Source organism: Microtus oregoni, unplaced genomic scaffold (genome assembly GCF_018167655.1).
Source record: "Microtus oregoni isolate MIOR12 unplaced genomic scaffold, Mior012 000087F_ref0000451, whole genome shotgun sequence".
In the NCBI taxonomy this organism is placed as follows: Eukaryota; Metazoa; Chordata; class Mammalia; order Rodentia; family Cricetidae; genus Microtus; species Microtus oregoni.
Window position 1 is genome coordinate 179,033 of NW_024544554.1, and position 143,668 is coordinate 322,700.

The following is a 143,668-nucleotide window of genomic DNA, read 5'->3' on the forward strand; positions in this document are numbered from 1 at the left end:
CTTTCCATCTAGTAGTTCCTCTTGCTTTAGTGCAGTACGACTATAATTTATTGTCACTGTGCCTGCGTTGGCTTTCAATTTGTTACACATTTCCATATCAAAGAATTGAGAAATGGTAGCCTGCGTGGTATTATGGTAGGTATCTGACATCCCTTCATCCTGATGTCTATTTGTTTTATTGCTTCTGGTGTCACACTCCGGCTTCTCTCTCTCACTTGGGTTACCATAGTCTCTAATATTAGCAGTCAATGGTTTCTCTTCCTTCAGATTTTTGCTTCCCGTAATCACTTGGACATTTATTTCTTTGAATTCATTTTCCTCATGCTTTTGGGATCCCAGTGAAATAAGTAAATTGACACCTGGAAAGTTCAGAATGATTTCCCCTGAATTTTTGGCATTCTGTACACTATCATTTGAAAAGCACTTTTGTATGCCTGGAGTACCGACTGCTGATTTCTCTCCATTCTCTGTATTTTCGATGTCCTTCTGTACTTTCATTTCTCTGTCTGATTCTATTTGGGGAAATGAAGCATCTTTCTGTGAAGATTCTGATAGCACTCCTGAAAGCCCCTCATGTATTGGAATGTTCAGGTCAAATAAACAAGGAGCCGCCAGTTGAGGAGCGTTGACCATGAAAGACTGTTCTGTGTTTTCAATGGTGCCCAGCCTTACTGTATCATTAGAATTTGTATAGTTGACTTTTTCTGTATCTAGTGACTTCTGCAGAAAATGTTCATATTTTACGAGGTCTGGAATAACAGCCACTGGACATTTTGAGAAATCCTTTTTATCATGCGGAGTGATAGGCTTCGAGGCAGAGATGAGATGGGAAATTATAGCTGACATTATTTTCCTCTGATGTGCTCTTTTCTTCTTTCTGCATCTCAACGCTTTCTTGTTTTCTGAAGTACGACACACTACGATCGGAAACACCCGGGAAGAAGAGGTTTGCTTTGCTTTGGGAGGCAGAGCTCTAAGACCGAGTTTTCTTTCACTGTCTGGTGTCTTTCTCCCGTTTCTCTGCCTTTTGATGGAAGGTGAGAGAGGCTCTGAATCGTATGCATCATACTGGTTTGATTCCAATGAAGCTAGTGGTTGTTGGCCTGGTGCTGTCTTGTGTTGTGCCACAGCTTCAGCCAATAAATTTGAATTTAAAGACAAAAATTCAGCATTCTGGAAAACACTATTTTGCCCTTTACCTAAATGGTTCCTCTTGTTTTGGTCATTAAAATAAACAAAACTTTGAGTCTTGCTGAAATGTTCAGCAGACTCTATGCCCTTGGTTGAATATTCTCTTTCAACAATACATAGGGTGTGATTGAAATGGTGGCCCTTATTTTCATGGTCTATTTGTTGGGCCTGGACGGAGTTTTGTGCACTGCTAGAAAACGGCGGTCTCGGAAAGAATGCAGGCTCAGAGAAACCAGGCTGGCTGCTGTCTGAATCCTGGTCATGAATGAATTGTTGGGTTTCGCTAGTGCACTGTGCTTCATGAATCAATTGATTCCGCACAGCACTTTGTTCTGGGAAAGCAGTTCGTGCTTCACCAGAAATAACCCCTTCATTATGTAAATAACAAGAAGGAGTCGAAGGCTTCTGAGCTCTGGGGTGCAGACCTTCAGCTCCCCTCCATGATCTAGCTTTGAGGTTCACAGAGATTTTCCTTCTTATATTTTCTTCCACGCGTCTAATTTGCCCACTAGAAAGAAAGAAATGAACAGGAGGGGATGGTGCCACGTGGAGATCCTTAGCTCTTGTAAATCTCAAAGTACCTTGCAAATTAAGAGCATCAGGAAGGGAAGTTTTGGGGCCGCTGGTTTTCATTGTTGAACGTAAATTATTGGAGGAAAATTGTTCTGTTTGATATTTACTTGGTGGATCTTTTCTGGGAAAGGAATTTGAGAAAATGTCCTTTACTTTTGAGTGAAACATTGACAAAGGTGTATTGGTCCCACCTGAAGATGCGTGACTTTCACAAAAATGGCTGCTTTGATGTTCCCATTCATCGGATGAAATGGTCCTTTCTATGGTGTTATATCTAATCTCCTTCGATGGAGGATTGCTTGGCATGCTTCTTGAAAAGGTTTCAATTCTGGAGATAAGAAAACAGTCCTTGTGAGTTGCAATTTAAAATAAGCATGTTATAGGGTCTTACTCTAGACTTAAGAAAAATCTATCATAGATGAAACCAGGTCTGTTTACAAACACAAAGATAAAGGTGAACGTACCATCCACAATGCCAAGGAAGCCACCACCTCAGCATTTCCTGTAGTAGACCAATCAGTTGATAAAGTGAAGAAAAACATTTAAGATAATTTCTCCCTCAATCTCTCTAAAATTGTTTTTTAGCAGCAATGACCCAATGAATAAAGGTGATATACTTTTATGAAGAATACATTGCTACTCTTTACATAATTTTTTAAATAAACAGTCTTATGGAAATTTTATAGGTATAACAGAAGAATATCCTATAATATCAAGTGTAGTTTTCTATAGTCAATCTTGCTACCTATTTGTGAGGAAGAAAAAAAGCTACATTTGGGGGAAGTACTACAGTGATATTTTATTTATGTTTTGATAAATAAAGCTTAGCTGATGATCAGAGAGTAAAAGTAAGCAACTAGAGACCAGGCAGTGGTGTCATACACCCTGAAGCTCAAGATTTGGAAGGCAGAGGCAGATGGATCTCTGGAAGTTCAAGACCACCCCGGGCTCTCTTCTCTTCCTCCCTCCCTCTCTCTCCACCATGGGTAGCAGGCTCTCCCTGATCCCCCTTCTCAGGCTCTCCCTGATCCCCCTTCTCAGGCTGCTGTCAAACTAGGCAGCTGCCTTGAAACCCAGTCAGGCTTTCGCTGTTCTGTGCAGCAAGAATCAGCTTCATATCTTCAACAACATTGTCAGGAGATTTGGTAAGACAATTAGGACTCCTTAAAGGGAGGAATTAGTTAAAAGAGAGAGATTTTATTTCCCAATATTCCAAATGGGAAATACCATTACAGTGGAAGGATTTGGATCTCCGGATGATAATATGCTGCACAGTTTGAAGATGAAACAGTTAAATGAGAGGGTATCTAGGTGGAATTTATGTAATGTCAGATGTAAACATTATCAGCTTTGCCATTTTTGTCTTATCACTAAAAAGTTGATTAATAAGAGTGCTAAGATACAGGCCTTAGAAAAAGTTAATAAAACAGATCCCAGAGATATTCAAATACAGAGAAATTTAGTGGAGAACCAATTTCAGCATTGCATTATAAGAACAGAGAGGAATAGCCTAAGATTTTCACACAACCAACCTTAATATATCTATCTAATAACCTTACAACAATTTACAAATGGCAGAGATTCTGTTACAGCTAACTGGAATCCTATGGCAGTGTTATATATATTTAAAGAGATTCAAGGAAGCAATCATCTCATATGGCATGCATTTACCTTTTGTGAAGCAAATATCAAACTCATGGTCAGTTTGTAATAGAATTATCCCTAAAGACTGGATAGAGTTGACTAATGGTGTTTTAGAGCCTCAATTACAATGGAGTGACTGCTTCAGGTAAGAGGCTAAGATTATTGATCAACAAAGTAAAGCTAGAGGTATGGAAACTCCCAGTATCAAATTATTGGAGAAGCAGACAAGGCCACGACAGAAAGGCAGGCTGTTTATGAGGACCACACTCTGAATTTATGATGCACAGTGGCTTTGAATACTTGGGACAGAATTGGAGAAATAGGAAAGAAAGTTGAGTCATTTTAAAGATACACAAGAATCAAAGGAAGCCTTTTCAGATTTATTTCAAAGACTGACTTCAGCAGTAAATAGAATTCAGAAGTTTGAAAAATAATAATTGAATCTCTGGCTTTTGAAAATGCCAATTTTCTATTCAAAAGGATAATTAGCCTGTTAAAGGCAGGGTCAACACCTTTGGAAGGATGGATCCGAGACACAATTATCATGAGCATGATGAACATAATGATGCCTGGATAGGCGAAGTTATTTCTAGAGATGCGAGGAAAAATCAAAATGTCAAATGTTATAACTGGAAAATAAGATCACCTTAAAGGAAATTATTGACAGGGCATTCCTAGAAACAATATTTTTAAAAGCAATTTCCTGAATCTATAGTTTACCATAACTTGGACAACATTTTGCTATCTGATTCAAATGTAGACACTTTAGAAAAAAATATTTGAAGAAGTGAAAAAATTTTTGCCTTGTTGGGGATTACAAATTGCTCCTGAAAAAATATAAAGTGGAGATTCTATGAATTATTTAGGCTATAAAATAGGTTTACAAAAAATTAGACCCCAAAAGTTGCAAATTAGGAGAGATCAATCACAGACTCTTAATGACTTCCAAAGATTGCTAGGAAATATTTCCCAGCTCTGGCCCACTATTGGGATAGGTCCTCATAACCTATTAATTTAAATAAAATTTTATATGGTGACAAGAACTTAAATAGTTCCAGGGAATGATCTGATGTGGGATTCCCCTCTGTATGCTGTGAATACCATTGATTAATAAAGAAACTGTCTTGGCCTGCGATAGGACAAAAGAGGAGAGCTAGGCAGGGAAGAGTAAACTAAATTCTGGAAGGATAGTGGAGTCAAGGAGAAGTCATGGAGCCACCGCCAGAGACAGACATGCCAAAACTGCTGATAAACCACAGCCACGTGCAGATACACAGATTAATCGAGATGGGTTTTTTTTTTTTAGGATATAAGAGTTAGCCAGAAATACGTTGAAGCTATTGGCCAATAGCTTAAACTAAATACAACAGTATTGTAAAGAATATAGTTTCTGTGTGGTTATTTTAGGAGTCTTGGCAGCTGGAAACAGAGACTTCTACAACAATGACCAGCTGATGCGGAGAGAGAATTGGCTTTGATTGAAGAAAATGTACAGAAGGCACATGTGAATCATATGGATCTGAATCTGAACTGCATTCTGATCATATTGCCCTCCAAATGGCCCCCTACAAGACATTTAATGCCAATAGCAAACATTTCCATCACAGTGTAATAATCCAAGGAAATTATAAGGAGATGTCCTATTTGTTCTTTATACAACCAAACACCACTACTTGTAGAAAGTTACCCAAAGGGTACTCAAAGGAATGAAATCTGGCGAATGAATGTATTCTATTTTGTAGAATTTGGAAAACTAAATGTGTACACCACACCATCCATTGGTATCTATTCAGGTTTTCAATGGGCAACTGCTTTGAGTTTGGAAAAGGCTGATTCAGTAATCACACATTGGCTTGAAGTTATAGCCATCATGGGTATACCTGTACAAATAAAGACAGACAATGCTCCAGCATATGTCTCTAGAAAATGAGACAGGTTTTTTTTTTTGCCTATTATGATACAAAGCATATTACAGGTATACCCCCACACACTTTTTCTGCGTCTTGAGGCACCTACCTTAGGACTAAAGTTCTGAGGACCAAGGGAATAACAGAGCAACTAGACTTTAAATTTTAATACATTTGAAATATGAACAAATTAGACTACCTATTTCCAGGTTCATTCTGCAGAAAGAAATAAGTGATATCATAGAAAAATAAAACAGCCCTCTTGGTGCTTGTGTTTGGTGTGCATGTCTGTATATATATGCACATGCATGTTCACTGTGTCTGGTCACAGGTGTGTATGGAGATGCACAGGCGCATTTGTACACATGCATATGGAGGCCATAGGCTGAGGCCAGGTGTTCTTTCTCCTTGACTCTCTGTCTTCTGTCTGGAAGTGGGGTGTCTTGTGTGTAACCTAGTCAGCCATTTCTAGCTATTGGGTGTCTTAACCTCCTGAGGGCTTAGGACTACAGGTGGGTATCACACTAGATTAGTATGTGTGTGTGTGGGTGCTGGGGACCTGAACCCCAATCTTCTGTGGGCAGGCTTGAAGCTCCCAAGCACTCCTTTTCTTAAACATCGACAGTGGTTTTTGTTCAGCGTTAAATCGGGGCTTTGGAACGTGGCATTTTACGCCCTCGGTGGTCTCAGGGCCACCTCTTCGCGTCCATCTCCTGATAACTTTTCAGCAACTCTGAAATCATTGCTATTCCTTTCACACAGCTTGCTGTTTCTTGTTTCCTTATCTTTGTATAGGTCTTAGAGTGCCTTTATTATCTTCTAAACTCTTTTCAGGGTAATTTTTGTCTGTTCTTTAAAATCCAACTCCAGGGTCGATGAACGGTTCAGCTTGAAAAACTGCTTGCTGCCAGGTCTGATGACTCAAGTTAAATCCCCAAGACCAATACGATAAGAGCAGAAAACCTGCTCCTGAAAGAAGTCCTCTGACCTCCCCATGGGTCCCCTATCTGCCACGCCACCATCAACCTTGTAAACAAACAAATCAATCCATAAATGTAATTTTAAATATCGAAATTCCGGCTCCCCTGCACCCTTCATGAAACCATTCTCAGAGCCCTAGGTGGGTTTAGACATCTCCTGAATGTTTGCAAACTGGGCGGCAACTACCCTTTAGCTACTTGTCTGAGATCAGACGCTAGCTCAAGCGTTTGTACCCTAGCATCCAACAGCACCCTCTGCATAGGTAATCATCACTGGATGAGTTCTAGTTGACATAACTAAAATAGCAACAAAGAGCAATGATGATGTTGGAGTCTGACAGATCCTGAATTACATTCGGACTTTAGAGAACCTCTCAGATTTACAGGGCCCACTTCACTGTTGACTCCATCCACAGAAGACGGTATTTCTTTTTTTTTGTACTGAGTGAATTATAAGAAATGGTGGTTACTATTTCTTTGTGAGCAGTGGGGGCATTTTATCATAACAACCTGAGTTAAACTTTATAAGCTTTATCTACTTTCAAGGATAATTTGCCAATATATTGAAAAGCCCTTCTCACAGCTTGGAACAAGGCAACCACTTAAAAACTACACTGGAGCAAATTGTCGTTTACTGTGCCTTCCTTTTAGGAAGAGACTTCTCTGGGTTTCAGAAATCAGTACAAGTATGAATAGAATGTAAACAAGTTATATTGTTTCTCACCTTTCCATGGAAGTTGTGTGGGAAATCGACCAGCTCTCTATAGCTACACGGGAACAAAAAGTTACAGTATCAGTATCTGGCTAAATAAGTTTAATATCAAAAAATGAAATTGTAGACTGGCCAGTCCTGGCTCATGCCTTTAATTCCAGCACTTGATAGGCAGAAGCAGGCAAATCTCTATGAGTTTGGGACCAGCCTGATCTCCAGAGCTAGTTCCAGGACAGTCAAGACCAAGACTACACAGAGAAACCGTCTCAAAAAGACAAACAAACAAAAACCACACACACAGACACACAGACAGACAGACAGACACACACACAAAGAAATTGTGTGATACTTACCATATGTCATTTCTTTGGGGAAAATATCTTCATTCTGATTCAAGGTAGAATATCAAAATGTTAGAGAAATAGTTCGACCATGAAAGTTAAATGTTTTTTTTTTATAAATTATTATGTGTGCTTTTGAAAAATAGGAGAGAATGGTCAATCATTTCTTACCTTCTGAGAACATGAACTACCATTTTCCCATAGCTCAAGCTTCTTCTTAAAAAATTCAAAAGTTCTTATGAGGACTATCTCAAAAGTAACTCCCAGAAAAATTATAATCAGGGTTACTATCCAAACATTGTTTAAAATCCAGTCATTTAGAAAGTGCCATATTTTGCAAAATGTATTCTCTTCTAAGATAGGCTTCGATATGTGTTTAAAGAAATGGTAGATTTTTGACATAATGGCCTGTTATCTCATTTATCTGGCCTTGATTTCAGAAGCCTCTCAGATACAAAATGCTGCTCTGTCCATCTAGCTCCTAAGTGCATACATGCAAAGCTCTATCAGAAAAATAAAACAGCCCTGCAGTGCCTGTGCCCAATGGTGCAGTGCTTGCCCTGGGGACTGAGTAAAGTAAGGTACGTGTCACAGTAGGTGTTTACTGAGCTCACAGTGACAACAGGTCATGAGTGAAACATGTACAGGCCAAGTATGGTACTAGTGTGGGAAGTATGTAGGCTAAGCCTTGTACTACATAGCCTGTGCTGGCCTAGAACTCCAATGATTCCTATGTAGTCCAGACTGTCTTTGAACTAGAGATCCTCCAGCTCCAGCATAGGTGTGGGCTACCTCTGTTGGCATCGTTATGTAGTTAATCTTTTATTTTTCTTGAGATAGGATCTTCTATAACGCAGCGAAGCCTTGAAGTCTTTATACAGCCTAAGCTGCCTAGGAACTCATGGAAATCCCTTGCCTGAGCCTTCCAAGTACTGGGATTACAGGCTTGAACTACCACACTCAGTTTATGTATTTTTAAATTCAACAAAGAATGTTCTATCAGTTTAATCAAAACTCTTGACACAATTGAATGGCTACCCTAATGAAAAATATGTAAAATAGAATTGAAGTTAGAAATCCATTTAATAATTTCTCTTCTTCTCAACGGTAGTGTATTTTATGCTTCCTTGCAGTCAAGAAAATATAGCCCTGTCTTAGAGTAATTGCTAATTGAAGGTGTAACAAATAAAAACACTGGATGTTGTAGCGAGGTATGATGGCATATGCCGTTAATTCCAGTACTCAAGAGGCAGAGGCAGGCAGATCTCTGTTAGTTCAAGGACTATCCTGAATACATAGTGAGTTCCAGGACCCCAAGGGCTAATAGTAAGATTTTGTATCAAAAGCAGAAACAATAAAAAACAAAAACCTGTTTTCCCTAGTTATCCTGAGTTTGACATATTCCACACAGCTTTTTAGTTCAAGAATGTACTGTTGCCATCGTGTAGAACATACGATAAACTTTTTCTGTTGATCCGGCTTCTTGGAACATTTCTTTTTGCTACAGGAGTCTGTTTTCAAGTTCCCCATTCACAATCTATTCATACATTCAAAACCAAAGTCCGACTTTTGAATGACCTGTGGGTGAGCTTCCTTTTGCTGTCCTAAGATCAGAATTAAGGGTGGTCAGAGGCAGATCTAGACTGATTAGGACCTAATCTAAGCAGGAAGGCCTGGAAGTTTTATGGGACTGAATCCCTAGCAGGTACTTCACTGACAAACACTTATATACAAACCAAACAGGATTGGAACAGCTTCTAGGGTTTTTTTGGTTCACCCCCTAAGTAATTGTTTACTGGAAGAGACTATTTTGAGATTCCTAGAGGCAGGATCACCATTTCAGATTGAGGTTGAGTTAAGAAAATCCTGATCTTTATAGTCAAAACGATTCTGGAAAACAGTGGAGCAGATGACATCGTAGAGAGCACAGCTCAGGATGAATGTGGGATCTCAGGGTGAACCTGAAGAAACAATTGGAAAAAATACCATTAAAATAGACAAAGAAGACATTTGGATTTTGTTAACAGTATCCGGAACAGAACTGTTTCTTCCTGGAATGCCTAGTTTCAGTATAACACGCACATAAAAATAAAAGAGTGTACACCCAGAAGAGCTACAGCCCCAGTGAGTAAACCAAAGAAGCCAACATTGATCCAAGGAAGGAGGAAAATTACTGCGATTTTTCAGTTTGGTGGGATATAACTTTCTAGTTCATCCTTAAGATTATCTGAATTGAGCGACCTCCACTGGAACAGGCCTGAGCCAGTGACTTCAGTGGGAATAGGCCTGAGGCAGCAACCTCCACAGGAATAGGCATGAGCCAGTGACCTCCACTGAAGCAGGTACAAGGGAGCCACCACTGAGAGAGCAGGCTCAAGACAGAAACTTCTGCATGACCAGGCACGAATCAGCAAACTTCAGGGAGCAGGCCCTAGCCAGCAACCTCCTTCAGAGCAGTCCTGAGCCAGTAACCTCTGCTGGAGCAGGCCCAAGCAACCAACCTCCCTGAGAGCAGGCCCGAAAATGCCCGGGATTGCAGAGCAACAGACTACCAATAAAAACTAGTGTTCTTAAAACAATTAGACTTGAGCAACCAAATATAGATGAAGCAGAAGAAAATGACCTAAAAAATAAGTTAAGGAGAATGTTTGAGGCCCTTAAAGAGGAAATGAAAAATTTCCTCAAAGAAATGGAGGAAAGGACAAACAAAAAATTGGAAGAAATCAACAAATCCCTTAAAGAAAACCAAAACCAAAACCAAAACAATCAACAGTGAAACAAACTGTTCAAGACTTGAAAACAGAAATAGAGACAATAAAGAAAACACAAACCAAGGGAATTATAGAAATTGAAATTATGAGGAAAAGATCAGGAACCACAAATGCAAGCATAAACAGCAGTATACAAGAGATGGAAGAGAGAATCTCAAGTGCTGAAGATACGATAGAGGAAACAGGTCAAAGAAACATTAAATCTAGCAAAAGCTTAACACAAAATATCCAAGAAATATGGAACACCATGAAAAGACCAAACCTAAAAAAAATGAGAAGTCCAACTCAAAAACACAGAAAATATATTCAACAAGGTCATAGAAGAAAACTTTCCCACCTAAAAAAGATGTGCATATGAAGACACAAGAAACTTAGAGAACACCAAACAGACTGGATAAAAAAATGCCCCCTCACCACATAATAATCAAAACACTAAACATACAGCATAAAAAATATTAAGACCTGCAAAGGAAAAAGGTCAAGTAACATGTAAAGGTAGACCTATCAGAATTACACCTTACTTCTCAGTGCAAACAATGAAAGCCAGAAGGTCCTAGTAGAGCGTTATGCAGACATTAAGAGACCACAGATGCAGCCCAGAATACTATACACAGCAAAACTTTCAATCACCATAGATGGACAAAATAAGATATTCCATGACAGAACCAGATTTAACCAATACCTAGCCACACACCCAGCCCTACAGAAAGTACTAGAAGGGAAATTGCAACCCAGTGAAGTTGGCTACATCCTCAAAACACAGAAAATAGATGATCAAGCAGCAAATATCAAAGAAGAGAAAAAGAGACACAATAACACTACCAACAACAAAAACTAAAATAACAGGAACTAGCAATCACTGGTAATTAATATCCTTCAATATAAATAGACTCAACTCATGTATAAAAAGATACAGGCTAACAGATTGGATACAAAAACAGAATCCATCTGCTGCATTCAAGAAACACACCTCAACCTCAAAGACAGACATTGCCTCAGAGTAATCAAATGAACCTAGGAAACAAGCTGCTGTAGCTATCCTAATATCTAACAAAATAGACTTCAAACTAAAATCAGTCAAAAGAGACAAAAAAGGACATTTCATATTAGTCATAATAAAATCCAACAAGTTGAAACCTCAATACTAAACATGTATGCCCCAAATACAAGGGCACCCACATTTGTAAAAGAAACACTTCTAAAGCTTAAACACACATTAAACCTCACACACTAACAGTGGGAGATTTCAATATCCCACTCTCACCAATGGACAGGTCTGTCAGACAGAACTTAACAAGAAATAAAGGAACTTACAGGTGTTATGACTGAAATGGACTTAACAGACATCTATAGAACATTCCATTCAAACATAAAAAAGTATACCTTCTTCTCAGCACCCCGTGGAACCTTCTAAAAAACTGACTACATACTAGGTAACAAAGCACACCTCAACAGATTAAAAAAAAAATGGAATAACCCCATGTATCTTGTCAGATCACCATGGCTTAAAATTAGAATTCAACAGCAGCACTAATTCCAGAAAGCCCATAAACACATGGAAATTAAACAATGCTCACCTGAAGCATCAATGGATCGAGGAAGAAATAAAGGGAGAAATTAAAGACTTCCTAAAATTCAATGAAAATGACCACACAACATACCCAAATTTATGGGACACAATAAAACCAGTGTTAAGAGGAAAGTTCCTAGCACTAAATGCCTACATAAAGAACCTGGAAAAACAAAATAGGAACAAAGAAAACAATACAAAGAATCAATAAGGCAAAGAGTTGGTTCTTCGAGGAAAGCAACAAAATAGACAAACGTTTATCCAAACTAACCAAAAGGCAGAGAGAGGAGAGACCTAAACAGAGAACTTTTTTTTTTTTTTTTTTTTTTTTTTGGTTTTTTCAAGACAGGGTTTCTCTGTGGCTTTGGAGCCTGTCCTGGAACTAGCTTGCCTCTGCCTCCCGAGTGCTGGGATTAAAGGTGTGCGCCACCACCACCCAGCTAAACAGAGAACTTTCAACAGAGGAATCTAAAAAGGCTCAAAGACACTTAAGGAAATGATCAACATCCTTAGTCAGCAGAGAAATGCAAATCAAAACAACTCTGAGATTCTATCTTGCACATGTAAGTATGGCCAAGATCAAAAACACTGATGACAGTTTATGCTGGAGAGGTTGTGGGGTAAAGGGAACACTCCTCCATTGCTAGTGTGAGTGCAAACTGGTACAGCCACTTTGGATATCAGTATGGCGATTTCTCAGAAAATTAGGAAACAACCTACCTCAAGATCAAGCAATACCACTTTTGGATATATACCCAAAGGATGCTCAATCGTACCACAAGGGCATGTGCTCAACTATGTTCATAGCAGCACTGTTTGTCATAGCCAGAACCTGGAAACAACCTAAATGCCCCTTGACTGAAGAATAGATAAGGAAAATGTGGTACATTTACGTAATGGAGTACTACACAGCAGGAAAAAAAAAGACACCTTGAAATTTGCAGGCAAATGGATGGAGCTAGAAAACATCGTATTGAGTGAGGTAACCCAGACCCAGAAAGACAATTAAACTTAACAAAAGAAAATCAGTCCACAAATCACAATCCCAGAGAACATAGACAACAATGAGGACCTTAAGAGAGACATCCATGGATCTAATCTACATGGGAAATAGAAAAAAACCAAGATCTCCTGAGTAAACTGGTAGCATGGGGACCATGAGAGAGATAGAAGGGAAGGGGAAAGGATGGGAGTAGAGCAGAGAAAAATATATAGCTCAATAAAAAAATGTTCAAACTACAAGGGACTGTATACTTTCCCACTAAATGCTGCGAAGCTACAGGAGCTTTCCTTCAATATTCATTTCAGCCTTAGACCTATGGCTCATTGCTAAGTTATAAATTTTTATCAATCATAATTAGGTTCATGGCTTTCAAATGGCAAGTAATTACATAAAGCAGCATAGTTGTTTCTTATACACAACTTAGGGGTATTAATTTTCGAATGGTTTTTATTCCTGTTTAAAGTAGTATCTTTGATTACTGTCTTAGGGTTACTACTGCTGTCATGAAACACCATAACCAAAAGAAGGTTGGGGAGGAAAGGGTTTATTTCAGTTTACCCTTCAGGTTAGTAGTCCATCACCGAGGGAAGTCAGGGCAGGAACTGATGCAGAGGACATAGAGGGGTGACGCTTACTGGCATGATCCCTATGGCTTGCTCAGTATACCTTCTTCCTTCTTCCTTTCATATATATCCCATATCCCAGCCCCATCAGCCTAGTGATGGTAAAACCCACAATATGCTGGGCCCTCCTCCATAACCACTAATTAAGAAAACGCCTTACAGCTGTCTCTTCTGGAGGCATTTTCCCAATGGTTTCCTTCCTTCCAGATTAACTCTAGCTTGGGTGTCAGGTACAGTGGCCTATATTCTACCTACAGTTTAAAAAGTGTCATAGCCTCATTACTAACCTTTTAAACCCATCTTATCCTTACACGTCTATATTCTGATGGTTTTAAGTTTCCTTTTGTACTCTCCGTTCTTTCCCTATTATAATTTTCCTGTGCAGATTGAACCTAGGGCCTCATCCACGCTAGGCAAGAGCTCTACCACTGAGCTACATCACTAGCTCTAATTAAATTATAATTTGTATTATTTGTCAGTGAACTTTAGTTAGTTGCTAATGGACCAAGTTATATTCTGATAGCTTGGTTTTGGGCTTACAATGTTTTCACACCTGTAGGATTTTAAAAATTTAAATATTCATTCTGTTTACCAATTTAAAAAACTTAAATCTTGCTGGGCAAAGTGGTGGGGCACAGCTTAAATGCCCAGCACTTAGGAGGCAGAAGCAGATAGATCTCTGAGTTTGGTCAGTCTGGTCTACAAGTTAGTTCCAAGACACCTAGGGTTGTTACACAGAGGAAACCTGTCTAGAAAAAAAAACTTTAAATCTTCTTCAGGAAATGAGTTAATCAACAAATATTATATATACTGATAACCAAAATTTGAAATTGTAGTTATATTTTCTACTATAATATGAAAGACCTAAGTTATTTAGGTTTTCATTTTTTTAATGCCATAGCTAAGGTGGGAAAATGTAATAAATAAAACTGATCTATTTGGACTGTGGTGGCGCACGCCTTTAATCCCAGCACTTGGGAGGCAGAGGCAGGCGGATCTCTGTGAGTTCGAGACCAGCCTGGTCTACAAGAGCTAGTTCCAGGACAGGCACCAAAAACTACAGAGAAACCCTGTCTCAAAAATCAAAAAAAAAAAACAAAAACAAAAACAAAAACCAAAACTGATCTACTCTACCAGGGTAGGAGGAATGACGAACATGGGCAATCTGAGGTTTGGTGCCTAGAAAGAGCAGTAGGCAAGCTACTAAGAGAATTTAGTATAGAATCATTTATTTTAAAATTATTTACAAATTTAGCATTAGTCTCATTTTATGTACTTTCTAAGAATCCCTAATTCTGCCTGGATAGAGCACACAGTAGTCAAACTACTTAGCTATTTTCATTTTTCTCTTTAATTAATCATCTATTGATTTCATAAACTATGTTGGAAACTCTCAAGTATTTTACTCATTTTTTGCCAACGAACTACCAAAGCTTTACCTTTAGTACACAGTACACTTTTCATCAAAGTTGCTGCTTCACTTTAAGGTCAGGGTTGTCTGAAATGCATCTCCACGATCGTTCCCTCTGCTTCTTTTGACTATGTTGAGCCCAGGGTTTCAAGTCCTCTCATCAACAAGTATTCCAACACATCCACCTTAAAGACACTGCCTCTGACCTTGGAATATGCTGGTTTGGTCAGAGAGGCTGGCCATCAAATCCCAGAGCTAGGTATATAGGGGTATGCTGTTGTGCCCACTTCTTTACATCGGTAATAGGAATTGTATTCAGGGACTGGCAAAATGGCTAAGGGGAAGGGCACTGGCCACCAAGCTTGAAAGGAAAGAACTGCCCCAAGTTGACCTTTGAACCCTGCACCCCTCCCCCAGGTAAGTAAATGAAAACAAACTTTTAAAAAACTTGAGCACTCATGCTTGTATAACAAGCCCTTTAGGACTGAGCCATATCGCCAGCACTTTTTTCTCTTTTGAGAAGCATTTTCTTAGTATTTCAGAGTAAGACAAAGCACCATTTTAACAAAATGCAAATGTTTAATTTTTCAAAACTTAACTATACTAATGAAAATAAATTATAAACAACCTTCAATATTTGTACATTATCTTCATATAACTATAACAGTGCTTTCAAAAGACATCTTGTAAAGGATATTTCCACAATACCATGTTTCAAAAATAGGGCAACATTAAAGAACATTAGTCTGAAATATATCTCACAATGCTGAGAGGTATACTGTTCTTTATCAAATTAACCATACTTTTATTCAAAATAACATGGCTTTTAGTGACAATTATTTCTTGTCCATTTCAGTGATTTCTTGGATCCAAAACAAGATCTGTGTATTTATTTCTTTGAAGACATCATTTGTCGACCGTCCTTTCACTGCCATGGAATGATTTGCCTTCTCAATCCAGTGGATTTTACTGGGAGCTCGCATCTTCTGGGCCACCTTCTCCAACAAGTTCTAAAGAGGAAAGAGAAAGATGACCTTTCCTTCATCTGTACTGGACGGGCACTCCCTCCAGAGGACTCACTAAATACCTGCTCTACATGCAACTTTAGAGACAATGCAGTACATAACGAGGTATCTACAGCAGTGTCAGTCCACTCCTCTCAAACAGTCCTATAACAGAATACACCAAGCATTTGTTGACAAGGAAAACTTTTAGGCAGGTTAGAGTTATTCAAATTGTTTTCCCAAAAATCTTTCTCCCAAGAAAACTGTGTGTTCTGGAAAACAGTAGTCCATAATACTTAGCTAATATTCAGTAATATATGAATTCTGCTAACGCTTACTTGAGAGACAATAACAATCTGCCACAAAGCTGAAATGATAAACCAAATGTATACCCTGGTATCTCCCAAATCATAACAATCAGATATTACTAATTCTTCAAATAAGGATGAAATCTATTTACCAAATCCCTTTCTAGGGAGATCCATTTTATTAGTATGCTTTTATTTATTTTTTATTTATTTATTATTTATTATGTATACAATAGTCTGTGTGTATGCCGAAGGCTAGAAGAGGGCACCAGACCTTATTACAGATGGTTGTGAGCTACCATGTGGTTGCTGGGAATTGAACTCAGGACCTTTGGAAGAGCAGGCAATGCTCTTAACCACTGAGCCATCTCTCCAGCCCCTATGCTTTTATTTTAAGTGCTACAAAGCTACAGGGTAACAAAGACACACAACTAAATTAGACATAAGCATTTTTTTGTCTTGTTTCTGACAGGGTGATATAGCCCCAGCTGAACTGGAACTCCCTATATTCAAGGCTGGTCTTGAACTAACAGAGATCCACCAGCCTCTGTCTCCTGAGTTTATGAGATTAAAGGTGTGGGTCACCAGGTCCAGAAGCTGAATATGGCAGGCAATAATCTTGCCTCTAATATAGTTTACTCATACAAATACAGAGTTTCAATTCACCTTTTCACACATTTCATCTGCTGAACCTGACACAAACAGTACAGGATCCTTTATACGAAAGAGATCTTCGTCCCTGAGTTTCTGCTGCTGCTTTGGATGGTGCAGTGGGTAAGAAATACAAATGAGACCTCGAACAAAATCATCAGTGTCATCTAGCTCAGTGTGACACATTACAGAAGCAGCTGCTCTTGATCCCATCGAACGACCTAAAACCAATTAAGTTCAATTAGAAATAAATATTTACATACAATAGTAGCAATGGTATGGTAAAATTAGTTTTGCTGTTCTTCATACTTACAGAGGGAAAAAAAATCACAACTCAAAAGAGCAGCAAGCAATAAATTCTAATGCTTTTAATGGAATCTTACCGCTTTATGAAAAGCTAAAAATTGATCTAGCTTACCCCAAATTTTAAAAAGAAACAATTATTTTTCTCAATACTTAAAAGGGTGAAGAAACTCTCAATGAATCATTTGTAAGAGTAATAAAATGTAGTGAATAAGAGAATCTTATTTTATATTTAAACACATAAATGCCTTAAGCATATAAAGCTTAATAAAGTATCAAGGTTATGTATCAAAACAAAATAATCTGTTTTGTTTTGAAGACAGGTTTTCTCTGTTTAACAGCCCTAGCTGTCTTGAAACTCACTCTGTAGATCAATTAGCCGGGCCCCCAAATCACAGAGATTCGCTTGCCTCTGCCTCAAGTGTGGGGATTGAAGGTGTGCGCTATCACCCAGCTAAAATAAATTATTTCTTAAATTAACCTCCTGCTAGCAGTCTTAATATTTATAATGAAGTTATTACTAAAGCTTACCTCCAAGAAAAACACCAGCAAGTTTGTATTCTCCTGAGGTCTTTAGGTAATTCTAGATAAATCAAAAAAAATTATCAGTTCCTTTCATGTCATACTCCACTGGATATTCTTGTCATTACTGATATATACAAAAATTTATGCAAAGACATAATTTACCGAAGATACAGTTCTTTCCTCTTCTTGTCATGTGTTCACTATTAATCCTTATGTCAGCTAATATGTCAGGGAAAATCAATTTGCCTTCATAAAAATATTCAAGCAGTAAACTGTTGGGACACAGTCCAAGAATGGAGTTATGTGAGAATTCTGAGTGCTTGTGAGAAAACTCAAAGAAAACGAGTACTGTGACCTCAGTTTCTTCAAATCAGAATTGTTCTTGGCCTGTGTTTTCATGGGTCTCCCAGGTGCAGCAGATAGGAGTGAATTTACTTCAGCTGTAGTTATTCACATGCCTCTATTGAAATACATGTTTTTGCAACGTGTCTTGTTCTTGTGATTGAACATCTTACGTGATTCGACTTTTCTTAACACGCAGAATATAAATCATCTGATGCTCTAAACAAAGTTGGTTATTTCATGAGGCTTTCATCTGTCTAAATTTATTGGCTCCTTTTTCCCAGGTCTCACCACCTCCATAGTGGTAAACAAGTGGCACCCGAACAGGGAAGGACCTGAAGTCAGCCATGAGAGAGCCAAACGGGGCAGAAACTAGGGAAGACTTTGCTGTACGCCAAATTGTGCATAATTTCTTAAAGAAATAATGACCACAAGTATCAAAATCACAACTACTAGATTGCTTGAAAGTTGGTTATGATTATAATCCTGGTTTTCAGAAGGAATTTTACATGAAGTAGTATGAGATAGAGTCTAAAATATTATAAAGGCATTTAGCAAGGAGTAAAAGATCCTTTTTTAATTTGGGGTCACATGGGCATTGATTTCAACTGTTATTAAAATACTCATTAATCATGATAAAGAAGTAATTCCTGAATAGTTAGACCTTAAAATTGATAGAGGCAAATAAGGAAATTTTCCCTGTGCAGTAAAAATAATAAATAAATAAAATAAAAAACAGAAATGGTGATACCTATGCCAGGAATTGTTGCCTCAGCCCCCTTACTGGAGCCTCCTTTAAATACTTATCTCCATTGTATGAAAAATGACCTTGAAGTATGGGGTGAGGAATATGATAATTGATTTAATCTTGAATTGTCTCTACTTTTTGTGAGAATTTAGGAGATCCCATGTAAAAGCTAACTTTTTACAACCCAGGCAAGCTAGAGCACGGGTGGGAAAAGTAATTCCTCCATTGACGTCTCCCTGGCCTCATGAGCTGTTGCTTGGTACTTCCTGTGCCAATTTCAGCAAAATCAAAATTCTTACCTAATTACACACTAACTAATCTATTTAAGACCCTAGAAGGAAAGACGGCATTGGACAGTCCTCACACATTATTTCCAGAGGAAAGGAGGAACCTACAGCTATTTGAATCCAGACATTTATGTCTCAAGTGGATTCTTTCACTGCCTTCGAACTCATTTTCTCCACTAAATTGTCTCCTACAGCTATTACAGCACAAGAGGATAATCCTTTGGATTATTTGCACCACAAGAGCCATAAAATATTGCTTACCTTACTGTTCCAGTTCAATTAGTAAATAAAGACAGGACCCAATGTAAACAATTAATCATATGGGCCTCCTTCCAAGCTTTTCTCCACAATTTCCTGATCAATATGATACTGTAACTAATAGTACTGGCCAGTTTGAATCTCTGTTGTTGGTGGCAGAAAATTCCAATGTTCCCTTTACAGGATATTTAACAATTTATAAATTTATGAATCAAATGACAATTAGATTTACCTAAAACATCTCAAATCAAAACCACTCTGGATATCCTATTATTATTTTATTATCCTATTTAATTATCCTATTTAATATTATTTTATTAAAATAAAAATGGGGAGAAGTCGGAACATAGTCCAAGAATGGAGTCAAATGAGAATTCTGAGTGCTTGTGAGAAAATGCCAAGAAAATAAGATTAGATTCTTGTAACCTCAGTTTCTTCAAAACACAAAATTGTTCCTGGAATGGGTATTTATGCTCCTCCCAGCTGTACTGGCTAGGAAGGAGTTTACTTCAGCTGTTATTTCTATGCTGCTAGATGGAAAAACGTATTTTTGCCATATGTGGCTTGTCCTTGTAAGCGAACAACTTACTCATGCGATTCTTAACTCTCAGAGTATAAATTGTCTGAAACTCTAAATAAAGTTAGCAACTGCACGAGACTTTAGTCCACCTCATTTTTAGGTTTCCCCTCTCCCAAGTGTGTGTCTCCAACTAGAGTGGTAAACAGTAAACTTGATAAAGAATTGTATTTTAAAAGCTAGTAGAAGTTTCAAATTTGATGAAAATACTAGCATAGAATGGTGGTATATTTGTATATGCATAATAGTACAGTAGGTTTAATAACCTAGATTGGCATAACTATATTCTAAGACCACATTATCCCAGTGAGAAAATTCTACATAGCGTTTTTGGCAGCAGCATGAAAGAACACTGACGGTGTGAGCCTTCATCTCCGTGAAAAGAAGCTGATGACAAAAAAAGAGAAACATGAACACTAATCGCCTATGTGCACTGCCACGTTTCTAAGGAAATTAGAAATTATTTTTATCTAAAAATTAGATAACAAAATACCTTAAATTTATGAAGAATTTTAAGCAGAACCTTGTTACAAGTAAATATATTTTTCTTACCAAAACTGCTTTATATGCCTTAATTCTATGTACAATATTAAGGCCTTTGCAAGTAAATCTTAGGCAAAAAAACCCATGAGATGCAAGATGGGATGCCAGTGACATCAAATGAGGAAGATTCATATCTCCTGATGCTCCATGTGTAAGAATTATTCCATATGCTATGTTCTTGTTAGGTACCAAACAAACGGCATCCAGTAATTTATTTCCAAAAGGTATTTTTAATTTAACCTAAAATTCAAGAGAATAAAAGGATCAAATTATTTCCTTGACTATTTAGACAACTGAATAAATACATGTATTTGTTTTGTAAGACTCATGGCCTCCAAACAAGTCCTGATATATCTAAGAACTGTTTACTGTCAGGTGCTTTAAGTGCTCTGCATCAACTCTTGTAAGCATTCCTTATAATTCTACAAGGAAAGTACTATTGCTCCTTCCCAGATAAGGCACAACAGATTAAGTAACTTGCTCAAGGTTACATAGTTTTTACTCCCCAACTCTAATTCTGTACTGCCTCTCACCATGCAAACTGAAAATAAGACTATTACACAGAACTGATTATTAACCCATTTCCCCATCTCCCCAAAAGTTTAATCTGAAGATACAGAACACATGATACTATCTTACCTCCGTATGACTCATTTTCACTGTTGAATAATAAACACAAAGTGCATTACATCCAAGAAGCAAATGACATCTCCCTGAAAAGAAGATTCTGTTGTGAAAGGTGAGTTGTCAGACATGGGAATGACCCCCAAACTATGAATGAGCACATTCAAAAGCTGAAATAAACACAACCAGAAACTAGTTTTCTACAAACTGGTATCTATATTTATTACTTACTCTTGTATCACTTTCAAGAGATTTATGGGTACTCAAAACTAATTACAGGAGCTGGCAGACATAAGATAAAGCAAATGGGATACTTTGATGCAGAGGCCTTAGAATAGTTCACTCCAAATAGGATGCTGTACCTTTACAAAAATACTTTTGAAATATATTTATAAGAATATATATTTGTGCCGGGCGGTGGTGGCGCACGCCTTTAATCCCAGCACTTGGGAGGCAGAGGCAGGCGGATCTCTGTGAGTTCGAGATCAGCCTGGTCTACAAGAGCTAGTTCCAGGACAGGCTCCAAAACCACAGAGAAACCCTGTCTCGAAAAACCAAAAAAAAAAAAAAAAAAAAAAAAAGAATATATATTTGTAAGAATCTTCATTCTTGCTGGGTGTTGGTGGCGCACGCCTTTAATCCCAGCACTAGGGAGGCAGAGGCAGGCGGATCTCTGAGTTCGAGGCCAGCCTGGTCTACAAGAGCTAGTTCCAGGACAGCCAGGGCTACACAGAGAAACCCTGTCTCAAAAAACCAAAAAGAATATTCATTCTTACTCCAACTTACTTTCTATATATCTACTAAATAATTTTCTTCATTATTCCTTTTTCCATATAATCTCGACCATTTTTAATTTAATTTCCCTGCAGCTATGAAATAATTTTTATCATTTCATTCCCTCTTTTTAACAGAAGTCTGTAACCACAGTCTTTGTCATGTGATCCTACTGGCTTTGGGTTTGGCTACTGAAACATTTCAAAGTGCCACTTCTGAGTTGAGCTATGGCAAATTCCTAGAAATTTAGCACTGAATTTCACCCTGAACCATAGAGAAAAACTATCCCAGGAAGTTTTTCATTTTCAGCAAAAATTCCATAATGAAGACAGCTTAAGCAATTCTGAAGTCAAATTAAAGCCTGGAAATCAGTCTAAATCACAACTGATCTGAAGAACCATTAAGCATGAATGGGTGCAAGCCACTGTAGTTTTTGAGACTGCTGTTCAGTATCCATTCCCTTGCATTTTAAGAGAGCTTTCATTTTTCAACATATCATTTTACACCAGAATTTCCATTATCATCCATAGGCCTTCACTGGCATTTGTTTATTAACTAGGTACACAGTAATATGGCTCAAAGCTCACAAGACACCAAGAATATATTGACTCATTCCACTTTTGCCTTGCACTCAGAACTCCTCTCAAGGAAACCGGTATTACTTGCTTCTTGTGACTCTTTCTAGGTGATATTATACTTACAGGTATATCTACTTATAGGTATATTTGTAAGAAAATTTCACAGGCGAGGAAATGCTACATCAAATCTGTTCATAATTTTAAAATATTCCTTTTCGCTGGGCGGTGGTGGCGCACGCCTTTAATCCCAGCACTCGGGAGGCAGAGACAGGTGGATCTCTGTGAGTTTGAGACCAGCCTGGTCTACAAGAGCTAGTTCCAGGACAGGCTCCAAAACCACAGAGAAACCCTGTCTCGAAAAAACCAAAAAAAAAAAAAAAAATTCCTTTTCATTTTAATAGCAGGCAGCACATACATCTATCAATTGTTTGTGTTGCATGTGTGTATGCGCAAGCGCACATACCTGTGTGCCTGCATGTGTCAGCCAGAAGTAAACACCAGGTGTCTTCCTCTACTACTCTTATTTATTAAGATAAGGTCTCACATTGAGTTTGGAGCTCATCAGTTTGGGTAAGCTGGTTGGCTAACCAATAAGCTTTTGTTACTCTGGGTTCATCCAGTTTAGGCCTAAATGGATGCTGGGGATCAAACAATATTCCCAGCTTTTACAGCTGGTATTTTATCAGTCGGAACATCTCCCAAGCTCCCAGTATAAAATTTAAAAAAATAAAAATGTAAATAGTGAGGTCTCTTTGCATTTAATTTACTGTTAAATTCCTTACTATTTGCCAGGAGCAACCATTAACTGGTGTGTGTGTGTGCACGCGTGTGTTTCCTCATTGTCTTGTTCATCCCAGCCCTACTGTCTTGGGTCTGGAAGTTATTAATACTAAAAAGTTTTGGAAGTTGAAAGAGAAGTAGATGAAGAAATTATGGCTTTGGTCCTCATTTTCATAAATATATCTTTACAAATACCTGTCTTGGATTCTCTAGTCAAAAAAGTTTTTTTTTGTTTGTTTGTTTTTTGAGACAGGGTTTCTCTGTGTAAACAGCTCTGGCTGTCCTGGAACTAGCGTGGTAGGCTACACTGGTCTCAAACTCACAGAGATCCATCTGCCTCTGCTTCCCAAGTGCTGGGATTAAAGGCCTGCACCACCACTACCCCCAAACCCTTATTTTTGTCAAAATAAGCCTCCTTCCTGTCTTCTAATCATGGGGGACATAAGCACTCAAGAGTGTGAAAGGGGAAAAGGAATCTAAATATATGACTGCTCCTTAAAAAGATTTAACCTAACACTTCCTAAGTCTTCCACCTCTGCCCACATCAACACACTTCCAACTCTATCTGGTGCTGCCAGTTTCTGTGTGTTCTGAATGGTATGATTTATTCACACCAGTTGACGAGTTTTATTGCGTCCCTCACTGCTGGTTTTGCCATTGCTTCTTAAGAGTTCATTATTCAACTTCTCTATTTTCCAAGGTTTCTATCCCAGTGTCCAAAAAAAAAAAGGGGGGGGAGCCACGTTGGGTGGGTATGCCTATAATCTCAGTACGTGAAAAAAAAAAATCACTGCAAGTTTGAGACCAGGCTGAGCAAGACCCTGTCTCAAAAAAACCCAAACACAAAACAAAACAAAAAACCAAACATCCTTCCCTGTAATTTCGATGACATTTCAGAAAGCAGTAAAATTAGAAGCAGGTTTTCCATTTACCATCAACCTAGAAGGCTCTTTCAGATTAACCTGGGGTTTTGTTTTTAAGGACAAACTCTGCGCTGCTCCGGAGTTCATGATCAACTTGTTCTTCACGACTGTTGCACACGTTTCTTCTAGCCTGCTTCGGTAACCCTGAAAACGTCCCGAGGGTAACAGCTCAAAGCAAGTGATGAGTGTCGATTTTATCTCTAGCATTTTTTTTTTTTCCTGGAAGGATAAGGGAGGACCAAAGCCTGGCTCCGCCTCAACGTCCACAGCCAGCAGATGGAGAAAACAGCTACCAACCCGGTAGATGCAAGGTGACAACCGAATGCTGACCCTTAAATGCGGTTGACGGGGTACCGGTTCTAAACGCCGTTGATCAGCAAGGGGGAGAGGTTGGGGGGGGGGGAGGTGCTCCTTATACTCCGAGGCAGCGTTTTTTCTGGTCCTACCTTCCACTCAGCCGTCAAAACACCCGGGCCACCTGACTTCCAGTTAAAAAAAAAAAATAAGTATTGTCTGTTACGTCTGCAGCAAATACGTCGGCTGTCACCGGTCGAACAAAACTGGGAGTCTTACCGGGGGTCGACTCACCAAACGAGAAAGAAAAAAAAATAATAATAATAATCCAAACCCGAGGTCAGGGGTCGACGGGAATCGTCGTGGATTCGCTCAACGGACGTGAAGCCCCGGGTCGGGCAGGCGCCCTCCCGCGGGAGCCTCTCACGGCTGGCGGGGAGGCTCGGCTCCGGTCACCCGCGGCAGCCCACGGACGGACGAGTCTCCGCGGCCCGGCCCCCCGCCTGCCCGCCGCTGCCGTACCCACCCCGTGTCCGCCCTCCCGGGGCTGCTGCCCGACGGCGGCCGGCTTCCTCCGACGCCTCAGGCGGCCCCCGACCGACAGCCCCCGAGGGGCGGCCCGCCCGGCGCGGCCCCGCTGCCCCCGCTTCCCGCCGCCGCCGCCGCGCTTACCAGCGAACGCACGAGACACCGCCGGACGCCAACCGCCCTCACTCTCTTCGGGGAGCGAACTAACACGCTCGAAGCGACCGCCTCGCCACCTCCCCCGTCAGCGCGGCCCGCCCCTGCGCACGCGCACACAGGCTCCGCCCTCCCCGGCTCGTGGGACTTGCGCGCGGCACGCCGGGAAGGAGAGTTTTCTCCTTCGCCGGAGCTCGGCCCCGCCTCCTGCAGGCGGGGAGCTGGGATCGGGAGTTCAGGGCGCTGGTGCAGCCGAGCAGCGCGGGAAAGCCGCGCTCGCGTCGCCGCCTCAGCTTCTTCCGGTCCGTTCATCCTTTGGTTAGACGTGGTGTACAGCCCGGACTAGCTAGCCCTTTCCCCTCGCCCCGCCGTGGATTCCTTATCCGCTTGGCTTTCAGGCGCGTCCACCCCGCTGCCGCATGCGCACAGGACAAGCTATGCATGCGACCCCAGACAAAATCGTGCACTTAAAACGTATTTCCTAATTAATTTATTATTGGTGTTATTACTGCGACTTGCTTTCCTTTTGGCAGCTTGACTACGTGGTTCAGTGTGAGCTTTGTAGATGGAAAAGTCAAAACAGTGTCAAAAGATTGGACGCCTCTCACCCTCACCCGTACCAGGCTAGGCTAAGGCTCCCCCCTAACTCTGACTGCCTAAACTGGTCACCCGAAGGCTGTGTCGCTACCAACTTTGTGCCTTCACAGCAGCTGGATGATCCTGAGGCTTTAGGACCGACCACCCAGGACCTCCGCACTTCCTTCTTCGGAGACTCCTCACCCTAACCTGTTCCAACTCATCAGATTGCACCTTTTACTTAGGTCTTCACTCACGTCTTTTTCTGTCTTTTTTTTTTTTTTTCAGTTTAAACTTCCTTAATGAAAAGATAGTTTAGTGGTGTCAGTGTGTGTGTGTGTGTGTGTGTGTGTGTGTGTGTAATTTGACTGAAACTCCTGGTATAGGATAAGGCCAGACAAATGTTTCCAGAATGAATCCCCCTCAGGCACAGTGATTTTAGTACCTAGGTTAATCCCAACTTCGAGAATAAGACCACTACCACAATTTGAACCTAATTTGAGGCAAGCTTGATTTTTATTAGGGTGCACCCACGAGCTGGCCAGTGAGTAGTTTTATAGAGGGGAGACAATGGAGCAATATGGAAATTAAAAAATACAAGAAACAAAATGAAAAAAAAAACATTTAAAAATGTCACGTGATCACCAAGTGATTAGGAGGGCTCAGGGAGGGTCAGGGTTCAAAAACATATCAAGGTCATAGGGTGGAGAAGGTCAGGTTCCAGGAACAGAGCTACTCAACTGTCACAGTAAAAAGAAACTTATTTTAAAAAAATACAGCATAATGGCTCCTGCCTTTAAAATGGAGTCAGACAGGTTCCTCACCGGCCCTCTTTCCTGGCACAGTACATACTAAGAAGCAATTGGCTGAAATTGCTTATCACAAGGGCTTTCTCAAGCTAGAGTCTTACTACTTTCAGTTAACACTTCCTTGTTGTCTGCTAATCTCTCTTCCTTCCTTCCCTCCATCCATTCCTTTCCTTCCTCCCCCGCCCCAAGCCTCTCTCCTCACTTCTTTGGGTTGTGGGGGATGGAACCCCAGGCTTTGTCCATGCAGACATGCCACCACTAAGCTACATTGCTAGTTCATGTCTGCTATTCTAGCTATGCTTTATTGGCTTTCTGTGTCTGCCCCGAGTTTCAATTCAAGTACACAATTTGGTGATGTCTGGTAACTATACAGTCATTTGCACCCGTCCATCAAGTTCTAAGCACATATTATTTCTAGAAGACACTTGCCACTCCCCTTTCCTACCTTGGACACCAGAGAACCCCTAACATGATTTGTGTGTATAGACTTACCTTTTCTGGATGTAAAGGTCATGTAAATCGAGTCATGGAATGAGATCTTTCATCTGTCATCTTGCATGTAGCATGTGCAAGGGTACTCTGCTTCTTCCAACCAACTTATCACTGAATCCCAAGCAACAGCTGTATGGACCGATTTGCCAGTCCATGGCCATGTGGAGTATTGTGAACCATATTGCTGCAGTGTTCAGAGGCTGTGTTGAGAGAAGCAGAGCAAGACTTTAAGACGTCAGGCTGCAGGCTAGGAAGCTGGAGGGAGGGTTCCCAAGGCCAGAAATGTTAGGAAGGCAGCATTAGAAGAAAAAAGGCAAGTGCCCCACCCGTTAAACATTAGCCCAGGAAAACTGATCTCAGACTGCGACCTCCAGAATTGTAAGAACACATGTACGTTGTTTTAGATGACTACGTATGTGATAGTTTTTTTTTTTCTCTTCACAGAATAGGAAACTAATATAAAACCTTATTTATGGACCAAAATTTGAGTTCTGCATGTACTGGAATATATATTTTCTTGAAATTATTCTTATCTTAGAAGCTTTACAAACATGGGTAGTGGGCCAGATTTGCTCTGTGGGTAGTTTAAAATGTTCTAAGTCAAAGCCAGGCATGGTGGTCCACTCCTTTAATCCCAGCACTCAGGGGGCAGAGACAGGTAGATCTCTATGAGTTTGAAGTCATTTTGCTATACATAGTGAGTTCCAAGCCAACCATGATTACCTACTAAGACCATGTCTTAAAAAAAGGAAAGAACTTAAAGCAAATTAAATAACCACATGGTATAAAAGTCTCAAGAAGTAAAAAATGAGAAAAAAAATTGAATGTCTAAATCACTTACTGTACCAATTAATTCAGCATCACCAAAGAAATAATGATCATGGCTTTTTACACTGCTTCAAAATTAAAATGCTATTACTGTAGTTCGTGAAAAATTAATGCAACAAAACCAGAAAAATAGAATATGGGGGCTGGAGAGATGGCTCAGTGGTTAAGAGCACTGACTGCTCTTCCAAAGGACCTGGGTTCAATTCCCAGCACCACATGGTGGCTCACAACTGTCTAAAGATCCAGTTGCAGGGGATCTGACACTTTCACACCAATGCACATAAAATAAAGTTAAATAAACCATAAAAATATTTTAAAAATATTAAAAAAAATATGAACAGTTCCAATAGATACCTGAAAAAATTGCTATTTAAAGTTCTTCTGGTTGATAAACTTTAATAAATTAGTACATTTTAAATTTTTTTAGCAGTGGCTTATCATAATTTATAGCAACAGTCAATATCCAATTAGCATATTTAGACTAGTGCTAAGTAGACTCTACTAGGCATTCCTGTGATACCACTTTTAGCCACAAACCCATACTTAATTATTTTTTATCTATTTTTTAAAAAGATTTATTTATTTATTATGTATATAGTGCAGGCCCAAAGAGGGCACCAGACCTCATTACAGATGGCTGTGAGCTACCATGTGGTTGCTGGGAATTGAACTCAGGACCTTTGGAAGAACAAGCAAAGCTCTTAACCACTGAGCCATCTCTCCAGCCCATACTTAATTAGTTTATTGATTTTTAAGTTTCCATTCTTTTTCAAGAAGAGACAGAAACTATTCCCTGATCTATCTTTCGAACTTATACACTATCTGAAGACATACTAGGTGCTCAATAAACATGCATTGTGAGAATTCCCATTAGTGACGGTTAACTTGGTCGGGCCATTCCCTGGCGTAAGGTCAAGCATTCTGGATATTCTGCCAGGGCAGTTTTCAATGAGAACAACATTTAAATCAGTAGACATGGAGACTGACTGTTATGATGTGGGTGGGACTTGTCTAATTGGAGGAGAAACATGTGTGGTGGGCCTAAAAGGCTTGTACCAGCATGCCTGGCCTCCAGCTGCTACATTCATTGCATTTTAAAGTAATTATTCCTTTTAAATCTGTTGCCCCTTCCAGGTCCAGGGAAGTCTGTCAGACCCTAAAAAGAACGGTCTCTGTACTCAAGATGGCTTAAGGTCTGGGGTGGAAGGGCAGAGTTTACAGGCGACTACGGCAAAGGATGGTGACAGGGGCGTGACATCTCTGAAATGAGCTGGACAAAGAAGAATGGATCCTGGCTTCCACACCAAGGGAAATGCAAATACCAGGGCAGGAAGGAAATAAGCATTGGGTGAACGGTGACAGGGTTCATGTTGGTTGGTGGTTAATAGATCTGACTACAGCTGGGGCAGAGGCCAGATAAAGGCAGTTCTACCATGTTTTATTACAGTGAGGTTTGGCCGTGACTGAATGAATAGTCATTCCAAGATGCAGCAGTTCAAAAGAGACAGAGTTGTCGGTAGTTTAAGAGGGAGTCACACGTCTTCCAGGCCAGCCTGACGTGCACCTCAAACTGGTCTTGAACTCATGGCGGTCCTCTTGCCTCAGTGTCGGGAGTGCTGGAACTACAGGCATGAACCACCACAATTAGGTGGGTTTTGTTCTGTTTTTGGAGGTCTGTCTGATTCAGAGCCAGCAGTCAGCAGGCCGGAATCAAGGACCCAGACTTTCCTTCTTCTACTCAGTTAATAATTGGTACAAAATAGGCCCTTAAAATAAAGGTGGTTTTATTATAAAAATTTAAAAATGTTTTGTAAAAGACAGTCATGGGAATACTGCATTTAAGAAGACACACTCTGAGAACACAAACAGTCACTGATAGATTTTACACTGTTTTTGGATTAATACTTAAAAATAATCTTCTTTTACAGTTAAGAAGTGTCTTCGGAGCACCATCATTTGAATAGAAGATATTTTGCACATCAGAGTTCATCTTTGGTCTGTAATTAAGAAGAAAAATTTAAGAGCCACTAAGAAATCTTAGAATCAAGAATACTCATACCAGACAATTGAAAAAACCAACCAAACAAAAAAACCCAAGTTTTCTTTTAGGTATCTTAAGGACTCAGGACTATTTCTGGAGGGCCAGAATCACCCACCAGGTACAAAATCACACTAGGCTTCATGGGAGTGAGTGATGGAGAGCTTCAATACCCAGGGGTCTGTGTCACCACTACACCTGTGTTATAGATACTGCGTGTGAAGAGATGGCCTAGACAGAGAACGATTCAAACTTCCAATAGTTGGGGGAAGATGATGATCTGGTACCAATTCTAACTAAATCACATAAGAAATAGAAAGGAAATGAAATTGCCTCTTCTCATGCAGAGCCAAGAGAAACTGTGTGACATTGAATCCGTTTCATTACCGGCTCTGGTGACTCATACAGCACAGACAGGAATTAACATAGATGATGTACCACCGCGGGGCCAGTGAGTTAGTGGCGAATCATGTCTCAAAATAGACACACAAAACTGCAAAGAACCAGAATTTCTCCTCCTAGACGGCCACGGTGTACAGAGTCCCACCAGGCCGACAATAGCTACCAAAACTTTAACGAGCATTCAGAGCTTGTGCATTTTTCACAGGCGGTGAGCAATCACACAGACCGGTTCTTTCAAGCCAGTGGAGACAGAAGATTAGTCTTGTTACCTTTCTCCTATGGCACGTGCAAGGGAAGAGGTCATCCTCAGACTGTGGCTCTACCCGCTGCATACCCTCTCGGATTTGGGGCTTGTTCACTTGGAGACTGGCATAGCCCTATTCAACAGCAATGAGAAAAGCATTCCGTAAGGAGCTCTTCAAGTATATTCCCCGAAGGAGACACACAGGAACTTACAAGTGAAGCATTCTTTTAATGCATATGTAGTTAACTGTTACCTAGAGTGTCCTCCACATCTATCCTAAATGCTCAATACATTCCTGATTGTATAGTGAACACTGGCTGCCCATTCCAAATATACCCCTTATGAGACAACTCTGTGAGTGTGTGTGTGTGTGTGTATGTAATCTGAAGGTCACAGGAGGACATCAAATGTCTCTCTTAGTCTCTCTCCACATTACTTTTAGAGGCAGGGAGGGTCACTGAACCTGGAGCTCACTGATGGACTAGATTGGCTAGCCATGAGCCTCTTCTTGTCTCTGTTTCCCAATGCTGGGAATACAGATAAGTTCTGCCACAAATAGATCCTCACAGGGCTGCTGGGAGCTATCATTCAGCCTCATCTTGTTTTGTAGTTTTTGAGACAGGATATCACTACAGTTGGCCTATTGATATGTAGATCACACCGGTATCAAACTTGCAGCAATCCTCTGTCTTCATCTCCCTAGTGCTAGGATTACAGGTGTGTGCCACTACATCTAGCATATTCACATATAAAAAAAACATTGCTTTGTTTTTAATTATGCGTCTGAGTGTGAGTATGTGCATGAATATGAATGCCAGCAGAGGCCAAGGGGTCAGGTGTCCTGAAGCTAAGAGTTACAGGCTGTTATGATCAGTCCGACATGGGTGATGGGTTCTCCGCAAGAACAGTATGTGCTCTTAACTGCTGAGCCATCTCTCCAGCCCGAAATTGCAAATTTGTATGACTAAATATTTCTTTGTAACTACCTTCTGCTTTAAGTGAAGATAATGTTGCACAGAAGCCTCCCTAGAAGAACACAGTCCACTTCTTCCTTCCCCACCAAGGCTGCACAAGTCTGAGTCATCACTTTTCTTGATTATATTCCTATTCTGCAAGGGGCACTGTGCTTGGCGTGGATGCCACACATTAGCCAAAAAAATGACACAATCCAATGGATTGGGAAATGTTCAGGCTGTAGCCCCCTAGTCTAGCTCACTGGTTTTACTCTCTCTGAATCCCTTGACTACCCTCTAGGGAAGGTTATAAGATAGACCAGTACAAACCAGAGACAGTCCAACTTTCCTCTGTAGCAGAGCCTAAGATGTGGTGTTTGATATTTGTACTTCTAAGATAAGAATCTCAATTCAGCTCCACTGTTATTGTTTACTTCCGCGTTCTTTTTTAAGATAAGCCTTTTAAATCATCAGGTTTGTTGCAATAACAATTTATAAGTTCCTGGTCCATGAAAATAATTTTCAAGAAAGGGTATGTTATTTGGAGCCATGATTACACTTTGTACTTTGTTGAATGAAGACCTTTTCATAGCTTTACTGCTTGATTACCTACAGTACCCAGTATTGCCAAGCAGTTCCCCCACGCAAGTACTAAAGGGGTTTGACCCTGCCTAAACCCCAAATTAGATGAGCCTGGGATTGTTTGAGGGAGTACGGTCAAAGACCCCTTGAACTATCAACCTTTCAGGCCATAGGCCTTTTCCTGCTTAAGCTCCACCCCCGAGCCTAGCCCCTTAGGCCTAATATCAAAGCTTTTTACTTGATGCTGTTACATTGTTAGTATTCAACATTGTTTTTTTTAATTTTCCCCTACAGTACCCGGAACTCAACCCAATGCCTCATACATAATAGATGTCTGCTGTATAGTTAAGCTACACTCCAAGCCTAGATACTTATAGCTTAGTATTTGTGTCTAATTTTTACTAAAGTGGCACACATATGCCTTTATATTAATATACTTTTAGACAATTTTACATGAACTATTGCTTGACTATAACATATCTAACATATTTAGTCACAAGCAATATGAAAGGTGTGTGTGTGTGTGTGTGTTTGTGAGTGTGTGTGTATGTGTGTGTGTGAGTGAATGAAAATACTAACCTGGAAAAGTTTGAAGTAATAACAGAATATATCATCGCCCATTAGATTATTTCTTGCAAATTCCTGTCCTGCTTTTGCTATCTTCTTTGCCTATGGGAATTAAAAGAACACCCTTTAACGGAGCTGACTCCTTCTCTTGCAGACACATGCAAACAGACCTTCAGACCACACAGGAAGATGAGACAGAAAACTTATCTTTGGGAGTAGCCTTAAGTAGCAAAGGCGCAATTCACAGTGTACGTTTTGTTCAACCCAGAGAGGTTTGCAAGATTTGAAGGCCAAGTTGCCATGTGGGAAGTCTTAGAGATAAGCCTGCCTCGGTAAGAGGCGCTAGACGCCAGCAAAGTAACAATAACTTATCAAGGACAGAGTTGCCTGTTCTCGCTCCCTTCAGTTTTCAGCAGACCCTAAGCCTCAAGCTTAGTGGTTACTGACATTTATTGCCAGATGTGTGCTGCTTATGCCCCTATACTATCAACGCCAGAGTTCAGCAGAATGGTCAGCTAATCTAAAGTGGTGTGGTTACGTTCCCTTTGAGGGGACCTGCGGACGACCCCTGGTCAGGCAGCACCCCATGTATAGGTAGAAGCTGTATCTAAACATGAGAGTTCAGGCATGTTTCCAACCCCCCTGTGCTGCGGTTCTGCAAGGAGGAGCAAGCCTGCTAAGAGAAGGGCCTTACCTCGGCATCATGATCTTTTGCCCACTTCAGCTTCTCCAGCAGGTCGCTCAGGTTGCTTTTGACGGGAATGTAGTGCTTCCAGGGCTGCAGTTCATTGTAAAAGTGTTCGTAGTAGATGGAGTCCTGCTTTAAAACCACGCTGTCGCCTACCAGGAGGTAGGGCAAGCGGTACGCGGCCACGGTACCGTCGATATTTATTTGATACTTGTGCTGCGAAGCAAGAGCGTATAAGAGACTTCACTCTGTTCCCGTTTCTACTTTTTCCTTCCCCGTCCTATGCATCCCTTTGCCATCCTCAGGCAGACTTTCCCACTAACATTTAATGAGTGTTCTTATCACATACTATGTTGACCTAGAGCGAAAGGTTCATTTGATATGGGCCCAAATTTCCCAAACACGGCTACAGATCTATGTAGCTTTGGAGCCTGTCCTGGAACTAGCTCTTGTAGACCAGGCTGGCCTCGAACTCACAGAGATCCGCCTGCCTCTGCCTCCCGAGTGCTGGGACTAAAGGCGTGCGCCACCACCGCCCGGCTATAACACAGCTACAGATCTAACAATGAAGCAGTTAGCAAATTAATAATATGGATGCCCGGAGGCTACACCATAAGGAAAGGTAGCGACGTGGCTTTGCAAATACTCTGCTACTTTGTTGATTAACATGTGCATCTACGACAGCACGTTCTGTGTCATGTCAACAGTATTTTTAGAATACGTCAGGGCTACATATATATAGTAAGTGACTTAATAAGTTGTGGGTTAGGGACATCTATGAATAATACTATGTGCAGAACTATGGAAACCAATAGCCCTAGATGTGGAACATTCACCAGGTCAAGAATAAAACCAAGCGACGAAATCCTGCCTCTGGGGCTGGGAGAAGGCTCAGGCTGTAAAGTGCTTGTCTTGAAAGCATGAGGACCAGAGGATGACCTCTGGACAACAGCTGGGATGGTGGCGCATGCTTGTAATGCTGGCGCTAGGGACGGGGTGACAGGTGGGTCGCTGGAGCCTGCGGGCCTGCCAGTCTAGCTTACTCGACACACTCTGGGCCTAGGAAGAAACCCTGTATAAAAACTCAGGGTGTATAGCTGCTGAGGAACGACAGTCAAGATCTTTTGGTATTTTTACACACAGACACACACACGCACCTATGAACACAGAAACAGGCATGAACACACACACACTTTCCACATCTTCTGAGAAGGGATGCCTAATCATCTCTTTTTTGTTACACTTAAAAAATTGTGTCAAGGGGCTGGAGAGATGGCTCAGAGGTTAAGAGCACTGCCTGCTCTTCCAGAGGTCCTGAGTTCAATTCCCAGTAACCACATGGTGGCTCACAACCATCTGGAATGAGGTCTGGTGCCCTCTTCTGGCCTGCAGGCATGCAAGCAGACAGAATACTGTACACTTAATAAATAAATAAATGTTTAAAAAAATCATTTCAATATACATAGGTGAGAAACACCAGCGTATGAATTAATAGCACCCCTCAGGTCTACCTACTGACATAGAACCCATCAAATGAATGTCCAGCATCCACAAAGCAGAAGAGTTCGCCAGTCTCTTGTTTTCTCCTACTTTTTTGTTGACTCAAAGAACCTAAGAAACCAACAACAGGGCCTGAGAGTGGAGTGGTACCCACCGTTTGAAAAGAAGCTATCAGAAAGAGGGTTACTCCCTGGGAAACACGGGAAATCTACACCCAAGGCACAGAAAACCACCTGCCATCTCCCGAAGGCCCAGAACATGTGGATGGGTTTCACCTGGCTACCTGTCTTATATCTTCTTGTGATGCTGTCATTTGGGGGAGAAGTATTTCTAAAGTAACTTTCATACATTTGACCCAACATGCATTTATCTTAGGGGATGGCTGGGAAACAATACAGCTTTTTTTTTTTTAAATATTTATTATGTATACAATATTGTGTCTGTGTGTATGCCTGCAGGCCAGAAGAGGGCACCAGACCCCATTACAAATGGTTGTGAGCCACCATATGGTTGCCGGGAATTGAACTCAGGACCTTTGGAAGAGCAGGCAATGCTCTTAACCTCTGAGCCATCTCTCCAGCCCCACAATATAGCTTTCTGCAGGCTCTTAAATTCCACTAATGCTTACTCAGCATCAATGCTATGTACCCAGACTCAGGCCCCTTTCCCACGTCTCGGTAACTCATTGTGTTTTGTGACACTTCCTCATCCCCTGGAACTTGTAGACTCTAGTTCCCTTCCCCAAGGTGTCATTTATACATATAAAATTGGAAAGCAGAAAGGGATCCCGCAGACGATATCATACCTTGAAGAAATCAAAAAACGAAATGTGTTTCACAATGGGCCCATACAGGCTCTCATCATGCTTAAAGAAGAAGAAATTGGTGAAAGCAGCATCGATGAGCTCTGGGTGTTTCCTGCTAAGTTTGACCAGCTCCAGTCTCTCTTTGCGGCTGTCACGGCCCCTCCACACAGCTGTGGCATTCTTCCTTTCCCAGGGAGGCCCTGTGTTAGCTTGTACCGACATCATGTCCAGACTGACTCTAAAAGACAGGAAGCGGAACATGTCTTCCTCCCGAACTGTCAATTCGCGCGATCAGAGAGAAAAGGACTCCCTAAAGCAAGCAAACCAAGGCCCGGGGTCAACCCTGACCATGTCTCACCGGCCCATGGTTTCGAGGACAGAGTCAGTCAGGTCGTAGGTAGGCATCACGATATCCCTGGAGTCTGTGGAGCCACACCAAGAAAAGATGGGCTGGATGTTCGGATTTGATTTCTTTTTTTCCAAAGGCCAGTCCCCCAGGTTGACAAAAAACTCCACATCTGGCATTCTCACCTGGGGGTGGGGAAGGACAAGAGCTTATTCATAGTATTTGTACGGCACAGGATCACACACTCATCGGCTAACAACAGGAGATGATGCTTCTCTGTAATCCTCACAGTTGTGAGACAGAGGCGGCCGGAGGAACATGAACTGGAGGCCAGTGTGTTATATAGTTAATGTGAGGCCAGTCTGGGTTACATAATGAGCTCAGAGCCAGCCTGGGCAAGACACTGCCTCCAAAAACGGAGAAAGGAAAGTACAGAGGCATTTGCTGTCCATACATGTAAGCACATGATGTACATATACAAAAACGTCACAATGAAACTCATCATTTGGTATGTTGATTTAACAAAATTAGTCACTGTACAACTAAAAGGCCAATCTTTCCAACTGTGGGCAAGGACAATGACTTCAGATTAAATGAACAGAAACTGGTCAGAAAATGGTCACGTGGATAAATAGCTTCAGTTTGCTTTCTGTGGTGTCCAAGTTGGTCAGTAGACTTACTATAAAACCAAGAAGCTGGCAAAGTTAATTTTTCTATTGTTCCAATACTGCCAAGAGACTCTAATGAGATGGGGGGTAGGGGATGAGAGAGAGGAGAGTGGAGGGAGGGAGGAAGGGAGGGAGGAAGAGTTGCTGGGAAACACAACACTTAAGGCTGAGACATTTTCTTTCCTGATGGAGGAAGGTCATTGGCTAATAAAGGAACTGCCTTGGCCCATTTTATTGGTTAGAAGATAGGTGGGAGGAGTAAACAGAACAGAACGCTGGGAGGAAGAGGAAGTGAGCTCAGACTCCACAGCTCTCCTCTAGGGAGCAGACGCCTCAGAGAGATGCCATGCTCCTGGATCCTGGGCAGATGCACGCTATGAAGCTCCGACCCAGGATGGACATAGGCTAGAATCTTCCCGGTAAGCGCACCTAGGGGCGCAACACAGATGATTAGAAATGGGCTAAATTAATATGTGAGAATTAGCCTAGAAGAGGCTAGAGCTAAAGGGCCAAGCAGTGTTTAAATGAATACAGTTTGTGTGTTGTTATTTCGGGTAAAGCTAGCCGTGCAGGTGGCTGGGGTGTTGGGGATGCAGCCCCGCCGCCCCTTATTACTACACTTTCCATGTGGCATTGCTATAGATTGTCTTACCCCCACAAGACATGCTTAAGTCCTAAACCCCAATGCCTTAGAGTGACCTTATTTGGAAATCAGACATTGTAGATTTAATTAATTTAAATGAGGCTACACAAGAATGTGTGTGTGTGGGGGGGGGGCTGTTATAGAGGCCCAAAGAGGCCAAAATTCAGAGAGTTAGGAACTTGTTTCAAGTTCATTCAACTTTATTGTGCTTCTAACTCAAAGGTCTCACCTAGTAGTAAAGCAGAGAGTTCTGCTATCTCAAAGCTGTTGTCAAGAGGTGTGGCTACTTGCCAGACCTCCTGTTCCTGAAGTAGGAAAGCAGTCGGTTCCTACCTAAAACAAAAGTCTAAGGATCCAACAGTTCCCTTAATGGAAATCACTTGTGATTCCACCCAGGGAGTGGTTTGCCTACAGAGTGTTTGGTCTAGTGATGAATGTAGCCCGTGACTTTCAATTCGTATGTTAATACAGTCTTTTGCTTTACTCCTCCCTTTTGGGGTCAGGGGTATATTAGCCAGTTGGAAATCAAAGACGGGTGAATTTTCAGTACTCACTGAGAAATTCCCTCCCAATATTATCCTGTATGTTTCTGCGTTTTATCATTTTCGTTCGTGTCTTCATAGTCTTTACTATGTTTCTAAATTCTCATTCTTCCACTCTGGAGAAAGGTATTTTTGTTGAGGCTGGCCCCTAACAAACTGTTAAACCAATGCAATTGGCATCTTTGGGAGAGAAGAAGGAAGAGGGATGGGAGGAGATGCAGAGACTCAGAAGACTCAGATTCTTTTTTTTTTTTTTTTTTTTTTTGGATTTTCGAGACAGGGTTTCTCCGTAGCTTTTGGTTCCTGTCCTGGAACTAGCTCTTCTAGACCAGGCTGGCCTTGAGACTCAGATTCTTGAGGGCAGAAGGCCATGTGACAAGAGGCAGAGAAGGGAAGGCCAAGAATAGAGGATCACCGGAAGCTAGGAAGAGGCGAGAAGGACGGCCAGAGTCTTAGGAGTATGACCCTTCAACACTTTGATTTCAGACTGGTGGTCTCAGAAATTATCCTCTGCTGTTTTAAGCTACTATAGCAGCCCTTAATAACCAACACATGTTTCAAGAAAAAAATAAAACAAAAAACAAACCAGAACTTTAGGATAGCAGAATAGAAGGCACCAGAATAGAACACCCCTAATATTGATGTTAATGATGTCTGAAAAATCAAACTGTAAAATATAGATTGACATTGTCTATCATAATGCGGAGAAGACCTACTAACCTTTCTAGTCAATGAGAGCAGTATGGCATCCATGAAAATCCTAAAGCCGACATGCTCACCGTGAGTCTTGATATAAACCTAGAAGAGAATTGGACATTTAGTAAGTGAGTGAAAAAGCCCCAGCAGACGTCGCTGAAGAAAAGACTTGTGAAAAGATGCACATAGGATGATGTTTAACAAAAGTAACCATGTGTAATCAGATGCTCAAAACATACAGAGTCCAGAAAAACAAGCACACTTTGAGCATACTGACCTTATTGTCCTTTAAGGTATAGTGACACAGGCTCTGCCTCTGTCCGAATCGTTTTGGGATCTCTGCTGCAATCTTTTCGGGATCAACAGTCGGGAAATGTGCCAGATCTTTCTGAATCTGGGTGATGTTTTCTGGACAGTTCATCTCCCGTAGCCAGGCTGCGCTGTCTTCCAAAGGGCAGTCACAGTTCTCATGATAAACCGGCCCTATTCATGCATAAACAACACAGTGGTGAACATTTCATTCAGCAACTGAATCATAGTAAACACATACGTAATGATCTGTCCTGTCCCTTTAAGAGACAAGCCCAGCCCAAGCCCCCATCTGCTGAGCCAGGTAGATCTTCCTTCCTGCTTGCAGCCTTTCCTGTCTCTCTAGAGTAGAGGCAGCTTCTGTCTTTCCCTTTCCCTTACCCCCTCTGCTCTTCTCCAGGGCTCCCCTTTCCCCTCTATAACCCACCAAATAAATATCCACCCTCACTCTGCATGGTGTGCCTATCTGTCTGTCTCTTGCCTCCCAGGGGTACCTGCACCATGGTTTGGCATGCCTATCCATCTGCCTCTCCTTGTAGGACTGGCTGCCCCATTGAGGTCTCTCACCTACCACGCGGCTCCCTGCCTGGGACTTTGTGGCCCTCTGTAGCCACTTGGGGAACTGCACCCTCCCTGCCTGGGACTGCTGCTCTCGGGACCTGCAGCTCACTGCCTGCCAACTAGGGGACCTGCAGCATTTTACTTTTACCATAACAACATACTCCACGAATTGCTGTCTGTCTTCTATCCTATCAGCTTCTCACAGCTCTCCTTCCTATATTTTTCTACTCTGGCCTGCTTTTCACAGGAGCAAATCAAGCCAATGGGTAATAATTCATGTTCTATATAGATATAATTCCTTACTCTATAATTCCTACACCTAAGAATAATCGTGGGGCTGGAAAAAATGACTTAGCAGTTTAAGAGTGCTTGCTGCTCTGGCAGAGGACCTACCTATGTGAGGTTCCTAGAAACCACAACCACCTCTAACTTCAGGCCTAAGGGATCCGATACCTCTCTGGTCTCTGGGATACCAACATACCCCCATTATAGACACACATACATATATATTTTTTTTTAATAATAACCAAATAGTGGCAAAAGAATGAGGAATCTGAGTTCTGAAGAATAAAACTGAAATAAATTACTATTTTACTGGTTTATTATACAAATAAGTTTTTAGGGTGTCTACAGTACTTTTCTCAAGGGGCAAACCATTGCTAGTAACAGCGGAAGTAAACAAAGGACTCCTACCCCCTCTTTTTTTTTTCAGAGAAAAAGAAATATAAAGAGGTGAAGATAATCCTATAAACATATGGTCTCATTACTATCACAGTGATTAATTATATATTTATAAAAATAAATGTATAAAGAAATGGTAACATAAAATCTGCACTGGTACTGCATTATTCCTTTCTGAAATCCTCAAATTCCATCCTGACCTATTCAATAGGTGACAATGGAATTTATATACACTTTAATGCTTCGCAGATTGGATTGTACCATGGAGTCCCATTAGAATATAAGAGAACAATTCAGACAGTTAAAAAAAAAAAAGAATCCTCAATTTTCTTGTGGTTTCATCTTCCTTGAAAGGGAAAATGAGAAAGTTCTCTTCTGGTCTTATGAGAGAAAATAGCAGAGAATTTCTCTATCATAGTGGGCTGGCAATGACAACCAAACCAAAGATCAGTCCCTTTTTCTGCTTCAAGCCACCTCACTGGCCTCAAACTCACAGAGGTACTTGCCTCCTGCGCTCCTCAGGGACCTGGTATCAAAGGTGGGTGCCATTGGCAATTTTAGTGATGATTATCAGTTACTTTTCATTCATTCATTCCTTCCTTACTTCCTTCATTCATTCATTCAAGAATTATCTATGACAAGTATCTAACTTGATTTTTTTATTTACTTATTTTTTTCCATTTTTATTATACGTATAGGTGTTTTGTTTGCATGTATATCCTGTAGTGCCTTTGGAGGCGAGAAAAGGGTATCAGACCCCTGTCCTGAAGTTATAGGCATGAGCTGCCATTATGTGGGCTGGGAATCAAACCCAGGTCCTTTGCGAAAGCAATCACTGTTCTTAACCACTGGGCAATCTTTTCAGCCCTGGTGATTCTTTTTTATAGCTAAGATTTGCACATACATGAACACGAAATAAATAAAGTCTGAAGTAGTACAGCCTAGAAGAGAGAATGGTTTCAATGGTAAGTATGGTTTTCTGAAACTTTGTTTCAATTTCATATATTCATATACACATCAATTTTCACATATATATATGAAAGGTATTTATATATATATAAAGGTATGTTATATCTCTTATAAGCTGTGTTCCAAACGATTTATAAAATCTTGTTGTACATTATGCATTAAAAACCTCTCTAATGGCAAAACACTTATTATTACAAATTATGTGTCTATGGATGCAGGTGCCTTTGGACAGATACCCTCTTCCCTGAAGCTAGAGTTCCAGCTGGCTGTAAGCCACCTACATGGCTGCTGGGACCCAAACTCTGCTCTTTGGCAAGAGCAGCATGCGATCCCCACCATTGAGCCATCCTTCCAGTCTTCAAACTTGATTATGCTCACTGATGTGTCTTTAGGGAGTAACTTCTCTAGGAATGTTTCTTGGTCTTCAGTGAATTATACTCAGTGTCTCTCTTTTGGCAGGTCTCCTAATTTAGCTTTCAATTAATGAAACATCTAGTGTTTTCTTTCAGTGAAAAAAGCATGCTAAGTTTTTTGAAGGAATTCTTCTTGATGGCACGCCATGTATTTCTGTGTTCAAATCCTATATCATAAAATTTCATTTCAAAATACCTCTTAAAACATAAGGAGACTTGGCCACATGTTGACCGTGGTGCTTAACCTCTATCTTCAGACTTCTGTAGCTTGCATACATTCTGTATCTCACTATGAAGGACCCATCTTTTCGATCTAAAACTTGGACGCCAACTCTCGTAAACTGCTCATCAGGTGCTGAGATTTTAACCTGGAACACCTTTTCACCTGGCGAAGATGTGAACCTGTGATGGGAAGAGAGATGAGACGGGAGGGCTATTTTAAGAGCAAATACACGCTGTTTATTCTGTTCAGGTTATAAAGGGTGTGCATTCTGCTTCATCCTTCTAAGATACCGTCGCTTGCTTCTCTCTTAGGCTTTTAGTACCAGAACCAGTAGGATGGATCAAACACAAGAAAAGAAGATAATAATAACAGAAAATACTTCAACTAGACAGTTGCCAGGGGATACATTAAGACTATCAATCTATTTAGCAAACAAATAAAAAAATAATTATTTATATCAGCCTGCTCATCACATCTGGTAATTTATCTTTCGTTATATGGTTACTTCAAGGATAAAGCCTTATTTTGAAGAACTGCTCTTAATGCCTCAAAAACCAAAAAGTAGTATTCTTGGTGCTGGAGAGGTAACTCAGTGGTTAAGAGCACTTAGCGTCATATAAAAAAGGACTTAGTGCAGGTCCCAAGGCTCACAATTACAGGCAGGTCCAGCTCAAGGAGATCCATGCCCTCTCTGGCTTTCTCCAGCTCCTGGCCTCATGTGCGGCTATATACCCCAACCCACATTCACACAAATAAAATACTAGCATTAAAGAACGTCTAATAAATATATTAGTACTCCAAATGTTTAGTTATGGGAAAAATCAAAATAACTGGTCTATCATATCAGCAACACAGTTCCTGTATTTGAGATGTATTTAGTTTTTAGTATTTAGTTTTCCCAGTTGTACTATCTTTCTTAAAACAGCTTGTGGAAAAACACTTAAAAAAAAAATAAAGGAGTTTTGTTTAGTTTTGAGTCCCATCTAAACAGCTAAGGAAAAAACTGTTATTATAGCAATATTTTTATACTTTATTGAATACATATTTCGGAATCATTTTCAAAGTTACAGAAAAAAATAATTTGGAAAGAAAAGCCTGTTATAACCAGATGTACACAGTACTAAAATATTCTGGAATGTAAACTGTCTGGAGAAAAGTTGAGGCAGATAAAAATGAGGGGCAAAAACCAAAACAAAGACCAGCAAGAACTCTGTAATTTGAAACTGCGATCTCAAATAGTTGAGGAGCCATTTCTCCACTTACTGTTCTCCTGAGGTGTCCACTGCCCGAATGTAGAAATAGCGGGCTGGAAGGACCACGTCTGCTTTTAGCCCGGGCCCCCATATTTCGCTCTTCTCTGGGCTCAGTCTCCTCTCTCCGCCGGTCTGGGCAAGTGCTGGCACAGTCCCCAGAAAAAGGCAGGAAAGCAGCGAAATGCTGAACATTTACAAGACCGACTGTCAGAAGATCCACGGATAAACGCCAACGTGCTAAGTGGACGGAGCTAGCCTGGGTAGGTAGGGGCACGGTGGCCAGTCCTAGCTGCAGCTAAAAAAGCAGCAGGTCTCTGAAGTGTTGCTTGATGTGCGGGGTCGGAGCGCGGGTCTCCACTGTGCCAGAGAATGTCACACCCCAAGCGCTGGCATGTCCAGGAGAAAAACTCCACTCGTTCTGCTGAACTGGGTAAGAACCGCAGAATCCTCTTTCTCTGGACAATGACAAACTTGTGTTACCCCCTGCCACTAGAGCATCATTTTGGGGACGAATCCGTCGCAGGTTCCAGCCAAGGTGGGAGGCGAAGGATTGGCCTGCGCGGCGGCCCGGCTTAGTAAGATCTTCTGCTAGTGGATGAGTGGGTCAAAGTGGACACGCGTCCCCGGCCCTCGGCTCCCTGGGATATGTAGTCCACCATAGGACTAGCGGAAATCCTGCCAGGGGTCCCCCCCCCCCCCCCCCCCACTGCTTTTCCCACCTTCTTTTAAAATTTCGGATCGCCGCTTTCCGGGAACCCTTAAATACTACAGTTGTGCAACAGGGGACTGGCACGTCTGGATTCAGCTACGATTTCCCAACAGAAATTTTGCCCACCATAACCACCGCACCTGCAAATGGCAGGTATTTATTAAATGCTGAAAGATATCCAACCACCCGGCTCCAAGGTCCTGGCGCTGTCCCTGTGCGTTGGAATGGGACGAAAGACTCCGGGCCTAGGGTGGGAGGCGCGACAACACAGATCTGTTGTTGCCTTCCAACACCGGAGTTCCTCGATCCAACAGAGGCATTCCCCAGTGGTGGGCCGGGCCCTGGGACTGGTCAGCGGTGCGCTCCGCATCTCCGCAGCGCCGCCATTGCCTCGTTGCCGCCCCTCCGTGGAAGGATCTGGGCCGAGCTGTATCTCTGAGGAGGGAGAGGTTCAAGGGCTAGAAATCACTGAAACAAAGCTCGGCTTTGGGGTGCATCCGTGGGTACCTGTTTACCCTCGGCAGGAGCGGGTTTCCACGCTGCACTAACGGGTCTCGGGCACCCGGCTTGCAGTGGCCATCCTCTTTCCATGCACACGCGCATCTGGGCCAGAGAAGTCGCAGGCTGGGTCCCTCACTCCACCGGGCAAGGGGCGTGGAAAACTCAGACCCCCGGTGGCTCGGTGAGCTAAGGCGTGGGGATTTTTTTTTTTCTCTCCCGCTATTGTTGTTATTGGTGATATCAGCTCCTCCCTCGCGGCCTCGCCTCCCGGCTCCTGGGTTGTCACAGCCGGCTTGCTACCCGCCCCCTCCAGTCCCCCTCAGGTTGGAAGCGGCACCCCCCACGGGCCTGCTCGCGCTCCCCCTCCTGGCGAACCTTGTCTTCCGGCGGGGTGTGAGGGAGCAGGCCCGGAGGAGCTCAGGAGGCTTTAGCAATCCTCGGCCGGTGGGGGACTGGGGACACCGGACTCTGGCTTGGCTACCGTGGACTGGGAGTGGGAACCCCGCAGAACCCCGCTGCTGCGATTGCGCTCCCGGGTCTGCTCCGCCGGCACCGGCACCGCGGTCACCTTCAGGTGGCCTCTGAACCTCAAAGAGGGGACGGTGGGAGGTCTCTCGGCTTCCCAGAGCCTGGGCTCTATAAGAAGGGGCACCGTGAGCTGCAGGAATCCGTTACCCGCAGGTAGGCCGCCCGGAGATGGTCTGATGGCCTAGGCTAGGGAACAGGAAATTGTGCTCAAAATGCTGATGGAGAAGGGGGTCCAGGCTGGTGTCTTAGCGTTTCTCAACGATCCTTAGCAAAACACTTTTCCGTTCTGCGTCTCAGTTGTTTCCTATACAGAATATTGATTATACTATTTGTGAGATGTTGAAAGCTTTATTGAGATTTTATAAGATGTCTAGTTCTCTACTGAACGTGGTGTTTAGGCACGTTAGACACGAAAAGCACATGACTTGAAAAGAACATAACCAGCTATGTTTATTTGGCAGAACTGTTCATTCCAATGACTTTCACAAGTCTTCTCTCTAGTGGGGGTCCGTACAGCTCGGCAGATACTGTGAGTAAATTGTGAAATTGAGCTGTATTCCTGCAGTTGTTCTCATTACCAAGCCATAAAATGTTAATCAAAATGAGTAGGGAACGATTGCAATAATGCCTGGTGCAATGTAGGCACCTACAAAGTATTTGTTGAATCTAGCTTCTCCAAAGGCTAGGCCAGAGATACAATTGTCCGGACAACCAGACTTAAAGGAGGTAGCCATTTGTATACAAACATACATACACACGAAAGTCTTTCAGGAGGCAGCCATTTGTACACACACACACACACACACACACACACGAAAGTAAAAGCATAATTCTGGAAAGAAAGGTTCCACAGTATGGACAGGGAACCTGGCCTAATTAGACCATTAAAGAAAGCTTCTCTAGAAAGTGATATTTGAGTATACCTTTAAAAGATGGATGGGAGTGAATTAGTAAGGGGGGGTGGGGGGGGCTGGAAGACAGCATTCGGAGAACCGAAAAGTACTGTGGAAGGACAGAGGGGGAGATAGGGGGTGAGGTGGCTCTAAAGAGTTAGATTTCAGACTGATCAAGGAGTTAGCCTTTTGCTCCGAGAGGTAGGCGGGGAAGTTCTGTGAGCACAGATGCGTAGCAGGCTTTACTATTTTCTGTCTACGCAGGGGTCAGACTAGAGAGGATAGCTCAAAGGGCGGGTGGCAGGGATTCATACACAGAGATGGAAGGGGATACAAGTCCCAGACAGCTGCAGGCCAAGTGGTGGGCAATCAGTCAGCCCTTCACACCTCGGTTTTAGCCGCTTACTAGAATAATCTACGTCTGTAATGGTTTGGTTTCCGGTAACTGTGCCTTCTTCGTTTTAAGAGAGCAGACTCTTAGCGAAGTCCTGAGGATGCCATGGCAGAAGCCCTTCTGAGTTCAACTACAGAGGGACGTAGGTGTGGATCAGGCATGGCGTGGGTTCTGGGTCATTTGTTTTCATTTTCCGTGAACTATCTTCTGATACTTCATCTTTTTTTCTGCAATATATTTTTTACTTGTGCCATCAAAACTATAAATATACATATTTTCAGAAATAAATAAAAACAGTGGCTCAAATAAGGAAATATTGATACCTGTCATTTTCAGGGACGGTCTCTGTAAAATATATCTTCAGGTAGGGGACAGTACTTTATGCTTTTTTTAAAGATAAAATGAGACCAAAGAGAATGCCCTTGTCCGGTGGGCCATTGCTTAAAGCAAACAAACCCAAACCAGATGGCGACATGTTTTATTGATCAAGTGCTATACTCTTAGTCACTTTCATCGTCAAGGAAGGTCAGCCATATCTTTCCTTGCCCATTTGATTTATTTAGCCTTGGTTATTTGAGCTGGGGTCTTGCCCAGTATGGACGGCTGTCTGACTTGGAACTAACGGTGCATTTTAGTCTAGACTCCACCTGGTCTGCCTCTTGAGTCCTGGGGTTACAGACATAGGCTACTAATTCAGTTTTGCTCACAATTCTTTTTTCTTTCTGTATGTTCCAAATAAACATAAAACCAGCAAACTGTGACATGTATTGCTGGTCCCGTGGTCAACATTTTATTCAAGTTGAGGAAGCTAGTGATGACAAGATAGAATTAAGTGTCAGGTTGTGATCTGTGACGGGCAGAGCCTGAGGTGCGTGTGCTGCACCGACTCAGGAACCTTTGTCCACTACCCCAGCTGACCGTCCGTTGTCTGTTAGTCTTCCTCACCCAACCACAGACACATTCGTGCCCCTCCGCCACGCATCTTTTAAAGACGGCCCTGAGGATCACAGATAGGAAGTAGGAAAGCAAGAATCGTAGAAATCCGTCCTCAGAGAAGACTTGTGTGGTCTGCAGACCTCATACGTCTTTCTCCACTGTCACCATCACAGCACCGACCGAGGAAAAAGGAGAAAGTTAAGACACTATCTGTAGACACACTGAGACTTTCTCTTCTAAGGGTAACCACTGCAGGTTCCCCCTTTGACGATGCTGTACCTCTATCCTGAGAGCCACTCTTAGCTGCAGGTGAGAAAAAAGCCTACCCGAGGCTGTAAGGCAAAGGCGTGTCTTATAAAAGGGGAAGCTTGCTTGGCAGAGATGGAGTTTCCTTCCTAGGGGTGTCTTTCCTTAAATCCGGTGATGGTGTATGTGGCCTTTAGCTCGTTCATCTAGGAGATGCTGGAGGATCCCCTGTTCATCATCATATCTGTTTCTTCGTCAGCCAGGTTGTACCATTTAATACTTGTGTGATGGCTATTAAGGAAATCATAATCTGTGACTTTCATTTCTAGTGTTGAAAGTAAGCAAATGAGGAGATAGATCAATAGTAAAAAAAAAAAAAAGTTCAAAGTGACCCCAATGGGTGGGTTTAATCTTTCATCTTCTGCTTGGTCACTGGAGCCTGGAAAGGCCTGTCTTGCTCCGTCTGGCCCCTGCCTTTGATTTATTTATGGTGATGCTATGCCTCATGAGGGACTTGTTCCTTTGTAAGGCCTCGCAGCTTCTTTGAATGCCCTCAGTGACTATTTGAACTTTACTGTTTTCTTCCTCAGAGGAATCAGGTTAGACGTGAAGCCCAGTTTTCTCAGAGAATCATCAGAAGTTAGTGACAGTAACTTTAAATTATGTTTTCTTTGCTGAATATGACCATTATCATTGTGTATGTGTCATCTCTACATACATTTTTAAAAATACTTATTTATTATGTATACAATATTCTGTCCGTGTGTGTGTCTGCAGGCCAGAAGAGGGCGCCAGACCTCATTACAGAGGGTTGTGAGCCACCATGTGGTTGCTGGGAATTGAACTCAGGACCTCTGGAAGAGCAGGCAATGCTCTTAACCTCTGAGCCATTTCTCCAGCCCCCTATATACATTTTTTTTTAATCATCTGACCAGTGTACTACTTTCGGCGGTATTGTTTAGACTTAATTCACACGCCATGAATTCACTATTACAGTGTACACTTCAGTGGCATTTTAGAATACTCCCCAAGTTGTACTGTTACTATGTTTTACTGTGTTAGTTATGGACTATTTTCATTATTTCAAAGAAAAGGCTCATCGTGCTGAACCCCCCTTCATCCCAAGGCAACTGCTAAGGTGTACTCTGCTTTGTCGACTAGATTCTTCTGGATTTTTTTGTGTAAAATTGGACTCTTAAGGGATCAGTTCCTTTGTGACTGGCTTTTTATATTAAAACGTTTCCCAACTCCATTCATCTTGTATCAGGATCAGGAGTTCCTATTGCGAAGTAGTGTCTCATGAATGGACATGGCACCTCCATCCATTAGTCAGATGCGAGGCTTTGGGTTTCTTTCACTTTTTGCCATTATGAGGAATGCTGCTCCTCGGGGGCGTGGCCTAAGGTTCCTCTATGTATCTAGAAGGCAAATTCCAGACTGCATACATAGTCAGTGTTTAAAAGTATGAAAAACTGTTTGGTAAGTCCACCAGACCATTTTATATCTCTAACACGAAGGACCTGATTTTCCACACACTCCCCCAACATTCACTGTTGCCTGTGTCCTTTTATTACAGCCATTTTGGTGGGTATGAGTGCATAAAACCATTGTGGCTTTGATTTGTGTTTCCATAGCAACTAGAGATAATAAGATTCTTTCCATGAACTCATTGTTCATCTCTATAATGCCTTTACAAAGACATGACCTCCCTGCCTTCTTTGGGGGTAGGGGTTTGGGACAGGGTTCCTCTCTAGCTTTGGAGCCTGTCCTGGCACTAGCTCTTGTAGACCAGGCTGGCCTCGAGCTCACAGAGATCCGCCTGCCTCTGCCTCCCGATTGCTGGGATTAAAGGTGTGCACAACCACGACCCACTGACTTTCCCCTTTTTAACTTGATTATTTGTATTTTATTCTTGTATTTTGTTTTAATCTCATTGTTTTTTTGTGTGTGTGTGCAGGTACACATGCGTGTGTGTACATGTGTGTGGAGGTCAAAGGTCAACATTGGGTGTGTTCCACATTACTCAATCTTATTTTTCTAAAACAGGGTCTCTCACTGTACCAGAACCTCACTGATTTAGTGAGAGTGTTACCCAGCCAGCCCTAGGGATGCTCCTGCCTCTTCTTATGCAGAGCTGGCCTTATGGCACACCGAGCTTTTTCTTTTTTTAGTGTGGATGCTTGAAATCCAGCTCAGGTCCTCATATTTGCATAGCGAGCACTTAACCAACTCAGCTGTATTCCCCATCCCCTAAGATAAGTGTTAATATAAGATAGATAGTTGGTCATCATAACTCAGGATGTATGGTCATAAAACCAACATGCATTGACTGCAGATGTATGAAACAGACTCATTACAGTTTATTGCCATTCATCAGGCCTGCTGGATAGACGATCAGTCTTTCTCCTTTGTCTTTTCTTAGGATTCCATTTGTCAGATCTCAAGCTTCCATAGAATGCGATGAGAATTTGCCAAAGTTGATTTTCAAAAGAGAGAGAGGCTTGCGGCTTATTCCTAGGAACAGAGACGTCTGCCGTTGCCTTCGATGCCTCACGTTGCAGAAGCTGGAAGAGCCACTGATTCTGGACATGGTGAGCCCAAAGCCAAGAACAAGTCCCCAGAAGAGGAGCTACAAGGTGCTGTACAATCTTTTTGCACAAGTGCCTCAGGAGCACCCGTGGGCCCCAGAGGAGATGGTCATTATCCTTCAAGCTGTCCAGTGACTCATACTCGGGAGAAAATCTATGCCATCTGTTCCGATTATGCCTTCCTCAACCAGGCAACCTCCATCTACAAAACTCCCAACCCTGCCCGTTGCCTCGCTGATAAAAATACCTCGCTTTCTGCTGAAAACAGTCCAAGATACATTGGTGTCCCACCTGGTACATCAGACATAATCTATAACGAAGAAAATAGCTTGGAAAACTTATCCACCAGCCTGGGCAAGCTACCTCTCGCGTGGGAAATTGATAAATCGGAATTTGATGGGGTAACCACAGATTTGAAACACAAATCAGGTAAGAGGGTACAGTGACGTTCACAAGTGAAAACAACCAGAAAACCATGCCAAGTATTGCTAAATCTTGCTGTGACATATTTTCTGTTTCTGAACAAGGAACATCGCTACCATCATGTCTGTCATTGCAATTTTTTTTTTTTAAAGTAACCCTGGTCTTAGTTAGTCCCTGAACATACTATCCATGGGATCTTCTGACCTTATGTGTGCATTTTGGGAGCTTTGAAAAGAAAAAAAGAATAAAGTATAAGCATTAAAGATAATTATACAGTTGCTTAGAAAAGGCTAATGACAGCTATTTTGATTATTTTGATTACTGTTATTTTGTAGTTTTGCAGGGCATGGGCATATTTCCTAATGTAGGAGATATCAAGACATTTTTGTTTTAAAATTTTTTGGATGTAAAAAGAACATCTGTTTTGATCAAAGTTGATTTTTTTTATAGCTGCTATATTTTAAAGTCTATTTTATTTCTCACAAGTGTGAATGCAAGCAAGCAAGCAGTCTCTCTTCTCTTTCCCACCTCCTTCCCTTCTACCCCTTTTTTTTTTTTTTTTTTTTTTTTTTGGTTTTTCGAGACAGGGTTTCTCTGTGGCTTTGGAGCCTGTCCTGGAACTAGCTCTGTAGACCAGGCTGGTCTCGAACTCACAGAGATCCGCCTACCTCTGCCTCCCAAGTGCTGGGATTAAAGGCGTGCGCCACCATCGCCCAGCTCTACCCCTTTCTTTATGTGTATCTCTGTCTGCCTACCTGTTTGTCTGTCTCTGTTTGTCTGTCTCTCTCTCTCTCTGTCTCTATGTCTTTCTATCTCTCTACCTTTCTCTCTCCCTCTCTGACTGAATTGAAACTGCAAGCTCTGTCTTTTAAAGACAGTTCTGTTCTTGGGTTGGGCCATTAGTCCTGACTGTCTTGCTTGGGGTCTACTCTGTGCATGTGTGGTCCAGGTCTTAGAACAAGCTTTGGGCCACATTTATACACAGAATTTGGGCCTCTCTCTTTGGTAACTTTACTGTTTTCAGGTTCCTGCCCACCTCTTTTGGTGGTGATTGCCCAGAACTCGTGTCTTGTGCTTCCTTAAGGAAAGACAATGGCAGATGTTCCTTTCTTTGCTCTCCCCTCCTTTCTCTGTTCTCTGGAGACAGAGTTCTGGCTCTGTACTCCAGCCTGGCCTGTAAGTCTTTTCATTTAAGGTTATTTATTTTATTTTTTACTCGATATGTGTAGGTGTTTGTCTGCATGATGTCTGTGCTGTTTGTGTGTGTCTAATGCTCTCAGAGGCCAGAAGAGCTTGATGGATCCAGGAACTGGAGTTGTCGATGGCTGTTAACCGCCATGTGAGAGTGAACCCAGGTCTTCTGGAAGAGCAGCCATTGCTCTTAACTGCTGAACCAGCTTTCCAGCCCTCTGGCCTATAATTCTTAATCTTCCTGCTTCAGTATTTTTGAGTACGGGGATTACAGGTGCATGCCACTACATACTGCTCTGGGCTTTAATTTCTTTTCTTTGCTCATACTTTTCTCTAAATACCAAGGCAGTTAGTGTATGTGTCTAGCAGGAGAGGGCTCAAAGAGTGTTTTCTGGTTAGGGTTGGGAAGAACGGACAGGGTCCAGAGCATTGGACAAAGGTCATTTTGTATGCTATGCGCTCGCTTCTTCTTTGACATTGTTTTCTTCCCGCAAGTTCAGTAAAACGTTGGCTGTAGAACCACATCTCCTTGGCGGTATGGAGATCTCTTGCCGCAATGCGTGTGCTCATTCACCCCTGGGAGAATCACAGCAACAGTCCCACACCAAAAGCAGCCCAGGGACGGACTCGCAGAACCCAGGAAGGAAAGAATGACGGAATGACAGAGCAGTCTCAGCTCACTGAGGTCGTAGACTTGGTGTGTCATTAGTCTCAAAACTTGGAGTGCCTGGTAAAAATTACCCAGGGAATTAAGTCATCCAGAGGCAGAAGAGGGAGTTCCAGGGAGAGTCACTTTTCTGTTTTCTGCCCTCAGAAAACATTTTTACTAATAATGGCCCAAGGAGATTTAATTCACGTCTGCAAGTGGCTGCTAAGCTCCAAAACATGTTTTGTGTATGCTGTGTCTGTGAAGACACAGACGGAATAATTAAACAGGCGGGGAACTTGTGTCTGGATTGTAGAGTGTTCATTGCATAACACTTTACAGATGTCCCGTGTGGAGGAGAATTTCCTGAGTCCTAGCTGGTTATAGGAGCTACATGGTTATGAGTCTGTAAGCATTTGGTATGTCTACATAATCTGTGTTTGATAACACAAAAATAAAATCTTAGCCTTAATTTTCGTATGAGATTTGATGATTTCATTTAAAATAGATATCAGAAAGATATTAATGTATCTGAGTATAGCTGAAAGGAAAGTTATTATTTTAATAAAATTAGCCTTGGGTATTATTAATATTTTAATATGTATCCTATTTTGAGCGGATAAAATATCAACATGTTGGCCAGGCGGTGGTGGCGCACGCCTTTAATCCCAGCACTCGGGAGGCAGAGGCAGGCGGATCTCTGTGAGTTCGAGACCAGCCTGGTCTACAAGAGCTAGTTCCAGGACAGGCTCCAAAACCACAGAGAAACTCTGTCTCGAAAAACAAAAACAAAAAACAAAATATCAACATATTTCAGAAATAAATAAATATCAAAATTAAACAAGGTAAACTCTCCCTCTTACTTTTGCCTCTCTTGTCCATGTTCCGTATCTCTTCATCCCCAGTAGGCAGTCATTACATGTCTTTGGGAAGATTGTGTGTATGTGTGTGTCTGTGTGTGTGTGTGGGGGGGCCCACACAGAGGATGCTGTGTTTTGCACTCTGGTTCCTAGTGCAGCGCTTTGTTTTAATAATGTAACTAACATACGCTTCACTCTGAATTCATTTTGAGGTCCCTGGGGCCTGGAGCTATTATTGGACAGAATGTCATCACGCCAGATCCAGTGCCTTAATAGAATTATGTTTATGTGGATTTACTTGTCTTACAGAAAGGATTCATTTTCAGGAAAGCCGTCTAGTTTAATTCTTTCCTGTTGGTAACTTTAAGTTGTAGATGTGGCTTAAGAATTTTGGCCTGATTATTTTACCAGCTCCAAGAGACTAGCTCTGATCTTGGATACGTTCTTCATAGCCAGTGCCGTTTCTGGCGGTTCAAATTATTTTTAATTCTCTTCTTGCTTTCTTTCTAAGGAAGAGCGCTATTCTAGAAGGCACAGGCACTACTTCGAGATGTTTGCAAATACCATTTTCAGAGTGCTTAGCAGTTCCTCTTTAATGCTGTTGTGCCTTCTGGTGTGGTGGTTTTCCTCATCTGAACACTCTCCTGCTTTATCCTTTTGTCCTGCAGGCAATGCAAAGAAACAAATTTCCAAGAAAAAAACTTCAGATAAGAAAGGGAGGCATCAGAGGGAGTGCCCCCAGCACTCTCCTCTTGAAGATGTGAAACAGCGGAAAGTCTTAGACCTCAGACGATGGTATGTGGCCATGCTAGTTTTTACTTTCTGGTCTTAAAAACATATAATGCGACATTAATTTTGCTGGGTATAAGTTAATAAAATTGTATTTATTGTGGTCTCCTTTAGTTCTAAGATTGTCTAAATACTTTAGGTTTATCTCAGATTTTGGAAGTAGACTGACTGAGCTGGGCCAGTGTTCCCTCGACTTACCTGGCCAACAGTCTCATTTTGTGTATCCTCCTGATGGTAGGCTGCTTTGGATGCTACTTAAATTTCGATGTAGTTGTTTGCCTGGTTGTTTTTTGATGTCAAATTATTTAAGTATGCATTTCTGAAAATGGCTTTTTAGCTTAGAGTAAGTACTGCCACACCTGATAAAATTAGCAATATTTTTTTTGATTTTATGCTTTTTTATTCGTTTATTATTTGAAAACGGACAATCCAAGTCTAAGCTGTCTCAGAGTCTAAATGTGTCAAATAAGAAACCAAATATGCCCCAAGCTCTGTGTAAATACAGTCGTAGCATTTTACATACTGCCAGGGGCTGGAGCATGCGTAAGAATGGAAGCTGAAGCTGAGCAATTCTGCTATCAATTGGATCTTTCTGTTTGCACTCACACTTTAAGGCACTGGCATGAACACAAGAAGTTAGTATGTCTGAGATCCTTCGAGTCCCTTACCTAGTCAATATAGCTTCCAGACTAGCTTAACATTTTCTAGAATGTTCTAAAAGTTGAACGCACTTGCTTGTCATGGCTCATTGGTCTCAATTTATAATGTCTACCTTTCTCCTTTTGTCTCTGTTTCTGTCTGGGGGATTTTGTGTTTCTCTGTTAAATCCTGGGACAGATTCTGCTCCAGGGCTTCCTGCCCAAGGGTTCATGGGGACATGGTGGGTGATAAGGGGATGTTCTTTGGTCTAAGTAGAAGAATCTTAACCTCTTGACATCATGAGACAGTGATTTGCTTTCTTTTCCTAGTATTTCAGAAGTTACAAACAATCTTGAACCCACTCAACTGGGTATTTACATAGAAATTTGAGTAGATGATATTAGAATTTATAGACCAGATTCTATAAATTCTTTTTTTGGTTTGAATAAGATGTGCTTTGGTATGCTGCTAGCCATAATGTAGCTCTTCTTAATAAAATAGATGATTTTTTACTGTCATGTATTCTTTGTGTTTAGTAAATAGGAAATATTTTTTAAAAATATTTATTATGCAGTGTTCTGCCTGCATGTATCCTTGCTGGCCAGAAGAGGGCCCCAGATCTCATTACAGATGGTTGTGAGCCACCATGTGTTGCCGGGAATTGAACTCAGGACCTCTGGAAGAGCAACCAGTACTCTTAACCTCTGAGCCATTTCCCCAGCCCAGTAGGAAATATTTTAAATGAATAATGATTTTGCACTGCACTCAAGTTTCCTTATGATCACATTTGAAATCCCCCATAAGACGTATTCTTCTGGGGCTGGAAAGATGGCTCAGAGGTTAAGAACATTGCCTGCTCTTCCAAAGGTCCTGAGTTCAATTCCCAGCAACCACATGGTGGCTCACAACCATCTGCAATGAGGTCTGGTGCCCTCTTCTGGCCTGCAGTCAGAATATTGTATACATAATAAATAAATAAATACTTAAAAAAAAAAAGACGTATTCTTCTGTTCTGCATCTTTCTTTCCCGTTCATTCAAGTCAAGAAGCTGTTTGATTTCTCAGGTACTGCATAAGCCGGCCACAATACAAGACTTCCTGTGGTATCTCCTCCCTGATTTCTTGTTGGAATTTCCTCTACAGCACAATGGGAGCTGGGAAGTAAGTATGCCAGGCTATTGCTATCACCAAACTCCAGATCTGAAAGTAGTTGGAAGGAAACCGGGTGTGGTGGCACATGCCCTCCATTCCAGCACTTGGGAGTCAGTCAGAGGCAGGCGGATCTCTGTGAGATTGAGCTCAGGCTGGTCTATATAGTGAGAGTTACAGAGCAGCCAGGGCTACATAGAGACCCTGTTTCAAGAAGCAAAAAAAAAAAAAAAAAAAAAAAACCGGGGGGGGGAGCTGGAGAGATGGCTTAGTGGTTAAGAGCACTGCCTGCTGTCCCAAAAGTCCTGAGTTCAATTCCCAGCAACCACATGGTGGCTCACAACCATCTGTAGTAAGATCTGGTGCCCTCTTCTGGTCTGAAGAACAATGGATATCTAATGAATAAATAAATCTTTTTAAAAAAAAGTAATGTGAAGGCATTTTTTTTTTTAATGAAAGACTCAGAGTAGATTTTTTTTCATAAGCTGAAAAAAAACATACATATTGCTATAAGCCTTTCAGGCTAAAATATTTGCATGCATTCTTTTCAATCAAATAAAAATGAAAAGTATCCCTAAGACTGTTTGCACAGATTGTATTTGTGGATGACTGGACTGTGAATGAAAGGAAATATTTCTCTTGTAGTCTCCCGCCTATTACCCAAGAAGATGCATTACATATTTTGGGCTTCCAACCCCCATTTGAAGATATTAGGTTTGGTCCTTTCACTGGAAACACGACACTCATGAGGTACGGAGGTGCCCCTTAGGGATAACACCTTGTTTCTACTTCTGTGAAGTGATAATGCTGTAGTGTGTGTGGACAGTAAAAGACAGACGTTGATGTGGGCTCCCTTAGAGATGCCATGTGTGGGCTGTGCTTGGGTTTCTGTACAGTTAGAACAGTGGCCCTTCCTTGTTATGAAACTATTGCTATGAGTGAATCTTCTTATTTTCAGATGGTTTAGACAAATTAATGACCATTTCCATGTGAAAGGATGTTCTTACGTTCTGTATAAGCCCCACGGGAAGAACAAAACAGCCGGAGAAACTGGTAGGTGAAAATGAACACACCTACACACACACATACCCCCTATACCACCCACATCCCCAAGTCCAGGTTTTCAGGTTGAGTAGATCTTAGAAACTGGCTATATTGATTCCTAGGACATCAAGTAAACTCTCAACAGTCTGAGAGCGGTATGTGACTGGTATATCCTGAATCACAGTGCATTGGGGGAAGCCAGGGCAGGAACCTGGAGGCAGGAGCTGAAGTAGAGGCCATAGGGGAATGCTGCTTACTGGCTTGCTCCTAATGGCTTGCTCAGACTGCTTTTTAATAGGACCCAGTACTACCAGTCCAGGGGTAGCACCACCCACAATGGCCGGCCCCTCCCACGTCAATCACTAATTTAAAAAAATATGTTCTACCGGTTTGCCTACAGCCAAAATTTGTGGAGTCATTTTGTAAATCAAAGTTCCCTCTACTCAGTTGACTATAGCTCTGTCAAGTTGACAGAGCGATAATGTGTTTTACTATGTGTTTTACTATGTGTGGTGTGTGTGTGTGTGTGTGTGTGTGTCACGCGTGTGCGTGTGTCCACCTGTGTGCGTGCATATACACCGTTATTGTAGCTTGTTTTTACTTAGCGTTTGTATTTATTCATAGGTATTAGTAAGTTTTAAGATGGGATGTATATACTGCGTCTGGACATTAAGATGTCTACCGTTTAACTTCAAGTTTCTTTTGTAAATCTTTTGTAGACTTAGTTTGTGTGCGTAGAGTTTCTAGACGGATGTGCTTGGCTTAGGCATGCTGATTCAAAAGCTTGTGGTGTCAGGTGTCCACAACCCGAAAAGTTGAGACCATGATTGGGTACAATTACTGGGTTTTACACCCTCACTGAATTTCTTAGACAACTTGGTAAAAATTCTTAGAATGTTCTGGCAAGCAAGGGCATCCTTCACGTGTTTTCCTACTGGTTTTATCTAAAACTAAAAGTAAATTCATTTATATTTTCACCCACATTGGTAGCTTCTTATCCCCTTACTGAAACTCGAAATGTTAGTATGTTCCAAATAATGTCTTAATTAGTCCTCTGTATAAAATACAGACATTGTTTCATGGCCCTCAGTTTGCCTGGTTTTATCTTTGTAGCTCCAGGGGCCTTGTCTAAGTTGACCCGAGGATTGAAAGATGAATCACTGGCTTATATCTATCATTGCCAAAATCATTATTTCTGTCCAATTGGCTTCGAAGCAACCCCTGTCAAAGCTAATAAGGCATTCAGGTAAGCATTTCCATACTTGATAAGGGCACTTAACTAGGAAAATGGGTAGTACAAAGTGTTTGCCGGAATTAAACAGATTTTAGTCTCTTAGAAATTGGGGACTTAGTTTGTTTTGTTTACACTGAGCGTGCATATGTTTTGCAGGATTGAATGCTCTTAGAAGCTGTTGCTCAGTCATTGTAAGAGAAAGTACACACCGAAGTCCCAAAGGTGCAGGGCCTTCACGTGTTATCCTCTGCTCCGGGATGTTTGATTACACTGTGAACCCCAAGATTGAAGTATATTGGAAAAACGTTGTTTTAGTTGTGGTGTGGCCCAGCCTTAGCACACACCTTTAATCCAAGAACTTTTGATTTATTGTAAACAGGATCAAATAAAAGCATTCCATAGGTCAAGGGGCGGAGCAAGCAATCAGTTGACAGGAAGTAACCATAGATAGTCAAAGGGGGTCAAGAGGACAGTAGACACAGGAAGCAGAGAGGAGGAACATTGAGTTGGAGGCCATTTGTGGGAGACAGTAGGAGAGAGGAGAGGCTCCTGGAGCAATGGCTGAGGAGGAAGGTCATCTGGGTGCTTCCTCTGCCTCTCCGAGCCAGCAGGCTTTCATCCCAGCATCTGAGTCTATTGAAAAAAAATTGGATGACTTAAATTTTGTTAAAAATAACAATCCCCAGTGTCCTCGCCAGTGTCTTCCATGCTGTGCTCCAAGAATGTATAACTGACTACGTTAAAAAACACCTTTTGTATTCATAGTGAAGAACATGGGATTGTCAGGTTTTTCTCTTTCATCACAAGGAAACTCGGGACCAGTTTCATTATCTAAACTTCATGGTTATATTTGCCTCTCCTTGTTGTTAATCTGGTTTCTGTCTCATGAACAACGGGTTTTCACACACACACATGCACACACACACACACACACACATGCACGTACACACACACACACACACAAGCTTGCACACACACACAAGCTTGCACACACACACAGGAATTCCTGTCTCTTTGAAGGAGATATATTCTAAAAAAGGGTGCTGAGTTTGAATGTTACTCTTTCTCCTTAGCAAGTTCCTTCATGAGGGACCTGAAAGCAGAGATTATGGTTAAGAACAGGTGACAATGGAAGCCAAGGGTGACTCTCTCACCTCACTGATTTTTCTGGTTGAGTCATACTTGGCTTTGTGGGCTTGGTGACTGAGGAGAAGGAAGAGATGTGGTGGACATTGAACATTATCTATTCAGTGAGGACCCAGAGTCTAGCTGGAGAACATGACTTGGTCTCTAGGATAGAGGGGTTTTTTGTTCTGGAGGTCAGGGGTCCCAGAAGTCCCACTCATGGGTCCTTGGATGTGGTGCACCAGACAACCTGAGCAGGATGGGTGGGAGCTGGCAGACCCGGGAATACTGCTCGTATATGAGGAGTAAGCATAACACCATTCTTTCTCTCAACTCCTGAAATAACTAAGGCTTAAATCTAACTCATGGATTTCTTGAATGGCCCAAACCAAAATGCTGGTATTGATTCTACATTAACAAAAAGCATCTTTGAGTTTTCATTTTGGGGGCTTTTGTTTTTTTTTTTTTTATCATCAAGACATATTTGGAACAGCGTACTTCATGGAGTGAAATACGTTTATCAAGCTATGGATGTATTTTCTGTTTAGCAGGGGCCCTCTCTCACTGCAGGAAGTCGAGTATTGGATTTTAATTGGAGAGTCAAGTAGAAAACATCCTGCCATTCACTGTAAAAGGTATGTTTTAGCAGCTTTTATTTCTTTAACTGGTGTGCGAGTTCCTTCATTGAAAACACAGATCAAAATCGTGCGATTAGATTCACGTAGATAAATGGGAACACCTGTGTGGTCATCAGCCAGTCACAGTGTGGCCCTGTCCCAAGAAAACTGTGCTGTGTTTTATTTTTCTCTAACCACACAGCCGACCAGTTCTGCTTCCCATGGCCACAGATGTACTTTTTCTGTTTTGGAATTTTATGCACTTGAAATTCTATTTCTTCTTCTTCTTTTTTTTTTTTTGATTTTTTCGAGACAGGGTTTCTCTGTGGCTTTGGAGCCTGTCCTGGAACTAGCTCGGTAGACTAGGCTGGTCTCGAACTCACAGAGATCCGCCTGCCTCTGCCTCCCGAGTGCTGGGATTAAAGGCGTGCGCCACCATCGCCCGGCTTCTATTTCTTCTTGCCTTGTTTTTCTATTTAAGTAACAAATTAAGAATCCCCTCTCCCCTGCTGGACATGATGGCACACACTTTTAATCCCAGCAGAGGCGGTTACAGCTCTGTAAATTGAAGGCCAGCCTGGTCTACAGAGCAAATTCCGGGACAGTCAGCGCTCTCCAGAGAAACCCTGGCTTGAACAACAACAACAAAATAATTCTCTAAAAAAAAATTTAGAATTGGATCATTTCTACTAAAAATGCATATTTGACTAAAATAAAGTCTTTAGGAGTAGTGAGATGGCTTGGCAGGTAGAGGTGCTTGCATGCAGGCCTGCTGATCTGAGTTTGATCCCTGGAATCCACAGGGTGGAAGGAGAGAAGATGCTCATAGTCATCTTCCAAACTCCACACATCCACTCTGGCCTGCGCCTCCCTTGCCTCTCTCCTTCCCTGTCTTTTCTTTTCTTTTCCTCACCCTCCACGCCCTCTCTATCACCTGTACATACACACAGACTGATAGAATCTCTAGAATTCACGGTTTATGGAGAATGGTCATCATAATGACATGGGCTCTTACAAACTAACATCAAGGACTGTATCACCACATAACCAGAACTTTAATTTCCTTTAGCAGTGGTTTTGACCTTTAAATAGTTCTTCCTATTGTGAATTGATTAAGAAATTTAATTTTCATGTTATTGCTGGTCATATAGAAAATCCCTGATTTACATCTTGATATTCACACCTTTACCAAATTCACTTATTATGTGTATAACTTTCTTTGAGATTTTTCTCTGCAACCATTTTGTATATTAGTAGAGGCGTGTTATTTTTTTTTTAATTCTTTCAGAAATATAGGTAGACACTTAGTGGCACATTGGTAATGATGCAGCAGAATCATGTGAACCAAGGGGTTCAAGGCCAGCTTGTACAACATAAAATCCCACCCCGTGGGATTTATTTTAAGAAAATAAATTGACTTGATTATAATTGAAAGTGTGGCATGCCACTGCGTGAGCCTACAAGATGGTATTAGGTATGTTGACATTTAAGAATAAAAGCCAGGGGCTGGAGAGATGGCTCAGAGGTTAAGAGCACTGACTGTTCTTCCAAAGGTCCTAAGTTCGATTCCCAGCAACCACATGGTGGCTCACAACCATCTGTAATGAGATCTGGTGCCCTCTTCTGGCCTGCAGCATACATGCAGGGAAAACTGTATACATAATTATTAAATAAATCTTTTTTTTAAAAAAAAGAATAAAAACCAGTTACTAACTGAGAACATTGTCAGGAATTGGATAACCACAACTGTCAGAAAAAAAGAAGCCTTTAAAGGCTACTAGATGGAACTTGACCTAAGAGAATAATCCCCAATTACTGCTGAGATATATTGTGGCAACTTGCTCCTGGAAAAAGCTTTATGACAATGGTACTTTAGGCCTAATGGAAATTGTTTCTTTTCTTCCTCTAGATGGGCAGATATTGTCACTGATCTAAACACTCAAAATCCAGAATTCTTAGACATCCGCCATCTGGAGAGAGGGCTGCAGTTCCGGAAAACAAAGAAGGTAAGAACAGCACTACGTTGGCAGCCGCGTCCCAAATGACCAAAATGTGGTATTTTATTAATACTCTTGAAGTGGTAGATACCGGAAACCAACTTCAGACTACCTTGGTCAGAAAAGTCAGACTTCTTTTAAGGATACAGGCTAACTTTCAACTCTAGGCCAAGGAGGACAGTCATAAGGAAATGTCAGCCAATACTGCAGTAATGGTAGAAGCCAAGTGGCTCACAATATTAATCATTCTTATGTAGGCTATGCTGTGCTCACTGTGTTTTATTTAAATATGCCTTTCTTGCAGACTAACTTTCAATTTATGACATATTTTCAGGTCTAGCTGGAGCCTTATCTGCCTTGGTTGAGTTCAGTGGTCTTGGCCCAGCTTGGGTAGATGGTGGTCACGAGGCAGAGCCATATGAACAAACATGACTGCAGGAAGAAGCTCTCAGAAACAGATGTAGTAGAGACTGCGTGGGCATTCTTTTATCATTCACCTGTTGATAAAAGAATTAATGAAGCTGGGTGTGGTCGCACATGCTGGGAATCTCAGTTCTTAGATAGAAGGAGGACGGGGATTTCCATGCCAGTCTGAGCTACAGAGATTGTGTCTCAAAAATCTTTGTCTGTACACACACACACACACACACACACACACACACACACACACACGAGGGAGTAGAATGAGTTTTTCAGAGAGGAGAGAGAGCACACACAGGGAAAAGGATAAGGCATGCCTTAGTGTGTGAGTTAGGCGTATGAGACTGTCACTACACGGAGTCAAGACTGTGGAGAGGAGTACTCTGGTCGCTAAGGACTTTGTTAATTGGAAAGGCAGCTGGCAGGAAAGGTCTGTTATTGGTTGTTTAACTCTTTTGGCAGGCCTGCCGCCCAGCTCTCAGATAAATCACACACGGAGAGACTTTCTTACTGATCAACGCCTGGCCTTAGCTTGGATTATTTCTAGCTGGATTTTCTTAATTTAAATGATCCCATCTACAATTTGCTTCTAGGTTTTTTTTTCCTTTTCTTACTTATGTATATCTTACTGTCACTCCTACTTTGTGAGTGGCTAGGTGGCTGGCCCCTGACATCCTCCTCTCCCTGTTCTCTTGCTCCTTTTTCCAGATTTCTCCTCTTATTTATTCTGTCTGCCTGCCAGCCCCACCTATCCATTCTCCTGCCCTGCCATTGGCTGGTTAGGCAGGCAAAGAATCACAGCTGCACAGAGTTAAACAAAAGCAACACATCTTTCCATTGTTAAGCGAATGTTCCAGAGCATAAATAAATGTAGCGCCTTAAAATAGTACTCCACAACAGAGGTGAGTATGTTAGCATGCTCTGATGAGTGCAGGATAGAAAAGTGTATTCAGACATGGGAAAGAATAACACCCCCCCCAAGGGAGTCAATAAGGACCCCACAAAGTTATCAGTAATGTCTCTTTCTTATCGTCATCTGTTTTTGTCCTTCTCAGGTGGGAGGAAATTTGCATTGCCTCATAGCATTCCAGAGACTCAGTTGGCAAAGATTTGGCTTTTGGAACTTTCCATTTGGGACCATTAGACAAGAACCACAACCTCCTTCACATGCCCAAGGACTTGCCAAATCGGAGAGTGAAGACAATATCTCCAAGAAGCCGCATGGGCGTCTGGGAAGATCCTTCAGTGCTAGTTTCCACCAGGACTCGGCGTGGAAGAAGATGTCTAGCATCCATGAGAGAAGGAACAGTGGCTACCACAGCTACAGTGATTACAATGGCAATGACTGACCATGCTGGGAACCCAACCACTGGCTCAGTGGTTCAGTTTTGTACACTGCTGCTGTGTGCAGGACTGCATTAAGGCAGAAGGTTTTATTAAGTCCATCGATAGGAGCAGATCGTGTGATACAAAGCATAACCTGTAGTTCTCCAGTAAAATAAACTTACATAGTGTTACAACGGTTGGCTTCAAATATATAGGCAGGTAAGCACAGACTACTGCCCTCTGAAAGTAGATAAGCCATCTGGACAAAGGGTTTCACAAAAATCCAATAAAATCACAACTGCTTCGGAACAAAAACACAAATGCATTTAACGGCATCAAGACTTGAACTACTAAAGCATGAAGCGATTTCTTGAAACTTGATCCGTAGTCATGTATTACAGATACTTTGATTCGTAAGACCAATTTGCAAGGCACCATCTGCCCTAGAGAATGGGGGCTGTTAAGTTCTAGCTTTTGCTCATGTTAAAGCGCATTTGGAACTATCTGGCCAGTCAAGTTGTTCTTTCGATGTATCCACCTCTTAGCTCTCCTGAATAACTGTCTCAGGATTCTCAGCAAAGAAACAGAAAATACTCAAGCAACTGACTTTTCTCCAGGTGCAGATGGGTTACTTACGGCATTGATTCTGGTACTCTTGGTCTGGCACGTGCCTGTGAAATAGTTACAAAGAAGCGTAGGACCTTGAACGATGTCTTCAGGTCTAGAACAAACCTTGTTTTAGGAATATAGTTAAGGGGCACTTGGAATCTATATCCATGTAATAAGTGCAGTGAGATCTGATATTTGGTCTCTTAATGGAGTCGTGTGCTAGCAACGGCACTGAAGACACATTGGCAATGTCCAGCTCACACTGAGGACAACCCTCTATATTCTCAACGCTGAGCTGTTTCCTTTCGCGAAACATCCAATTAGTTGTTGGAAGTGTGTATTAAATATTTCAGAAGTGTGAATTCAGTACTTGAGCTCCTCTTTAGCTGATGTCGTGTTTCTTTTGCTGCCAGTGTGCTACTCATAGACGTCTAGGGTCTTGTCCTTCATGTAATAGCCTCATTCCAGGACTCAACTCAGTATCTCCGTGATTGCAAGGTGCTGAGGATGTTGGAACCATATTGCAATACACCTCAAGGAGAGGTTTCAGATTTTTATTTTTAAAAATCTTTCATTTTTTTTCTCTTGAATTTTATATCCATTTATCCACTCGTACATGTCTAGCCTACAGAGAGTGATACATATATATTACAAAATGGTCATATTTCTGAAGAGATTATTTAGCTTGAAATGCAAAGGACCGAAAGATTTGTAGGTTGTTGGTTTTGTTCCAGCTTTGTTGAGAAGTTCATACTGGAACTTTTAAAATGTTTTCATCAAATAAAGTTTTGTTTTCTACTTTTAATCATGCGCGTGTTAATGACTCGGTGTCTTCGGACATATCCTTGTATCTGTATGAAGCATATGATAATTTGTCAATTCCGTGTAATTAATGTTATAAGAAACATCTTGAAATTTTTAGAATCAATGAGACAATGTAGAAGGTGATGACTTCTATGCCATACTTCTTATTTCTCAGGCACCTGGGCACTGTTTCTCTGATACTTCATAGCAGGGAATAGAAAATTTCTTATATTAGCTTGAACAAGATGAGGTTGCAATTTTGCAGATCAAGTGTCTTTTTTATATAAGCTGCTTTTTAATAGTTCAGCTGAGTATTTCAAAGAAATGGGTTTGAAGAACCAAGAGGCAAGGATACAAATGCAAAATAAAATATAAACCTTAAGAACAAAGGGAAATCTGGAAAGTTGGGAAGCGCTTATTTACTGCATACTGATCATATGCTTTATAAAAACTCCGACGGCCACATGACCACTTAAAACTTCAGCTCACAAATTTGAAAGTGACTTAGAGCACAGTAACGCTTGGGTTCATCACGGGAGTTTTTTCAGATTATGTAGGTAAGAGTTCTTCATGATTCTCCTTGCAAATTAGTAATATTCTTGTCCTATGTGATTTCTTAGTCAACTCAGGAATCTTTACAGATCTTCTAATGAAGGATACCAACTGGCTCTGAAATTGCTGTTGTCTCATCTGTGAGATTATGTCCTCTTTGAAAGTGGTTTTTAGGAACAAATATGCTACTGTGTATAGTATTTAGAACAGTAGTAGGAAGACAGGAAAGCTATTTAATTGTTTGTTATAATTATTAGTTTGAAAATGTGTTTTAATTGATTGAGTAGTTTATAGAGCCCATTGAACCTTGAAAAGAGCAAATACCTTTTATGTCAAATATATCCTCCTTGGTTGCTATTATTTCAAAGGCATATCCTATTTGAAACATTGCTTTGGCTTTAAAAGCAGCCTAATACTCAAATGGGCACACTGGCTCTTTGTAAAAACAAAGAGCTCTCAAAACTTAAAAAATCCAGTAACTATTCCTCTATCCACTATTACATGAGTTACAGTGCTATATCTTATAATTTCCAGCTGGTGTAGCAGCTCTGATGTTCCCAAGTTGCTTTGTTCCATACATGGAATGAGCTCAGGCAATTGCTCCAAGATCTATGATATTATTTAACTCGGTTTCACTCTTTACATTTCTACTCTGCTAACCTTCCAGTTATAATAATAATAGTAGTAGTAGTAGTAGTAGTAGTAATAATATCCCTAATCTTTTTTTTTTTTTTTTTTTTTTAATTTTTTTTTTTTGGTTTTTTCGATACAGGGTTTCTCTGTGGTTTTGGAGCCTGTCCTGGAACTAGCTCTTGTAGACCAGGCTGGTCTCGAACTCACAGAGATCCGCCTGCCTCTGCCTCCCGAGTGCTGGGATTAAAGGCGTGCGCCACCACCGCCCGGCTTAATATCCCTAATCTTAATGCCATCTTAATGAGTTTGTGTTTTAAAATAAAATACCAGAAACTGAGTTTCTTAAAAACAGATTTCTTTCCTCACAGTTTGTAGATCAAGTCAGGGTCTTGGCGAGTTTGTTTCTTGTCTCTTAGACTTGTGGGTGTTCACCCTTTTGTGTTCCAACTCCCTCTTATAAGGATAGCAATCATACTAGACTAGATGCTACTGATTGTGTGTGTGTAAACAGGAATCAGATCCATAGACTCAAATATGTCTGCATGTTTGTGATCTATCATTTATCATGGCTATGTTAGATACAGAAAGAGTTCTGGTTCCAGTACTCTTAGACCCCTAATGGCCTCATTGTTTTAAGAAATTCACCTTCTAGAAATCACTCTGGATAAAAGCACATGTTGAAGTACTTGGAACTATGTATCCAACATGTGAATTTTGTCCTGAATACGTGGTAATTCTATGGTCCAGATAAGATCTGAACTAACATCTGCCTGACCTCTAATCCAAATACCACAGGATGCAAAATGCCCTGAAGACCTTTAGACAGGAGACTGGAGAGGTTCTTTAGGCAACACTTATGAATTCTGCTATGTGCTCCAAGTACCAGGTGTAAAAATTATCAAGACTCATACTGATTTCAACAAATTTATAGTCTCTTGTTGGAGGTAATTAAAACTAAACAGGCAATTACATTGCCCTCAGTATAATATAACTATACTAAAATACAAAAATTCATAATTTTACACATTGAGGAAATGCTAAAAGCCCAGTGGAAAATAAGCTGAGACTAAGACAAATAAATATGGCTATTATAAATCATCTCTTTGGACATAGATATGTTTTGCTGAAACCTGATTCCTGATAAGATTTCTGCAAATGGTTCTTGTAAGAAATTATCTGTTTCTATCAGTCCCCCCGCCATTTTTTTTTTTTTGGACAAGCCCTTTGTAGGTTTTGAATTTATGCTATCTCTGCCTGTCTTCCAGATGTTTATGACACTATACCTGGCCATGTGTCCTTTCATATCAAGATTATTACTGGGATTCAATGTAATTTCAATACTGTACATCAGACTTGAACAACAGTATGCTAAAAGCCAAATACTTTGCACACATGACCGCTGATCCATAAAATCCTGCTTACGGATAACAGAGGAGACTTTCTGAAGAAACGTGATCTCTGCAAAGCTAATCAATCACTTTAAGGCTCAAGGCTGAATTTGAGTTAGCATAAGCGTGGCGGGTCTTTCGTGGAACTTAACACTGCCCAAAGTCATTTCTGACCACAAGCTATGGGAACTCGAAGTTTCAGATGCTGCAGGTAATTCGATGACACCTAGTTACCGCATGTTGTGCAAACATTTACCTTTAAGAACATCAAGGAAACATCTATCCTTCTCTTCTTTTCTAGTCTAACCCAATCCTTAGCATCAAGTCTGCAAAGCTAGATGGACCACGGAGGCACTGAAATTGAAGACGCACAAAGGGACTCCACTGAAAAAGCCAACGTGCAATTGTCTTTGACGCCGAACAGACGGCCGCACAGAAGCAGCGAACTAACAATTGGTTCCAATCCTGCACTGGCATTCCTAGCGTTCTGGCTCAGGATTTATACGTCACGAGCCAACACGGGATTCCCAATCGTCGCGTTCCCTTAGACGGAAGCCTAGAGGGTTCAGTTCGCGTGGGTTTTGCATGTCCTGGGTGGGGGAGCGGGGTGAAGCATCATCGGGAGGGACGTTTGGCGGCTTGCGTCGCCCGCGCCGTTCCTCACTTCTGTTAGCCGCGCCACCATTTGGGCTGAAGAGTCCCCGCTCCTCCCACTGCATCCACGTGCCATGGTGAAGCCGTGCATTTCTTCTCGGAGGCCAGGTCCTCCCCGGAAGTGTCCCAGCGCATCCGCACCGCGGCGAGTTCCGGCTGCAGGGAGATGGGCTCCCTGTGCCTGCGCTTGGCGCGCCCATCTCTAACTTAAGCAAAGGTCCTGCAGCATGGGAGTCCAGGGGCTGTGGAAGCTGCTGGAGTGCTCCGGCCGCCGGGTCAGCCTGGAGGCGCTGGAGGGCAAGGTGCTGGCCGTGGGTATCCTTCAGGCGGAGCGATGGCGAGGGCAGGGCCACTGCCGGAGGGCTGGGCTCCTGGGGGCACCGGAGCCCGGGCATTGCTTGGGTGTCTGCCTGTCCAGCTTGCAGCCCGGCTCTCCTCATTTTAGGGTCAGTCTGTGCCTCCTGTGCTTCGGTGCTCCCTGCAGAGTAGGTACGCGGTTGCCTTGGAGAATCGGGAGATTTAAAGGATGAAGTTGGAAGAGCGTCCGGCTCTGCAGAGCTGTAAAGTTTAGAAGTTATTTTGTGCGCGGCGGGAGGTCAGCGTGGAGAGACTATCGATCTCCCGTTCTTTTGCATAGTCAACTCATCTTTTGGAATGAAAAATTAATGTGGTTCCTAGTGAATTAGTTCCTAGTGAATTAATTGTAAACAAATTGCTGGGCGCGCGCGTGTGTGTAGGTGAGGCGTGTCAAGTCATTCTGTAAAGTGCAGCAAAGAAGCCATTATCTGATGAGCCAGTTCTTTACTGTGTGCCCAGCTTATAATTAAGGGAGAACATGTAATAGTAGAAGAATAACGTTTTATGTCAAACACACCAGTGACAGAATTTTATAAAACAGTCTTACAAGTTTTTACCCAGGGAACAGGAAGTTGTGTAACTTGAACTTTGCAAAGCACATGTGCTCTGTCGCACCCTAGTGGCTTTTCGGTATCACTGCAGTTTAAGGATTTTTGAATTATTAGTAAACGAAAGGGCAATTTGTAGTGAGGGAGAATTCTTTTTTTTTAGGGGGGGGGTTCTCTGTAGCTTTGGTTTGGTGCCGGTCCCGGAACTAGTTCTTGTAGACCAGGCTGGCCTCGAACTCCCAGAGATCCGCCTGCCTCTGCCTTCGGAGTGCTGGGATTGAAGGCGTGCGCCACCACCGCCCGGCCGAGGGGGAATTCTTAAATTCTCATCGAGGGTTTCACCTTATAGTGGTAGAGTGCTTTCTTAGGATGTGTGAGGCCCGGTAGTTCCATGCCCGTTATTGAGAAAAAGTACTACTGGTAACGTCATCACGGATTTAGGTTATTTTCTGTTCCAGCCCCTGTAAAGGATTAGGAAGTTAAGCATCCTAACATTCAGGGATGACAGAGGAAAAGTAAACTGTGTAAATTACCTGTAAAATGGCTGAGTCCCATTCAGGATGTGAAGTCATTTTTGTGAGATTATTAAGCTTTTCTGAAAGACCGGGTCATTTATCTAAAGAAAATTGAGAAAGGTTCTGCATACAATCACATGTGTCTGTTATAATATGATTACTTCTGTAATTTTTTTAATATTTTACCATGAGAATTCTGATACCTGAAATTTAGGTGTTATTTGTTTGGTAATAAAGAACTCATCCACGATTATATTAGGTTTATAATTTACGTACTCTTCCAAATAAATTGGGTTTTGGACCACGTGGATAGCAGAGCGTCTTATTTAAACAGTTTATGTCTGGGTTAAAAATGAAGAAACAACAGTTTAGTTTTTTTCCATTACAGACCTTACCATCCGTTCATGCATTGCTTGTATTGGGGAGATAATGCCCCCTCTGAACACATACCGATCTGGATTAACTTAGTTTTCAGTCACCTAGCTTCAGGACTAACGAGAATTCCCAAAAGAACAAAAGTTCTCAAATGTCATTGGGTCTTTGAGTTTCAACTCTAAAGCAAGTTTTGGCTTTCCTTCAGACTTAAGTTAAAGCACTTGCCCTTGGGGAATGTAAATTTGTTCCATGTGTGTTGAAGTTTGTGTTTTTTTTTTTTTTTTTTTTGGTTTTTTGAGACAGGGTTTCTCTGTGGTTTTGGAGCCTGTCCTGGAACTAGCTCTTGTAGACCAGGCTGGTCTCGAACTCCCAGAGATTCGCCTGCCTCTGCCTCCCAAGTGCTGGTGTGTTGAAGTTTAATGAATCAAATTGTGAAAATACTTTTATGTGATTGTTTTTCACCGAGAATTTTATGTGGGGACTTTCAGCCCTCCCCCCCCTCGAGAAACGGTAAGCCTTAGCTAGTTTACATGTGGAAAGGGATCACTTCCGTGAGATTGAGCGTTTCAGGAGTAAGGGTGTGGATCTGCCTATGACTTTAAGATTCAGAGTGTGGAAAGTAATAAGGAACCAAAGAAAAGCTAGCTGACTTTGGGTAGATTCTGTCATGGCCAGGTATCATTCAGCTTTCATAAATGGTGATATATGTTTAACGTTCTCTGTTTGTTGGTATCACGTCTTGGATATTGAAAGTTTGAGGATGAAGCTGGAAATCCCATACTGTTTTCCTTTACTGGTTCTCCGAGATATTAGCATTTGGCTAAACCAAGCACTGAAAGGAGCCCGAGATCGCCATGGGAACGCGATAGAAAACGCTCATCTTCTCACATTGTTCCATCGGCTCTGCAAGCTGTTATTTTTTCGTATTCGCCCTATTTTTGTATTTGATGGAGATGCTCCACTGCTAAAGAAGCAGACCTTGGTAAATATCATCTCATTTTATTTTCTCTGTAGACACCATTAGCAATTTTTTATGTTGACTACAGCATTTCTCCCTTCCCTTTCCGCCTTCCAAACCCTCTTATGTATTCCTCCCCAATCTTCAAATTCCTTTTTCCCCTAATTATTGTTGCATGTTTTTAATGTGTATGCATATATATTCCTAACTGTAACAACTTGTTCCGTCCTTTTAAGGCTGCCTGCATGTATTCCTTCTTTATTTATTTGTTCATATGTTTGATTTATTTTTGCTTTTTGAGACAGGGTTTCTCTGTGTTGCCCTGGCTGTTCCGGAACTCATTCTATAGACCAGGCTGGCCTCGAACTCAGAGATCCACCTGCTTCTGCCTGCTGAGTGCTAGGGTGCACCACCACTGTCTGTTTTCAGTGAGCAGTTTTAACTTGTAATCAGTTTAATTTCAGTTGCTATTAAAAATTTATGCTTATAAACTGTTTTGTAATTTAGTTTGTTTTTCTTTCTTTCTTTTTTGAAACAGGCTCTCTCTGTGTAGCCTCAGCTGACCTGGAACTCCGTATATATAGTCAAGCGTGCCTTGAACTTGCAATGTTCTGCCATTGTCCTAAGTGCTGGGATAAAAGGCATGCAATACTGTGCCAGGCTTGTAACAGTTTGTCTTTACAATATTTATGAGAGATTATTATATATGTTAGGATCAAATTTACCTATTAACTGAAACAACTAGAATTCTTTTTTTTTTTTTTTTTATTTTCGAGACAGGGTTTCTCTGTAGTTTTTGGTGCCTGTCCTGGAACTAGCTCTTGTAGACCAGGTTGGCCTCGAACTCACAAAGATTCTCCTGCCTCTGTCTCCCGAGTCCTGGGATTAAAGGCGTGGGCCACTACCGCCCAGCCAACAACTAGAATTCTTAAGTAGTTTCTTTAGGATACTCTCTTTAGGTGGTCCACATTTTGTCTGGCTGGGCTACTATTGCTCGCTGTGGACCCCTACTTAAGAGATGTCTCCTTTAGAGTGTGATTGAGTGTCCTTGGTGACAGGAACACAAAGCAAATAAGCAAACAGAAGACTATTTTCAGAACAACCACAGGAAAGCTGCTCTGGTCTGGGCGACCCTCAAATACCTTCTGAGTGAAGTTGTCCAGTTAGCTCCACAGTTCTTAGAACGCTTTTATGTATGCTAAGGGTTTCTTCTAATACAGTGCTGCATTTGTGTGTGGGGCAGAGGTATGTACAAATCATTTCTTAAAACAGGATCAAATTGGGCTGGAGAGAAGGCTCAAAGGTTAAGAGCATTGCCTGCTCTTCCAAAGGTCCTGAGTTCAATTCCCAGCAACCACACGGTGGCTCACAACCATCTGGAATGAGGTCTGGTGCCCTCTTCTGGCCTTCGAGCATAGACACAGACAGAATGTTATATACATAATAAATAATTAATTAATTAAAAAAACAGTATCAAATTGATTTTGTGATAATTTTTTTTAAAGGTTTAGATTCTTGGTGGTATTGAAATTTATTTATAAGAAACTGACAACAAGCTAGTAATTTCCAGATCTGCTCCATAGGTGATCGTTAGACAAGTGCTCTGTGCGTCCTGTCCAGCAAAGAACCTGAAGATGCCCATTGACAGAAGTGAGGAGGAAGCCCTAGTACAGCCGTTGGCCTACGTTCAGATCCTGAAAGGTTTTTAGTGGCCCCACACCGGAAGTGAAATCCCACACGCTTTATTTGTTTACAGGCCAAGAGAAGGCAGAGGAAGGATTCCGCATCCACCGACTCGCGAAGGACCACAGAGAAGCTCCTGAAGACGTTTCTGAAGAGACAGGCTCTGCAAACTGCCTTCAGAAGGAAAAGGCAAGAGGACTGTGCTGTGGACCCTCCCTGGGGTCTACTGTCCTCTCTCCGTGTCTCTTCACAACAGGAAGAGTCAGGGGAGGAACGAGTGGAGAGCTTCAGACCTGGGGGTGTGGGATTGTGGCTAACGAGAGAGAAAAGCTATTGTATTGCCTCCTCCTTTAATTAATTAATTAGACTTGTATTTTTTAAGAGTTGCAGGGATTGGAACTCAGGGCTTCACATGTGCTGGTCAGGTGCTTTACCATGGATTCCCCCGCAACCTGACTTTACTGTGATCGGCCCCCTTCTGACTGCAGCCGAGGCTGTGGAAAAGACTCTGCAGAGCCCTAGCCAGTTCCCCTTTTCCTCCACATGGTTCTTAGTTATGGCAGTAATGGCTTGGGGGAGACGCAGGCCAGGAGAAGACAGCCAGATGAAGGGGGTGGGTAAAGCACTGTCCTTGAGCAGGGTTTGTGCAACCGGCAGGAGGAGATGGTTGACTAAAAAATGCATTTCATATGATTTTTGTTGAAAACTAACTGCATGTGCTTTTCAGAAATGAAGCCCTACCCAGTCTTACTCGAGTTCAAAGAGAGGACATCTATGCTTTGCCACCTTTACCGGAGGAAGAAAAACACAGGTAAATGTTCATCTACTAAGGAGTATCACTTTAGGGGCTGGGGAGGCGGCTCAGTTAGTGAAGGGGCTTGCCCCTCAAGTGTGAGGTCCCATTCTATCCATCACACCCCATAAAAACCTGGGCAGACTGGTAGCGAATGCCTGGAATCTCAGCATCCGGGAAACCTCCTGGTTTCCCTGACCAATAATTTATAGGGAGCCATAAATCATTATAACACCTTCTAGGATCAGTGCATATCCATGCAGAATATCTGTTCAAATTCCCCTTTTCAAGATTACATATTTAAACTGACTTACCAAACTACTGGGTTTTCATCTGAATTTTTTGTGTATGCTTTTGGCTATCCCACGCCTGTCCTGATCGCTCCCCTTGCTCTTCCTCTATACATGCCTAAACCTTTAGCTTTCTCTCTGTATCATTTCTTTCTCTACATTGCTGACGTCACTGTCTGGCATCTCAGTAGCACCCAACCTTTTTTCTGTCTCGTCTTTGACCTCATGCTTTTGACTCAACTCCCCGCTCCCAGCACAGTCTGCTGTGTCTTCCACAATTTATTTAAAGCCAAATTCTGATGTTGATATTGTCATTTTCTTTTCTTTTCTTTTTCTTTTTATAAAACTTCATAATGTATGTTTTCTGCTTTTTTTTTTTTCCTAAATGACAAATTCTCAGCACGTATCCTAGTGTGACCGGAATTTGCTCTGTAATTCAGAGTGACCTTGAACTTACAGCCTTCCTGCTGCACTCTTCCGCACACTCTCCGCGCACCCCAGGCCTGTCACCACGCCTAGCCTACCTTGTTGTTTCAAGATAAACTTTCAGCCCTTTATTCACTCTTTTCAGCCTCGTCCCCTGGTTTCCTCTCCGTCACAGGCAGAATTTCCTTGCCTTTTTTTCCAGATGACTGCAGAACTCAGTTCATGTACCTAGAATACTTCCTCGCATGTGCTTCCTTTGTGCCCTGCATTGGAGTCCTTTGCTTATGCATAGCAGATCCGCCAATGTGATTGTAGGAGGTTCTGGAAAACTTCATGACTGTCTGTACTAGCTGCTTTTCTATTGCCGTGATAAGATATCATGATCAAGACAACTGATGAAAGAAACTTTTTTTTTTTGTTTATTTTATTTTATTTTATTTTATTTGACACAGCGTGGAACCTGTCCTAGAACTCGCTGCTCTGTAGACCAGGCTGACCTTGAACTCACAGAGATCCGCCTGCCTCTGCCTCCTGAGTGCTGGGATTAAAGGCGTGCGCCACCACTGCCAGGCTAAAAGAAACTATGTAATTGGGCATATGGTTTGAGAGGGTTAGAGTCTGTTATGGCGGAGTGAAGGCATGGCAGCAGAAACAGCTGGTAACTCACATCTGGAACCCTATTTGGACAGCATAGCCTATACTGGACATGGTGGGAGGATTTGAGGCCTCAAAGCCTGACTCTTGTGACAGGCCTTCTCCCACAAGGCCACACCTCTTTCCCAAGTACTTCCATCAACTAGGTACCAAAGGTTCAGGCGTCTGAGCTTGTGAAGGTTATTCTTATTCAGACCATCACACTGCCTGAGGTTTTTTAGGTGATTTACTCCTTCACTTAACTCTACCAACTTTCCGCTCCTTACGGAGGGAGTTAGGATTTCATATTGCAGGTGCTTACTTGCGTGCGTTCCCCATTAGACAGTGAGATCCTAGGGTACAGACCTTGAGCTCAAGAAGCCTGTTTTTAAGTGTTTGTTAAAAGTCACAGATGTTAAGTGTGTTCTTGACTGCAGTTCAGAAGAGGAAGAGGAAAAGCAGTGGAGAGAAAGAATGGATCAAAAGCAAGCTTTGCAGGTACTCTCGTTACGGGAATTCAGAACGTGTCTCATTATTTGAAATGATGAACAGGATGGGTTTATGCACGTTCTCAATAAGGAGTAGACATAGCTGTCCCTTTAACTGCGTGTTTTTGATTGCATGTATGCATACATATATGTTTATGTATATATATATATATATATATGTATGTATGTATGTATGTGTGTCTGTGTAAAATTCACACTTACCCATGCATTCAGTGCATTTGTATATTGGATTTGGCATTGTGTATGTCTTTCTTTCTTCCTGGGGAGGTTTTTGAGACAGGGTTTCTCCTGGCTGCCCTGGACCTGACTATGTAGACCATGCTGGTATTGGACTCACAGAATCATGCCTGCCTCTGTCTCCCGAGTGCTAGGATTAAAAACATTCCAGACAGCTGTGAGCTGCCATGTGGGTGCCAGGAATCGAACCCAGGCCCTCTGGAAGAGCAACCAGTGTTCTTAACCACTGAAATATCTCTCCAGCCCCCAAATTAATTTCTTTAAGATGTTATTTTCTTAAAAAAAAAAAAAGACAACAAACAAAAAGCTAAGTGGCTATAAAAATGGCTCTCATCCGCAAGTCTTGTTCTCGTTTCAGAATCCTTCTGCTTGTTCTTCTTCAATCTAGGCTTCCCACTTGGTATTGGAAAAATCCCTGCCCCAGACATGTCTCTGACAGGGTTTTCTCCATCTATCATGTAAGATTTTTCCCTGATTACGCTTAGCAGCTCAGCCTATTGGATGTTCTAACAGTTAACCTTGCCTTACCTGTTTTCTTGCTTACGTACCTTGTTCTACTCATAAGATTAGGGTTCGTATGTACACAGCCCCCATAGTGTCCAGAGTCTTTGAGTGGCGCCTGGGTGGGGTGTGAGCGCCTGATAAGTGGTTTGTCTTGGAGTGACTGAACAAATGAAGGGGCTTACCTGTTTGTGCACTGTGATGCCTGCTGCAAAATGAATGCGTGCTTCAGTGTGTAGATTATGGAGAGCTGTGTTTTATGATATAAACACAGTGTTCGTCGCAATGACTAGGCCCGAATGGGTAAATATAAACTTAATGAGGTTAGCGTTTTACTTCCCACAGGAAGAATTCTTTCATAATCCTCAGGCCATCGACATCGAGTCTGAGGATTTCAGCAGCCTGCCCCCTGAAGTGAAGCATGAGATCTTAACTGACATGAAAGAGTTTACCAAGCGAAGGCGGACACTGTTTGAAGCAATGCCAGAGGTAAAACATGCAGCAGTAAACAGTAGCATATCAGTGCGTAGAACAGAACTTCATTCAGCAAGACTCCGAGAAGGGAAAATGGAGATGGTCTCCACTTTAGGCAGTAGTCCAGTTGCATGGGTACGGAATTGGTATATCTCACATCCCATAAAGCATAGTTGATTTATTTATCCATTACAGCTCATAGATATTCAAAGAAGTCTTGGGGACTTTCTGTTCAAGACTAGGCCTTCTCTTCTGTGTACTTCTCAGCACCTTGTAACATGGTGTTCTAGTCTCAGCACAGAACACGCCTGTCCTGACCGTGCCTACACTCTTAGCTGGTACTTCCGTGTCTGGCACAGTGAGTGCCCAGCATGCTGTGGTTCGTGGGCCAATTCTTAGAAGTCACTTTAAACCACAACATGCCTTGCCGACAGAAAATAATCATAAGACGGAAAGTACTTCCGAGGTGACATTCCAGGTACAGGATTGTGTCTTCTCCTAGGGTGGCCTGAGCCTGGTGACTTCACAGTCGCAGGAAGCCGAGGCAGGTGTGGTGTGCCTGGTTGTGTGTTGTGTCCTGACAATGCTGGTGGTGATTACTAAGTTTATGCACCCACTGGGCACCTGCTGGCTTTAGTTTCCGATGTGTGAGTTCCGTTTTCCTTCCTTTTGGCGCCCCCTGCTGTTTGCAGTAGTTGTTCTCAGACACTGAGGTGGACTGAAAGTTCTCAGCTTTGATGTCGCGTTTTTTATTTGCCTGTTTTTTTTTTTTAACTTGCTGTTGACTTTAGAACTTTATAGAATGCTTGTTACTTTGGTGCTAAAAAGTTGAAAAAAAAAGATTTATCTCTTATTTCTGATTTTCCATGCAGTTCGTGCAATAAGAAAATAATAAGGTGCATAGCAATTATATTATTAGGATTTTGGTACAAGGAAGTTTATTTTTATTCCAAGGGGAAAGCAATCCAGACTCTATCTCTCTTTCAGGCATGTGCTTTGAGGGGTTGTGAGGAATCTCTGAGTGTGACTCAGAAATAAGATTTGAATGGAGTGAGAAGGAAAGGAGAAAAACAGCCCCTCATGGTTTTCTCTTTGAAACCACGCTGTTGCTAGACCATGCTAAACCATGCTGGAAGGCTAGGGTGGCTTCGTGAGAAGACAAATTTCAAGTAGTCCAGGATGGACCTTGGGGCGACTTATCGATTGTGCCCTTGTGGTATTCACAAGAGAAGATCCATGTCCTGGTTGCAGGGATAATGAGACTAATAATGGACTCAGTTGTGTAAGCCATCTGGCTGAGGTCTCCCATGTGAGTCTGGCGTTGAAGTCTCAAGTCCGTCACTTACAGACTGGAGATAGAAAAATGTCTCATTGGATGTCTGGGAGAATAAATCAAGGTAGTTTGTATAAAAGCGCTTAGAATGTCCTCATTGGAAAAAGCTTTATACTTGTTAATTATGATGATTAAACCCTCGGTTGCTTTATTCTTTGTCGTTTGGGGACCAGGGACAGGGCTAGTGCTAGGCACTTCATTTGTATCTAGAAGATTGTCTTTAGCTGAGCCACCGTCACACGCCATACCACAGCCGTGCAGTCTAGCTCAGCAAATGGTTTTTGAGTGAATGATTAAGTAATAAAAAGATCCTACAAAGTTTTCTTTTGCTTAATTCAATTTGTTTCAAAGAATTTTCTCCTCCTCCTCCTCCTCCTCCTCCTCCTTCTTTTTTTGGTTTTTCAAGACAGGGTTTCTCTGTGTATCTCTGGCTGTCCTGGAACTCACTCTATAGACCAGGCTGGCCTTGAACTCACAGAGATCCACCTTCCTTTGCCTCTCTCAGTGCTGGGATTAAAGGTGTGCATCACCACCGCCTGGATATTTTTTTTGATGGCTGTTACTATTCCATGTGGGCTAATCACAGTACTTGGGAGGCAGAGACAGGAGTATTTTGCTACAATTTCAAGGCCAGCTTGGTCTATATAGTAAGTTCCAAAAGCTTGGGCTATTTATTGAGCGACTGTCTCAAAAGCAAACAAACAATAAAGAAAAACAAAAAGTAAAGGAAGTTACCGCTGGAACCCCACCTTGATTTTCAAGTTTTATTTTTCTGCTAAGAGGCTGTACCTTTTGGGGGTGGGTTGGTGCGTGGTGGTGTTATCTGTGGAAAGCACCAATCTTGTTTATTTTATTCCCTAGGAGTCTAATGATTTTTCGCAGTACCAGCTGAAAGGCCTGCTTAAGAAGAACTACCTAAACCAGCACATAGAAAATGTCCAGAAGGAAATGAACCAGCAGCACTCAGGGCAAATCCAGAGGCAGTACGAAGATGAGGGGGGCTTTCTAAAGGAGGTGGAGTCAAGGAGAGTGGTCTCTGAAGACACCGCCCACTACATCTTGATAAAAGGTACAAGGCACCGTCATTGGCTTGACAGCTTCAAGCCATAGGATAGGGATGCAGTTGGCTCTTGCCGCCATGCCGTCCCTGTCGTGATGACAGGCTGCATCCTGTGCCAGTCAAAGCAGACGCAGAGCATCTGAGGACTTCGATCAGGAGCACTGTGCTCTTCAGGCTCTTGGTAGGGCTTCTGCAGGTAGCTACAGCTGCTGTGTCTTAAATCTGATGGCCGTCCCATACCCAGAACATAGCATCTTGTAGTGTTCCTTTCCATCCTCAGGCCCCTACATTCTTATTATCCCCACCCTCCCCCCTTTTGGGATGTGCTGTGTGCGTCGTATGAAACATTTATGGCTGAGCACTCAGCAGTTGCTTGTTCCAGAATTTCTGCACTGAGTGCCACCCTCTTCAAGGAGGAGCTTCTCTGGTCCAGGCTGGCCACAGCACTGGTTCTGAGGTACAAAGGTACGGGTTTGCGAAGCAGTTGGACTACCCAATTAGCAAATAGCAAAATAGCAGCCCTACATTTTTTCCTAGGGCAGTGACCTCTCTAGCCATGAGTTTTGACTGGGTCATACAGTCTCAGATATGTCTTTCCTCCTGTAGAGTGGGCCACAAATCGAGTTGAGTCGTATGCTGATTGACCCCAGAGTATTCTTGACACTGTTGTACTAACGGGCACATCTGGTCTGTCAGGTCAGAACTGTAGCACACAGTGTTCACCACCAGCAAAGACTTGAAAACTCCTCGCTCCCAGCAGCCTGCCTAGTGCCTTTTAGTTCTGTGGTAGCTGGGTACCAGGAAGGAGGCTTCCAGCTCATTTCCAACTTCTGCACCCTGTGCCCAGGGTGTGTAGTGTCATTTGCAATTGGATTAGAGCAGTAGCAATGGCCTATTCTATATTCTTCTGGGAGCTTCTCTGGGCTGTCTGGTCAGAGACCCATGGGGAGTAACTTGTACTTGGCACTGGGATTTTCGATCAGTTCCCATGGCGTCTAGGAGCAATCTTGTCAGCTCACACAGGGTACTTCCATTCAATTTTTTTTAATTGTGTTTTTTTCATTTATACAGTGGTTTTTGCATCTATCTTTGGTTTGGGTTGACCCTTTCCCCCTTACGATCTTCACCTTTCTTCTATTCTTTCAACTCCTTCCCTAAGTAAACCTTTCTGTCCCTAGTATACCTCCTTTTCATATCGTAACTGAGAGAATGAAGTAATAAAATGAGCTTCAGTCTTGGTGTGATAGGGAAAACAAAAGTCTAAATCATGGGCTTTAGAAGCAGGCCTGCCTTGATGTCCAGCTCTGACTCTTGATTTGAGCAAGTGTCCTAAGCTCTGTGAGTCTTTGCTTTCATACCAGGCACTTTGTATCTCTGATACAGGTTTGTTCTGTGGGCTGTGTCAGGTCCTGTCTGTAAAGTGTCCCGTATGTGGTGGCTTCTGCTATTTATAAATTTATTATACACATTAGCTACATAAGGTAGTTTTGGGTCCATCGATGGTAGAATGTCTCTAATATTTCCTCAGACTTTTGACCATTTTTTTGTTGTGATGGGTACAAATATAATATCTACTCTTTTTTTTTTTTTGGTTTTTGTTTTTCTGTATAACTTTGGAGCCTGTCCTAGAACTTGTTCTATAGAACAGACTGGCTTCGAACTCACAGTGATCCACCTGCCTCTGCCTCCCTATTAAAGGCTGGATTAAAGGCTGGTGCTACCACCACCCGACTCTGTGTACTTTCTTTTAAAAAGATGTGGGAAGTAATATGTTATATCAAAGTAATTTTTAAAATATGAAGTTAACATTAGAAATATACAAGGAGCTTCAGAATGGCTCAGCAGGTAAGATCTCATCTTGCTCTTCCAGAGGAACTGGGTTTCAGGTCAACCACACAAGTGGCTCACAGGTGCCTGTAACCCCACCTCCAAGGGGTCCAGCATTCTCTTCTGATTTCCCCAAGCACCCACACATGTAGGGCATTCATTTACACAAACACGTACGCACATACATAAATGAAATAAAGAAATAAGTGAGTCACAGTTTCTAAAGCCATGCTTCACTTCGAAGGCCGTCCCCCACTGCCTCCTTACCCCACACTGCCAGTACTTTCAGTGACTCTGTCATGTATTTTGGTTTTTCTATTGTTGCTTTTCCTTAGGGGTATTGGGATTTTTTTTTTCATTTCAGATTTTATGACAAATAACTTAGTTTCAAAAGCATATTTGAATTTGCTAGTATTTAAAGTAATAGGGAGAAAGATCATTTTACAAATTTAAATTCACATGTATGAGCACTAACACCAGGATTTAATTTTTTTCTATAGAAACAACTAAGAAATAATCTAAAATGGGATTTTGTTTTATGAAATAGATAAGTTTTTGTTTCACTTTTGGCTGTGTATTGTGGCAAAATAAAATTTTAACTTACAAAATAAAACCTTGGGTACTTTTTCACGCTGAGGTCTGGGAAAAGACATCCATGATAAAGCCAGGGGAATCTTGGTTAGGTAGTAGTAATTATATTTATCACTAATGGATTAGTTACTACAGAGCCAGCCACTTTAGAATTAATGAACAGATTTAATAAAATCGTATCACTATATTTACGATCCAGGATTCTCTTGTTCATCGTCCCAGAAAAACATTGTCATACTGTGAATTGCATGGTGAGAAATGTCTTAATTTCTCTCAGGTATTCAAGCTAAGAAAGTCATGGATGCGGATTCAGAGGCTTCTCCTTCCTGCAGCAGAGTGCACAGCATGTCCTTGGACCTGAAATCCTCACCCCAGGAGAAAGTGAAGCAGGAGAAAGAGCCAGAGGCCACACCTCCTTCTCCGAGGACTTTACTGGCTATGCAGGCAGCCATGCTGGGAAGTAGCTCAGAAGAGGAGCCCGAGAGTGGAGCGGGAAGGCAGCCTAGGGAGAGGAACTTGTGGGCCACGGCAGATGCAGGCTCCGTATCACCGCGTACGCTTGCGGCTATTCAGAAAGCCCTGGATGATGACGAAGACGGGAAAGAGTGTGATGGGGGCGATGAACCCACAGGAGGGACAGTGATGAGAGTGTTAGGTGATGATAAAGATGGAGAGTTATGCGCCAGGAGTGATGAGCCGGCAGTGCGAGCACTGCCTGGAAACGGGCCAGACCAGGGGCACAGTGATGGAGTTGTTGAGAGCCATGGTGTTACGCCATTTGCCACAGTTCCTCCTGTACCCGCCGCGACTGTGGTAGAGGAGTGTGCGGCCAGCTGCGGTCGTGAGAAAGAACAGACCGCCTCTGTTCCTTCATTGAGTGCCGCTTGTCATCAAGCTGGTGGAGAACAAATGTCACTTACTCCTGTGGTGAAGGCAGCTTCCGAGAGAAGCAGTGAGGATGAGGTTGAGGATAAGCAAGCTCCACTCCCGTCAGCGTACATGGAACTTCCCTGCCGTGATGCTTCTGGGCGCCTCAGTGAAAGGAAACCGACCCCGGTAACTCCAGTGAGAACATATTCGGATCAGAGGCTGGACCTTGAAGAGCCCGAGCTGCAGGAAGGTCTCAACCCGCCCGAGAGGAAAGGCGATGATGAAACAGAGTGCGCACAAACCCCTGCTTCTAAACCATGCAGTACAGTTCACGTCCCGTCAGAGGCAACGAGTGACTTAGAAAAGGCATTGTCTTCTGACGAACGTGGAGATTCCCTGAAAACCATTGAGCAAGGGGAGATGCCTGAACCTGCTGCCAGGGAGTTGATTTCAGTCCCGGAGCCCACGGGACCAGTGGAGATGGAGTCAGAAGAGAGCGAGTCTGATGGTAGGTACTCCTTTAAGGGAATGGAGTGGGAGGGCTTCATGTCTGCAGAGACCAGGAGACCCCGTAGTTCAGCCCTGTTTACAGCAGAGGAACCAGGAAAAAAGGAGAAATGAGCATCCCAGGGTCACACAGCCAGGATGGGGATGCCCTGCTTTGCTGGGCTGGCCCTTGTATCTTTAAGATTTTATTTTATTTTGCATGTATGGATATTTCACATATGCATGCAGTGCCCATGAAGGCCAGAAGGGGGCATCAGATCTTCTGGAATTGGAGTTACACAGGGTTTTGAGCTGCTCTGGTCACTGGGAAGCTTAATGCAGTATCTCTGCGAGAGCAGCAAATGTCAACTGATGAACCATCTTGGCACCTCTGTCCTTGGTATCGTTAAAGGAAAGGAGTGCCATGCTTGGGGAAAAGAAAGCTGAATTTCCTTTAGCTTTTGTTAACTTTCTACTTTGACAAACTTGCAAAAATTAAAGGAGTGAAAAGCTGTCATAGACTACTGACTGATTCACACCTAACCTTAGAGGCCAGTATTTTGCCCCGTTTGTTTGTATGTTCCCTGCCTCTCCTTATCTTTGCTCCTTCTGCCTCTTCTCCCTCCACTCCTCCTCTCCATATCTCCCTCTCTCTGTCTCTCCCGTGCACTCTTTGCATATCTCTGTCTCTGTATTTTTGTGTACACATATGCAAGTGATCTTCATTATTTATAGCTTGTTTATTTGGGTAGTCGCTTCCTTGCTAAAATTTGACTCCAGAGTCAAAGGCATGTTGCTGTTTCTTTATGGGCATTTGCTGGGAGCACAGGTCTGAACTACCATGCCTGGCTCGATTTCTACATCTTAGTTTCTCTGTCAGTTAGCGGAAAGGAAGTTGGGGCCTATGAGAATATGCTGCACCCAAGCAAACTTCCTGCCATGTGTTTCTGCATCCTTGATTGACCTCTGTCTGAGCAGAGGCCTACCGTGATAGTTGCCAAGTGGTGGTGACCAACTCCATCCTTCCTTAGGCGTTGATTAGTTATAGTCTACTATAGAGAAGACCCTTTCCCTTCTCCCCTGTTGGCTGTTTTTGTTGTCATGTGGATTGCGGTATTCAGTTACAGAACAATACTATAACACATTTGCTCAAAGCTTCCTCACTTTGGCTGGGGGAGTGGTTGTTCTCAAGCAAGCTCTTGCGACTTTCGCCAATTCCTAATTGTATTTTGATCATTTCTGTACTTCTGGCCAGGATGCCGAGGTTTTTCTTGTACTGACTCTGCTATAACCCTGGTCTAGCATTTCTTTAGGGAGCCCTTGACTCTTAGTAAAGCTTATCAGTCAGCACTGGCTTCTGGGTGAGCTCCCTGAATTCCTCAGGTTTAAATTGCTTATCCAATCTTAACTTTAGTAAGTGGTACCTGTTAGGAAATTTATCCATTTTTTTTAATATTTTCCAATTTGGCTGGTACAGGCTTTTATGATCCTGGATTTCCTTGGGGTCTGTTGTTATGTCCCCCTTTTCATTTCTGGTTCTGTGTCTGCCTTGTTGCCTTTCTCCAGGACTCCACTCTTTGTTTCATTGATGTTCTGCATTGCTCTCTTTGTTGCCCTCAGTTTCATTACTTCGTGCCATCTGCTTCTTTTGGGTATGCTCACTTATTTTTGTTCTAGATCTTCGGGTATGCTGTTAGGTTGCTAGGATGAGATTAGCTCCAGGCTTTTATTGCTATGAACTTTCCTCTTAGCACCACTTCCACTGCGTCTCCTAAGTTTGGATGTGCTGTGTGTTCAAAACGAAAATCATTGAATTCTATTAAGTCTTGAATTTCTTTCTTTATTTCTGTCTTGACCCATTTTTCATCCAGTAGAGAGTGGTTTGGTTTCCTTGAGTTTGTAAACTTTGTGTTATCTTTGTTGTTTATATCCTGCTCTAATCCATGGTAGTCCGATTGGATGTAGGGAGTTCTTTCAGTGTTCTTGTATCTTGAGACTCATTTAGTTCCGTGCGATGCTGAGAAGAACATATATTATTGTGTTTGGGTTAAGCGTTCTATAAATATCTGTTAGGTCCATTTGGTTTATAACATCTATTAGTGCCAACATTCCTCTGTTGAGTTTTTTGTCAGAATGATTGTAGTGATTTGAATGAAAATGGCCCCCAGAGGCTCATAAGAATGACACTTTTAGGAGGTGTGGCGTTTTTGGAGTAGGTGGGTCTTGCTGGAGGAAGTATATCACTGGGGGTAGGTTTTGAGGTTTCAGAAGCTCATGCCAGGTCCTCTGTCATTCTTGCTTCCTGCTTCCTGCAGACCCAGATGTGAAGATTTGCTGCCAGCCTATCTGTTCCCAGGCTTCCTTTATGAGTTTTAAAAACAGGATTAGTTTACAGAACATAGCTGATATATAAGTTTTTGAGAATTTGATTCCTACTTTCAGTGACCAAAAGCCTAGCAGATCAATTTGTCTGGTTGAAAACGCTTGTTTGGAAGTGCTAGGCGGGCATCTGTAATGCAGTGTGTTTAAGAATAACAAGTTAAGGGGCTGGAGAGATGGCTCAGAGGTTAAGAGCATTGCCTGCTCTTCCAAAGGTCCTGAGTTCAATTCCCAGCAACCACATGGTGGCTCACAACCATCTGTAACGGGGTCTGGTGCCCTCTTCTGGCTTGCAGGCATACACACACAGACAGAATATTGTATACATAATAAATAAATAAATATTTAAAAAAATAACAAGTTAATTGCATGTTTGAGGTTATACTTAAATCCTTTCCTTTGGGGTCTCATATTTTTCACAACTGTTTAGAAAGTTCTGATGACGTCAGAGTGACCCTGATGCTCTCATTGTAGATGAAGTGACATTATTCTATTTTGGACAGGAAGTTTCATTGAGGTACAGAGTGTGGTCAGTGATGGTGAACTCCAAACAGAGTCACCGGAGACTTCTAAATCTGACTCTGAACAAGATGAAGAGGAACCAAGAGGAACCCCGCAGGAAGGAAGCTCCAGGGACACAGAACTCCAACAGGACAGCTCCGACAGCGAGGACGTGGCCAAAGAAGAGCACAGAAACGCTGACAGAGATGCCGAGAGCTCACCTAATGAATGGCAAGATATTAATTTGGTAATCATGTAATACCATGTTTTAATTTAGTGCGGAGGATGCCATGCCTGTGGCTTTTGAGATTTTTAAGAGTTGCTGGATAAATATTTACTAGCTGTTCTTAATTCATCTTCTTGTTACTCATAGTTCCCTTTTGAAATGTTAGTTGCGAGCCAGGCGGTGGTGGTGCAACGCCTTTAATCCCAGCACTGGCGATCTCTGTGAGTTCGAGGCCAGCCTGGTCTAGGAGAGCTAGTTCCAGGACAGGCTCCGAAGCTACAGAGAAACCCTATCTTGAAAAAAACAACAACAAAAAAAAAAAAAAAAAAGAAAGAAAGAAAGAAAGAAAAAGAAAAGAAGAAATAAAAAGAAATGTTAGTTGCACCTGGGATGGATAGGTTTCTCATATGATGTAGTGAGGTGACCGAAAGGGACAGTCTTTCCTCAAAATCCCAAGAGGGGAACACGGTAAGGAGCAGCAGGTTACTGGTCATTTCCACCAGAGGAAATGCAGGCATTTTGTTTTCTTGCAACAAATGAACATAGCTGTATCGTAACTGGAATGATCTGTGAATGGGAGCCTTTTTTATAGGAAGAACTGGACATCCTGGAGAACAACCTCTTGGCAGAACAGAACTCACTGAATGCTCAAAAACAGCAGCAAGAACGGATCGCTGCCTCGGTAACGGGCCAGATGTTTCTAGAAAGTCAGGTGAGTGAGTGTGACTCCAGGTTGGGCTTCTGTGACTTGTCCTTCTGTGGGAAGGGCTGTGTGACAGCCTCACACCCCTTGTGGTCAAGGTCATCAGTGCATTTCTCTGTGGGTGCTTTCTCTTACTACAGGAACTCCTGCGCCTGTTTGGCATCCCCTACATCCAGGCTCCCATGGAGGCAGAGGCGCAGTGTGCCATTCTTGACCTCACTGATCAGACTTCTGGGACCATCACTGATGATAGTGATATCTGGCTGTTTGGGGCCCGGCATGTCTATAAGAATTTCTTTAACAAAAACAAGTTTGTAGAGTACTACCAGTACGTGGACTTTCACAACCAGCTAGGTAAGATTCAGAGTGTGGTCACTTCCCACAGTTCACTGTCCTGATTTGCCTCACGTGGTTTTTTCTCCTGAAGGAACTAATTCGATGCATGAATGGAAATGCGAAATTATAGGATTTCAAAACTCGGATTTAAGAAGCTAAAATTCTAATGTCTTTCTTGTAGTTAAATCATCTACAAGGTTAGTTGAGTTCCCTTATAGGGAATCAGAGATGCTCTCATAGGGTAGGGAATGGAGCCGTTGCTGCTTCTGATGCTGACCGCGTGTCCATCCATCTGTTCAGCTGGGCAATGCACACTGACTCTCATATGCCAGTCATCCTTGACAGTGGGGAAAAGAGCAGCGAATGAAACAGTCTAGTGGAAGGAAAAGATGCTGGCAGTGTTTACAAGTCATAATGTGATGTTTGGTGTAAAAGCAGAAGGAGAACGAGGAGCAGCTGCATGATGTTCCCACAGAGGTGTTCCCCGGGAACCCGGGAAGGCTTTGTTTGGCACAGCCTCGGGCAGGCTCCTCGAGAAAATGTAGTCAACAAAGATGATGTCCGAGGCACTTAAAGATTCAAGGCCCTGAGGCAGAAGATTGCTTATATACCTGTTCTAGGGAAGTAAGGAGGCCAATGGGAATGGGGACGGAGGGGGCTATCAGTAGTTACATCACTGAGAAGAAACTGAAGCCTCATAGTGTTTGTGTCTTGGATGAGGGATATGGGAAGAGGGCTTCTAGTTTCCCGTTTCTGGGCCGGTGGTATAATGGAGCAGAGGAAGAGAGTGGAGTTGGGATGAGTTCATTCAGAGACGCTCACTAGAGGCAGGTGTTAGTGGAACGCGTGTGCCTGTGGTCAGACGGAGCAGGTCAGACAGCTAACGTAGAGGTGAGCATACATAGAGAACTTAAAATGAGAATGGTTAAAACTTGAGAATCTCAATATAATGATATTTAACGACGGAAACTCTTTTGGATATTGGTTTATCATACACAGTTTATATAATAAAATATTTATGTTATATAACTTTTATAAAGTTATTAAATCTGTTTGTTGCTATTCACACAGGACTGGACCGGAGCAAATTAATCAACTTGGCGTATCTACTGGGCAGCGATTATACCGAAGGGATCCCGACTGTTGGCTGTGTAACAGCCATGGAGATTCTCAATGAATTCCCTGGGCGCGGCCTGGACCCGCTCTTAAAATTCTCGTAAGCTTTTTTTTCATGTCTTTAATTCAGGTTATTTATTTAAATACTCAGATTAACAAGTGGATTTTTTTATAAGCTGAACTCTTACTGTATTGCCTAGACTGAGCTCAAACGTGCAATCCTCCAGCCTCAGCTTCCTACATAGATGCTATTATAGGTGTGTGCCACCACCTTGGGGGTTTCTGAAATCATGATGTCCCAAGCCACTGTTCATTGAAGGAGCAGTGGGGACAGTGACTGTGGTTTCTAAGGCCCTTTTGAGTCTTTTTTTTTTTTTTTTATTCATGCCTGGCTTATCCTTGTCCAAGGACACAAAGCCAGTTCTGCAGCTCTCATTATTGTGTGAGCTGCCTCTGGATTCATTTAGATGTTTAGAGTAGCTGATATGTTATATGCAGGACTCAGTGATGGGAAAGGTAAGTAGTTACAGTCTACACCCTCAAGTTCCTTCTTAGACTGGGTAATGCAAAAGCAAATGAAATTGTTCAGTGTTGCCAGTGTAATTGTTTACCACAAGTTCAGTGTTATGAAAGAAGTCAAGGTTGTTGGTGACAATCTTTTCCTATTCTATAGACCGCTGCTTTGTCAGAATGGCTGTGTCCTTTATCTACAGGAGCTTCTCAATTTCATGACATCATTGTTGTTGATCTTCATGCCCGTGATTTTGGTGTTCTGTTCAGAAAGCCTTTTCCTGTGCCAGTTCAAGGCTATTCCTTTTTCTCTTCTATCAGGTTCAGTGTATTTGGTTTTATGTTAAAGCCGTTTAAAGTTGAGTTTTGTGCTGGGCAATAAATATGAATCTATTTGAAGTCTTCTACATGGAGACATCTAGTTTGACCAGCACCCATTTATTGACGATAGTTTTTTCCAGTGTGTATTTTTGCTTTGCTTATAAAAATTCAGGTGTCCATAGGTGTATGGATATGTGTCTGGGTCTTCAGTCACACTCCATTGGTCAACATGTCTGTTTTTATCCCCATACCATGTGGTTTTAATTACTACAGCTCTGTAGTGCAACTTGGAATCCAGGATGGTGAGACCTCCAGCAGTTCTTTTGTTCAGGATTGTTTTTGCTTCCTGGGTTTTTGTGTTTCTATAAGAAACAGAAAATCGTCCATCTGAGATCTGTGAGGAATTGTGTTGGAACTTTGAATGGGGTTGCATTGAATCTGTAGGTTGCTTTTGGTAAGATGGCCGTATATTCTATGTTAATCCTACCAATCCATGAACATTGGAAATCTTTCTATCTTCTTATATCTTCTTTAGTTTCTTTCTTCAAAGACTTGATGTTTTTATCATATAAGTCTTTTGCTTGCTGGGTTAGAGTTACCCCAAGATATTTTATATTATTTGAGGCTATTGTGGAAGGTGTTATTTCTCATATTTCTTTTTCAGTCCGTTTGTCATTTGTATATAGGAAGGCTACTTATTTTTTTTAAGTTAATCTTGTATCCAGCCATTTTGCTCAAAGTGAATATCAGCTATATGAGATCTCAAGTGGAATTTTTATAGTCGTGTGTATATACTATCATATCATCTGCAAATTAAGATACTTTGATTTCTTCCTTTGCAATTTGTATTACCATTGATCTCCTTGTTGTCTTATTGTGCTAGGAAAGACTTCAAGTACTATATTGAATAGGCCTGGAGACAGTAGACTGCCTTGTCTTGCTCCTAATTTTAGTGGAATTGCTTTGAGTTTCTCTCCATTTAATTCAATGTTGGAGACAGGTTAACTGTAAACTGCCTTTATTATGTTTAGGCATGTCCCTGTGTCCTTTATTATGTTTAGGTATGCCCCTTGTTTACTTTATTATGTTTAGGTATGTCCCTTCTATCCTTTATTTCTCCAGGGCTTTTATCGTGAAGGGGTGTTAAGTTTTGTCAAAGTTTTTTTTTTCTGCTTCTGATAAAGTGATCATATTTTTTTCCTTTCATTTGTTTATATGGTGGATCACATTTATTGAGTTTTAGTACATTGAATCATCCCTGCATCTCTGGAATGAAGTGTACCTGATTATGGTGGATGATCTTTTTGATGTATTCTTGGATTTGGCTTGCAAATATTTTGTTGAGAATTTTTGCATCTGTGTTCACAAAGAAAATTGTTTTGTAATTCTTGTTCTTTGTTGGGTTTTTATGTGATTTGGGGATCATGGTAACTGTGGCCTCACAAAATGAGTTGATGTTCCTTCCTGTGTCTATTTTTTTAAAAAATATTTATTTACTTATTGTGTATACAATATTCTGACTGTGTGTGTGTCTGCAGGCCAGAAGAGGGCACCAGACCTCATTACAGATGGTTGTGAGCCACCATGTGGTTGCCGGGAATAGAACTCAGGACCTTTGGAAGGGCAGGCAATGCTCTTAACCACTGAGCCATCTCTCCAGCCCTCCTGTGTCTATTTTGTGGATTTAATTTGAGGTGTCAAATTGTCTTTGAAAGTCTGGTAGAATTCTGTACTGAAACCAGCTAGCCTTGAGCCATTTTTTTGGATGAGAGTTGTATGTATCAAGAAAACTATCCATTTCTTTTAGATTTTCCAGTCTTTTAAAGGTATATCTGGATTTCCTTAGTGTCCCTTGTTATGTTCCCCTTTTCATGTCTAGTTTTGTTACTTTTAGATCTTTTCTTTCTGTCTTTTTTTTTTTAAGTTTGAATAAAGGTATATCAGTCTTTTTTATGTAGGCACTTAGTCCTGTGAACTTGTCTCTTAGAACTGCCTTAATTTTATCCCATAAGTTTGGGTATTCATTTTCATCCAACTCTGGAAAGTCTTTTAATTTCTTTCTTTATTTCTGTTTTGACCTATTCCTCATTTATCAGTGAATTATTAAGTTTCCCAGAGTTAGTAAGCTTTGTATTGTTTCTGTTATTGATAATCTACTTTTAATCCTTGGTGGTGAGATAGGATGCAGGGTATTATTATTTGTGTGTGTGTGTGTGTGTGTGTGTGTGTGTATGTGTATATATATATGTATATATATACATATATATATATTTCAATATATATATATATATATGTTGAAACTTGCTTTGTGTCCTAGTATGTGGTCAACTTTGGAGAAAGTTCCATGAGCTACTGGAAGAAGTATTTTATGTTGGGGTAAAATATTCTGTAAATATTTGTTAGATTCATTTGGTTTATAAGTCAATTATCACCAGCATTTCTCTGTTTAGTTTATGTCTACATGACTGGTCCTTTAGAGAGAGTTGGGTATGGAAATCTCCAACTATCAGTGTGTGAGGGTCTATGTGTGATTTAAACTATAGTAGCGTTTCTTTTACAAAGGTGGGGGCCCTTGTGTTTAGGTTATAGATGTTAAGAATTTGATCCGCTTCAGCTGCGTTGCAGGACTCAAGGCCTGCTGTGGAAGAGTTGCTGGGCTCTATTGGAAACACATTGTCCTGGCTGTGGTTGTGCTTTTACGTGTTAGTTTGAACTTAAAGGCCATTTTGTCAGATAAAATGGCTACACTAGCTTCCTCTATAGGCCCATTTGCTTGGAATACCTTTTTCCATTCCTTTACACTGTGTCTATCCTTGATGTTAAGATGTGTTTCTTGGATGCAGCAGATAACTGGATCCCGCTCTTGCATCCGTCCTGTTAGTCTTTGTCTTGTTATTGGGGGAATTTAGAGCATTGATGTTGAGAGATATCAATGAGCAGTCTAAGCATCTGGGTTTCCGAAGGTTTTACTTCTATTTATTTATTTATTTTTTGGGTTTTCGAGACAGGGTTTCTCTGCGGCTTTGGAGCCTGTCCTGGAACTAGCTCTTGTAGACCAGGCTGGTCTCGAACTCACAGAGATCCGCCTGCCTCTGCCTCCCGAGTGCTGGGATTAAAGGCGTGCGCCACCACCGGCCCGGCAAGGTTTTACTTCTAGGTGCTGATATCTGTTCTTGTCTTGTTGAGTATGTGTACTCAAAAAAAATATCTTCAGAATAAAAGAAAGCATTGCTCCCCCCTGCATTTTGTTATTGATGGAGACCGCTATGAGGGCTCCTGAACTCTAGATGGCAGCCAAGTCACTCACTGAGCCACTGCAGGCTGGAACCCAGTTCCCGGTACTAATAATACGCGAAGAAATGGAACTGAACGACTGGGTAGGCGAGGAGCATGTTTTAACTTCCATAGTGTTTTCTACAGTTTTCTGTTGGCACACTGTAGTTACCTACCTCAGACCTCGGTAGCCTCTACCAGCAGCGCGTGGTGGCTTTGTTCCTGACTCTGAAGCTTACTCAGGGTCTTTTGCTCCCTGTCTTGGAGCAGCTCAAGGACCGGCTGAATGTTTCACATTCCAGGCAGTGAGAGACAGACAGAATGCTGATAGGCCTTTGATGCTCTCCATCTGGACCTCTGCCTGAGCACAGGCTCCTCAAGGTGTGGTGGCTGTAGAGATAGGAAGTGGACAGGCTGGTCTCAGGCTCTGTGACTGTCACTTCCTGATCATTATCTAAAGTCATAGCTGTAGGACTAACCTCATTTCTTGATAGGACTGTTAAAACAAAACAAACAAAAAAAACCAAAACCCAAAAAAGTGACTTTCCTTTAACTTGTCATAGTAAATTAACATTAAGATGGAAAAATTAAAAAATGCACTTAACTTAAAAAATCTAAACTAACAGGCTATTTTTGCTTAGAGCATTGCCCAGTACACCGGATAACGATAGTTCTTGCTACTATTTATGGTTTAAAAAAACCTACCCTCTTTCTGCACATAAACCCCCGTCTGTCCTAGCCTACTCTGTATGGATTGGTATCAGCACTAAAACAGCCATTGCGTTCTTGACTATCTTGGATTCACTAGACCATCATCCATTTCACTGACGAGAGGCGTGGAGATCTGTAGCTTTTAATAGTCTATACTACATACCTATGCTAGAATTACCACTTGGAATTACATTTCAGAGCTTTACATTTCGCTCTTCCTCTCCAGCGTGGCAACTGTTATGTCTCCCTGCCTCGTAATTAATTGCTTCCATTATCGTGCAGAGAGTGGTGGCATGAAGCTCAGAACAGCAAGAAGGTTGCAGCCAGCCCCCACGACACGAAAGTGAAGAAGAAGTTGCGGAAGTTGCAGCTGACACCTGGCTTCCCCAACCCTGCAGTCGCGGATGCTTACCTCAAGCCTGTGGTGGATGACTCCAGGGGGTCGTTTCTGTGGGGCAAGCCTGACGTGGACAAGATTAGAGAATATCCTTTCTTAACATTTATGGGACTATTAAGCCAAAGGTTTGTTGGGTTTTAAGTGTAAGGGACAGGAACCTAGCTTTGTTTTTTCTCCAGTGTTCTATTTATCTGAGGCCCTATTTGTTCTTTTCCTCTTTAGTTTTACTGAGATGTCTTTTTTTTTTTTTTTTTTTTTTTTTTTTTTTTTTTTTTTATGTTGGGGAATGAGCTCAGGGCTTCATGCATATGAGACAATTGTCCTTCAATAAGAATCTTAATTTGAAAAAAGCACCTACAGCATACATGACATGACCACATGTTTACGATTAAGTATTCTGAAAAAATATGGAAAATTACTGGCTTTGCAATTCTGTGCATTTAAATAATAATTTGGATGGCGGTTTCAACACCGATGATAGATTTAACCCCAGTACAACTTCCTTTCTTAAACAAATATGTAAGGTATCCACTCCTTGCTTTTATTCTAGGTTAGCCATGCTCTGTAGTGAGGAGTCTGTGATGTCCTAGTATAAATCTTTGAGTGTCTTCTGCCTTAGGAGATTGACCAGAACATGCTGCAAGATGATCTTGTTAAGAGTGGCTTATTTTGCCAGCCTCTTATCTGACCACTTCAATCTTTATGAATATGATTGTCCCTGGGGATACAGAGAGTGGCATCAATGGTTGCCTCTTGGATCTTTTTGTTTATTACTTGTTAAGTCTCGTTAAAAAGGAAAAAAAATCTGTAAATCTTAACTACCAACACATTTTGTCAGAGATACTTTGGCTGGAACAGGACGAAGACAGATGAATCCCTTTTTCCAGTACTCAAGCAACTGAATGTCCAGCAGGTAACTGTGGATTTTCTTTATGACTAGAGTGACGACTACAGTTGGTAGGGTGGTTGCTGTTACTGTCCAGTTAACTCTTATTTTTAATGTCCGAAGGTTTGGAATGGTGACGCCTTAAAGAGTAGACTGAAACGGAAAGGAAAAATCGGGCCCTGAATCCATTTTTTAAATATCACTGTTAACCCTGCAGTGTCCTTATTTATGCTGACTTTGAAAAAATTCTAATCTAATAAATGGTTTCATATAAAGATGCTTGAGTTGAAATGTATTACTTCTCTGGAGCTGTGTTCAGTTTTTAAAAGCCCAGGAAGTAGTCACTCCAAAATAATTCTAATCATTCAATTTTCTTCCAACACTAACATTTCAAGTTACAACTTAGGGTCTGTAAGAGAGGTTTTGTAGGAGGAAAAATGCCCTTTTCGGTGGCCTTCAGTTCTTCAAAATGGGTGTCTATGATTTTCTTACCTGTGGGTCTTGCTCACATTGGGTAAGCCTTCCTTCATCTCAGAAGCCACTCATAAAACATACATGTAAATAAGAACGAAACTACAGTTTGAGGATAGCAAAGTCAATTCCCATTAAGTTTGGGTAATTTAGGGAAAAACATCCAATACAACTGATCGTAAGAATATTCCCAGGGCTTCCCTCTTGTTTACCTGATGGCTTTTACCTACCAGCGGTAGAAGCTCATTAAGAATGAGAGTATTTGCTAGTGACTGGTTATTCCGTAATTTCAGACAAATGCCATTGTGATATATTTTCCCTTTCCATTATTCATTTTTTTCTCCCTAAAATTAGAAAGTAAAATAGTAGATTAAAACTGCTACCTCTCTCCTAATAGTTGTTGACATGGGTTTATTTTTCCCTTGTTTCTCATGTTAATCTGCTCCTCGATAAATGCCTCTGGATAGAGTGGGTCTCTCCTTCCTCCTGCCTCATCAGCATATACCTTCTTCTGTAGATTGCTTTTTACAGTTTTGGGGGATCAGCGTATTTTCCACAAAGGAGTTCATATTGGCTCTGTTTCTTTTGGGAATTTTAGTTTTTTGGGTAATTATGAATAATGCTGTTATACACACACACTAGATATGAGTATCTTTTCAGCCGGGCATGGTGGTGCATGCCTTTAATCCAAGCACTAGGCAGAAGCAGGTGGATCTCTGTGAGTTTGAGACTAGCTTGATCTACAAAGAGAGTTCCAGGACAGCCAGGGCTGTTATACAGAGAAGCCCTGTCTCAGAAAAACCAAAAAAAGAAGAAGAAGAATATCTTCTTAACAGTGGATTTTTGTTTCCTGTGGCTTTTGATGGTGCCTAATTTGTCCCTTGAAGGTACTATATGATGATGTTAATGTTCTTAAGAGAAAAGCATTGGATGACTTAGACATTGACCTGAAATTCTGTTGCTGCCAGAGAAGAGGATACAGTTGTTACAAAACAAAGCAAAACAAAACCTCCAAATCCCCACAGTGGTAGATTGGCAGGCCATGAATCTTGAATTCTTAGAACTAGTAATCCAATCTGAGTGATCAGAGATGAATTTATTGCTTTGGTCTAGAAACTACTCACTAATTGGATTCATCATTTTATTTTATTTTAGACCCAGCTACGAATTGATTCCTTTTTTAGATTAGCTCAACAGGAAAAACAAGATGCCAAGCACATAAAAAGCCAGAGGCTGAACAGAGCTGTGACATGCATGCTGAGGAAAGGCAGAGAAGAGACAGCTGGCGAGCTGGAGAAAGAGATTGGCACCCTGGATAAGGCAAAAGGAAACACCCCCAAAAGAAGCCTGACGAGCCCAAGAGAAACATCAGACCCCAAAAGAAGGAGGTCTTCAGGAAGTGGTGGGTTTCTGGGGGACCCCTACCTCTCAGAGTCCCCCGGGGATTCAGGTGAGGATGCAGAAAGTTCATCTGAGATGTGCTCCCAGCAAAGAAGAACAGCGGAGTCACCAAAAGCCCGCCACTCGGATTTGCCCAGCGTGAAGAGAGAGGCTCACGGAAGGGATGTGTCTGCTGTGTGTACCAGCAGCTCCAGTGAGGATGATGGGGACGAAGTCAAGGCAGTCCTGGTGACTGCTAGACCTGTATTTGGGAAGAAAAAAAGGAAGCTAAGGAGAAGGAAAGGAAAGTCTAATTTAAAAAAAGCCAGCAGTTTGGAAGGATGATGTTCGCAATGATTATGTGTTGAGAGCATGAAATTAAATCTATTTGTACAATCTCCATTTTGAACGTGTAGTTTTTATCTTATAGTTTGGTTTCTAAAGTTTATTTAAAACATCAAAGAACAGAAAAACCTTACATGAAAATGTCTGTGTGAGTGTCTACATTATTATCCACAAACAACATGGAAACATGGTATGTTTTGGTCAATCTGTGGCGTACAGTTATAGTGGTAGCCAGACTGGTTCATCTGGTTCACCGCTACAGGGATAGACACGTTACTGTACCTGTGACTAGACCTTACTTCTTCCAATGGAGACCCATCTCTTAAATGTTTCACAACTTCCTCAAACAGCTGTGGGCCAAATGTTCAAACACGAGCATCTGTGTGTGTGTGTGTGTGTGTGTGTATGTGTGTGTGTGTACCGTGTGTGTGTGTGTGTGTGTGCGCGCACCGTGTGTGTGTGTGTGTGTGTATACCGTGTGTGTGTGCCTGTGCGTGTGTTTAACACGTGCTTTCCTAATAGAGACAGATTCCTTACAGAAAGGCAAAGCTGAAGGTATCCGTCTCCATGTACTCTTCAGTGTAATAAATGATTATTGTCATGTTGGTTAATATAATTGATTGTGAAGTTTTGGATCTTGTAAATCTTAGCACCGGGGACCTCATGATCTTTCAAATAACTCTCTGAAAGAGGCAAATAATTCTTATTTATTAGCTCATTATTCATGCTTGTTTTAAACAGAGTCAAAAAGGGAATGTGTCCTCGGACCAAAGTCACCTGCTTTTGCATAGCAGTGTGAATTCCTCAGGGTTTTGGAATTCCAGGAATGTTTTACCTGTAATATTTATTGCCCAAATACATCTTATGTGCTTTTTATGTTCCTGTTTTATATGAGATAAAGCTGAGAAATATAAGAATTAAATGTCCCCAAGTCATAAGTGATTATTGACATGAATAATGAAAACTGGGCTTTGGGATGCCTAGACCTATCCTGTATATGAAATGACCTGAGTTCAGCTCTGTGTACATCACGGTCTAAAAGTATGTCTTAGAAGTTGTACTCACATTTCTGGGTGTGCAGTCTTGCTTGGCTTTGATTCCTCCTGCAACACGAAAGTGAAAGGAAATTTATATGAGCCCTGAAGTACACACCTCTGTGCTGGCGTAGAGATGCTCAGAGAACCATATCCCAGCCTGCTTATTCAGCCTCGGTGAGAAGGAAGCCTGGTCTTCTGATTCTTGGGTACAGAACAATGCTACACCCATGCTGATGTAGTTGTTGGGTTCTAAAATCTGTGTTCACACCCAGAAAGGTGACTTAAAAACTGAACGGTCTCTATTTTATAGGATATCGCAGCCACAGAGTCTTAGAATAACTCTTGGCACCTGAATTGAAAGCTTAGTTTTTGCTTTTGCTTGCGTAGCCTACATCCTCACTGAAGATGTGGTATGTATTCACGATCTCTTGCTGTATTCCCAGGTGTCCTTCTTCAGCCTTTGCTTTCTGGGCTTTGCAACGTCACTGTTGTGCAACCAGAGGCGCAGAAGCTGCAGCTGTTGGGCCCTAATCCCTTCAGCTCGATCTTGTTGCCAGGGTATACAGTAGCGAACTACGAGCTCTGGGGACAGCCTGGGACATTTTCAGAGGCTTCAGCAGCAAATCAGAAGTTGTGGATGGTTCTGTTTCACCTTCTGTAAACTCAGCTGACACTTAGGTATGTCCAGCCTTAACATTGATTACGTACTCACTCTAGGCAGACAGGTATAATAAAGACTGTCTCCTTTAATGAGAGAAATGGAAAACTTGGTGGAGGTGGGAAGACTTGCTATTCTTTTAGCTGTGTGATCTTGATTTTATTGAACATTCGTGTTTATTGTCTATTAACAGGAGGGAAGTAATTTGGCTTCTAACTTGCAGGGGCATGCAACAAAGAAAAGGATGGTAACTGTGAAAAGTAGGAACTTTGGAAGAAGGATGGAAATATTGGGATTATTTGTCATGAGACATTAATTAAATTGAGAAGTAGACACAGCTAATTGTTTTCAGAGACTAACAGCTCATTTAAGCCTATTACAGTTACCTGCTCTAAGTGAATAGCATATCATGCTTGAGCTTGTTGTAAGCCTTTGCTGGGGTGATGTGGACTCATAAACACCACCTGGTGGTTCACACTAGCCTCATACTCACTGAGATCCACCTGCCTCTGCCTCCTGAGTGCTGGAATTAAAGGTGTGCACCACCACCACCAGCCTCTCAAACAGGTTTTAGTTTTTGACCATGAAGCCTTTACTCTGATTCTGATGGGTACTATGTAGTATCTATGACCTTTCTTAAGTCATGCTTTAATATGATATTTTACTAAAAATCATGCTTTAATATATGATATTTTACTATAATTCATGACCTCCTTAAGACATGCTTTAATAATGAAATTTTACTATTATAATTCATAACTTTCCTTAAATCATGCTTTAATATATGATATTTTACTATAATATTTTCAGCTACATCAGAAGCTAAACTGTGCGATAGGTACACTTACTTCACATTTTGAATCCATTTTGAAATGATCATGAATTTGATATTTTAGTGAATTATGTGTTTATTGTTCAACAAATGATCAAGAAAACATCAACATATCACTATTCACTAATTTAGCAGCTGATGGATCCAGAAACTGAAAAAGGTAAATATTTTGTTTCTTCTTTTAATTAGACTATTCTGTGTAGAAAAACCATTAATAGAATCTAAAAACTTATTTTTTCAGTCTTCATTAATACCTTAATGGGAAGTAGGGCTTATTAATTACATATTGTATCTTGGCTTGTGCTTACTAACCTAAAGTACCTCCAATAATGTTCAATGAATACTGTTAAACAGTAGTGCTCCTGATATAGTAGGGATAATTTTGACTGATAATAATAATTTAATCTGTATAAGATAAAAATATTTTATAGTTTTTCTTTGATCTGTAAAAAAATGACATTTAAAATAAGACGCTAGTCACCAAACACGTTGCTGTGGTTATTTTTAAAAAGTTTGAGGGAGAGCAAAATAGTTCTATATAAAAAGTAAAATTTTAGTGATGTTTGCATGAAAGTTGAGTTTAAGGCTACAAAGTATCTCCAACATGTATTTATCATCTTTTTGACTATTGATTGTAGGCAAAAGTACATAATGTAATTTGGCTTCTAGATGTAAGAATTTAAATTTGAATATTTGAAACTGGTCTACCATTTTTACAGTCTTGCATATGATGTATGACTTTGTTTAGGTTCCTAAATAGAATGATCTTTCATTGGGATAAAAGTTCTACTTCTTATATAGACTAGAAAAATTGCCATGTTTTTGTAAAGTAGTTTTAACCCAGATCAAATTGTCTTCCAATTTCTTTCTGTCCTTCTTATCTATATACACTGTAGGTGTTTTCAAACAACCATAGACCTGCTTCTTTCTTTGAGACACGCCAGGTTTAACAGTTGGCTCCTACAGAGGTGAGCATATCTGCAGGCAGACAGAGTTGGGTGCAAGTAGAGCTGGCAGCCTCCCTAGCTTAAATGCCAACACTTTGTAAACCTAAAGGTGCAAGTTGTAATCTCATAGAGAATCCACCCCTTCGTATAATTTGAATGCAGAGGTAATTTCTCTGTTTTAGGAATAGAATTTTGTCATTTTCATAGCCATTAGTAACAATTCTTGGTTTCAAAACTGCACATGATGGTTTGGCAAATTACAACTGAGGTGGAAGTAGTTCAAGATGAGTTTGAGGCAGGGTGCTAAAATATTTTACAATAGGAGAAGACATATCCCCTATTCATCTACGTAGCTAAACAAAAATGCAAACGTCTGTTTGGATTTAGAATGCTAAGGAGAAGTGTGTGCTGTTGTAGCCAAGAAGAAGACGTTTTGTTGGCAAGGTTTCCACCAAGTAGAAGAACATTGGGTTCTCAAGTACTGAAGGATGTTTATCTGTCCTGTCCTTTTTATACTTAGTACCGCGGGCTTGGAAAAGATGGACTAAGACCATAGTTAAATCCTCATATTTCAGTACTTCCAGGAAGATCTGAGAATAATAAGATATCACTTATTTATACACAGATTGAAATTAGAACTAGTATGAGAGCTAAAAGTTCATTCCTGTGTATGTCTAGGGATACACTGTAATTAACTCTAAAGCTTCGTCTACCCTAATTATTCTAAATACATCATGTTGCCTGCCCCATGCCACAGTCCTCAGAGCTATTAGTAGATGCAGCAGAATTTTGTAAGATGGCAGCTCCTGAGAATCTTCAGTTGTGGAGCAGACTACACATCCCCCACAGCGAATGTCTCATGATCCCAGTGCACAGTGATTCCCAAACCTGTTGATTTGGATTTATTGGAGATAAATGGTTGGAGTGGGAGATGAAGGAAGAACAGAAATAGGGAAAGCTTTCTGAGAGTAGAGGGAGATGGAGAGAGGGCAGGAAGATCTGTCAACTGTGTCAACTACAATATAGATCAAAGAAAGTCTCAAGTGGGCTGTTCCAGGATTCCTCGAGCAAAGTTGACTGTTAGAGATGGCAGTAAGAGTCGGGATGAAGGCAGCAGTCATAGTGGAGAACCCAACTAGGAAGCCTGCACTTTTGAAGTGGTGTATGTCACCCCTTGGGAACAGTAATTGGCGTTGAATAAAGACATCCAAAACCAAGTTTTGGAGACATCTGAGGTAGATTATATTGGTAAATTTAAGTGCTTTTTATTTGACACAAGGGTATTGGGGAATATTAGTTAAAGATGTGTTATATTGGTTTATGCTGTCGAATATTTGTTTAATGATGCAAAGATATATTGCATTTGTTTAACCCTGAAGCTGCGCTACTTTGCCTGTCTAAAACACCTGATTTGTCTAATAAAGAGCTTAATGACCAATAGCAAGGCAGGAGAAAGTATAGGTGGGGCTTGCTTGCAAATAGAATAAATAGAAGGAGAAAAAGAAGAGGGAGAGGAGAAAGGAGGAGAGGAGGACTCCAGGGGCAAGCCATCCAGCTACACAGCAAGTCATGGAGTAAGAAGAAAAAAGGAAAAGCCCAGAGGCAAAATGTAGACAGGACAATTTAAGTTTAAGAAAAACTGGCTACAAGTAAGCCAAGCTAAGGCCGGGCATTTGTAACAGAGAAATAAACATCCATGTAATTATTTGGGAGCTTGGTGGTGGGTCCCCAAAGAGCACAGTGTAAGAGTAATGAAAACAACACACAGGAAATTAGTTTATTTAGCATATGTTTATTTGGGTGGTTATTTTTAACCTTCAGTATGTGTTAATGGGTGATTCTCATATTATAATTCTATGTCTCCAGCTAGTGTAGCAAATATATTGCCCTAGACTGCAGCGCTGCACCCAAGCCTCATCTCAACCTTAGTCCTCGGGCCAATCTTGTGCAAGGATTCTCTGATTGCAAATGTCACTTCCTTTAGGTTGCTTCTCTTGATTCAGCCAACCCACCGGGGTACATCAGTACACTTCAGAGATGCCTCTTTTGTAATAATTATCAAATTTCATTGGTGTATATTTAATGCCTTTCCCTTTTTGATCCAAGCATCAATTTCTCAGTGCAATTTCCACTCTTTTTGTTTTTCACTTGTACTTTGACCAATCTCAATAAGAAAAGATTTTTTTCTCCTGTAAAAATACAAAATATAGTATCGTTTGGACTATTGGATTGAAACTAAGCAGACCAACAGACTGGATGGGAATATTTGTGGAGTCTTCTCAGAAGTCAGTTTCAGAAAAACAACAATAACAACAAAAATAACCTCTAAGATTTTGAGCTGTCAAAGCAGCAGAATTATATCTTTTATGCTAGTGTGTGACAATTTACTAATCCCAAAATACCTTTAACACATGGCATTCTCCTTTGAATAGAAGATTCAGTTGAATGACATTTTTCCTTCACTTAGTGAGGTGGTTTGTACATGACAGCCCTCAAATGGAAGCATTAATTCACTTGTCATAGCTATTAAAGTCAGTTTCTCTCTCTCTTTCTTTTTTTCTGTTTCTGTTCTCTGCCCCTGATGTGATATGTTCTTCTGTATATGTGTTGCTTTTATTTGTTAATGAATAAAGCTACTTTGGCCTATGGCAGGGCATAAGACAGCCAGGTTGGAAGGGATATATATTTAGAGAGAGTAGGTGGAGTCAAAGAGCCGCCGTGTAGCTGCCAAAGGACACAGATGCCCTGGAACCTTACTCATAGGCCACAGACTTGTGACAATACAAAATGATAGAAATGGGTTAATTTAAGATATAAGAGTTGGTCAGGAATGCACCTAAGCTGTTGGCCAAGCAGTGTTGTAATTAATATAGTTTCTTTGTGATTATTCGGGTCTGAGCAGTTGGGGAATGAACGAACAGTCTTTGTTTATGTGACCCTTTCTTCTGAAGGCTTCAGTCTAGCAACAGAGATGATTCACTGTTGAAATCTTCTCAAGAAAAGCCCCATTGGAATGTGGCAAAACTTGGCTTTCACTTCACACTTGAAATCCCTTTTGTTCTCAGGAGAACAAGAGCACCTGGTAGATTTTAATCCCTGTCAGCAAATATTAATAGCTGCAAAGTGGCACCGACGACTATTCTGTATGAAAGAGCTTCAAAATAGATAATCGCAGGATAACAAAGTAATTGCAAAACACTTCCTTCCTTAATTTTTAAATGACTTTGCTACTCCAGTTAGCCAGTGTGCCCTGGGGTGGCTGTTCCTGATTCTTGAGCACTGAGGTTGCAGGTGGACCACCATGCCTGAGCTTCCATGGCAATTTCTCCACTCTTGTTTCTCCCCTGCCTGTATTTTAATTTGCCTTGTATGATGGATAGAACTGTGCTCTTTTAGAGTCTTTAAGAAATCAGTAGTTATTATAGTTGTTTATTATAAACTCTCTTTGAAATCTTTATAATAGAAGATTCATGTGTGTTGTTGAAATTTCACTTCCCTATGGAAGTAAAGTTGCCACTTTCAAAAAGAAATGATCTTCTCTCTTTATTCAGAAAGACAAGGTGAAAAGTCAGAGACACATTTGCTATCACCCGCTTGTTAGACCTCCTCACTAAATATGGGCAACTAACCTTTAAAATAATGATAACATGAAAAGTCAGATACAGTAGACTCTATCAGCAAATATTTACCAGTAAAGCTTTGATATCAAAGACTGGAGATCTTAGAGAATCTCATAGGACTTGGTGTGCTCTAACATTTATTGATCCTTGGTGCCACAGGCGACTTGTCAAAGAAGTGTTACCTTTATGAGCAGTAAGGAGGCCCAAGAGGAGAGAGTCAGCTAAAAGTTCATGCAAGCAATTAATGTCTCTGCTTTTCCCTAAAGGATTTCTACAGTAAATGTTGACACTATTACTCCATCAGTCTCAGCAAACCAAGTGCATGTAGATGGAAGTTAAATTCAAATGAAACAGGGGGCTGGAGAGATGGCTCAGTGGTTAAGAGCACTGGCTGCTCTTCCAGAGGTCCTGAGTTCAATTCCCAGCAACCACATGGTGGCTCACAACCATCTGTGATGAGATCTGGCGCCCTCTTCTGGCATGCGGGCATACATGAAGGCAGAATGTTGTATGCATAATAAATAAATCTTTAAAAAAAAATTCAAATGAAACAAATTACCAGCATTATTTGTTTCCTGAATGTAAATACTTATGGCTGCTTAAGGACAGTTTCAGATCAATGTTTGGAAGGGCATCGCTCTTGCTGAAGAATACTCATTGTTCATCTTTCTGCTTTTTCTGCATCTCTGAGGGCCAGTGTTAATGGGAGGAGGAGAGTAGAGTGGTTGATGCTATGAGCCTATGGCTAGTACCAACATAACAACATAAAAACACATGACTATAAAATATTGTTAAATTAATTAAAGATCATTTTCAATACTTCAAAAAAAAACACATGACTATAAACAGTACAGGAGTATATTGTTGAGTAGAATTAAGTATCTTTGATTTTCTGAATAACCAGAGATCATAAAGTATAGGTATACTTTACCAAAGTATAATATATAATATATATATACATATATATATATATAATGTATAAAGTATACATTACCAGAACACTTGGAGTTGTACTGTGAAATTGCAATAGACTCAAGATCGTATATTTTCACCAATGTTTATTTTAATCCAGTTTATCGTGTGTTTTTGAAAACTCTTATCAATTATTTTGTGCTTTATTTAGTGTTTCAGAAATAGATGGTGGTGGTATCAACTTCAGTAAACATCAAAGAGATGGTGAGAGCCTGGCATATGAGGAGTTATGTTAAATTATGAAATATTTTTGTTCTTCTATTTCTTAAGTTGAGAAGTTAACTTAAGGAGTGTTAAGGGTATGCCACAGTCTAAGTGTGAAATGTGTAAAGGTCAGAGGACAACACGGAGTCAGCTCTTTCCTTCTACCTTATGGGTTCTAGAGACTGAGTTTGGGTCCTCAATTTGGCAGCAAGTTCCTTTACATACTGAGCCTTCTTGTCCCCATGGAGTATTTTTAAATAGTTTGCTAGTTTATTGCATCTAAAGTCAGTGAATATTCAACAATACCTTGAACTGAGAAGAGCTGTATTTCCATCAGAGTTTTCTTTTTGTAGGACTTAAAAATACTTTATTATTTTCAGTAAGCATGCAAAATAGTGGGTTCCTTTATGATGTCCTCATGCCTGCACAGTGTTCTACTCATCCCCACCCACACCACCTTTCCTTGGCTCCCTGCTCTGCACTTCTTTCCTTTCATATCCCCAAGCAGTCCCCCATCTATACTTTAAAATCTAGGCTCCACATATAAAATATAACAAAGTATTTGCTTTCCATTCTTCTTTTCCTCTTCCATTAGTCCGTCCTCCTTATATATAGTCCCCCTTATACATTTATATTGAAAAATCTTGGAAAATCTTGATTACATCTTAAATCTAGATTCTCGTGTGAGGAAAAGCATACGATATTTACCTTTTGGGTCTGGCTTGTTTCACTTAGCGAGATTAAAAACACTGCCCCTTTTTTTGGTTTTGTTTTGTTCTTTTCTTTCAGAGATCAGAGAAGGTGACGATGACAGGCAGGTGGTTGCAGAGATCATGGCAAGGAGTTTTATTCCAACTCAGATAACGACTGTTTCTTGGGAAGGCTTTCACTTCGCTGGTCATGAGATTCGGATTACGGAAGCCAAAGATTGTTATGGTGCTGTTGTCTGGCCCTCGGTATCATTTCTTAAGAGTTTGCTGCACCCCAGTTGCTTTCCGGGTTTTATTCATTATTTTATTTTACTTGTTAGAAAGAAACAGGCTGCAAGATTCTATTTTGTGATCTCACACAACACCAACATTTAGACATCACGTAATGGGAAATTGCTTCCACTGTTAAATTTGTTTCTGACTTTCTTGACATTTGTAGGCTCAGTAAAGATGTGGATGCCGTTAGCTTTTATGCTATGAGAGATGAAAAGAGTAAATGCTTTCATTTCTTGTTTATTGCCTCTGTTTTGAGTAAAGGCAGATTAAAGGATGTCTATTTGAGACTCACAACGAGGACACTCTCATAGGCCCCCTCTCCTTTACCAGTTATCTCATGAAGGGCAGCCGACCACTACTACTCCCCTCCCCACCTTCACACATTAATTGGAATCATCTGGTGTTGTTAGAACTTAGAAGACAGTTGGGCGATAGTGGTGCAAGCCTTTAATCCCAGCACTTAGGAGGCAGAGGCAGGTGGATCTCTGTGAGTTTGAGGCCAGCCTGATCTACAGAGTGAGTTCCAGGACAGCTGGGGCTGGTACACAGAGAAACCCTGTCTAGAAAAAAGAAAAAGAAGTTCGAAGAAGGTCAAATTTAAACAACCACACTCTGTTTTTACTCATTTCCGTTTTGATTTTCAACAAGGACTTTTTCTAGCTGGCCAAAATGATGGACTTATCAGAGGATGAAAATTTTCTGGAATGGTGTATGTTAGCATCCACAAATTTACTCATACCCAGATGTACACATTAGCAGATCATAATATCTGGCATATTGACCTAATAGAGTTTAATTTTACTAAAACTACTTCAAACATCCTTTCCTCTCAATTTCCATAGGCCCTTGTTCTCTGCTATTTCCTGGAAACACATGCCAAGCAATATAACATGGTTGATAAAAATGTGATTGAAATTGGAGCTGGGACAGGGCTTGTCTCCATTGTGGCAAGTTTACTTGGTAAGTAGATATTTCTTTATTGACTGGAGTTGGTCAGGAAACTAATGATCAAATACTAGTTATTTTTGCTTTCCAGTGTATTATGATCTGGGCTTATGTGAAACTCCTTAATTATATTTTTAAAAGATTCATTTATTTATTTTATGGATATGTGTGCTCTATCTTCATTATGACTTTATGCCAGAAGAGGGCATCAGATACCACTATTCATGGTTGTGAACCTCCATATGGTTGTTGGGAATTAAACTCAGATCCTCTGGAGGAGTAGCCAGTTCTCTTAACTTCTGAGCCATTTCTTTAGCCCCTCCTTAATTGTTTGAAACAGACTTCAGCAAGAAAATCTGCCACTTTACCATCCTTTTGCTGGTTTCTTTCCAGAATTTTCCTTGTAAGTAGTTTTAAATCTTCATGTGGAAGGAGCGCTTACAAGCCTAGGTAGGAGGTGAAATTAGTCGTCCTGCTAGATTCCTTTCAGGGATTTGGGAGCCCTATTCTTTTATGAACATGCACTTGTTAAAATAGGGACGTAGTATTAGAAATCACATGAAACTCACACCTCAGCTTTGATTTTTAGGGGTTTGTCCTTAGATTTTTTTTTTTATTTCCATTCTCATTTGGTCCTACATAAAAGGCTCAGAGTTTTTCTTTTTGACCCTTAATGATTATGTTTATTAGAGGGTTGGAGAAAAATGAAAATTCAAATCAACTTTTTTTTTAGGGTTGGAAGAATCAGGTCATTACTTAATACCATGATGCAGGCCCCTCCCTTCTGGTGTCTTACACATTTTTCTGTTTTCTGCACAGGATAAATCCTGTGCTTCAGCCAACTCTTGATAGAAGGAGGCTAATAGAATGTTGTTAGAGGGAGGGCTGCTTGTTGGTTCCCGACTGCTTAGCCCCAAAGTAATCACACAGAAACTGTATTAATTAAATCACTGCTTGACCCATTAGCTCTAGCTTCTTATTGGCTAAGTCTTACATATTAACTTAACCCATTTCTATTGATCTGTGTATCCTCACATGGCTGTGGCTTACCGGTTAAAGTTCTGGCATTACCCAGAGGGGTTACATGGCTTCTCTCTGACTCCGCCTCTTCTCCCAGCATTCAATTTAGTTTTTTCACCTAGCTAAGTTCTGCCCTGATAAAGGTCCAAAGGAGTTTCTTTATTAATTAACCAATGGTGTTGACAGCATACAGAGGAGAATTCCACATCAGTGGAATACTATTGTATCTAGAGACAAAGGATATTGGAATATTCCACTTTGTTCATGTACACCTCTCTTCATGCATTGACTTCTATATATAGAACTATATAACTATAGTTCTTTATATACCACCCAGTATCATATTTCAATGATGTTTATTAGTGGGTGATCTGCCTGTAAATCCTGGGTCATTTCTCCACCTAGATTTGCTTATCCAGATTATATTGGTGAAATCTAGGAGCTTCTTTGTGATTCTTGCACTAGTTAGGTTTCTGTTACAATGATAAACACCAGGGCCAGAAACAATGTGGGGAGGAAAGGGTTCATTTCATCTACGACTCTCAGGTCACATTTTATCACTAAGGGAAGTAAAGGCAGGAACTCCAGGCAGGAAACTGGATCAGGATATGATACAGAGACCATGGAGGAGTGCTGCTTTATTGGCTTGGTTATCATGGCTTGCTCAACCTGCTTTCTTATACAACTAAGTGCCACTTGCTCAATCTGCAGGGAGCTGGACCCTCCTACATCAATCATTAATCAAAAAAATGTCCCCACAGACTTGGCAGGGTAGTTTGATGGAACCATCTGTGTCAAGCTGATAGAAAACTAGCCAACATGGTTTTAAGTTTGTTGCTAATCTATGTTATTCACCAATTTAATTTCTTATTATTAATAATAATTTTATTCCATTAAACATGCAAAGGTTTGGGGCTCTCTTTAGAATGTACTTCTTTAGCCTTTATTGTTGACCTTGGATCATTGCAATGAAGTGCTCTTTTCTTGTTGTTATTCTTCTCCTAAATGGAGAACAACAATGATGAGCTAAACAAAAAACACAGGGGGTCAGCAAGATACAGAAACACCCCAAGATTCTGTTTTGCTCTTTTTTAAAAAGAGGGGCAGAAAAGTATATTAGTGTATATTCTGAAAAGCACTTATGTGCTGCCCACTCTTTTCTTTGAGTCTGGCAGTTGTGAAGAATCTCGGTGCATGCTGGTTGAAAGCTGACTGGTCTTATTCCACTTTTCCTACCTTCCCTTCTTCATAGGCGCTCGCGTGACTGCTACAGACTTACCTGAATTACTTGGAAACCTGCAATATAATATTTCCAGAAACACCAAAATGAAATGCAAGCATTTGCCCCAGGTTAAGGAGCTGTCCTGGGGAGTGGCATTAGACAGGGACTTCCCCAGGTCTGCCACTAACTTTGACTACATCCTGGCAGCCGATGTCGTCTATGCCCATCCTTTCCTGGAGGAGCTTCTCCTGACCTTTGATCATCTCTGCAGAGAAAGCACCATCATCCTCTGGGCCATGAGATTCAGGCTGGAGAAGGAAAATAGATTTGTAGATAGATTTAAGGAACTGTTCGACCTCGAGGAACTCTCTAGTTTCCCTAGCCTGAATATTAAGTTGTACAAAGCTATGAAGAAGAATCGGAGGAGTGCATAGTGTGTACGGTCTGTGAATTAGGGCATGGGTATGCCAAGGTAGTTTCTAGTAGATCCTTGCTTTAAAGAAAACACACACGTGCACACACACCACTATAAGAATACAAGTTAAGTCTAAACTTGCCTTATTATAGGCAAGGAATTTTACACACACACACAGTAGGTGCATCTATAGAACCAAGACAACTTGTTCCCAAGTCTATCTGCTCAGCACTCTAATTATACGGTAACAAACTTTCAGTAAAAGTCTCATCATTGCAAAACAGCGATTTTCAATAATGATGTCTCTAACTGAATGTGATAACTTTATTTCTTTTTGAAAATGTATCTTAGATTGGCCTTGAACTTGCAGCCTCCTGAGAGCTAGCATTCCAGGTATGTACCCCCATATCCACCCATGACGTTAATCCTTTTAAATATAGGCGTAAATGATTATATTTTTAGACATTGAGAAACTGACATAGTGTGATGTGCGTGTAAATCTAAAAGAGCAGATATATGATATATACATATATATATACATATATATATGTATATGTATATATATATATATATATATATATATATATGATAAAAGAGCGGTCAGTGCTAGATGTCTGTGCTTCCCACCAGTGCCAGCTTAGAGGGGGACTGTCATGTCCCTTGGCAGTTTGGACCTCTGATATAACTATTTTTTTTTTTTTTTTTTTTTCATGATATATTTAGAAATTTTTTTATTGAGAAAAGAAAAAAAAACATAAACAAAAAAACAAGTTTCCACCTCCTCCCAGCCTCCCATTTCCCTCCCCCTCCTCCCACCCTTCTCCCCCTCCTCTCACCCTTCTCCCCCTCCCCCCACTTCTCTCCCCCCCCCTCTCCAGTCCACAGAACAGTCCGGGTTCCCTGCCCTGTGGTAAGTCCTAGGTCCTCCCCCCTCCGTCCATATCTAGGAAGGTGAACATCCAAACTGGCTAGGCTCCCACAAAGCCAGCACATTACGTAGGATCAAAAGCCCGTGCCATTGTCCTTGGCGTCTCATCAGCCCTCATTGTTCGCCATGTTCAGAGAGTCCGGTTTTATCCCATGCTTTTTCGGTCACAGTACAGCTGGCCTTGGTGAGCTCCCAATAGATCAGCTCCACTGTCTCAGTGGGTGGGTGCACGCCTCGTGGTCCCAACTTCTTTGCTCATGTTCTCCCTCCTTCTGCTCCTCATTGGGACCTTGGGAGCTCAGTCCAGTGCTCCTGTGTGGGTCTCTGTCTCTATCTCTATCCATCACCAGATGAAGGTTCTCTTTGATTCGATTGTAGTAGGGCGATCTGCTCTCCTTATTGCACGCCTGTTCCCGCCGCTTGGGTCTGCCTCTGCGCCGGTCCCCGAAAGCCTCTTCCTGTATGCGGTGTTGCTCCGCCGCGTCTGGCCGCCGCCGCTCCGCCTCTGTGCGTCTGGCCGCCGCCGCTCCGCCTCTGTGCGTCTGGCCGCCGCCGCTCCGCCTCTGTGCGTCTGGCCGCCGCCGCTCCGCCTCTGTGCGTCTGGCCGCCGCCGCTCCGCCTCTGTGCGTCTGGCCGCCGCCGCTCCGCCTCTGTGCGTCTCCTCTGATATAACTATTGAGTCAACCAAGCATGCGGAACATTTCCCTCTAACAGATAAAAAATATGACTGAAAAGAGCATAAGAATGCCTGAGATTATTGTTTGTTTTAGTAAGCTAAGTAAAATTCATTTTTTCACAGAAATGGAAATAATTATAAGAACTTTGGGTTGGAAGTACATCAAAAGATTTAGGCTCCTAATCTCAAATAAGTAGTCACGGTTTAAACAGATTTACATAGATATTTGAAATCTTCTCAAGAGGTTTTCACGTGGGCCTTAGAGATTAGAATAAGGTTTAAAGTAAAGTCAGGCCGGGCGGTGGTGGCGCTCGCCTTTAATCCCAGCACTCAAGAGGCAGAGGCAGGTGGACCTTTGTGAGTTCGAGGCCAGCCTGATCTACAAGAGCGAGTTTCAGGACAGGCTCCTGTCTACAGAGAAATCCCTTAAAGTCAGTGTGGAAAGAGTAAAGAATTAGGCCTTTTTTGCATGTGGCTGTCTGGACTGTGTTGCTGGTAACACACTGCAGTTTCCTCAGCTAGACTGTCATGTGCTTCTCCAGAATCAGCGCTTTCTTCTTGGCTGAACACTGGCATGGTCAGACATCTCTACGATTATCTCCTGGGCCTGCACTGTAAGTTAGGATGCAAGTACATGGGTGCATAGTTTTCTTAGGACCACATCTCAACAGTCTTCCGTTTGTCCTTCCCATATTTGTTTAGTGTTCAGCCTACACTGGGCAGTGATATCATTATTCTTACTTCACAGATAAGAACAGAGACCCAGGTTACACAGCTGTGGAGTAAAATAATAGAAACAGTCAAACCCAGGTCTGTCTGAGCACAGACTCTGCGTTGATAATTCCATCACTGTCTTTATGCTTTGAAAAAAGTAACTGTCAAACAACCAAGGTCAGTTCTTCAAAAGGAATTGATACTCAAAGAATAGCAAATATATTTTAAAATGAAACCTAACACTGTCTCTAGACTTTCTACCCACGGAAGGAGACGTCACAGAAGGCTGTGGCAGAAGGTACATATATACAGCTGTACACTCCAGGAAGGGTACCTGAGGTAGGAGGAACAGTCACGTAGGCCCTCCAGGCAGAGGCCTGCCTATCTACTTGAAGAACCATCAAAGTGGTGTGGTAGAGGGGCAGACAGAGAGACTGGTGAGGTCTGAAGTTGGAGACAAGGCAGGAAGTAGGTTATGGAGGTCCTGTGCAATGGGCTAGGATCTCCAGATACAGGCTCTGAGAGAGAACGTGATGGGTAGTTATTAGTTAGGCTGGGCAGCCATTGGTTATAGTCTATATGGTCAGTGGTTAAGCTGTATGGTTGTGATGGAGAATTGACCCACTCAGTGCTAGACTTGGAGTGGCCTGTGTCAGGGTATTTCTCATGAGAGTAAGGCACTTGGGTCTTTATACATCCCTGCATCCATCCTGGGAAGACTGTTTTAAGGATAGTGATGGTTGTGGTCTATCTACCTGCGGGATTTATAGCTGCCTGGTGATAAAGTCATTCTGAACTTATTTGATGTCAGGAGCAGTTTCCTCCTAAAATTATTACAGGAACCATCACCCTGGGGAGCCTGCAGAGAACCCCACCCCCCAATTGTATTGACAATCATTCTATTGACAAAGCCTACCCCACACGCAAATTAGCTGTTAATAGGGAGCTATCTGTTAGCGGAACCCGCCCCACATTCCAAACTATCTAGAAAACTAGGTGTGTCAACCTGTGAACTCCTGGCCTACGTGACCTGACCGAACGTGAACCACGTGACCAACATGAACGACGACATGGCTAGAGCCCAGGCTCCTGCCCCCTCCCCCCCAAACTCCTTATCCTATATAAACTGTAACCTGTCTCTAATAAACTGAGGCTTTGACAAGAACCCCCGCTTAGCCTCCTTCTTCTCTCTTAGCCCATTATCTTCCAGATAGTGCCTCTCCAGGTCCCTGGAATAACTGAACTGCCAGGTGGGTTCCAGACCCTAGACTAAGTAACCCACCCAAAGGCAATTTACAATCTGAGCAGTTTGTTACTGTGTTTGCCACATCATCTCAGGCTCCTCAGAGAATTCTGTTCTGTTTTTTTTTTTTTTCTGCTGAAATAGAGAGCCCTTGGATTATACTAAGTAAAGGAGTAGAATGTTATGGCCTGTATTCTTGTCCTGCTGTTCTGAGAATAGGATCTCAAAGTCAAGAGACCAGCTGGGAGCTGTGGCAGCCATCCAGGCAGAGGACGGCAAGAAATGTACCTGGGCGGGGCCGGGGGAGATCAGCTGTTCTAGCGGTACTCTGAAGCCAGAGGCAGCAGAATGTTCTACCAGGTGGGATGTGGAATGTAAGCAAGAAAGCCAGGGCTGACTCTGAAATACCCCTGTGAGGTGTGGGATATGGACGTAGTTTTCGGTTCAGAGAAGGCTTATGACGCTCCTTCGCAGAGCAAGGGGGGATAAAGGGTTGAGCCCTGGGGTTCACCCACATTAGGGGCAGACAGAGACATTTTCAGAATGTTTTGGAGCCTATGCCCCCTTCCTCGGGTGTAGCCGTATAAGTGGACCCTGAAAAATATGAGTTTAATGGCACAGTCTTCTATTAGAAGATATGGACCTGCTAATCTCTAAAAGTTGTCTCAGAGCAAAGTAAAGGTGTGACTATCACAGGTCTGGCAGCAAAACTCTTGCTGTGGTAAGTTGGGGGAAAAATAACCCACCTTCACTCTTGTTAACAAAAGTGTCTGAATATCGTTGGGAAGTAATTTTGAAATAGGGAAGATAAAGTATCCTATCAAAGATTGTTGGGACCAAACCAAACATTTAGTTCCTTCAAGTTACTCTTTTAAAAACAGATCCATACCCATTGTCTTGCTCTGTTTATATTACAGCTTTCACTTGAGAATTCTAGCAGCAGCCTCTCGTGTGCTGCCCCTCTGTTCTGCTTCACTTTCTGCCCTTCTCCTTCACTCTGTGTTTGCCTGGTCATCCTGCCTTTGTTTTTGTTTTTGTTTTCTTGCAGCTTCTCCATGCTTTTCTAGGTTCAGTTTTACAGTACTTCATTTTCAAAATATATAATTTGCTGAGACCTTTTCTATCTCACAGTTATCCTTTTAAAAATGTGTAGGGATTCATTTGTCAGCTTAAGTCTGAACAACTCACGTTGTGATGTTTGAGAACACTGAGATTATGTTTTTTTTTTTAAATTAAGATTTGTTTATTTATTATGTGTGCAGTGTTCTGCTTGTATGTATGCCTGCTGGCCAGAAGAGGCACCAGATCTCATTACAGATGGTTGTGAGCCAACATATGGTTGCTGGGAATTGAACTTAGGACCTCTGGAAGAGCAGCCAGTGCTCTTAAATGCTGAGTCATCTCTCCAGTCCCGAGACTATGTTTTTAATGATATAATTTTTTTTGAGTAACTCATTGGATTTCTAATTGAATAGAGTGCTATCTGTCAATATTTTAATTCAAATAAGTGCAGAATAATTATTGCTTCAGAGATGACAAACTGACCTGTAAGTAATGTTCTTCTACAGCTTAAAATGACACATTGATAAACATGAAAGCTGTATACACATGTGTGACCTTAGTTCTATACACATTCTTTGCAAAGCTTGGAAGTTGTTCCCATGTGAGCTCCATTCCCAGGTTTGGCATCTGAGTTTGTACTCTGAATTAAGTCTAGCATGCTACCTGCAGCCTGGCGTCGACATTTGCTCTATTTCTAAGTCCTACACAAAAGCAAAGAGTGTTGTGTACAATTGTATGGTAGTATTGGTGGAACAGGGTTTATTAGATGGCCTTAAGATTGATTCATTCTGGGATCGTATTAACTCCATCTTTAAGGGTTCCTGGACTGCGTTATACCATTTACTGGGATGGTGTGTGGCTGGGTAGTGTTCAGATCACCGCCACCTGCAATCGATTGCTTATTCTATTAAACTCACCCGTGGCCTCTGTCATAAGCACTGTTTTTATTGGGTACCCTCAAAGGTAGGGATTCCCACCTCACCCCTGCCTCAGTCTTCTCAATTTCTTTGTTTCTAAGGCAGCTGTCTTTCTAAGAAATCCAATCAAGCTTCACAATGACACTGTTCATCAAGGAATTTTAAAGCTTCATTGAAAATGGAAACAGATATCCAGGGTGAATATGATGAGAGCAAAATTAGAAACATATTAGACACTGAATGCCCTCCAATAAGTACTAAAATATTGCTTGGATACTCAAAAATATAAGCAGATGAAGATTAAAATGTGCAATTAAAACTTTATAGCCAGATGCTATATCACAAGCACAAGATGAACGCTTCTTGAAAGTCATGCCGTTGTTAGCTCTTAGATCCTGTGGTTCGGTCCTTGAATTTTTCTTTCTTTTTTTTCCCCCTTTCATTTAAATTACAAGTCAACTTCTTACCTTCACGCTTTTTTATTTTATTTTTTTAGCATGTTGTGATTTAATTTGGTTTCTTACCTAGGGCTGTGATTTATTTTGTATTTCTTATTTTTGTGTTTCCTTTGTTGGTAGAGTATAAATTATAATGGTAAAAGTTGTTTCTTTTTCACAAACCATCATCAATGCCTCAAAGGACAAGCCATACAAATGCAAGAAATTCTTAGGTTAAAATCCTTGAGTAATACTTCTACCTGCCTTCTGCTCAGGGTAAAGTTACACTTTACTACAAGTAAATTATTAGCATTTTCAACCAAAGATTTCCTTAGTATCTAAGTGACTAATAGCCAGTTGATTTAAGATTAAAGAAGATGTCAGACATGATTTAAAGCTATACATTAGAAAGAAGAGTTGAGGAAAAATTCCAGACAGTATCTTTGGGATAAAGAAGCCAAGACTAAGAACTTCTAGAAACTGGCTTCATTATTTAAAATAAGCAATTTAAGGAGACTTAAAGGTGATTACAAGAATGCCAAATAATAAATGTAACTAAGCCCCATTTTCTTGTAGATTGGTTTTTAGTCCTTAGAAAGCTGTCTCATGGTTGCCGTTCATTCATCCACGCGTCTCTTTACTACTAAATCACTGCTTAATAAAAACTCACCATATGCCAATCTGAAGCTGCAGACACAGCAGGTGTCAAAGTGGACAGGGCTGGTTCCCCTGGAGACTTTTAGATTGGTGCCAGTGGGCTGAGGCAGAGATGCCAGTGGCAGGGGAGAGGGGGAAGTACAAGCAAGGCAGTGGGCAGTGCCCTGATACTAGCAAAATGGAATGACATCCATGGCCAGGAAATAGTGAAGGTGACTGAGCAGCCAGAGCTGGAGGACGAGGATGTAAGGAAGAAAGGACAGATCCCGGCACAGGAGCTGTATGTGCTGTGTTGTTGAACAGAAGAGGGACCTGCTTGAGTTACTCAGTAGGAGAATTGCCACTTCTGCTAACTTGTGCTGAGAGATAACTCATCAATGGAATACTCACTGCTTTACGGTCTGGGTAGAGACAACTCACATAGTATCTTTCCCAAGACCCATCAAGGCATTTATCTGGTTTACAAGGAAAGACATTGAGACCCATTGGACCTGGGTATCTTACCCAGGTTGACACAGGTGTGGTCACTGCCATGGCAATTCTGACTTCTACAGTCCTATAGCCTATGCTCTTTTCTTGAGCTCTGCAAAGAAATCTGAATTTGAATTGTCTTCAATTCAATATTATTGATATTATTAATATTAAGTATTAATGGAATATCAGTTAAATGAAGAGAATTGTGTTTGTCTCCTGAGAAAAACTGAGCATAAATGGGGTACTCTTGAGACATACCTGGGAAGATGAACCTCCATTTCTAACAGCATGCATATGACATAGGTATATAGACTTAACAAAGGGTCAATAGAAAAATACATTTCTGTTTGCAAGACATACCAGGCACATGCTGGAATAATCCACTCAAAGACATAGATTATCTTAATGAAGCATTCAAAGAAAGAAAAGAACACTTTGAGAATGAGCTGAAGTTGGGAGATGGCTGGGGGAAAGTGATGAGGACGAAGTGTACTGTGACCTCAGGTGACTTTTCATCAGAGAAGGCCAGTGGGGCAGGGCTGAACTTTAAAACATCATCTGATATGCTAGTGACCAGGCTCAGTGCATGACGCTGGGGTTTGTTGCCTGGTTACGAGGCAGGGACACTTACTGTATCAACAAAGCAGAAGAGAGCTGTGGGGGTGAGGTGAGGACAGCAACTCTTGGAATCCACCTTCCAGTAAGCTTTTCCTGCCATTTAGGCAGTCAAGGACAAGGACAGAGACACTCTGCAGAGCTGACAGGAACCTGGTGCAATGAAATGATGTATGTGGAAATACTCCCCCAGGGTATGTTAGCCGGAGATCCGTCTGCTATCAGCCACCTTGCTTCTGGAAGGTGACTTTGCTCAGTCAGCCTCCCTTGCTGCCCGAAACCCTCTGACAGGTGACAGCTGCCCACTGACGCAGTAGCGGACGTCCATGATGTCAGAGAAGCTGTCCTGTGAGATGCAGGTTCAGGGGATGGTGCCAAAGTCTCTGCAGAGCAGTAGCCAGGCCACATAGCTACAGAATGTTCTAGAATTGATTAAAGGTGATTTTTTTTTAAACTACTAATAACTGCCCTGGACGTCAAGATAAGGTAGGGGGAACCTAATATTTCTGACAATATTCTTGTTGTGCCTGTTACTGATCGGTTTTTAAGTTGACCAGCAGAACTTGAAACTGGTAGACTATTGTTTCTACTAAGCAAGAACTGCTTATGGAGTTTGAAAAATGTAAGAAGTTAAAGCCAATATCTGGAGAGATTTCAGCTTGGATGTGGATATTGCATATCTTTAGAGCATTCTTGTTTTTATTTACTTTTTTTTGGCTTCTTTTGATTATTTGAAAATAAAGAATTTGGAGGGGGCTGGAGAGATGGCTCAGTGGTTAAGAGCTTTGCCTGCTCTTCCAAAGGTCATGAGTTCAGTTCCCAGCAACCACATGGTGGCTCACAACCATCTGTAATGAGGTCTGGTGCCCTCTTCTGGTCTGCAGACACACACAGACAGAATATTGTATACATAATAAATAAATAAATCTAAACAACAACAACAAAAAAGAATTTGGATACTATCCCTCCAAAGATAGCACTGAAGATAAACTGAGTTAGAATTGCATACACTTGCCATGGTGATGACCCCAGTGACCTTCAGAATGAACTTTTCTTCCAAATAAACCAATGAAAAAAATTAAAGCCATTATTTAAATATGAGTTAAATTATAAAAACTGTTATGTAAATACATCCCAATAAAGAGTTAAAACCTAACAGTATAATTTGATCCTTTTACTGTTGATATATTTGATGACTATACTGTTTGATAATAGTGTAATCTTTAATTAGGGATTGTTTAAATTCTACTCCTCTTCATATGGCCATGCATATACTATGAAATTGATGCTTTAAGAAAAGAGAAAATAAAGACTGGCTTCCAGTTCTTTGAACCACACACAGGTATTTGGCTGCATGAATCTGTGTGTGTGTGTGTGTGTGTGTGTGTGTGTGCGCGCGCGCTAAGTTCATAGGTGATGCTGATCCTGCCAGCCCCGGAGCTTACTCTGAGCCCCACTGACCTCACACATCTCATATTAACAGGAAGCAGGAAGCACTAGAGACTGGGCATTTGGTAAAGAGGTAGGTGTGGATGTGCTTCCAAGTCGCCACTCTGTTCAGTTCTGTACTCACAAGTCTGCTCCCTCTGAAGCTAAACCTTCTCCCCAGGCTGCACGGACTGAGTGAATTCAGAGAAGAATGAATACTGTTACCTGAAGGCCTTTCTGCACCCCTGAGTAATCAATGCCTCGAGATTCCACCTTTTCCAAGTTGCACATCACATGGGTGACCTTTTTGTCTTTGTACTTAATAGTCTTTTGTTAGTGGAGGCTTTTCATTTGTTTTCTGGCTGCCCAGACCCGAAATAATGACATAGAAACTATATTAATTGCATATTGTTTGGCCAATAGCTTAAGCGTATTCTTAGCTAGCTATTACATCTTAAATTAACCCATTTTTATTATTTTATATTTTACTTCGAGGCTTGTGGTTTGCTGGAAAGGTTCTGGAAGGTGGGTGTCTTTCACCTTCAGTGGGTACATGGTATCTCCCTGACTCTGCTTCCTTTCCTCCTCTATCTGCTTGGAATTCCCGCCTTTTTCTATTTTGCCCTGCTGTACACCAAAGGAGCTTAATTCATTAACCAATCAAAGCAACGTATATACAGAAAGACTTTTCACACTATTTCCCCTTTTCTGTCCAAATAAAAGGGAAGGTTTTAACTTTAACATGGTAAAATTATATTTAAAAAGGGCATTAAGTAAGAATGACAGTTTTAATATTTATATCTATTTTATTTTTTTATTGTAATTAAGGGAAACTATAATTATAACTATTTATTTTTAACTCCATAAAAGACTCCAGAAGAATATAATATTACCTAAGTAAACAGAAAGTGCATTGTAAGCAACTTTCAAAACTCTAGAATTGGCAGAAGCATCTTGCTGCCTGGACAGTCAGCCAAAGTTCTTCTGTAATATTGGGGCATCCATTTTTAGCCTACAGGTCCATAGTACCAAGAAGACTATTTTATAAAGCAGGAAATTTGAAAGACAGTTCCACCTATATTGGCAGTTTGTCAGTCACTTTTTTTTGTGTGTGTGTGTAGTACAGAATGCCTGGCAGACTCTTTTATGAAGCAGGAGCCCTTAAGGATTGCCTCCCCTTCTTTAGGCAACATTAGCAATCCTCTTTTTGTGGGTCCTGCATGTTCAGCTTATACAGCATACCATCAAGTAGTTCAGGCAAGAGCAGTTTTTTTTTTCTCTCTCCCAAATGGCTAACAAACACCATAAGGAGCCTCTTTGATGCCCATCATCCTCTTGAAGTAGATTGGTGCTCCCAGGAACAGATGAGTCTTATTGTCATGAAAAGTTCTAAGTTCCTAGAACATTTTAATCTCTCTACTAGCAGGAAGTCCTACAGACAGTGATACCATAGCAAAATCCCACCCACAGTAAACTGTAGAACTGAGGAATCCCATCCTAGGCAATTGTTCACCTGTTATATAAACTCGGGAAGGGGAGGGCCTTCATTAGGATCTCATGAAGGTCTAATCATGAGTCTACTGTTTCTGTTTCACCTCTTCCCAGACAACATTAGCAGTCCTGATCTTGTTAAGGTTGCACAAAGTTCTTGACAGCTGTTCTTCAAGATGATAATGGTCATGTCCGACACGGAAGAAACAGTCCTGGATCTGGGCTCTCCTATGGAACTTAAAACAAAGGGGTTATTAAAATAGGTACAGTTTAGTAGAAAATTGTTTTTGTTTCTATTTTTGCTTGTTTATGCTCGTTTTTGGTTTTTTAAGCTCCCCATAAGATTCTCTTACTTGGCCATTTTCAAGAAAATACTTCCTTGGTGTACATAATTATTCATGCAGAGATTTCCCTCTTGTTCTTGCTGCATTCTACTTGGCTGGCGATTTACTCATCCACTTAGGAATTCCACACTTTCTCTTCTCAGGTAATTGCTAAGTAGATAATTTTCCACATGAAAGATTTCAACGGGATTGAAACCAACCTTAGCCACATTGCCGGATGCAAGGTCCTTGAAGCTTAGTCAATACGAAGAAATTGTTTTTGGAGGAAGGAAAACAAACATTTACTTTCCCCAGCACTGAAATATTAATCAGTCTAATCAATAGAAATTAGAATGTAATGTGTTAAACACAAACCGCATCCTCTGCCCACTGAGTCACACCATTGCCCTCTTCAAATGTACCAGAATAAGGGAGTTTATCAACACTATAGCAATCATGGGCCACTTTTTCTACAATTCTGACTGCTATTTGTCACTTGGAATTGGATATTAGGTCATAAAAATGTATATGGCTCTCATCACAGAAGCTACAACCAGTGGGGTTTCACGGAATTCTTGTGCCCTCTAAACTCACAACTTTTTTTGTGTGGCAAGCTCAGCATCCAATGCTTCACTTTTATAACTGCTGAAATTACTCAAAGCCTTGCAACTTATTTTTCACCTGTAATGTGTAAGATATGGTAAATATGTTGTCTTTTATTGTATTCCTTGTAATAATTCACTTAAAAACAGAAAACAACCACATTGTAATTTTTATACTGCTTGAAAGATTTTGCTGGGTATATAAGCTCTAAGGGGAAAAAGAAGAAAGTCATCAAGAGAGACAAAGGGGGAACATCAGGGTAAAAGCACAGAACAGAAAAAGAACAGAGTAGAAAAAGCAGCAAAATGAATAATAAAATGAAGAACTAAGCTCTGGCCCTCAGAAAAGTGTGTCTGTTTGTCCAGTGGTTCACCTGCTCTGCATCTTCTCTTCATTTTCTCTGACCAGCTGAAGGCTTGGCATTCATTAGCACTCTAGGTAAGATCCTGACACGTTGGAGGTGTGTGTGTCTGTGTGTCTGCGTATGTCTGTGTTTTCGTTTTTTGCTGGCTCCAGAGGATTAAAGTTCCTCCCTTCCCCTGGCACTGTCCACAGAAAATAAAGATTTACTCCCTCAGAATGAAAAGCTGAGTGTTGAGTTCACTGACTCTGTGGATCCTCCTCAATCCCTGAGGTGCTGAAGGCTGGTCCTCATGCCAGAAATATCTTGTGCTGAACCAGAATACTAAACGTATCAAGAGAGAGTGGCAGCTTTTTTCCAAGATTGTCCAGATGGTGACAATTCTGAGGCCTGCCCAAGAAGAGGCGATTGTCTAGTGGTCACTATGGATAGGAGTCTCTCCTAAAGAGCTTCATCTCCTCCCCCAGCCCCCACCCCCACACTTACATGAATTGAACTCAGACACATAATAAACCTAATGCTCTTATAGCTTTGGTAATCAAACTGTGGTGGCAACGACAGATCCCAAATCAGCTTCATAAAGGTTTATGCAATCGATCTTACAAATAACAGCAATAGAGCTAGGTTCCTGGGCTGACATTCACTCATAACTGCTGGGCCTGAGTACATGTAAACAGGTCATGCGCAGAGCTGGGTGGAAGCGCTGCAAATGCACAGTGTCTGTGCTACTGGGGTTATATTTAGGAAGTGGTCTCCTGTGCCATTGTGTTCAAGTGTACTTCCAACTTTCTTCTCTATGAGGCTCAGTATGGCTGGCTTCATGTTGATGTCTTTAATCCATTTGCTATTGAGAATATATAAATAGTCTTTTCAGACATTCTGACCAAGTGACTACCCTCCTCCCTGACTTAATTCTTCTATGCCAACGCACAAGGCTGAATTATTTTTACCTTCTGTTCTCCCAAAGGAATGCTAAAAAGCACAGATCAAGGGTGGTTCCTAAACCATGCAACATGGAACACGAACAGCCCTTCTTTAGTTTCAGGCTTCTCGGGTGGACAGAAAGGTCCTGGCTGCTGTTGTGACGTCATCTCACTTATGAGTTTGTTAATCCAATACCCACTCCCTAGTCTGCCCAGAAGTGCTAAGGTCTGATTAAATGAAAGGAATAGCATTCCCTTGCCTTCTGCTGTCTCCTGAGTGATACCAAGTCATCTACAGGCTACTTAAAGCAGAGAAAAGGATTATTGAAGCCCGATTAATAAAAACTCAGGGTCAGAAAGTGGGGTTCAACCTGAAGATCCAAAAAGCAAAACAGCCAGCCACTGGCTCTTACCTCGACCTCGGTCTGAAACGGTGATCTTGCCTCTTGGAATCTCAGAATGAGACTGTGTGTTGAGAGTTTTTTCCTCCCATTTTATAATCCTCTCTAAGGCTGGGATTAAAGGCGTACACAACCATCATTAAAGGCATGCGCTGCCCAGTTTCTATGGCAACTAGTGTGGCTCCTGGGATTAAGGTGTGTACCAGTGGTTCTGTTTTACTCTCAGATCTTCAGGCAGTCTTTATTTATTAAAATACAACTGAAATGCCACTATGGATTATTATTTGTTTCCTGATAATTCCTGCAAGCTCTTTCCCCAAACTCCTGATTTATGGAAGCTACAGAAAATATATTAGAATTGTAAACACAGACATTTATCAGAATTAATATTCTGCAAAGATAAAGGCTCACACTGGTCTTTAAAAAAACATATTATCATGGTACTTCTTCATCTTTCGTGAAGCAAATGGGCTGGATTTCTACTAAAGACAAAGACAAATGGCGTCCATTTGCAGTCACTGGCTGGCTGGGTGGCAAAGCATCTGAATATAGACAGTGCGTAGTCCGAGGCAAAGGAGGTAAAAATGTTGACAGAGATTTTGATTTGATTTTTAATATTATAGCAGGATGAAGCTGAACGTGCAATAGAAAGATGGGAAGGGGCGAGGTAACGTGGGGTTGTGAGACAAGGCTTGCAGTGGCTGTTGTGTTCCTACCCAGAAGTTTTGCCTTGCTTGTGTGATGCTCACACTTGACAGCCACAGGGGACAGTTTCCCGTTTATCCACCTCAGTCTAGCTGAAGTAGCCGGGACAGAGAAGTTCCACACAGAACCAAAGCGATGATGTCCAGAGGGAGAAGGGCATTCCCTTCCTCACTGAGATCACAGTTCAACAGTGAACTAATATATAAATATAAATATTAGATTGTGATGATTGCTACTGGTGGTGGTGACAGATTCTCATAAAAGTCTGTGAAGAAGAGTGTTAGGATCCGTTACTCACTTGGCGTAGACTGGGAACTTTAGGATAACGTAACACATGGCAGAGCTGGACGAGAGACAGTAGTTAGGAGGCGCAGGGCCTGTCTCATCAGGCTGTGCTATACTACAGAAAAACCACACAATAACTACTTTTCCCAGAAAGAGGAATTTTACCATTGCTTTTTCAGAGTTCAATTTGATATGGGGGACTCAACAGTGTCCCCAAAGCAAGGGGCACCCCAATTACATATGGGAGAAAATTTTACTGCTTCTGCTCTGCTTAGCAGATTGGCAAGAAAGTGTTATGTCTAGTGGAATAAAAATTTTAACCTACTTCTATAGCATGTCAAAGTTGGCTGAATAAGCATTGCCTTTAAGATCCTTCAATCTGGGGCTGGAGAGATGGCTCAGAGGTTAAAAGCGTTGCCTGCGCTTCCAAAGGTCCTGAGTTCAATTCCCAGCAACCACATGGTGGCTCACAACCATCTGTAATGGAGTCTGGTGCCCTCTTCTGGCCTGAAGTCATACAGACAAAATATTGTATATATAATAAATAAATAAATATTAAAAAAAAGATCCTTCAATCTGATGGTCAAGAAGCAATGGGTGAAGAGTTCATCCTTTAGAAGGTTGCACTAAGCTACTGTCCAGCAAGTGGGAAACCCTCCAAGAGGGATTGGTGTCCTTAGTGTCATACATTAAATAAAAAGAAGCCATTATATTTAACAGTTAGAGTCTTGAAACAGGTGGTTCATGGACAGATAGCTAGAGCAAGCTTTAACAGTTGTCAACGGACATTATAAATGGCTTTCCCAGATAGCGTGGTGGTGCTCACCTTTAATCCCAGCATTTGGGAGGCAGAGGTAGACCAGCAAGGTCTACAGAGCGAGTTCCAGGACAGCCAGGGATACACAGAGAGACCCTGTCTCATAACACAGAAAACAAAAACAAAATATAAAATAAATTAGCTCTCCCTTTGAGGCTAAGACTCCTCCTTCAAATGACTACTTTTAAAATAATACAAGCAAACAATCCCAAAGCCTCAGACTTGCTTCAATTTGCACCAGCTGCTCCAGATTCTGAGCTTAAGATAGAATATTCAGGAGCATTGTCTCCAAGCTTTCCCCTTAGGTGACATTACAAGTGATCATATTTATTCATTGCTTACATCCTACAAAGATTTGGAAGTGTTTTAATGATGGATCAACTGTTGGGCCAAAATTATCTCAGGGCCTGTACCTCGAGGTCTGTAGGACAGAGAAAAGCCTGGCTTAAGTTTGAAGGATAGTCTCAAAGCTTTGGAGTGAGGATGAGACAGCAAAATCTAGGTAGACGCCCCTCCAGCCAGAGGGAGGGCTTGGCTGTCTCTCATTGGCTGGAGGTAACCTTGCATCACATGATGTCACTTAACCTATATAAGTTGACACAGTAATAAACTGAGTTCCTGCTTTGACTTGACTCGCTGTTGCGTCTGATTGTCCTGTGTCTAGGGCTGTAAAATTGGTGGATAGTGCACTCACCTTTCCCTGACGAATAAGGCTAAGAGGCCTGGGAGATAATTTGCGGATCATTTTTGAAAACTTTCTGCACTCCAATAAGCCCCTCCATCAAGCAATAATCCGAATCAGACTAAATCAAACTGAATTAGAAAAAGCCCAGGTTTAATGGTTTCCAAAGTTCCCGGATGACTTTCAGTTCCGCAGAGAGGAGACAGGAAAGGAAGACCAGAAAATCATGTGTTTGTTCACTGGGGGGCATTTTAAATACCATGTGGGAAAGGTCTTGAGCATCTCTGGGGAGGGGTCAACGTCTGGACAAAGGCAATTCCCAGGGGAGGGATTTTGGGATGGAATTTCCACCCGAACATTCCAGATTCTTTAGATATATGGATGCCGGGGCTGGGGTGAGGCTTCCACCCAAACATCTTTTCATTATATCTAGTATGACTAAGAATAAATTTCACTCATAAGATTATGACTTGATCCAGCCAGTCTATTTTAAGTTATAATAAAACAAGTAACAATTTTATTATTTATAAAACAAATAGAAAATAATTGAATTCAGTTAAATATACTTTAAAAATAGGCTTGAAAGACTAGGATTAGGAATTTAGGTTGAAATGCAGTTCTGACTATTGCCACCAGATGGCACCATGAGACCAGACCCTTGTGTGTAAAGCGGCAGCTGTGCCGGTGGGTAGTTCAGCAAATAGTTTTCAGGCTTGCCCAGATTTCATTTTCTTCTTGCTGTATCGCTCAAATATTTATCAGCTAGTGTGATATGTCCTCCCTCTCTTCTGCACTTGTCGTGTGTGTGTGTGTGTGTGTGTGTGTGTGTGTGGCGTGCTTGTCTATGCATATACGTGGAGGCTAGAGGTTGATTTTGAGTATTTTTCTGAATGTCCCCCACCTGATATTTTGGAAAGGTGTCTCTCACTAAACCTGATATCACTACTAGACTGGCCAGCCAGTGAGCACCAGGACTCACCAGTCTCTATCTTCCCAGCACAGCAGTTAGGGGCATGCACTGACACCCCCGGGTTTCTTGGGTGCTGGAGAAGCAAACTCAGGTTCAAGGACTTTATATAATGATTCGTCTTCTCGCTCTTATAATGAATTTCAAAATTTAAGTTAATATTTTATATTGGTATATAAAATCATAAGCATTATACATAGGAATAGGATACTGTGGTAGGTTAAATCCATGGAAACATTGTATCAGATGTTTGTATTGTATCATTGTATCATTGTATCAGAAACATCTCAGATGAGACATCACGTTAGACATGTCTGCCCTCTCAAGCATCATTGATTTAACTGTGGTGAACGTATTCCAAATCCTTTCTTCCTTAGCTTTCTGCAACATTCAGGGCATCATCAACATTCTAGGCACTCCTGTGGCAGAGCCCAGTACTTCTTGCTCCTGTCTAACTGATCCAATGTCTCTGCCCCTCCTACCTCCTTCCTACTGCCTCTAGCCTGTGGCAATCTCCATTCTACTCTCAACTTCTATGAGAGCAACTGTTATACATATCAACAGATGAATGAGATCATGAAGTACATGCCTTTCTGGGCCTGGTTATTGCTCTTAACACAATGATCTTTATTTTCATTCATCTATTGTAAATAGCAGGATTCCATTTTTTTTTGCAATAGTCAAATAGTATTCCATTGTGCATGTAGAGAATACGGTATTTCATTTGGCTATTAATTAGCCGATGGCCACTCCAGTCATTTCATCTCCAGATTATAATGATGAAGGATTCAGTAAATACAGAGCGCAGATGGTTTGTCTGACAGGTTCACCTCGTTTCTATAGGATGTGAACTGAACCGTAATTGGAGTTTTCTTTCTCTGTGCTACCAATTATCTCCCAAATAAAAACACAGAGACTTATTAATTATGAATGCTTGGTCTTATCTTAGGTTTGTCTCACTATTTCTTTTTAACTTAATTTAACCTGTTTCTAGTCATCTATATTTTGCCTTGTGGCTTTTTACCTTGACTTTTGTATCTCCTACTTTCCTGCTTTCTTCATGTCTGTCTGTCTGGCCCCCAGTGTCTCCCTGGCATCCGTTTTTTTTTTCTTTTTCCAAGCCTAAATTCCTCCTACTTACTCTCCTGCTCAGAAGTCTCACCTGTACCTCCTCCCTTGTTACTGACTGTTCATCTTTTGATTAGACCTATCAGGTGCCTTAGGCAGGCAAGGCAAAACAGCAGAACATCTTTAAATAATTAAACACGCACAACATATCCTTATATAGTTAAACAAATAGTCCACCTGGGATGAAAGGGTAATGCTGAGAAATTGAGGCTTTGCACCATGAAGAGAGCCCAGGAGAAAGTACAGCCCAGTTGCAGTAGAAGATTCCAACATTTTAGAGATGCCAATACCATGGGGTGACCACATGGTATTGTGGTCTGGAGTGGAGCTGGCCTGAGCCTAGAGGGTAGTGCAGAGGGTTCATTGTGTGTACTATGTGTGTACTGCAGAGGGTGGAGCCATAGAAGGGACCTAAGTTCCTTGGAGAAGCCCAGAAAACCATGAGTAGATCCAAGACATTGAACAGTATGTTGTTTACAGAGTTGGAGGTTTTTTGTTTTTGTTTTTTAAATTTGATTGTGACTATGCCCTCATTATAAAGAAAAAAAATTAACTTATTTATTTTTGCAGGAGCCCACAGCTGAGAAACTAAGCCTTAAAAAGATTTTAGAGATTTACAAAGACTTTGGATTTTAAAAGAAAATTTGGATATTTTAAAAAGACTTCCTACTCACTCTCCTTGCTCTCGTCGGGCCCTCTGTTCATTCTCCCCTCTCTATCTTCTCAGTCTTTCCTCCCTTTTCACTCTACTCCCCCCTCCTCTCTCACTTCCCTCTCTCTTTTGTATCTTCCATCTCTTTGCTCCATCTATTCCCACACTTTTTCTAACCTCTAACCTCTCTCCACTCTCCCTATCATCTCCCTCCTCCCTCTCTCTTCACCACTCTCTTTCCCTCTCTCTCCCTCTTCTATTTCTCCCCCCATCTCTCTTCTCCTCACCCTCCCTTTGTCTTTTTACATTCTCCCCCCCAGGTCTCCTTTCCCCTCTCCTCTCTCTCACATACCTCCTCTCATTCGTTCTGTCTCTCTTATCTCTAGCCCCCTCCTTTCTCTTTCTCTCTTCGCCCTTACCCTCTCTTCCCATTTCTCCTCTCTCTCCTCATACCACGTCCCCATCTCCTCTGCCCCCTTTCCTCTGTCTCCCCTATTCTCTCTCCCCTCTCCTCACATCCCTCTCTTCTCATCTCTCTCTCCACTTCCCCTTCTCCCTGTCTTCCTGTTCTTTCTCCACATATTGTCGTCCCCTCTCTCCTCTGTCTCTCTCCTGCTTTATGCTTTTCCTCCGTTTATTCTCTTCTTTGTCTCCCACTGCACTCTTCTCTCTGCTCACTCTGTCTTCTCTCTGTCCCCTCTCTCATCTCTTTCCACACTCTTATCTTTTCCCTCCCTCTCTGCTCTCTCTATTCTCTTTCATCTATCTCTCCCTTTCTCTCATTTTCTTTCCTTTACCCCTTCTCCCTCTTTCTATTCTCTCATCTCTCTTCACTTTCCTACTGTCAGTCCACCCTGGACTATTTTTCCGGCTCCAATCATTTGTTTTCAGTAGGACAGATAAGATTGCAGTTAGACAGTTGTGGTAGTTGGTGGTAATTATTAACACCTGAGAGGTGGCATCTGAGCATGCCTGGGGTAGGGTCAGGGCATCTGATTAGGTTCCTAACAGGAAGACCTGTCCACTGTAGATGGGAGCTATCACAATCTATCCCTACACTTTTTCAAGGTGGGGGGTTTGGATCCTCAACAGGTCATCTCCTGTTAAGGAGCTATTACAGAGCTGGGATGCTAGGCAGTATAAGGGAACAGTGGGCTGAATACAGACAGGCTTTGTTTCTCTATTTCCTGACTGACTCAAACAGCAATTTAAGCATTTTGCAATTCTGTTTCCAGAAAACACCTTCAGCCTGCTATTTAATAATTTCGCCACAAGGGGGTGAAGGTATATCACAAAAGGAAAGAGGTTTTTTTTTTCCTTTCTTCATTTTTTAATTTATGTAAAAACTGCCTGTGTAGTTACAGTAATAACAAACCCCCCCTCCCCGAGTAATTACAATTTCCAAGAACTTTGTTATTAAATCATCTAATGATCACAAAGTTATGATGTGGGCATATGAATCTTAAAACAAAATACTGAGTAAATGAACTAAATTGTTCAGATTCACAGCACGGACAGGATTGATGTCAACGTGCCTTTTGTATATATATAATCCTACCACAGCTTCCATTCCTTTCTCCTCTCCTAATCCCTCCTCCCATCTCCTCTCTGTCCCCTTCCCCATTCGTTCCTCCTTGGTTTCTATTCGGAGGAGGGCAGGTCTCCAGTGGATATCAACCAAACATGGTGTACCAAACTGAAGACTGGTTGAGGCAACCCAGTATGAGGAGAAGGGATCCCCAAAGCTGTCAAATATTTTCATTTTAGACGCTGTTTATGGGGTTGAAATTCACTTCCACACTAGGTCTTTTGATGTCCTCTTTGACTAGATTCCTGCATTAGTTTCATTTCAGAAATTTTAATTTTGAAAATATTGGCAAGAAGGAGAATATGGTTGAAGCTTGTGAATATGGTTCTTTTTCTCTTTTCACACTTCCTTTTCTCAAAAGTGAAATCGGGTCAGAAAGAATCTCCTTCATCATTTTACTTTTTGTTACATCCCAGTGCTAGCCCTGGCTTTCCAGGGTATCTCTCTTGCTGAAGTGGCTTGATTTTGAACAGCCTAAAACTAACCCATTCAACACAAGAGTTGTTGTTAAGAAAAATGCTATTTTGTAAAACATTCTTACACAATGGAAAACTAAATTTGAAACTTTGGTTAGCTAAAAAGGTCAATATTTGGAGCATTTTACCTATAATATTTGCTCATTATACAAGTCATTTCTGAAATATAGAATACAAATATGCTTAGTAAATAATTAATGTGGACATGTCTTGAGACCAGTAGGAATCCTGCAAACTTCTAAACACATTTAATATGTCACATCTAATATCTATTCACATATATCTGTGAAAATATTCTGCAATTTGCTTTTAAAAAACATACATCAATATAAAGAACTCAAGCAACTAGACCGTAAAAGGCTAATCAACCCAACTATAAAATGGGGCACTGAGCTGAACAGAGAATTCTCAACAGAAGAACTTCAAATGGCCAAAAGACACTTAAGGTCATGCTCAACTTCCTTAGCGATCAGGGAAATGCAAATCAAGACAACTTTAAGATACCATCTTACACCTGTCAGAATGGCGAAAATCAAAAACACCAATGATAGCCTTTGTTGGAGAGGTTGTGGAGAAAGGGGTACACTCATCCATTGCTGGTGGGAATGGAAACTTGTGCAACCACATTGGAAAGCAGTGTGGCGGTTTCTCAGGAAATTTGGGATCAACCTACCCCTGGACCCAGCAATACCACTCTTGGGAATATACCCAAGAGATGCCCTATTATACAACAAAAGTATATGCTCAACTATGTTCATAGCAGCATTGTTTGTAATAGCCAGAACCTGGAAACAACCTAGATGCCCTTCAATGGAAGAATGGATGAAGAAAGTATGGAATATATACATATTAGAGTACTACTCAGCAGTTAAAAAACAAGGACTTCTTGAATTTTGCATGCAAATGGATGGAAATAGAAAACGCTATCCTGAGTGACATAAGCCAGACCCAAAAAGAGGAACATGGGATGTACTCACTCATATTTGGTTTCTAGCCATAAATAAAGGACATTGAGCCTATAATTAGTGATCCTAGAGAAGCTAAATAAGAAGGAGAACCCAAAGACAAACACATAGGCATCCTCCTGAATATTAACCTTCATCAGGCGATGAAAGGAGACAGAGACTCACATTGGAGCACCGGACAGAAACCTCAAGGTCCAAATCAGGAACAGAAGGAGAGAGAGCACAAACAAGGAACTCAGGACCGCGAGGGGTACACCCACACACTGAGACAATGGGGATGTTCTATTGGGAACTCACCAAGGCCAGCTGGCCTGGGTCTGAAAAAGCCTGGGATAAAACCGGACTCGCTGAATATAGCAGACAATGAGGACTACTGAGAACTCAAGAACAATGGCAATGGGTTTTGATTCTACTGCACATACTGGCTTTGTGGGAACCTAGGCAGTTTGGATGCTCACCTTACTAGACCTGGATGGAGGTGGGTGGTCCTTGGACTTCCCATAGGGCAGGGAACCCTGATTGCTCTTTGGGCTGACGAGGGAGGGGGACTTGATTGGGGGGGGAGGGAAATGGGAGGTGGTGGCGGGGAAGAGACAGAAATCTTTAATAAATAAATAAAAAAACATACATCAAGCATTTAAAGTTGCAAACAAATCCTACAGCTTACTGTTGTGTAACAGTTTCCTCCCCTAGTAAAACATTCCTTCAGGGTAGGTAGCTCCTTAAACCGGAAAGCAAACAACATCAAATAGCTCCAAGAAGTCCCAGACCAGAAGAACTGACCAGATTCACTAGCCTCCCGTACTGCTAACACTGCCAGAATCAGCAATAAAAGCTGAGAGTCCCTCTCAGAGAAGTGATGCCAAGCTTCAATAAAGACTCTCAGACATGCAAAACTGCCAGGAAGACTCTGAGGCCACACCAGTTGCCTGGAAGAATCAGAAACCAGCCAAGCTGCCTGGAAGAGGTTTAGAACGATTCGTGCACCTGGAAAGGACACTCCACAGCCTGTTGAGCTGTGTGCAGGCTGGGCAGAGTGCTCCAGGTTCCCAGATTTTGTGAGCCATCACCCACGTTGAAGTGGGCTTTGGTGATGCAGGTGTCTTTGAATCATTTCTGCCCCTGTAAGTAACCCCTCACCCATATTCCTGTAAGTAACCCCTGATGTGGGAGTGACTTCTTTCTAATCTGTTGCTTTCATTGTTTAATTAATAAAGAAACTGCCTTGGCCCATTTGATAGGCCAGCCCTTAGGTAAGTGGAGTAGACAGAACAGAATGCTGGGAAGAAGGCAGTGAGACAGATGCCATGACTCTCCTCTCTGAGACAGAAGCAGGTTAAGAATCTCCCTGGTAAGCCACCAGCTTGTGGTGCTACACAGATTATTAGAAATGGGTTAATCAAGAAGTGAGAATTAGCCAGTAAGAGGCTAGAGCTAATGGGCCAAGCAGTGTTTAAAAGAATACAGTTTCCGTGTAATTATTTTGGGTAAAGCTAGCTGTGCGGGAGCCAGGCGGCGGGAAGCGGCCCGCCTCTCCACACAACAAACCCCAGTAAAATTTACTGGTTCGCCAAGTTGGACTTAGTTGGTGTCTGTACTTTGGTCTGTCATGGGCTCGCTGTCTGAGGTTAGCAGATGCGTGTGTTGAATCTCCCCAGGAAAAATTGTGTTACAAAGCATAATTGGTGGCTGAACAATGATCTGACAAAAGCCAAAGATGAATTGGGGAGAAGTGAATGCATAGTCTGCCTATGGGTAGCAAGGCATATGACTGAGACAGTCGTCCTTCCTGGATGGTGTGTGTTAATCTGCCTTTGTGCTATGACAGTGGTTGCACGGGTCTTGCTTGGGTTGGTAACTAAAGCTGAGCCATCAGGATGAGGAGTATCTATGGGAGGAACCCAAGGGTGGCCATCTTCATCTATATGGTTTGGGGCAGCGTGTCTACTTGGTGAGGGGGGCCTGCTACATAAATATGGAGACTCCTTGAAAGTAGTTAAATGTTTAGAGGAAACTTGGCAGTCTTTGAGACTGTCCTATGTAGTTACGGTCTGTCTGGATTACTTGAAGATAAATGTGGCAAGATCCGTGTTGAGCTGGAGTTCCGAAGGAGAAAATTGGTAGAAAGCCAAATTGTGTGCTAAGAAGATTTTAAAAGCTTAAAAGCCCGAGGAGCATCATGAGAAGACCTTCATGATAAAACAATACAGGTAAAGAAAATCAAGCCTGGCCCAGGGTGGGCAACTATTCCCCCACCCCAACCCCTGACTAAGGAGGGGGTAGGTCTCTCTGTTGTGTCCAAGTCCTAGGACTCCCAAGAAGACCACCACAGAGACACACTTCCAAATGCAGAAGCAAGGTTTCGTTTATTAAGTACGGGCTAGCGCGGGTCCTCTGCCTCATAGTCTGACACAGAAGACGGAGGGAGAAGGACCCCGTCTATTTTTGTAAGGGGTTTATAAAGACAAGAACCACAAAGCAGTCATAAGGTTATAGTCTAGAAATACAAAAGTACTTATCCTATATCACAATTGGCTAAAGGTGAGGTAAAGTCCAGCTGTTAGCTCCTGATTGGCTATTAGTATCTAAGGGGGATAGCGACAGCACCCCTGGTTACTTCCTCCAGATATCCGCTGACCCTCTTCCTGGAAACTTATCTGATTGGTCCCTTGTCACTCAACCGATAGAGGAAGTTAGGTGATCAACATCTTGTCAGTTTTGTGTAGCTTGGGGTTTTTTTCATTAGCTAATACTTCCCCTAAAAGGGAGCTAGCGACCCCTGGCTTTCCTCAGGGATGGGGATGAAGTTTGAAGTCTCACAAGGTCCCAGTATAAAAATGGAATCTTTTCCAGCCTCACATCTCCTGCAAAAGGTTATGTTAGCTGGGTGGTGGTGGTGCACACCTTTAATCCCAGCATTTGGGAGGGAGAGACAGGCAGATCTTTGTGAATTTGAGGCCTGCCATGTCTACAGAGTTAGTTTAAGGACAGCTAGGGCTGTTACACAGAGAAACCCTGTCTTGAAAAACCAAACCAAACCAAAACTGTAGCGCACCATGCCCGTCTGCGCTCTATGCGCTACCATACAGTTTGTGAACCGGGCAAGGGGCTGGAGATTGAAACACACAAAGACTCACAGACAGAGACACGGATCATCCTTGAAATAGGAATGCCCCAAGAATTTCCTCTTTATTGTGTACCAGAGCTGCTTATACAGGGATAGCTACACCCCAGTCAAACCCACCAGAAACCACTCTCCTGCCATCAGGAACTCCCGAGGGTCTCATGCTCAGAGCAGCTGTAGGCACTCAGATCAGGGGAAAACAAGTTGTTTACAAGAAATTCAGGATCTGGGGGTTCACAGCTCCCAACACAAAACAATAAAAAGGTTATGCTAAGGGTGGATGCCCAGCCAGGAACTCCCTCAACAGTCAGGTATTGTGGATGGAGAAGCAACAACCACAGTGCCAACCTAGGGCCACTTGGACCCCAGGAGTCAGAAGGTAAAGGGAACTGCCTGCACAGTGGGGACTTCCTCCTGGGCCCTGGATTAGATACAAGCCACACCCAAACACCTGTTTTCACAGAGATCTTTTATTAGGCAAATAAGAAAAATTTAAAGTGCCTGCTTTCTGAGTCAGGCAGAAAATAGCACAAATGACCTTGCAGGTGTCATTTTTTTTAAGAGAAATAAAAAAAAAAAAGCTTGTGTTAAAATGGGATAGGATGCTGTGGCCGAGGACATAGGTGATGGGGGAGGGTGATGGAGGAGAAGGGGAACGGGATCATAGTTAGTAGCAGAAACTCCATTTTGTCCCAGTCTGCCATTCTGCCCTAAGCTGCTACCCACAATTTCCTGGGGCTAGAATGCAGCCCCCCAACTCCCTCACACAGGAGTAAACCACAAACATTCCAGCTCCTTCTGGTTGGTTGGCCTTGAACTGGGTTTGAGTCAGTAAGTCACAGAACTCCCTGATAGGCTGAAAGTGTGTCACCATGGAAACTCCCTGTGGTGGTTTGAAAGAAAATGGCCCCCAAAGGGAGTGGCACTATTGGGAGGTGTGGCCATATTGGAGGAAGTGTGTCACTCTGGGGATAGGCTCTGAGGTCTCATTTTCTCAACCTTCCCTCAGTGTGACAGTCAACTTCTTGTTGCCTCTGAGTCAAGATGTAGGATTCTTAGCTCCAGCCCCACATCTGCCTATACTCTGCCATGGTCCCTGCCATGATGATAATGGAATGAACCTCTGAAACTGTAAACCCCCTTCATTAAATATTTTTATTTATAAGAGTTGCCATGATCATGGTGTCTCTTCACAGCAAAAACAAACCCTAACTAATACTGTCCCCCATAATACATTATGATCAGATAGATGGGCCAGTCAAAGAAACACACCTGACCCTGATGATCCTGAGTCAAACGCCCAAACAAGACAACCACGGGAGTTTATTAATTACCAGCTAGCCTGAACCGAGTTTCAATACACCATCACAGTGGGTGGAGAAAGTCAGCCCTGAGCCTTTAGGGTGGCACATAGGCAAATGGTGGTTGATAAAAGTAAAGGGGGAAACCCTGAGTTAGGACGAGGTGTTTAATTTTAATTGGACACGTTAATTAGGTGAACCAAAGGGGGCTTTTAATTGCTGAACTCTGGTAGTCAACCTCAGGAGGAGGAAATGGCCAAATAAAGGAATAGACCTGGGTAGCTTGTGGGAGTCCCCTCTGTGTGCTGTGAATACCATTTAATGAATAAAGAAACTGCCTTGGCCTGTTAATAAGGGCAGAACTTAGGTAGGTGGGGAGGACTGGACTGAATGCTGGGAGAAAGAAGGGCGGAGTCAGAGAGGGACTCCATGGATCTGCCACTGGAGATAGATGCGCTGAAACTTTACTGGTTAGCCACGACCTCATGGTGATACACAGATTATTAGAAATGGCTTAAATTAAAATATAAGAGTTAGCCAATAAGAAGCTAGAGCGAATGGGCCAAGCTTTCATGGCACCAAAAGCTCTCTGGTTGGACTTAAGTCTCTCTCAACAAGGGGGATAACATGTCTAGTACTAGAAACCGGATCAGCTACCCAGTCCTAGTGACATCATGAATTTTGGTGGAGAACAACCACCACTCTACTCAACTGACATAATCTTTGACTACACCAGATATTTGTCCTTCTATCCAAAGATAAGTGTAGTTCTCACCCCTCACAAAGGAAACTACCCTTCGTAACAGACAGAGATCACGATGGAAAGCCATAACAAATCAAGATGTAGAGTTATAAAGCCAGTCACAACATATCCATCTACAAAACAACTTCTGCCCCTAAGGCTCAGGCAATGTTGTGAAATGAATGGAAACACTCTTAAGAGTCAGAGCCTCAGGAAGTTTTCTGTGAGAGAGTGTCTCCTAGTAAAGTCGGACACTGCATTCAAAAAGTCTCCGCAGCGTGCTGGCTAAACACGAGCTGAATAAAGACAACAATAGTCTTGAATAAGTGGATGGGGAGACACCTGATGATCTTTAACCTACTCAAAGAATTAAAGGCAACCGAGGGATGCTGAGAGCAGGAGAAACAGTCTTCCTCAGGGAGCAGCACACTGACTGGATATCCACTATCAAATGGTCAGCCCAGAAAACATACATATAAGCAATATTACACAAAGAGGGATTTTAGAAATGCACATGGATGTGAATTTACATAAATGGATAGAGCAACAATTAATAAAAAAAGAGGCCATAAGTTTGAAAGAGAGCAAGGAGGGGTATATGGGAGGGTTTGAGATGGATCAAAGAGAAGGGGGGAAATGATGTAATTCTATTATAATCTTAAAACCAACAGGAAGAAAAAGAAAAATAGCTTCATATTTTACAATTGGACGGTTATACTATATAGTAATTAGAAGGAAGTATTAGGACAATTAGATTTTGCATAAATGTAAAACACATATGCCATTTGGTACTATGTTAAGAAAAGTGTACATGTGCTCGGCAGTGGTGGCTCATGTCTTTAATCCCAGCACTCAGGAAGCAGAATCGGGTGAATCTCTGTGAGTTCAAGGCCAGCCTGGACTACATAGTTCCAGGAGAGTAGGACTGTTTCACAGAGAAACCCTGTCTCCTCGGGAAAAAAAAAAAGATACATGTACATGCATGTTAAAATACGTAGGACTTCAAACAGGAGAGCACAGGGTAGCACAAAAAAGAAACCCCACAAATGATGGGGGAATGATTAAATGGGTGATCATTGCATGCAGGAGAGAAACTTGATGAGAGATGAATGGTACAGAGCTAAACATAATGCATGTCCACATAAGGTATCATGTATGCCTACAATATGGCATACGCACATATACATGGTTTAAAAAAATTTAGTATCACATTGTTAATTTAATCATTTTGTTGTATTTTTCAACTTTCTGGAGCCTTGGTCTTAGAGCAATAACTTAGATAAAAAGTTATTTACTTGTGTAATTATCTTCAAGTTGTTTGCGTAATTGGAAATTCTTCTTGGAAATTATAAGAATAGCAAGACATTTCTTTAACTTGTTTTCTGAAATTCAATTTCAGATTTAAATAAAAAATCAGTCTGGATTCACGTAGTGAGACTGATTAATTCTAGCAGAACAGCATTGATCTGCTGTAAGAATACACGGCACTTTAATTTATCATTTGATCACGTGCATCAATTGCTTCTGCCTCCAACAATGACCCATATAGACTGGGCCTTTAATATTTTAATTGACTCTGCTCTGCTTCCATTTAGCTGTTGGTGAGAGAGCAAAACAATAAAAAAAGCAAAATAAAAGTAAAAAGCAAATGTGTGAAAATATGTTATTTCTATCAGAAAATTGTCTTGGCTGATTCTGGAAAAATATACAGAGTATCATTGTTTTTATTGGCTCGCTGAATCCAGTTTCCATTCAAATGCAGTCGACTTCAGTATGTAAGCTACTTATTGTTTTAATTTTTACTGATGACCCAGCATACTGTCTGAGAGCCTTGGGCTCACCACTCAGACAGTTCTTATGATGATGTGAGATAATATTTTAACCCCATTGAAAATCAAGTTAATGAATCTATCTAACTTAGGCAGAGAGGTTTAAGTGATAATAAAAGTGTGACAGGTCTTGAAGATCATTAGCTTTGGGCCCTATGATTATTTTAAGAAAAATGTAGAAGAACCAGCCCACTGGGTTTCTGTCTCTAAGAATCAAAAATTGGGGGAATTTGGTTACTGATGTTAGAATCACGCTACCTCAGTCACAACCCTGACCCTGAAGCAAGACAACAACCAGCAGAAATCAATCTGGGAATCCATCGCCTTGACCAGAGACTAGGAATCACAAAGCTGCGCTGAAGCTTGGTACATACCTCTAATCCCAGCGAGAGAGGGGGAGAGGTGGGTGAACCTCTTTGAGTTCCAGGCCAGCCAAATCTATTTAATGTAATTCAGACCACCTAGGGCTTCATAAAAAGGTACTGTCTCACAACAGAAAAAGCTACACGGATTAACTCTTATTTCTACTCAGTGGATATAAAGAGAACAGGGCTTTTTATGATTACCTTTTCTTTCTAATGATTTCTTTCTTGAAATCTAAGATTTAGGCAAGAAATATCTTTAGGAAAATCTAAATAATCTCTACAGCTATAACTTCTTAGAATCTGAGATGTTTATCTTTCAGTATCTGCATAGGTACACTGAATAGAAGCATCAGTAGATGCCAAGGGAACTATGGCTGGGCCACAGAGAAGTTGAGTGGATTGTCATAATATTGTATTTTGTTGTCCATACACAGAAAACCTGAATTTGAAGCTTTAATATAAATAACAGCAGCTATGCAATATGTTCGTATAATTCAGCTTTTAAAGAGGACACTACCTAGACTATCTCATGTTCTAAATGTAATAAATAGTGTATATATATATATATACACACACACATATATACATGTGTGTGTGTGTGTTTGCTTAGTATTTTCAAATGTGACTCAATCTTAGAAGATGATTTTGAGAACTATCTGTGTCACCGTTGGCTCATTGTCAAATTCAGTGAGATCTAGGCTTTGTGTCCTTGCCTCAGAGATTTCCACAAAGCTTGGGGACTTACTGTCTGCCTCTCTGCTCCTCATAATTAGTGGTCTAAGTGCTTGAGAACTGGAATTTTGTATTTTCTTTAATAGTAACACTTTAAAAGTCAGTATTTGTTGGCTCACCAGAATGTTTGTCTCTTCCAGTTTAGATGGACGCAGTTAATATGAACTATTTATAGAATCTGTATATAAAAATCGCCTAAATTTCCACTTTGATTTTAATGAGGCATTCAATCTTTTACACCAAGTGGTGGCTGAAATTATATACTTAACTATATTTATGTTCTTATTTGTGACCTATTTTATCTTATTGTTTAAAACTATTTTCACCTCAAACAATACCCTGTTGCTACAAGTACCCTATTATTTTTATTCTCATTCATGGGATCCATGTAAGATATGGATTAATCTAGTAATCAGTTCTCTAGTTCAATCATTTTGAGGACATAATTATTAATTAGAAATGATAGAACTGATTTAAAACCTCCTTTACACTATAGTTATGAAATAATGCAGCTAATTTTTGTTTCAAGAGGGAAATAACTATTTAATGGTGAAGTTAATATACTTTAATTTAAAAATAAACAACACCACATTGAAAGTAGGTTTATATTTATATAAGTTGTTCCATTTTATTCCTTTTTTTATCGAGAAGGAAAAGAATAAAATGAAATAGGAAGTTATTACAGTTAGAAGTTCTTAGAGTAATTTCAAGCTTTGATGAAAAAGATAAACCAATTCTTGTCACTTTGTAGAGTAATAACAGCTTGTCTGATTTTTGCAATAATTTTCTTCTTTTAAGCTTCTCGCAACATCCGTATACATTTATAAAAAAGCCCCTTTCAAGAGAGCACACGGGTCCTCAAAATGAGGCTGTCATCTTCTTCGAACTGCAACTCTGTTCTTTATTTTGCTCACTGGTGTAGTTAGTGTTTATCTCCCTTACTGGAGACACTGACAATCGCATCACCACCAAAGAATAAACACAATCATTACAGTAAAAGGGAAAAATCAGTGTGATCAGGCTGATCTTATTGAAACAATAAGCACATTACCAACTTGTCTACTATTTAAAAACCTGGTTGCTAGTAATTCTCTCTCTCTCTCTCTCTCTGTATATATATATATATATATATATATATATATATATGCACATCACAGACACAACACACACATCATATGTTCACCAATTCTTCCTACTTATTACTACTTATTATAATATTTAAAGTTCTACTTTTTTTAATTTAAGACTTCCCTAAATCAGGAGCAGAAGGAGACGGAGCACGAGCAAGGAACTCAGGACCACGAGGGGTGCACTCACACACTAAGACAATGGGGATGTTCTATTGGGATCTCACCAAGGCCAGCTGGCATAGGTCTGAAAAAGCATGGGATAAATCCGGACTAGCTGAACATAGCGGACAATGAGGAATACTGAGAATTCAAGAACAATTGCAGTGGGTTTTTGATCCTACTGCACGTACTGGCTTTGTGGGAGCCTAGGCAGTTTGGATGCTCACCTTACGAGACCTGGATAGAGGTGGGCAGTCCTTGGGCTTCCCACAGGTCAGGGAACCCTGATTGCTCTTCGAGCAGATGAGGGAGGGGGACTTGATCGGGGGAGGGGGAGGGAAATGGGAAGCGGTTGTGGGGAGGAGGCAGAAATCCTTAATAAATAAATAAATTTAAATAAAAAAAAGACAAAAAAGACTTCCCTAAAAATAAACTTAAAAAGTAAAAGATGCAGTAGCAATTACTACCCAATCAATATTTAGTTACCCATTCAGTATGAAGAAGAGTATAATATGTATTTTTTTTTCAGTTTCTCTTAACTGGGAGAAGTGTAAGCGTACGTGGTGAGAAATATTATTGAAGTAGTACTATGATATTTCAATCAGTTTTTGTTGTTGGAGCTGATAAGATTCCAGGAATTTCTCTTTGTTTTGCTGTTGCTTTTCATGCTAGTTCTGTTGTAACATTGCTTTCCCTTATTGGAGTCATGATTTTCAACACTAAATTCCCATCATTCAGTTTTTTTTTCATTATTTAGTCTTAAAAGAAAGACTATTAATTCTATTGTTCCAATATGTTTTTTTTAGCCATTCTATAGGATGGCCAATGTATATACACTGTTTACTGCATTTTTAGATCCCACTTTAGATACATCTCATGAAAATAATTCTACAGAGAATATGACTGTTAATTTTTCTAAAGTCGATGAAAATGCATACTTTCAAGAGCTATGTGAAAAGACATTTTCACACTTGAAAGGGAGGAAAAGACAAAACACCACGGTAGTGACACTTTATTTGTATTTTAAGAAATAAAGCTAGCTTGAAGTACAGAATGCAAAACAGCCACACTGGTCAGCCATACAGGCCAGGCACTGGTGGCACACACCTTGAATCCCAGCACTCACACTAGTTAGCCAAGCAGTGGTGGTGCACGCCTTTAATCTCAGACCTAGAGAGGAATATAAGGCAGGATGAGATATTAAAGAACTCTCTTTGCAGTCTGAAGATTTCCAAGAGATAAGAACTCCCTAGTGACTTGATTGCTTTGCTTTTCTGATTTTCATGTTGAACCCCAATATTTGTCTCTTTTTTTTTTCTAATCATGTTACATTTTAAAGGTTTGGAGTACTAATTCCCCAAAAATGCTACTTGCTTGTGGTTTTTTAGCCACTGGTATAGGCTGGAGCTACACATTGGGATGAACAAGCAGTCCCCTCCTTGCAACAGATCTCCATAGATGGAAGAGAGAAGGATTCTGCTGATGCAGTGAGAGGCAGCACGTGGGGGAGGGCACTGGCAGGACAGTGTGCCCCTTAAGCTGCCAAACAGCGAGCTGGAGCCAAGCTCATGAGACAGAGCAGGGCCCAGCAGTGGCGGGACAGTTTAGCATGGGTGTGATTACCCACCAGGAATGAAAAACAGATAGACAAACACAGAAAAAACAGGCTGTATTTCCAACTAACAATCACTGGTAGCATGTAAACTGATGATAGGCAGCTATGTAGGTTGATATCTGAGGAGGGGAATTGGCACAGTCTCCATGAGTAAGGCAGGAATATCCAGCTTCTCGGAAGTTCAACATGGACCCATGGCTCAAGTTGGCTTTGGGCCATCACTCACAAAGTCCAGGGGCCCTGAGAATGGGTGGGCACAAACCAAACCTCTAAGTCCACATGTGGTGTTGGGGGCCAAAGTGAGGGACTTTAAGCCAGATAGGTGAGTGGTTGACCAGTACTGGGCAGTTTTTACATGGGGAAAACCATTGCCAAGTGATTGCACACTCATGGAGGCATGGACGGATATGTGGGAGGAACCTACCGTTTGATGTTGGTGTAGAATTACCGAGATTTGTTGTTGGAGAAGTGACTGTATCGAAGAAGGGTTAGAAGTTACAGGATCCCTAGCAGTCCTCAGCTGTAAGGGATAGCCTGCTGTGTTCATAGCATCAATGTTATCAATTATAAAGCAGGGTGATCCCTGGCGGGTCCCACGAGGGATGATGCATGTCACCTGAGGTGGGTGGGAGACAATGGTGGGTGGGAAACAGATACACCATGCAGAGAAAGCTTGGGTATAGTTTAATTAGTGGGTATTAGGAACGGTTATAAGAGTAAGGGAAGGGGAGAAGAGGAGATAGAGAAGAGGGAACAGAGAAAGAAGAGAGAGGAGAGAGAGAGAGCAGGCTAGGAAGGTGGTAGGAGATCTGCTTGCCTTGTTGGAAGTGGGGAGGTTGGGAGTAGGCACAGCTTGTCTCTTAAAGGGACAGGGTACCTAGGTGACAGATCAGGCCAGCAGATTACAGTACCTGCTCTGGTAGAAGTAGCTGCCTTGGGCCTGCTCTGTTGCAGGTCGCTGGCTCAGGCCTGCTTCTGCGGATGATACCTGCTTCGTTCTGTTCATATGAAGGTCACTGGCTTGGGCCTGCTCTGGTGGAAATTGCTGGCTTGGGCCTGCTCCATTGGGTGTCCTTGCCTCGGGCCTGAGCCTGTAGAGGTTGCTGGCCTGGGCCCAGTCCCATGGAAGTCCCTGGCTTGGGCCTGCTTGATCATGGCATTTTATTAACCCATACTACAGCCTTAATTAGAACCTAGTGAGGCAATGACAACATTCTCAAGGGATGGTATTTTTCACTGAGAATGATCCTTAACATTTATAATTTTTTAAAATACTTTTTTTAAGTGTGATCGTGTGTGTGTGTGTGTGTTTGTGTGTGTGTGTGTGTGTGCATGTTGGTACATGCACATGAATGCAAGTACCCATGGAGACCAGAGAGATTAGGTACCCTGAATCCAGAGATACAGATAATTGTGGGCCACTGAACATGTCTGCTGGGAACATTTGCAAAAGCAGTATGCATTCATAACCACTGTGCTGTATCTCCAGCCCTGCTTTTATGTTTTAGATAACTTTTGTGAGATATCAAACAACACTGGACTGGTTGTATATTTGATAGTCAAAAAGTAGCAATAGCTTTTGATGCACATTAATATAATAATGATGCTTATGTGGGAAACCACAGTCATAAAGTCAGTGGTGTAAAGAATAGGGACAAATGTACATGAATATAATAGTGATGGCTGTGTGAGTTGCCACAGTCATAAAGTCTGAGGTATAAATGGAGGATGTCAATGATATTCACCTGGAAACTATATCTGTTAAAATAGTATTGCCTTAAATAAATAATAACCAAGCTATAACTCATATACCCAGAGAGGTTATATATAGAGGAAGGACCTAGGCTGGACATATGGATCTCCCTGGAAGGGGGATATAGAATAGATTTTGTGGGTGGACAAGGGGCAGGAGGCATGGGACAGGGAGGATTAGGTAGTGATTGGGAGGCAAGATGGGATTGAGGGAGGAAATAGAGGGAGAAAAAGAGAGCTAGAATTGAGGGGTATTTGAGGCATGGCATGGGAACTATAATCAGGGTATACTGGATAAGGAATAAACATTTTTAAAGAAAAGAGGAAAAAATTGGGGTTAGGGAATCATTCTGTGTTAGAGCAACTAGCTAACATGTACAAAGCTCAGGTTAAAACTCAGTAACACACACACAGATATATATATATATATATATATATATATATATATATATATAGAGAGAGAGAGAGAGAGAGAATCTTTTCTTGAATACAAGAAAAAAAATTCCAAAAGAGTTTTCTTAAACTAAAGGTAAAAACTAATATCTTAAAAATAAGCTGAAGATAAGGGCTATCTTATAATACAGTGGTGCTTATAGTTTACTAAGATGCTGCCATATTTGGTGATTTTTCAATTCTTACATTTTTTTGAGATTGTATATATCATCCAACTCCTACAGTAATCTCTTAGAAGTAGGGTATCTGCTAGAAACATTTAAAATGAAATGGAAAATTCTTTTGGGTGATCATAGGATGTTCCTGTGTCATGCATGACTGATGTTGATAAATAGTGAAAGCACCATTAATGAAGCTGTGTTGGGTGAGATAGGTAATCAGTGTGGTCAAACTTGAAATTACTGCAAGGTTTCTGAGGGGAAAATTCAAAATGTCCATGATTAAAGGAGCAGATTTGCAGG

General features: G+C 41.5%; 5 protein-coding genes across 9 annotated transcripts; 3 read left to right on the forward strand and 2 right to left on the reverse strand.

Annotated features, from left to right (window-relative positions):
• Positions 1-15,285: 15,285 nt before the first annotated feature.
• On the reverse strand, positions 15,286-25,053 carry LOC121442198 (testis-expressed protein 30). Its single transcript, XM_041643661.1, has 6 exons — positions 24,918-25,053; positions 20,912-20,985; positions 20,282-20,512; positions 17,524-17,575; positions 16,705-16,910; positions 15,286-15,736 (listed from the first exon to the last, which is right to left on the reverse strand). Exons 2-6 carry the CDS (start codon positions 20,924-20,926, stop codon positions 15,563-15,565), a joined length of 678 nt encoding a protein of 225 aa, XP_041499595.1. The 5' UTR covers positions 20,927-20,985; positions 24,918-25,053; the 3' UTR covers positions 15,286-15,562.
• A 4,345-nt stretch (positions 25,054-29,398) lies between these two features.
• On the reverse strand, positions 29,399-43,609 carry LOC121442177 (protein O-glucosyltransferase 2). The gene is made up of 11 exons (XM_041643607.1): positions 43,564-43,609; positions 42,725-43,169; positions 41,435-41,640; positions 38,583-38,788; positions 38,330-38,407; positions 35,769-35,941; positions 35,411-35,648; positions 33,112-33,321; positions 32,430-32,519; positions 30,341-30,448; positions 29,399-29,628 (listed from the first exon to the last, which is right to left on the reverse strand). The coding sequence occupies exons 2-11, from the start codon at positions 42,904-42,906 to the stop codon at positions 29,611-29,613; spliced, it is 1,509 nt and encodes a 502-aa protein (XP_041499541.1). The 5' UTR covers positions 42,907-43,169; positions 43,564-43,609; the 3' UTR covers positions 29,399-29,610.
• LOC121442178 (basic immunoglobulin-like variable motif-containing protein) lies at positions 43,439-64,744 on the forward strand. Of its 4 annotated transcripts, none has more exons than XM_041643609.1 (10): positions 43,439-43,576; positions 49,344-49,938; positions 53,298-53,424; positions 55,122-55,217; positions 55,851-55,955; positions 56,164-56,258; positions 57,363-57,495; positions 59,157-59,243; positions 61,135-61,231; positions 62,698-64,744. In XM_041643609.1, the coding sequence occupies exons 2-10, from the start codon at positions 49,467-49,469 to the stop codon at positions 62,989-62,991; spliced, it is 1,506 nt and encodes a 501-aa protein (XP_041499543.1). In that variant the 5' UTR covers positions 43,439-43,576; positions 49,344-49,466; the 3' UTR covers positions 62,992-64,744. The 4 variants fall into 4 exon arrangements, with proteins under 4 accessions (XP_041499543.1, XP_041499544.1, XP_041499545.1 ...); XM_041643610.1 differs by lacking the exon at positions 43,439-43,576 and adding an exon at positions 44,001-44,105; XM_041643611.1 differs by lacking the exon at positions 43,439-43,576 and adding an exon at positions 44,299-44,605 and having other exon boundaries at positions 59,160-59,243.
• A 2,780-nt stretch (positions 64,745-67,524) lies between these two features.
• LOC121442176 (DNA repair protein complementing XP-G cells homolog) lies at positions 67,525-95,682 on the forward strand. 2 transcript variants are annotated; one of them, XM_041643606.1, is made up of 15 exons: positions 67,525-67,923; positions 70,210-70,385; positions 72,118-72,233; positions 72,772-72,855; positions 74,624-74,684; positions 75,779-75,922; positions 78,102-78,309; positions 80,996-82,096; positions 84,957-85,201; positions 85,773-85,892; positions 86,024-86,237; positions 87,291-87,435; positions 92,433-92,633; positions 93,376-93,460; positions 95,089-95,367. In XM_041643606.1, the coding sequence occupies exons 1-15, from the start codon at positions 67,836-67,838 to the stop codon at positions 95,221-95,223; spliced, it is 3,123 nt and encodes a 1,040-aa protein (XP_041499540.1). In that variant the 5' UTR covers positions 67,525-67,835; the 3' UTR covers positions 95,224-95,367. The 2 variants fall into 2 exon arrangements, with proteins under 2 accessions (XP_041499540.1, XP_041499539.1); XM_041643605.1 differs by having other exon boundaries at positions 67,526-67,923; positions 95,060-95,682.
• A 2,591-nt stretch (positions 95,683-98,273) lies between these two features.
• Positions 98,274-108,506, forward strand: LOC121442174 (protein-lysine methyltransferase METTL21E). The gene is made up of 4 exons (XM_041643603.1): positions 98,274-98,316; positions 104,689-104,855; positions 105,728-105,845; positions 108,103-108,506. The coding sequence occupies exons 1-4, from the start codon at positions 98,295-98,297 to the stop codon at positions 108,504-108,506; spliced, it is 711 nt and encodes a 236-aa protein (XP_041499537.1). The 5' UTR covers positions 98,274-98,294.
• Positions 108,507-143,668: the final 35,162 nt, after the last annotated feature.

Coding starts and splice junctions, on each gene's coding strand:
- LOC121442198 (XM_041643661.1), bottom strand. Junction 17,576..20,281: donor AGGCATATAAAGCAGTTTTG/GTAAGAAAAATA, acceptor TGATTTATCTAG/AATTACCTAAAGACCTCAGG. Junction 16,911..17,523: donor TGCTGGTGTTTTTCTTGGAG/GTAAGCTTTAGT, acceptor AATTGGTTTTAG/GTCGTTCGATGGGATCAAGA.
- LOC121442177 (XM_041643607.1), bottom strand. CDS start 42,906: ATGTTCAGCATTTCGCTGCTTTCCTGCCTTTTTCTGGGGACTGTGCCA. Junction 41,641..42,724: donor GTGGACACCTCAGGAGAACA/GTAAGTGGAGAA, acceptor TTCCCATCACAG/GTTCACATCTTCGCCAGGTG. Junction 30,449..32,429: donor ATTACTTCAAACTTTTCCAG/GTTAGTATTTTC, acceptor GCTGTTGAATAG/GGCTATGCCAGTCTCCAAGT.
- LOC121442178 (XM_041643609.1), top strand. CDS start 49,467: ATGCCTCACGTTGCAGAAGCTGGAAGAGCCACTGATTCTGGACATGGT. Junction 49,939..53,297: donor AGATTTGAAACACAAATCAG/GTAAGAGGGTAC, acceptor TTTGTCCTGCAG/GCAATGCAAAGAAACAAATT. Junction 57,496..59,156: donor AAAGCTAATAAGGCATTCAG/GTAAGCATTTCC, acceptor TTTTCTGTTTAG/CAGGGGCCCTCTCTCACTGC.
- LOC121442176 (XM_041643605.1), top strand. CDS start 67,836: ATGGGAGTCCAGGGGCTGTGGAAGCTGCTGGAGTGCTCCGGCCGCCGG. Junction 85,202..85,772: donor AATGGCAAGATATTAATTTG/GTAATCATGTAA, acceptor CCTTTTTTATAG/GAAGAACTGGACATCCTGGA. Junction 86,238..87,290: donor GGACTTTCACAACCAGCTAG/GTAAGATTCAGA, acceptor CTATTCACACAG/GACTGGACCGGAGCAAATTA.
- LOC121442174 (XM_041643603.1), top strand. CDS start 98,295: ATGGATCCAGAAACTGAAAAAG. Junction 104,856..105,727: donor GTGCTGTTGTCTGGCCCTCG/GTATCATTTCTT, acceptor CAATTTCCATAG/GCCCTTGTTCTCTGCTATTT. Junction 105,846..108,102: donor CATTGTGGCAAGTTTACTTG/GTAAGTAGATAT, acceptor CCTTCTTCATAG/GCGCTCGCGTGACTGCTACA.